This window comes from Elgaria multicarinata, chromosome 8, assembly GCF_023053635.1.
Source record: "Elgaria multicarinata webbii isolate HBS135686 ecotype San Diego chromosome 8, rElgMul1.1.pri, whole genome shotgun sequence".
In the NCBI taxonomy this organism is placed as follows: Eukaryota; Metazoa; Chordata; class Lepidosauria; order Squamata; family Anguidae; genus Elgaria; species Elgaria multicarinata.
The window spans coordinates 54,799,642-54,915,024 of record NC_086178.1 but is presented as its reverse complement, the minus strand read 5'-3'; the positions used below and the strand labels follow the sequence as shown (position 1 = coordinate 54,915,024).

The window sequence follows — 115,383 nt, the reverse complement described above, 5'->3', positions numbered from 1 at the left end:
TGCTAACCCTGCTGTGTTTTGGGACCCTTCTGCTTGTTCTGCTGAGTGGAGCTCTGGACTTCTTTCCCATAGTCTTACCTTGTTGGCACCACTGTATTCTTCCCACACATACCTTTCCTAGTGAATGGATGTTGCCTTGTTCCTGGCTAAGAACTGACCATTACCACTTCTTCAGCACCATCAATTGCTACTAAAATGTACATTTATTTATTAAACATTTATTCATCCTTCCTCTCCTCCATGGAGAGCCTAACATACCAAGCAACAGAGAAATACAAAGCACACACATAAGGCTTAAGGGAAAAACCCATCTATTTTACCCTTGACAGTTAGAACCTCAGCACATCATGAAGGATTCTTCTTCCAAAATCAGGCTTAAAGTTCAGCGAGTTATGCTGCCTGTCCCTGCCAGGTGTATCTTATTTCATGGCCCAGAGATTTTTCTGAACATCTCCCTCCAATTAAAATAAATAAATCTTTGCTTCAGTGTATGTCCCAGGAACATTATAAGTATAGCTGATCGTCCTACAGACAATTAAGACACTTGCTTGGACAAAGATTTGCAAAGTAAGGAAACAGAGATGAGGATGTATGCTTCACTGAATATAGAAATGGTGTGAATAGACTGGTTGAAATGGATACCTGAGCCATAGCTAGACAAGGTTTATCCCTGGATCGTCCAGGGGTCAAACCTGTTCATCTAGGTGACACACAGGGGATCCAGTGCTCAAGCAGGGGTGAACCCTGGATGATCCCAGGATAAACCATAGGTCTAGCTGTGGCCCTGGTTGACTTGAAAAAAACTGAGTGGGATGGGATTCCCTGCAACCCAAGCAACTGGCATGAACACGATTCATTCACTGAAGCCGGGATGCTAGAAACACAAATATCTACTTGTTCATTTTAAACCTGCACCCCTTCATTGTACTGGCTGTTGGAGATATGGAAACATATTTCACCCACACATTCCACCCAAGAAATAAGATTAGGGCTGAAATCCTATGCACATTTAACTCAGTAGGACTTACTTCCAAGTAAACCCTGGCCTAATCTACACCAAGCAGGATATTGCACTATGAAGGTGGTATGAAAGTGGTATATAAAAGACAGGAGTCACACTACTGCTTTATAGTGGTATTGAGGTGCACTGACAACGGTTGGGGCCCATTGACACATACCATATACTGCTTTGATACTGCTTTCACATGCTATATCCTGCTTGGTGTGGCTCCTGCCTTTTATATACCACTTTCATAGCACTTTCATAATGCAATATCCTGCTTAGTGTCGATTAGGTCCGTGCCTTGGGTTAAATGCTGAACTCACACATAGGTGCAAAAGTCACACATAGGCTGCACCAAAGTAGTTTCACATTCAATGTGTGAGCTCTCCTATCCACTCTCCACCTCAAGCACAGCCACAATATCAGAAGCACTGTTTCCATTTTCGGTTAAGTGCAATTTGTCACTGTATAAGCAAACCAGGCAAACTGGGGTTAGTCATAACTTTGGTTTGGTAGTCAGCTTCTTACTCTCTGCCTCGCTTCACTTCTATAAATAAGTTACCCTCCTTTTCTTCTCAAAATGATTTATTTATTTAAAAAGTTCTTATCCCACTCCTCAGCCAAAAGGTTACCAGAGCAGCTTACAAACCATCAGTTAAACAAGATGATCCCTTCCCTAAGACTTACAATCTAAAAAGATGTCATACACAAGGAAAAAGGGATAAGGAGGGAAGAGGAAAAAATGAGGTGATCTTTTATCAGGGCTAGAATGGGCCTGCTTCCTGTCCCACCCTCCTCTGTTACATACAGCCTCCTGCAATGGCTGCTAGAAAATTATCTCCTTTACAAACCTGCTTCAGGAATACATAAAGTTCCACAGAGAGCAATATAGATCACATGTTCTGTCCTACTCAATATACATTTTTGCCTCAGGAAGCAGGAGGCTAACATCTCAGGTTCAAATCAGACAAAAGGAAAATAATATTTGACACAGGATAGACAGGATCGGGTAGGGTAGATCTGCTTGCTTTTTCCTCCAGGTTGTATGGGTAAAATTAATTTGTGAAGGCGTGATAAACAGCACTAATTATACACTACTCTGCATGCTCTGTTTTCTCCTCCACAGGTTACACAGTGAATTGCTTATTTGCTCGCAGGTTTTTTTAAATCACAAGCTGTGTGCTTTTGCTTGTGAGCAGGGTAATTAGGGCCTTTCTGCATAGTTAACTTCGTGTGCATTTAAACTCCAAAAGACAAGGTAGCGACATTTTTGGACTGGCATACTACCACCGTGAGTTATGATTCCTTCAGTGGTGTAGAGCAACATTGTGTAGTTTCTTAAAAGAGTTCTTAGCTAAAAGGCAAAAATAGGGAACTGTAATGAAAACATATTTTCCTAACACTGGGAAACTTCCTCAAGGCAAAATGTGTATTTTTAATTTTGCTGCCTTGCACCCAGATTCTGGCAACATAGTTGAGGTCTGGAGAATGGTGAGGAGATGGAACTCATAGCGTATGCAGGGACATGTTGCCTGGAGACAAATGCAAACTTTGTAGCCTGCCTTTACTGTTGACTAGTCAAGAAGTGTCATGGAGTACAAGAGGATCAAACTAGGGATAGTCAAGAGTCTATTCTCTTATAATTAGTTGATTCTTGCCAAGCCAGATTTCTAGATATTACAATTTGGCTAAAATGTAATTGTTTCGCCCTTTGTGGGGGGCATTTTCACATCACATCTTGGTGATGAAGTCCTGTGCTTGTGTACTCAGGGATCCCAAAAACTGACCTCAGTTACATGTCTCTCCTTTAGGAGTATTTTTTTTTCACAGGAATTCCATCTCCCTCACAGGGAAACAAAAGTTTTATCTTTGGTCAAGCAAAATTGAGCATTTTCTCAAAATGTTTCTCTATAATCTGTACTCTCATGAACCAAGGCAATGTAATCTACTAAATCAAATAGCATTTCCCCCTTACCAGAAACCCACACGCTGAATCATCACATAACAATAGGGCTTTCCCCCCCTTACAAATGACCCCCTACTTGCAAAGAAATAATGATTTGCTAGACATGTGGCAACACCAACTTATCGTTTTTAGTTCCCCTCTGGTTTCTAAGTGACTGCACTACCTCTCTCTTTATAACTCACTGCACAAGGATGGTTTAAAATTGTACAGGAAGTTGCCACATGTCCTTGCTCAACGCCTTTAGAGATTACCAAATGTCCTTATGTTAAAATGCTGTGTCTTAAACAAAAACAAAGAATATCACTACTCTTCAGAGTGGGACACAGCTATTCTATGCTCTTCTTATATATTTTTCTCTAAGCAGTACATCAAGCCATTCATTATAGGGTTGGCACTGGATGGTCTCCTGGGAATTCTTCCAGCTTGGTAATTCTTGATTCTAAAGGGAAAGATGGGCCTGGAACCTATAAGGCAATTCTGGCCCAGCACATCATCTGGCTGGGCACATCCTATTGTTAGTTAAACAATAGGTTGCCATAGAAACTAGCTCAGAGCTGGCTCCAGGTTTTTGAGGGCCTTTGGGCAAGACACTCTCAATGGTCACCCTCCCTCAGTGAGTGTACCTTCTCACTGCCTTTGTCACCAGCTCCTATTGCTCCTCATCCCCTTTCTCATCATGCTACCACTTGCTTGCAGGATGGCCAGGTGTCCTACTTTACATAAGACAGTCCTCTATTTTGAATAGTTGGTAGATGACAGTCCTCTATTTGAAGGTGTCCTCTATATGACAGACTGTCCAGACCAAGTCTGGTCTAGACCATAAGGAGGGAGAGTGAAAGGGTCCGTCAACACTTGGCACCTGGATAGCAGACTGAGCATGCTCACTCAGTCATTTTGTCAGTTTTCTCCGCTATGCTGAGATATATTGTATTTCTATTTAAATGATAATGCTTTCTAAATTAATCCCTATACATATAAATCTGCACATGAAAATGTTATGCAAATTAGTGTCCTCTTTTGTAGTGATGCATCCCCCCCTTTTTTGGCAATGTATAAGTAGCCACCCCATTGACAACTCCCCACTTCCTTCTTACCACTGCCTTTATCTTGGCCAGAGCAAGAGGCAGATGAGCATGTAGGTTACAATGGTGAAGAGCAGCAGCAGCTCCAGGTTGTTCTTCTTGAGTGTGGGCCCTCAAAAGGTCTTTGACGATGCCTACCCTTGATGCTGGCCCTGGTCTAAATATTATACTATCTTCCTTTAAATGGCAAGGAAACAGCCAAAGCCTGGAATGTGAGAGTTTTGGAGAAGAAAGTGTGTCTTTCTTCTCACACATTCCCTTTCTCCTGGCTGGAGATTGTGTCATTCAAGCTGCACATGTGTGAAGAAACAGCAGTCTAGGAGAAAGGTAAAACTGAGACTGAGGTTTAGAAGCATCTTTGGGGTGCAAGCTTCCACTCTTAGAAATCTGATGGGGGAGCAGTGAACATCTATCTAATGCTATACCTCCACTTAAAGCTTCATCCCACGTACCTGTTTCCCTCGAATTATCCCCACAGTGCTTAAGCTGTCGGCGTTGTTGTTGCTACTGGGCGGCAAGATTCTTTGCATATTAGGAAGTGGGTTTAAGGGGGGAAAGGTAAAAAAATCATAAAAAATCAACGGATGACCCAATCCGATTCAAATTTGGTATGCTTAAAGCTCTCCTTAATATCTATTATTGTGCCAATTTTGATGTCTTTATCTTTAAAGCTTATGCAGATGTAAGCATTTGTTTATTTTTTCTTCAAATCCTGCTCCTGAGCCCCAGTGGCCGCTCAGATGATACGCTTGAAAACTAGTATCAAAATATGGTGAGTCTTTTGCTTTTATAGCACAATTAAAGCAGGATGCATGGGAGTACTTCACAATAAAAGCAGATTATAAACTGGAAAACTTCGGAGTCCTTTGCATGCAATTCACAGTGACTGCACAGTATAACGCTGGTGTGATAAAGCTCTTATGCTCAACCTGTATTTTTGTAAATAAACACAACTATTACAAAATGCCAGGAAGCCTCCAGTAACCTCATTCCAAAGGAAACCTAACCCAACATAAAGGTACTTTACATACTGAGGTGGCATTAAATGTACATAGAAAGTCTCCAGTGATATCTGTGTGGGTGAAACTTGGTCCTAAGTTTGTAAATGTGTCCCTGTATGTAACTTGGCCAGTTTAGAATCCATTATGATTCTGCAACTGATTTATTTAATGCATTTTTATCTTGTCTTTTGGGTACATTGCTTCACAAGGCAGTTTACACATTTTTTAAAAAAACATATAAAACTTAAAATCAAAACAATACTGTAAATGCACTTTCAAAGTTAAAACTAGCAGCAATTGGGAAACTTTCCTAGTACTGCAAATTAATTAACCATGGATCAGAATAACATATTAAATAAAGTTTAAAATGAAAGGCCTGGAGCAGTTAAATTGTTTGTAGCACAGCAAATTAGTTAAATGTGGACTGGAAAAGAAATGTTTTCAAAGTTCTTTTAGAAACTAGCAACAATGAGACCCAGTGGGGAAGGGAGTTCCAAAGTTCTTTTTTATACTAGCAATACTGAGGACAGACATACCTCCCTGAGAAGGGAGTTGCAAAGATGTAGGGCCGCTCCTGAAAAGTCCCTTGTGTCCCCTAGCCTAACTGCTCTTACTGGTAGGCCTGAGAGCAGGCTCATAGTCAGTCCTTACCAGGCAGGGGTGTAAGCAGTCCTTCAGATAACTTGATCCCAAGCCATTTAGGGCTTTAAAGATCAACACCAGCACCTTAAACTGTGCCAGAAACAAATAAGCAGCCAATATAGTCAATAGAGAATTGGTGTTATATGATCCAAACAACCAGCTCCCACAAGCATTCTAGCAGCTGTATTATGCATCAATTAGTTTCCAAACTATTTTAAAGTGCAGCCCCACAAAGAGCACATTACAGTAGTCTAGCCTAGACGTAACCAATGCATGTAGCACTGAGACTAAGGCTGCAGCTGTCTAACTAGATTCAGCTGGTTAAAAAAAAAAAAAAGCACTCCTGCTTTTCACATGTTTTTTTCCTCCACGGAATTCTTTCACAAATAGAGAGGTTTGTCATTTTACCATGAAAGGAGGAAAGAAATTACTCTTGCGGCATTAAAATACATTGAAACCCCAAGGCTGGGCCTATTGTAACTTGGGTTGCCAGTATGCTGCTGCCAGCCTGCTTCTTCCAAAAGGCCTTCAACTTGTTTAGGGTGCTCTTCTAAGGCCAGAATTCTATACGTTAATTTCAAACTTTGAAAAAAACTGAAAACCATCCACTTTCCTGAGGTTTCAGTCATCAGAGGTTAATAAAGAAAAGCAGGTAGGATCTGATAAATTTCCAGACAATCTGTACAGGAATATAAAAATAAACAGAGGAAACGGAGAGGGGGGTGGGTGGCCTGGGAGGTTTCCAAATATAATTAGCGTCTGGACAAAGAATTAAACCCGGAAATAAGAAGAGAAAAGTTAACAATTGTCTGCCAGACCTCTCGCTCTGGGGGCACCATAACTTATAGGGTGTCACAAGGGACCCCAGGGGAAGCGTTTCCTCTTCCCAGACAGTGGCAATCTTACAACGCAAAGGACTGACGACAAGAACTCTCTGTCACCATAATTAGCATCAGGGCAGAAGTTACTGCTTTGGCATCTGAAGCCTGTGTTCAACAAAATATCACCACCATTTAGAAAATGCTAGCTTAGCATAACCAGGAAAGGCACACTGCAGGGGGTTCACAAAAATTAACTATTAATAAGTGGGAATTAGATCTTGGAGACCTGGGAGATGTAAACCTTCCAGGACTCCCGAATATGAATAAGTGAGTGGCCCTTGATAGTTCACTATTTCTCACCTTCAGTTTACCCATCTGTAAAACCTATGGTGAGAAATAGCATTGTCAGGAACAGCCGGAGCAAAAAACAGGAACTCATGGACCTTACTCTCCTGTGTGGGGAGCTGCTGGGGCTAGAGCAGCCTTCCCCAACTTGGTGCCTTACAGATGTTTTAGACTTCAAATCCCCTCAACCACAGCCACCATGGCCAATGATCAGGGATTATGGGAACTGTTGTCCAAAACATTGGTGGGCACCATGTAGAAGACTTTGCAGCAGGTTGGTGTCCCCCCTGAACAATAAACGGTTTTTAACCTCTAAAATAACATGAGATCTGCACAGATCTCAGATTTTTAATAATGTATTATATTATTATTATTATTATTATTATTATTATTATTATTATTATTATTTACATTTCTAAACTGCCCCATAGCCGAAGCTCTCTCGGCGGTTTACAAAGTTTAAAAACCATTCTAAATACATTTTATAAAATATAAAACCGTCTCCATCAAAACATATAATCAGATAGCACACATAGAGACAACTTACACCTAAAAACAATTTTAAACTATCAACCATAGATTATATAAATTATAAATTATTTAAAGTATACATTATTCCAGGTCAAGCTTTAGCTTATACTGGGCAACAGCAGAATCTACTGGCTTCATGCTCCTGATTCTCAGGTCTTGCACTATAGCTGCCCAAGGCCCAACACTAACACAAGTTCCATGTGAGTGGATAAATAAACAGATGAATGAACAAGTTTAATTTTTCTAATTAGTTATTTATTGATTTGATTTGTACTCTGCCTTCCCATGGCAACTCCAGGAGGCTAACAATCATAGGAGCTTTTAAAAAAACTAACAAAAAGTTGAAAAATAGAAACTTGGTTAAAATAACCATAAAACAAATACATTAAAAACTCAGTTAAAAGACACAATGATAACAGAATAAAAACAGCACCCAACCCAACAGACCGGCTTACTTGCTGAAGGCCTGCCAGCAGAAAGACAGCAGAGAGAGAGCCACCCTAGCTTCCCTCGGCAGGGAGTTTCACAGCCTAGGAGCAGCCACTGAGGAGGCATGAGTGTGCACTGGGTGGATAATGAGCTATAATCCTTTGAGTCTCAGCTTTCTTTCTTTTCTTTTCTTTTCAAAAGAGCAAGTCTCTAGTCCAGCCTGCTCCACCTGGTGCCCTCCAGACATCTTGGACTACAACTGCCATCAAACCCAGCCAGTGTGGCCGATGGAATCCAAGATATGAGATAAAATGAGCAGGAACTATTCTATTCAATCATTAGGTGCAAAACTAGGTTGCTTCCGCCTTTCAACGTTTTTAGCCAATGAATGAAATCATAGCAATGATTGACATAGCCACTGTCTGGAAAACAAACTTCCGGGTTCATTTTAAAGCCATTTTTAAGACATCTTTCCTGATGAAGAGGTGACTGCTGCGCTGGAGAAAGAAAAACAACAAGAAATCCAGAATTTTAATGTACCTGTGTTTTCTCACTCAAGCCTTATTTCATACTAAAATGGTGTGATGTTTTTAATTAAGTTTTTAAAGATTTAAACAATTATCCTGCTAATACAAATAAAGTCCATTATGATTATATTCATATTCTAGGGAGCGGTGCTGTGGTTGAGTGTGGGTTATGCCAGCTGTACAAATTAGTCCAGTGTTGTTATACCCATTTTGCTAGGGTTGTGGGGAAGGAAATTAGAGCTTTTCTAGATGAAGGTGTTAACCTGCTGTATCTACTTCTGGTTTTGTTGCAGAACTGAGACTGGATCCCTACGCAAAAAGCTTTTCCTTTCCTGCCTTTCTGTATTTTCTACTACATAACTTCTAGGTGGCGCTGTGATATAGCAGAATAATACAATTGCACTAGTAAGGAATTGTGCTTTGTTTCAGGATGAAAAAAATTACTGCATTTCCTCTGCTCCAAAAAAAAAAAAAAAAAAACATGATTGTGCTCCTAATAAACAAGCTCAACTGGAGGGTCATGTCATCGTCTAAAGCACCCGTAATCAACTGTGACTGAGGAATGACAAGCACACAATAAAAGCCTTGTGTAGAAAAGCCCTTACAGAGCACTATGTGACGAGCCTGTAGTGGACTCCTCTGCTGTTATGCAATCCCTTAAGGATATGTAGTTACAGGGCAGAGGGCAGACTGTGAAGCTGATCATAGCAGCAATGCAATTAAGGTCAGTGGTGGTGAAAGTACCCAGGAAAAGAATTGAGGGTTTCAGCAATGGGCAGAAAAGTGTCATGTGGACACCAGGTCTACCCACTGAGAAACAACTGACGGACAGTCCTAGGGTACTTCCAGACTAAGATTTTATGGTGCCATCACCCGGCACCGTTCACAAAATGTTAGTGGGGGGGGGGAGTCGTCATCTTCAAGTCATAACCCTCCCATGTTTTATCTATTTATTTGTTTATTTTATTTATTTGTTTATTTATTACATTGATATCCTGCCTTTTTTCCTCCTTAAGGAACACAAGATGGCGTACATAATTCTCCTCCTCTCCATTTTATCCTTACAACAACAACCCTGTGGGGTAGATTGGGCTGAGAGTCTGTGACTAGCCCAAAGTCACCCAGTAAGCTTCCATAGCTGAGTGGGGACTAGAACCCGGATCTCCTGACTCCCAGTCCAACACTCTAGCCACTACACAGCTACACCACACTGGCTCTGTTTTCCCACCACTTCTGTCTTTTCCCTTACCACAGAAAATCTGTTAAGAAATAAAAGACGGAATAGCTACACCATGCCTTCTGATTGGTAGCACTAGGATCCTTCCATCTCAAAGTAAACCAGATCTATGTAGCTATATACTTTGCACCCACTCCTAGAAAATTTCCTGCAGATAGCCATTGGCTATAACACAACTGTAGTATACTGAAATACTATGTAAAATCACAATGTAAGTCATTTATCATAGAAACAGTCTGCCACATCAAATTCAGGGGCATACTGGGAAGATTCCCAACTGGTATGGGCGTACGGCTACCCACCAACAATCCAATGTACATCTGCCACTATCTCTCAATTCACCCTCACTCTCAGGGCATAGAGTACTACGCATCTTGACTAGGCTGATGTGTGTGTGTGTTGGTGCTTTGCCTCAGGCAGCAATAGTGGGGTCACTCTTGAGTGAGAGGCACCATTAAAGTAGCAAATCAGCATCAGCCTGGAAGGGGGCAACCACCAGCTATACCCCCAATCACTGCTGAGTGAGTTCAACCTGTTTTCCAATTATCATCTCTTGGTGAAAGTGTGTAGTGTAAAAGTATAGGCTGGCATGCAGAAGGAAGACCCCTGAGTTGTCAAATATATGAGGTTAAACACCAGCTTCTAAATTAAGAGGCTCTATTAAATTGGATATGGAGGTAAGCAGTTAACATAAAAGAAAAAGTATACTCTCTAAGGGTGCAGTCCTCTGCATGTTTAGACAGGAAAAATGTCCTACAAACTGGCCTGGGAATGCTGGGAGGACTTTTTTCTGCCTAAATATGCATAGGATTGCAACCTAAATAATCTAAATTAGACCATCTTAAAGAAGAATCCCAACCTGTTTTGCAAGGAGCAAGAAACATGACCCATGATATTCAGTGTATGATGAATTTTCATACTGAATAATTCTAATTTTTAAACCCTGTGGAATAAGGAGAGGGGGCTGATGGGAAAGTTGGATCCCATGAAAGTTGGATGAAAGTTACTTGGGCATGACAGTGTAGGACTCATTATCTATATATGTAGACAGGAATTATCTTCTTATGGTTCCGGAAATTTCTCCCAGGTCAGTTCTCACCTTCTATTTACCCTTTCCAAGATTATTTGTACCAATGGTCCACCTCTCCAGGTGTTGCTCTAGGGGTAGATTTTTTTACACTAGGGGGGCATAGCAAGCCCTGCATATATGCGGAGAAGCACCTGCATAGATGGACCACAGTGGTACATTCAAATAATCTTGAAAAGTGTATTGAGACGGATGTAGGTCTCGGCATGTGTTCAAGGATGCTTGTTCTGACCTTACGCTGGTCCTGCATGCCGCAACAAAAGCATACACTACAACCTTTTCAGTTTTATTCCTCTCTCTCAGCCAGTGCTCAGTACCAAGACAACGACATTCCAAATATTTATGCCTTATCTCCTAGTACACAAAATATTGCAACAAATAATGAGGAATATCCTCCATAACCCTCTCGCCATGATCCCAAATCCTCCATCTAGAACTGCAGAGGGCATCTTTTGGAAACAGAATTTCAATGATTGATCCCTTTTTGTTTATTTAAAGATGATGTTTTTTTACATATACACAAGTATTAACAAATACATTCCACAAGCATGCACTGCAATATAAGAAAAAGAGAAGAAAAGAGAGACAGAGGGGAAAGGGGGGGGGGAGTTGACAGGAAACTATATAAAGCAAACGTGCATCATATCTGAAATATATTTTGTTCCTCTTAAGTGCCCATGGGATGTAAGAAATACAACCGGTCAATAAATACTCAGTCGAGGATTTCATCCTCAGAGATCCAAATTGCAAAGTTTTGTTCTTTTGTTTCCCTTAAAAGATGATGTTTTTTTACATATACACAAGTATTAACAAATACATTCCACAAGCATGCACTGCAATATAAGAAAAAGAGAAGAAAAGAGAGACAGAGGGGAAAGGGGGGGGGGAGTTGACAGGAAACTATATAAAGCAAACGTGCATCATATCTGAAATATATTTTGTTCCTCTTAAGTGCCCATGGGATGTAAGAAATACAACCGGTCAATAAATACTCAGTCGAGGATTTCATCCTCAGAGATCCAAATTGCAAAGTTTTGTTCTTTTGTTTCCCTTAAAAAAAAATTGATTCTTATATTGCCAGATTTCAACATTCTTCCATCTACATGTGAATACAGAGGCTTCCATCCTTTAAGTATTTATCCCTTGGCCTCTGAAGCAGTTCTTCTGATCCAACTGGTGTGGTCCTAGTTGCTAGGGTACCAGGATATAAACAAAGAACTGACTAAAAGTGGGAGGACCATTTACAATGACAAATTGATTTGTATGATCATGTCAGACCAGAAGAAAGACATTGCTGAGGAGGCCAATAACATGTGAATCATAACTGGAATTGCATTTTCAACATGAAACAGAGTCCTTTATTTTCTTTCCAGATAGTTTCCAGATAGACCCAAAGTAGAAGTTTCTGTTGTGTTAATATCCAAACAATGTCATGCAAAGTCATTTTGATGAGTTGCAATGCTGTTTTCCACATACTCTAGGAAAATGGGCATTGCCTGTGATTTGTTTAAACAGAAATACTTCCAGAACTGACACTCTCAAAACTGTCTTCAGTTCTAACAAGAAGTCTTGAAGGGCTCAAACACACCCTGCAGAATCAAATGTTTAATTTTGATATATGTGTACAAAGAACAAAAGGTACCAAATAAGCCAGAAACAGAGTTAAGGAAAAACAAATAAGAATGAACATTGCACAAGCTCCTTTATTATACACACTAATAGTAATGTATAAAACGACACAAATAATAAACATCTGGTAATAGGCCTAATATTAAGAAATATATTACTATATAAGCCAAATGTGTTTTGACACAAAAGTCTTCATCAATGGTCTAATGTAACGTTGCATCAGTTCTAACTGCTTTTTTTCTTTTCACATATTTGTTGAGGCTTGAGAAAGTGATGAAAAAACATTATTGTAATCATGGATAGATTTATTTATTTATTTATTACATTTATATACCGCTCCCATAGCCAGGGCTCTCTGGGCGGTTTACAGAATGGAGTGCCAAATGTTAACACAGAAAGATCACATGCCAGTTTGGTTGCTTCCACAGGCTTTATACCATTAAACTATACTTGAGTTACCAATAAGAGCCTATTAGCCATTCAGATTTGTGAGCTCTCAGAGGTTTTGCTTCTGAAAGTCTTATGCAGTCTTTCATAGATGAAAGTTTGAGCCAATAATTAAGAATATGTAGATGTACTCCCATTCACAGTTGTAGCAATACAGTTTCACCTCTGAGAATAGCTGACACATTCTTAAGGGCACCTAATAACGAACTAAGGATTATATCCTACAGTATCTGATTTGTTTAAAGCATTTTTACCCGACTTTCCAGCTGAAAAAGCTCCCAGAGCATCTTATAGTTCAATAATATTTTTTTAAAAAAACACCAGACACTCTCTATCATCAGGATTATAACCTAAAAGATATGACACAAAAGGAAAAGTGGATGGGGAGGGAGGAGGAAAAACCAAACTCAGGCACAGTTCTTAAATTACCATTTTTATTAGGGATGTGCTCCGCTCCGATTAGGAGCGTAGAAGCAGTAGCGGATTGGCCTGCTCCGCCTTACCCAGAGGCGGAGTAGGAGCGGACCGCGGACCCCCTAGAAGCAAGGCGAAGAGAAGCGACCATTTTTCGGAGCTCCGAGTTCAGTCGGAGCGCTCCGGTCGCCATCTTGAAAACATTTCGCCATAGGATTGCATTGCGGCAAATAATCGCGCATAACTACATTGTTTTTGAAGCTATCGTTCTGGAAATTCTTGTGCACAGAGAGTCGTGGATGGGGGTCATTTTGAGACCACTCTCACCTCTCTGCGTGCTGTGGTTCACGTGCAATAATTTTTTAAAAATCGGGTCAACCGCGGGGCTCAAACGGCGTTTCGGCTTTTCGCCCATAGGATTGCATTGAGGGAAAGAATCGGGGATAACTGGGGGGGGGTTTAAGCTATCGTTCTGAAAATTCTTGTGCACAGAGAGTCGTGGATGGGGGTCATTTTGAGACCACTCTCAACTTTCTGCATCGTACGGGTCGCGGGCTAGAAGTTTTTTAAAAATCGGGTCAACCGCGGGGCTCAAACGGCGTTTCGGCTTTTCGCCCATAGGATTGCATTGAGGGAAAGAATCGGGGATAACTGGGGGGGGGGTTTAAGCTATCGTTCTGAAAATTCTTGTGCACAGAGAGTCGTGGATGGGGGTCATTTTGAGACCACTCTCAACTTTCTGCATCGTACGGGTCGCGGGCTAGAAGTTTTTTAAAAATCGGCGGGAAAAATACCTTTTTCAAAGGGCTGAGGGGCAGAGTCAGCTCCCGGTCATGATGATCCCAAAGTTGGAGGAGGGCATAGGCAAAACAGGTAACTTGGGATTCTGGGAAACTTCTCTTTCTTCATCTGAACGGGCTTTTCCCCGTGTTTTTTAACACAGTAGCCCCACCAAATGCACAAACACAACCTGAAATCATATACTAAGCCAAGAATAAGAGATAGAAAACACAGCACTGCTCCCCACCCTAACCTTGGTGAACAACTGAATCGATGTGGTGCAAGGGGATGAGCTCCCCTAGGGCATCTCATCGTGGACGTGCCCCCACTCTCTCCTGCACTGGAAGGCCATAGAGCCTTCCAAAGAGAGTAAAACGGTGGAGCAATGCCTATCATGAGTTGAAGTGAATGGTCACTTTTCAGTGGTGGAGCAATGCCTGTTATGAGTTGAAGTGAGCGTTTTACTTCTTCTCAGAGCTGTTGGTGGCTGTCTTGAACTGGCAGCTACTTCCCCCTCCCCCGGGCACGTCCCCCTATTGCTGGTAAAAGACAGATATAGCCTTTTTTTTTTAATTCTTCTTGCTGTTTATTGAGCAACACTGCTGCTTTTAATTCCACCCCTCCTTTGTTTATTGATTGATTTATTCCATTTTATATGCATTACTGGCTTATCCTTGGCTCCCTTCCTTATGCCCCCAGAAATGCCAGCTGCATGCCTGCCTGCCTTCCCTCCCTCCTCCCCTGCCCACCTCGCAGGGATGTTGTGTGTGGGGTGCCCGATTTTCAAAAATTCGCCAAAAATCAGGGGATGATGGGATTGCCTTGAAACTTGGCGTGTGTGTGTATACGCCCATGAGGTGTCATGGTGCCAAACGTGAGGTTTCTAACTTCAACGGAAAAAAAGTTGTTTACTTTTTTAGCTTTCAATGCAACCCTATGGGGGGGCAAAAACGGAGCTCCGGATCCGGATCCGGAGCTCCGAGCGGAGCGGAGCGGAAGTGGGCGGAGCGGGGGCGGGGCGGAGCGACCCGCTCCGAAAAATGGCGGATCTGCAAGTGAAGCGGAGCGGGGGGTCCGTGCACACCCCTAATTTTTATCATGGCCAACTGGAATGAGAACAGTTCAGGTAGCCTGATGAAACGGTTATTGTAGATGACAAATGAGAGAGCAGAAGAGCCAAAGGCAGCTAGTCTCTTAGCAGAGCTAAGAGAATATCCCAGATTCCTTTCGCTCCCTCTGCTGCAGCCTGGTGGATTGGCCAAGATGTCCCCAAATTTCAGTTCCACACAAGTTAGGTGGATGCAGTTTTGCCATACATATTTTAAGAACTGGGAAATTTTTACAGGCTTTGCCCATAATATCTTAAGAACTTTGCCCATAATATCTTAAGAAATTATTATGCCTAAAGAACTTAAAGGTTCTATTGACTGGCAACTGATTGCCTTCAGTAGTGGAATGGAGATGTTCTTCACAGCCACCAATTTCAGAGAAATAGATATCCAGGTAGCATTAGGATTATAGCAGCTCAAAGTTTTGGTCATCAGTCTCTTATGGATGCAGCTTGGACTTTCTACAAATAAAACTATCAGTTTATATTGTGTGGACATGATGTTAACATACCAGGAACACACTTGGCTTCAGGACTTGAACTCCACGTTCTGCAGAGCATGCTTATTTATTTATTTTTACATTTTTAGTGGTATTTATGAGAATTCTGCTACTTTTTCTTATCTTCTGTTTGACTGATTTATTGATGCCTTTATATGGTTACTGGGTTTTTTTTAATGCTGTTTTGCTTACCTTGTAAACTGCCTTGAGGGATTGTAAAGTCAAAAGTCAGGATGAAAATATCAAGCAAACAAACAAAATGTGCAAGAAAGTAAGAGCATTGGGGGGGGGGAAAGGGGGGGACTTTGCCTCCATGGTCTGCAAGTTCAGACATTTACCACTACGGCCTAAGTGGGGAATGTCTGGATGTTCAGACCATGGGACAAGTTTTACCCATGCCTATAATAACCAGCATTGTGCCTTGTTTCTTGAAATGAGCATGTGTGACTTAATTGAGCATGCCCATTTGTTCCAAGGACATACGCCCAGCTGGGAAGCAAAGGTCAACCTGCCTGGGGATGAGAAGGCAGAGGCCCAGCACCTTATTAGTGGGACTTATTCAAACTCCGATTTGCTTCTTTGGAGAGGAGGATCTGAGAAGCAGAAGAACATAAGAAGTGCTATCAGATCAAGGATCCAACTTGTCCAGCACTCTGATCACACTGTGGCCAACCAGCTGTTGACCAGGAACCTACAAGCAGGACACAAGTGCAACGGCACCCTCCCACTTATGTTCCCCAGCAACTGGTATGCCATGTTTCTCGCCTGCCCAAGGGTCTCTCCTTCCCTTGCTCGGCTTCGTCCATTTTCTTCCGCTGCCCCTTACGCCTGGAACGCTCTTCCAGAACATTTGAGAACTACAAGTTCATCCACAGCTTTTAAAGCTCAGCTAAAAACTTTTCTTTTTCCTAAAGCTTTTAAAACTTGATTTTGTTCTGACTTTATACTGTTAGTTTTACTCTACCCGGTGCCTGTTTACACTTCCCTGTGCCTGTTTGCATTCTCTTCCCCTCCTTATTGTTTTATTATGATTTTATTAGAATGTAAGCCTATGCGGCAGGGTCTCGCTATTTACTGTTTTACTCTGTACAGCACCATGTACATTGATGGTGCTATATAAATAAATAAATAAATAAATAAATAAATAAATAAATAAATAATAGGCTTACTGCCTCTGATACTGGAGGTAGTACATAACCAGCCATCAGGACTAATAGCCATTGAAAGCCTTCTCCTCCAGGAATTTATCCAACCCCCTGTAAAGCCATCCAAACTGCTGGCCACCAGTTCATCTTGCGGTAGTGAATTCCATAGTTTAACAATGCACTGTGTGAAGAAATATTTAATTTTATCTGTCCTGAATCTTCCACCATTTAGGTTCATAGGATGACCCCGGGTTTGAGTATTATATGAGAGAGAGAGAGAGAGAGAGAGAGAGAGAGAGAGAGAGAGAGAGAGAGAATGGCTCCCTATCCGTATAGGCCACACCATGCATAATTTTGTACACCTCTACCCCTCCCTTTACCTCCCTTTTTTCCCAAGCTACCCAATCCCAGCTATGTTAACCTTCCTTCATAGGGAAGATGTTCCAGTCCCTTGATAATTTTAGTTGCCCTTCTTCACTTTTTCCAGCACTAGAATATCTTTTTAATGTGTGGTGATCAGAACTGTACACAATATTCTAGGTGTGGTTGCACCATAGATTTGTATAAGGGCAGTATGATACTGACAGATTTATTCTCAATTCCTTTTCTAATATTGCCTAATATGGAATTTGCCTTCTTTACAGAGGTTGTCATTTTCATCAAGCTGTCCACCACAACCCCAAGATCTCTTTCTTGGTGCTTCACCTCTAGCTCAGATCTTATCAGGTTATGCTTGAAATTGGGATTTTTTTTGTCCCAACGTGGGTTTACACTTGCTTATAATGAATCACATTTGCCAGTTGGATGCCCATTCTCCCAGTTTAGAGAGATCCTTTCAGATGTCCTCACATTCCCTTTGTGTTTTAACTACCTTAAATAATTTGGTGTCACCAGCAAACTTTGCCACTTCACTGCTCACTCCTAATACTGGGCATTGTTTGCTTAGACAGCTTTCTGGATTCCTCTTGAAGGAACCACCACCACCACTTCTATAGCAACTCTCTATGATGAAAGGCGACATTTGGGGTCTTTTAGCTTAAAGAAAAGGCAAACTTAGGCACCAGTTACTTGCAACCTTTAAGAATGGGGAGGGGGGAACTGCACAAAGACTGAGAAATTACCAAACCATTGGTGGTTGAGGAAAATTGGGTGGGGCCATCTGGGGGGGCAGACTGGGAGACCGAGCCTCAGGCTCTAGACCCCTGGCAAAAATAGATCATTCAATCCTCTTGACAGATTTTTTTAAAAAAATAGCAAGCAGAAATAATAAAGCCATTTTTCATAACGTCTTAATATCTGCTGAGATTACTGAGTCAAAGTGGTATTCCCATATCAACAAGCATGACAAAATATTGGAGCACGTTCAAAGGACGCTAAAGCAAAGCAAATGTGTTCTAAAACAAAAATAGAAAAGATTGTCACGGAATCCCATAACAGCACATCCAGGGACTCTGTAAAAACGGTCAGATAGTTGCTGCAGGATATCGGTGAGGCTGGTGTCACTGCAAAACACAACACTGCACAATATTCACATGCACTGTAGTTATGGATTGCCGGCTGCAAATTTGTCTTGTCTGCCCAACACAATCTCATTTACTTGCTCATGTACACACACACACCCGCCCTGAATGAAGACACAGGAGATATGAATGGGATGATGAGCCACAACTTTATTTTCAACATTAAATCTGCAACAAGGCAATCAACAAATTCTGGTGAAGTGCAGGCACTGTCTCCACAGGGAGACCTTAGTTGTTAAGTATAGCTTCCCTGTGGGCAAATCCACCCTGAATCAAAGTGTCACTATTTTATGTAGGCAATCTGGGCTTTTCCTTGTCTGTCCGCCATTTTGGTGAACATGGTTGGCCCCACCCATTGCCGCTGGTTGGCAGTTGATGAACGAGAACTTGCATGGTCTGAGGGTGGCTCCCAATCAACCACACTCATGAGCCGGCCAGCCGTGAGAGGCAGGCTGAGTCAACCTCCCTTCACCCTCCAGGTGCCTCAGAGTGCTCACAACGGTCATGTCCCACCTCTTTTGCTGCCTACACCATCCACCACTTGTGACCAGAAACAAGTCAATTAGACAAATCAAAACCACCCTCAAACCAACTCAGTGTGGGAGAGGCCAAAAAAAAAGTGCCACTCGGCCAGTCAAGGCACACCAAAAAATTCCTACCCAGCCCCCAGAATAGGCAACTAGCTCATCTCACACTGACCTGAGTGAGAGTGGCCGCTCAGAGCAAGGGACCATGCGTGTGGATGGGTCTGACTTATAAGGTGGCCACCTAACCCTGCCCAGCACACAACCCAAGCTTATGCAGGAGAAGCACCACGTGCCTTCATTCCTGCATGAAGCTGGTGGAGCAGCATTATGATCAGGGGTGTGTTTGTCCTACACACCTCAAAGGCCTATCAGGCACAACATCTGGGATCTAAAACTAGGTCTCCTTTGTTTGCATTTAAAACAAGTTTCTAGCCTTTAGTCTCTGCTCTTAAATAGCACAGCACCGAAGCTCAAAAGGGCAAAATGTTTCCCAATATTGATCTTAGTAACAGTTGGCTGACCCGGATAATATTAGCTATCATTCAGCCAAAGTAGTAGAAGTGCAGCCAGAATTAGAAACAACTGGATCTTCTTAGGTGACTTCGCCTAATTCTTTCTGTAGGGATGATCATAGCGTATGCAGGGCCGAGGGAGGGGGTCAGTGATGTAGTGGAGCCAGGGCTCCCAGGGATGCAGCGCTGGCACTTCTTTTCTAGCAGGGATGCTGACATCATCAGCTACCACCTGCCACAGACTTTTCTGTTCCCTTTGAGTTTAGCTGCAAATACAGTACAGTAGCTGGTTAGGATGGGGTGGGGGAATGAATTTTCCAAGCACTGATATTCCTGGTTGTGAATAGAGAGCCAGTGTGGTGTAGTGGCTAGAGTGTTGGACTGGGAGTAGGGAGATCCAGGTTCTAGTCCTCCCTCGGCCATGGAAGCTCACTGGGTGACTTTGGTCCAGTCATAGATTCTCAACCGAATCTACCTCACAGGGTTGTTGTGAGGATAAAATGGAGAGGAGGATTGTGTACACTACCTTGGGTTCCTAGGAGGAAAAAAGGTGTGATATAAATGAAATAAATAAATAAATAAATGTAATGTATTGGGGGTGGCTTGTTCTTAAGCGGGAATTAAGACAAAAGATCTGCTCCTAGCATATGAAAACTCCTGACTGGCTTACTGATATGGATAAACACAACTGCCTGCAATTTTGGACTTCCCTTGGGGAAATTTACCACTTCACCTCTAGGAACAAGAATGGGCAAGGCAGCAGTAGGGCTGGCCCAAGATGTTTGCTGCCTGAGGCAAAAGACCAGATTCCACCTTGGCCTATTCCATTTACAAAAGTCTACCAGACTGATAGCAGAAACTTAGAACAACGTTGGTGATGGGACAGCATTTTCCACTGAAACTGAGAGCAGCAGTCTAGCTTAGGGGGCACACATCTGTTTTCCAACATCTTGCTGCTGTTACCTGTCCTCCGGCAACTGTTGCCTGAGGCAGCTGCTTCAGTCTACCTAATCGTAGGGCCAGCCCTGGGTGCCAGCTCTTTGCAAAGACTGTCATTTCATCAAAGCAACAAAGGTCACAACTAACCACTGCAAGCAGCAGAATAATAATTTGGTTATATTCCTTGTTTTAATTTATTAATAATTCTTATTTGTATACTACTTAAGAAGGTGCAAAGCAGTTCACATACATTATCGCAGTAATATTTGCAACAACTCCATTCATTAAGACAGGATTACCCTTTCAAGGTCAAAAAGATATGAATGTGGCTTTAAGAGAGAAAAACAAAAAAAGTAGGAAATATTGATTGTGCAAGAGCAGTAGCAACAACAAATTGATATGGAAGGATTGGTCTCCATAAAAATATAAAACACATTCTAACAACTCAGATTATCCTTCAGTTCATGGTGTTTGCATATATTTTTTTTTTAAAAAATGCACCCACTGGTTTCGCAGAAGTGGAATGCAACAGCTTGTGCTCAGAGCGTTTAGAATTGAAGTTTGGTGACCTCTAGTGGAGTTGCTAATGGCCAACTAAGCCATGCAAGTCTTTTCAAATTAAATCACAGACAAACCATCAAGAGGTTTTAACTTTTGTTATGTAAAATTATTCAATAAAGATATAACATTAATGCATTGGTATGGTGCGGGCTCACATATGTTATTTTCGCGACTGAATCTCCCGCAGCAATTTTTTTGTATTGAATGTTCCTGCTCCACAACATAATGGCATCATATCCCTCCCCCAGGAAAGCATGTTTTCTCTTAAATGTCTGAGTTAAACTAAGTCCTGCATTTCTAAGAATGGCGAAGTAAACATGTATGCCATTGGGTCTTCTAATGGTACTCCTCCCATTTGCATTGTCTTTGTTCCTCATCCTCTATCTGAGGGATAGGCAATCTTTTTGGGCCACAGGCACATTTGGCAATTTCAGAAACTGTCCTGGGCATCACCAAAAAATAGCTTCCATGAGAGGCATGGGGAAGGACAAACAACCTGCTCAAAAGACTGAGTAATGGCAGGGGTGGGGTCTGAGCCTACACACTAAACAACTCCTTTGGAACCCTAGTTTTCAGCTCTGAGAGAAACCTATTTCACAGCAATCCCAGCTGCTGGTAAGAAAATGTGGTTTGTTTGTTTTTTAAATTAAAGTAGGAGGGGTAGGGCACCTTAATGGATACCAAGAAAGGTGCCTGGGGGCACATTGGTTCCCACCCTTACTCTATCTGGTCCTCTTGGCCCTTCTCTTTCCTCTTTCCAGAAGCTCAAACCAGAGTAGAATGAGGTTGGATGTAGATATATTGCAGCTGCTCTTCAGCTCTAGCTCACCGTTGCAAGGCATTATTTTCTTGGACCACTACCTTCCTTCTCACTACATGTCCCCAACAGCAGCCTTCCAGATGTACTGGACTCTGGACACACTGGGTGGGAAAGATGGGAATTGTAATCCAGCACATCTGGAAGGCACCAGTTTAGGGAAAGCCAGCCTACAGTTTCCAAGTGCATTATTTTATTTATATCATTTTCTGGTTACAATACTGTTGAGTTTACATTGAAACCCGCAATGTGGAAATGAGAGCTGCCCAGAGAAATCCAGGGTTTAACCTTAGCTATGATTAGGCACTAGCATGTCCACCCCACGGCCAAATAAAATATTTTTTTAAAAAAAGTGCATGCTTTAACTCAGGTTTTATTTCCTGTGGGTTGTATCCAGTTAGTCTAACTTATGTACAATTCATTTCAATGGGTCTACTCTAAGCAAGACATTGGATACAATCCTGTGAAAACAAGTTCTAAACAATTTTCAAACACTTAATAAACAGCTCTGCCAACATAGCCCATACTGTAGATTGGGGGTGGGGTGGGGTGGGGTGGGGTGGGGCTGTAACTGAGTGACTAATGACAACCCTGCAATGTAGTCCATTTTAAAGATTGTAAGTCATAAGTAGGGTTGAGGCTGGTTTATCTTTGTAAGCAAAAATCCTCATTACAAGCACCTCCCGATTGCAGCAAAAACTAGTCTCCCTAGATTACACCTGCCCCACACCCAAATTGCATGCAAACACGCTCCATTCTTCCAGGCAGGTACATTGTACTTCAACATTTTCAAATATCAAAAAAATACATGTTTCACACAAAATAAGATCCAAGTTAGAAAATGTGTGAATGTCTGTTGTAATCTTGTGCTTTTGAGGGACACCACTATCCAATCACAGATACTGTAACAGCTGGGACTGCTCCATTATTTTCTATAAGTCTTTGAGCCATATGAGGCTTTTATTGTGCGCTAGTGATTGATCACTCACAGTAGCTTGTGGGTCCTTTACACGAAGTCATCCTCCTCCGGGGTTTGCAACCATTTTCCTAGCTAATTTCAGATTGAGGAAAGTGTGGTATTATTTAGAAATGACGGAATGAGACTCTGGTGTTTGAGCAGTTCTGCTACACCACAGCGCCACCTAATGCTGGTGGAGTGAAACATATAGTACTAAGTGCAGAGAAAGAAAAACTTAGAGGAAAAGCGAGTATGGAGGAGCCCACAAAGAACCAGGAAACAGAAGCCTGCGTGTGGGTTAAAAGCCTTATGTACAAAAGCCCTATGGGCAGCTCTCTCTTAAGACCCCATGGAGGGAAAAGAAGGCTACTCAGACCGGAAGCTCAGACTCTGATCTGATCTTTTTCTACTCTTTTTGTAAATGGAACATTTTCCTACTTCTATGGCCGCACGCCTAGCCGCTGGATATGACGCCTTTCTTTTGCGCGTCGCGTTATGAGCCTGCGACTCCGGTCTCTTAGCAACGGAGAGATGCGCGCGCTATGGCCGCGGTGGGGCTGCTGCTCGCCTTGCTGCTGTTTCTCTTTCCACCGTCGGCGAAGGCTGTGCTCGAGAATGAAAACAGCACCCTCGAAGCAGACGACGACGTTCCCATGAATGAGACGAGCCTCAGCGAGACGCGAGAAGTCCAGAACGCAGAGAGTCCCGCAGCCAGAGCCGGTGAGGGAGAGAGGAGAGAGAGGGGCTGGGGAGGGCTCGGGGCAATCGATGCCCCTTCCGCTCCCCACGCGTGGGCGATACGTCACGGGGGGGCTTTCTCGGTTCACGGCCTCTTGCTACCCTCCTGAATCCTGACCCTTTCCCCTTTTCACTCTCCCCGCCCCCCGCTCCACCCACAGGCTTGTTGTCGGTTTGCCCCTGCGACCTGCACCCAGGCTTTTGCGACCTCAACTGCTGCTGTGATTCAAGCTGTGGGTCGGAATGCGATCGGGGGAGCCCTGAGTGCCCCTTCTCCTTCTGTCTTCCAGGCAGCACCAGGTGAGATGAATGAACGTGACCGCTATTCAGGATGTAAGGCAGGGGTGGGAGATGAGTGAGCTAGGTAGCGAGTTTGGGTGGGGATGTTTTGAATGCACATTTCTAAAGTACTTTAAGGCAGCGTTTGGGTAGAGAAGCCAACTGATCTGGTACCAGTGAAGTCATGGAGATTCTAGGCTGCTTTGGGAGATGATAGGCTTGAACACCTGTACAGGAGAACTCTAGCAGGAGTGGCAAAGAAATGCTTTCTGAAAAAGAAATTATGGGAGTTTTTAGCACATTCCTTTTCTGAAGGTCTCTAGGTTTCATTCAAGAACGTGTCCAGAGTATATCTGGTTAGTTTGGAGACTTCTTTGAGTTATGGGTGTATAAGAAGGTTTGCTTTCACTGGGAGAATCCCTTTTATATCTTATCCTATGACTATCTGGGGAGGGGGAAAGGAGGTTTCTCTAGGGTGCTGTTATTGCTGTCCTTGTTTTTCTCTTGCAAATATATTTGAGGGAGAACTGATAGTTGGGCAGTAAGGCACATGGTTTGCATGCAGAAGGTTCCTGATTCAAGTCCTGGCATCTTTGACTAAAATGATATCAGGGGAGCTGGGCTGGGAAAGTCTTCCACCATTGGAGAACCATTGACAGTCACTGATTTCAACTCTCAGCTTTCCTGACCAATGGTCATGCTGGCTGGGACTGATGTGAGTTGAAATCCAAAACACTTAGAGGCCACCAAGTTGGGAGAAAGCTGTGAGTAGACAGTACTTTGTGAACCGCCCAGAGAGCTTCGGCTAATGGGCAGTATAAAAATGTAATAAATAAATAAATAAATACTGAGCTAGATGGTAGCTTCAAGTGTTTAACACCCAATTGGTGCTCAAGGCAATATAAAATGTACATAAAATAACAATAAATCTTATAGATAATATCACAGGAGCCCAAAAATATTCAGTGCAGTACAACTGATACAAAATAGAGAATGCCATTAAAATTAAAGAGCCTCATTAAAAGCCTAATAAAGCAAAAGCATAATAAAGAAGGGCCCAATCTAGTCTCCCGGGGACAGAGTTCCAGAATCTGGTTGACGCTACAAAAAAGGCCCTGTTTGTAGTAGGATGTACACCAGGGGCTCTGATAATGATTACAAATTTTAGGCAAGTTCATACAGGAGGGGATGGTCCTTCATTCTGTAATATGTGCATTTTTAAAATGAACTGGTAAGATTCTGGACACTTACTGAGCATTATGGTTTCTGCAGGAGAGCTTGACACTAAGCAGATTTGCACAGCTTCTATAGGCCTGCCTCCCACAAAAACAACAGAAAGTTGGAGCAGGAGGAAAAAACAGCTCTTTAATTACTTGTAATACTGTACTTCAGTGTGTGCCAGAAATATAGAAAATCTGTTCATTAAGCCTTGCATTTAGTATGTATGTTTGATGTAATTGTGTGGAATATATTGCATATGGGATGGTTTTGTGTTTTTTTGCTTAGGGCTGTGAGTCACGTGTGTGTGGAAAAATCTCTTATTTTCCGAAATAACACTCCTTACCGTACTGAAGTCCTTCCTGGTCCTGGTGGATGTTTATCGCTCTTCTGTGTGCAGTTAAATGACTGTAAGTTTGAATCAGTCTTCAGGTTGTTGTTCTCGGTCAAGTCTCTTCTCTGAAGCCAGCATTAGGAATATAAGTGCAAACGACTTGCTAGCCTTAGTTGAAGATAGAAGGGGAATCATGGCCTTTTGTTTATGTAGTTTTTCCTTTAAAACCTTATGAAACAGATTCTAAAACTTCTAAAACAACAGTTCTTCCAATTTCTCTTACTCGTCAACCTGAACCTACTGTTCTATAACTAAAATTCTTTCCTTTTGTCCTTCTTCTTTTGATAGTACCAAAGACCTTTCAGTGTCTTTGTGCCCTTTGATAAGAAGTGGAAGATTAACTTTTAACAAGCATTAGGTCCTATAGCCTGCTCTGAAATCTTGCTTCTATAAGTAGTTTACAATTAATGGAATTGTGAAAGGCATTGATGTTGCTGTTGGGCTTACTTCTTTCTCATTTCTACATATAGCAAGACTGAACTATTTTCAGAAGCCACAGGTGGTTACAGAAGAAAACTTTCCAGCGCTTGCAGCTGAATATGGAGGGCCATCATTTATCTCAGCAGAACAAGTTCAGCCATCTCCATCTGTCTTTTACCAGGTGAGTTGGCTCTCAGCTAGCAGTTAGGAATTCCTTCTGATTTTTTTTAACTTGTGAGGGCTACTGCTAGAGCAGTCTCTCTCAAACTGGTGCCTTCCAGATGTGTTTAGCTATGAGTCTTATAACCCCAGACAGCAAAGCCATGTTGACTAGGGATGGTGGAATTTGTAGTCCAACACATCTGAAGGGCACCAGGTTGGCAAAGGCTGTGCTAAAGAATGTAGACCATTGGTGGGGAACCTATGTCCCTCCAGATATTAGCTTGAAACTTCCATCACCCTTGACCATTCTCATGCTGGCTAGGTTGATGGGAGTTGAACATTTGGAAGGACGCAGATTCCCCACAAGTTCAATTACAGTTTTTAAAGTTCAGCTGAAAACTTTTCTTTTTTCTAAGCTTTTAGAACTTGATTTTGATCTTACTTTTATATTGTTAGTTTTACTCTCCCCGTGACTGATTGGTGCATTCCCTTCCCTTTCTTATTGTTTTATTACAATTTAATTAGAATGTAAGCCTATACAGCAGGGTCTTGCTATTTTATTATTTTACTATGTACAGCACCATGTACACTAATGGTGCTATGTAAATAATAATAATAATAATAGTCAAAGTTAGGTTTTCAATCTCTATCCTTCTTCTAATTTCTCCTTTTTCCAGGGTGATGGAGCCTGCTCAGTAGCTTACAAAGTAAGCTTGTTCAAAGATCCATCCCCATGCAGTAGAGTGGAAGATCTTACAATCTACTTTAATAAAGTCTGGTTGATGCTTATGCTCATGTCCTGTATTTGTTTTTTCCAAGTCTCCCATTTCCATTTCAGGTGGGGGATCCCATTCAGATATACTTCGCTGCAACATCAGTACTGAGTGTGCTCAAACAACCAGTGGGCATGGGAGCCAGTCAGCTTTGCATTGATGAGAATCCTGCTGGTGAGCATGAGGATTTCAGCAAAGTTCTAACACCTGTTAGCAGTGGTTCAGACATTTTGCCTGGACTTGGTAGCCAGCCACCTAGGAGTAGGAGTAGCCACCGAGATTAGGTTTATTGCTTCCTGCTTCACAGAGACAAAAGTAAATGAATCTCTATTTTAATTCACTGTCTGTCAACTGGGGGTGGGGGTAGTTTACAAGAGAGGAGTGGTAGAAGGTGCATTGCAGCCTCTCTACTGCAGCCTGTGACACAATCTACATCCCCGTGTAAGATGCAGCTAACATCATTTTTGAAGAGGTACTGTACACTCTGTCTTCCATTTTTCCTAGCAGCATTTAAAATAGTGTATTCTTCTATGGTGAAAAAAACTAAATTTATGGTTGTATTGGACCTAACTCCCTCTGGGCCTTTAAATGCTTAACTGTTACAGTCTGCTAGGGCACACTGGTTGTCAGTCTGAGAGGCCAGAGGTGCGAAACAGCATGCTCCAGAGTGTTCCAGGGGCAGCAGTTTATTGTATTATTTGATTTATGTATTTGATTTCTTATCCCGCCCTTCCTCACAATGAATCAGGGGCAGCTATTTGAGAATCAAAGGGGATAAAAGCAGATAATATTGTACAAGGTGGGCAGGAGGTCAAGTTCCAGAGACAGTAACTAAAGAGCCAGAGGCAGGTAGCATAATAACAGGCAGGAGGTCAGTCTCTAAAAGGGAGAAAAGGCTTAGTCAGGTGAGGTCTTGTCTGATAAGGCAAATGTCTTAGACTGAGGAGCAGATTCTGAGGATAGGACGTTATAGGGCCTGATGGACACAGATTGGATCTTTGCAGTAGGCTGTTGGAGTATTCAGACAGGTGGCACAGCTGGTTCTGCAACTTAGTGCCTTTGAAGCATAGAGCTCAGACTGCCAGTTGTGGTTGACACAGGAGGCACATTCAGGGGATAAGATGCTAGAACCTGGCTGCTTGGAGCCATGGTTTAAGACCCATACAGATTGTCCCTGTTGACTGTATTTGTGGTCTCCTGTCTGATAGATTGATATTTGCTGCTTCTTTTACCTCCCCTCATGTGGCTTGTTCATTCCTTAGGTTTCCTGGAGAGTAAGAGCACAAGCTGTATTCGGATCCTTACTAATCTGATGAACAGCTGTACCACTGACCCTGCACTGGATGCAGCTTCATACTACCGTCACTTCAGTGTGCTGAAGGTATCATATCTTTAGTCTGCCGTTGACCATACTATCCTGCTGTTTTGCTGTAATACTCTAAAGTAGAATTGATTTAAAAGAGACCTCTCTTTATTTTTGAGTAACTTAGAAATGTTGGGGAAACAGCTGGCATTTATGCTGGACTGCTTCAGGCATAAAGAGGATTCAGGTGCTATGGAAGAGCATGGCTATTCCTAAATAATGCCTCCATTCCAGTAGATGAGAGATCATTGTAAAAAAGATATGGCTGTAAGACTGAAATCAAAGGTTTGTAAACGGTACATTTTTGAACAGACACTAAGGCATTTGTGGCTTTTCCTTTTCAGGTTCCAGTGAACATGACAATTTTCCAGCCTGTACAGGTGAGAAAATATCAGTAGGAGTAATTTTTCCTCTTCCTGAGTAAAGAGAGCCCACCCCCTTGAAGTTACATGGAACTCTTTGTGAAGTTTAATTTAGTTGTGTCTTAGGACCCATAGGAAGAAACAATGTAGAAAATATACTGTGGAAAGAAGGAAGGTTCTTGACATAAACAAAGAAAATTGTTTTGGAATGTTGTTTGTTTGCATACGTGGAGTATGGCTGCAAGTTGTGGAAATCCTTGGTCTAGAATGGCTGTGAACAGATTTTTGAAAACTGAAAATATGCTTTGGTATCTCCAGGTAAACATCATCCCCCTATCAGAGCCTGCATCTCCTTCGCTGAATGGCAGCACATGCCACAACGTTGTTTCTGAGGTATCTCTTTAGGTCAGCTAATGCTCTCCTCATTAGCAGAGGAGTGGGAAGATGGGATGAGGCCTATCCAAGGTCATGTTTTGCCTCCTACTGACTGATATGCCATGCTTCTAGGTGATCTATGAGGTGGAGTTCAATGGGATCCATGGAATTCAGAAGGTTTCTGTCCAGTTCAAAGTGGCCAGCGTATTTGGGAATCCAGCAGCCACGCTGCAGCAGCGCTTTTCTCTGCATTTTGGGGTCAGTACCTGTTCTCGCATGCATCCTTGGACTGGAGAGTAGTGTAAGAGCTGGAGCCAGTGTGTGCAACTGGATCATCTATATATCAATATTGTTGTGGGCCTTGGCAGTATTGGTGCTAGAGAAGTGAGTTGGCTATTCTTGAAACAAAGAAGGCATGTGAGAGGGTGGTCCATATCCGTTTCTTGACCATATGGGCTTGGCAAAAGGATTGAATGTGTGCTACGGAGGAATTGTTGTGGAGATGGTGTAGAAGTCTAGATTCTTCTGAGGCCCATTGGAATCTCAAGCTGCTGAGCTAAGGCAACCTTTTCTAGGTCTGTTATTGGTCTGGAGGAGTCCCCATCCAGCTTAGCAAGATGATGTTGATTAACATGGGAGCTGGGGGAAAGAAGGTATATTGGTGCTTTGGAACAGAGTACCCGGCAGTTCTAAATGGGGGATGTGCCTGGTGGCAAAGGATCCAGTGTTCCAGCGGTGGCCGGAATTCCTTGGACTTCACAAGTTCTGAGTTTGTAGAACTCCATCTGTGCATACATTGCAGGCCAGGGTTAAATTTGGCTGTTAATAATGATTAAGGTTCAGAGTGTATGCAGAGGATAGTATCATATGGTTGATGTTATCTCCCCGCTCTTTTGTCTCTTGCAGAGTAGGAGCCCTTCTTTCACCAAACGGAGAAGTGGGAATCCTGGGTATATCGTAGGAGCACCACTAATAGCTATGTACAATGGCACTCAGCAGCATGTATCCTTTTTAGCATTGTGTTTGATTCAGTATCTTTCGATCAAATGTGGCTGTAGGTTTTCGGGCAATTTTGTTCTGTTGAGGGCTGCATTCCCTTGTTGGTAATCTGTCAGGTGCCACATGTTGGCAGTGCCAAAAGTGGGTGGTCACTTTCCTGTTTCTCTCTTTCCCCCCTCTTCTTCCTTCCCATGCAGTGGGCTTGCCAGGAAAGGGACAGATTGTTTCTGCCAAAAGTCTGAACCAATCACTTGCAGAGAGCTTTTGAAATTAGGCTGAAGGCCACAGGTTGCCCACCCCTGTTTAAGACAATTGTCTATTCGAGAGCTCTTAGTGTTCTTTTCCAAGAACACAGTAAGGACGATTTTTACCTTTCCTACTGTTGTTTTTCAGATTGCTGCATATCTTTGTATGGAAGTGACAGTGCCTTGTGAGAACCAAGCCTAGAATTAATGTCCCAAGCTTGAGCAACAGGGTCTTCCATTTTACCTGCATATGACACTAAGAAGCTAGTGTGGCTTAGTTTGCTTCTTAATTCTTCACTCACCTGCAGCTAGCAGAAATATCTTTAATGTGTTGCTTGGTCAACTGATCTCAGTACTTTTAATTAAGAGCTTTTCTGGATTATGTTTTTATTGTGTACTCTCCATTCCTCACTCATGGTCACTTATGGATGGTTTAGATGATGTCATTATCCTCCAGTCTCTGTCCTATGTTTTCCAAGCACTTCTGTGGGATTTTAGAAGGCAGGTAAATGCAGTATTTTTTGGAATCATAAAATAAAGAGCTGATCTCCACCAATGTAGTTGTTTTATTCCATTTTGTTCCACTAGACCACAGCACCACCTTTAGGTGATGTAACAGAAAGTATGGAAGGCAGGAAAGGAAAAAAATGTGAAGAGATCCAATTTTAATCCTATAAAGAATCCAGAAGCAGATGCTGTGGGTTTAAAAGCCTCATCTAGAAAAGCTCAAAGTAGTAGATTGTGGTAAAGGGCAGGGGGAGTGTGTGTATTTGCAACTGTATGCCTTTTTGCTTATTCTGAACTTCTGTACCTGGGATTTCTTATCTTTTGAGGGCTGTTTATTTATTATACTTTTAGACCACCCAATAACCAAAATTATCTGGGTGGTGTACAAGTAAGGTCTATGCTACACCCTTACAGTTTTTCATTCTTGAGCCCATCGGAAAGAGCATTTGGCTGTCTCCATTAAATTAGGATAGGACTAGAAGTGCAAAATGTGGAGATCCCTCTTAATTTTGTTAGGGTGTGTTAGATCTATATGAACTTTCATAGGAGTGGATGTGTTAAGATTGTTGCAGCAAAACCAACAATCTTGTGGCACCTTAAAAGACTAACAAACATATTATTGCATAAGCTTTCATGAACTAGATTCCAGTTGATCAGATGCATGAATTGCTAGTTGGTGGGGATAAGTATACACATGGATATAGGGGGATAAGGAGGATTCTAAAGTGTAGGATGAAATGCAAGAAGTACAGAATTGATTAAAGCTTAATTTTATGCAAAATAAGCATAGTGACTATTCACAACAGATCAGCATGAAGAGCCCAGCCCGTTTGGTTAAGATGCTGCCATCTGCCAATGAATGGTTAGAAATACGTCAAGATTGTGCATAGTATACTCGGGAGAGGAGGTTATCTCTTAAATGTCTAACACTCAGAGATGTTACAATCCTCAAGATTGACCGACTGACAATGCCATTCTTTTTTTTTCTGCTTACATGCTTAAACAGAAATAGTGTATAGAGAGATGCCCTGTGAGAAGGCTATCAATTACTACTAGTCCTGATAGCAAAGTGCAACCTCCAGTATCAGAGGCAGTAAGCCTGTATACACTAGTTGCTGGACAACATGAGTGGGAGGACGCTGTTGCCCCATGTCCTGCTTGTGGGTTTCCCAGAGGCAGCTGATTGGCCACTGTGTGAACAGAGAGCTGGACTAGATGGACCTTTGGTCTTATCCAGCATGGCTCTTTTTATGTTCTTAGGTGGAAAACTCTCTTTAATTGGTGACTTTCCAAAAACATTGTGGGGGCATTTCATGTTTGTGCTTCCTTTCAGTGATTGAAAGGAAACTAAAACAGATTGTCTCAACTCTTTTGAAATATTTTATCAATAGATGCTCACTTCAGACCTTTAAGAAAGGAGATAGATAAATAAATAAATGAGGTACAAATATAAATACTGTTGCCTGCAATTCCTTTCTATCTACAAGACTGAAGAGAGTCTCTAGTTTAGCTTCTTGACACTGCCCTTTCCTCAGGTAACCATTTTACAGAATCAAGGTAATGGCCAATGCTCAGCAACTGAGAGGCACAAGGTACAGTTTGGAAAGAATATGATAGCAGGCTGCCAGTTCAGGTAACACTTTTCATATCCTCTTATGTGTTTGCACCTTTTGTTCAGGTTTTAAAGACAAAGTTAGCAAAGCAGGAATTTCTGTTTCCTGCTTAGCACTTGAACTGATGAACTTTGCAAGGGGCTGTTCTCTTGTCTCCCATCACAAGATGTGCCTTTGTTGAAGAACTGATTTATTAATGTTCCACAGAGATTCTGTAATTTTGGGGATTCCTGTTCTAAAAGTTCAGAATGTCTTAAGCCCACAATACAGCATCTTAGTGTCCTCATTTTATGTTTCTCTTGCCCCTTTTCTAAATGGAAAAATTAGCTAACTTGTCAGAATTTTGTCTCTGTGTTGAAAGGATTTCATATGGCAAAGCCACTTAAGTGTCACTACTATCTTGTTCCGTGATTCTGTATGAGAAATTTCACTGACACCAGACACATGGGCTTTCTCTGTTCTATCTTGTTTCCAGTGTACCCTTCAGGCTGCAGGAAACAAACTGTACCCATTTGCAGGAACTGTTGTATGAAGCCTTCCAAGGGGGACATAGCCTAGGGAGCTTGGCTATAACTGGCAATGCTGACCCAGGCCATCCAGGAGAGTGGAACGGCATCTTCACTCAGAGATGTAACATCCAGGTAAAACAGAAAGAAAGTGGACTGCTCTGTATCTGGCTTCCCTTATAGACTGTGCCACAGCATGTGAAGGATAAGAGGGACATCATTTACCCTATAGGAGAAACATTTTTCCTTCGATTTTGTCAGGTTGTAGTATACCCTGTTTTGCTAAGGCTAGTGGCATGTTCATAAATCCTACTGTGCCCACAAATCATCTCCTTTAACTGGGTCAAACATCCCTGTTCTATATTCTTTTGTTCCTCTCAATGAAAGGAGAGGTGCTGATTGTACAAGTTTCACATTCTGCATCCCCATGCATACCAGTTCCCTCCTCCTCCCATTTTGCTCTGTGCTTGGGCACAGATGTTGCAATAATCCTGGGCCTTCTCTTTACCTCTGTTAATTGTCCTGCAGAATTACTGCCCTTTCGGATTATGCTTGCTTACTCTTTGATTTCCCCTGTTCTTTCTAGGGTGGGCATTGTATGGTTCCCATTTCCCTGGAGATCCAAGTGCTATGGGCCCAGGTGGGCCTCCTGTCTAACCCGCAAGCTCAAGTGTTGGGAGCACGGTACTATTATCTCTGCAAGCCCCTGAAGGTTTGTTTTCTTAGTTGCTCTGGACTAATTTACACATAATGCTAAACTATACTTTAGAATTGCATTCATGAGCCACAATGGGCTAACTTGCAGTCCTCCCTCCTCTTTTGTATGCTAGAGGAGGAGAGAAAAAGCTTTCACTTTTAATTTAAAACTAACCAGAGTTCCCTGTTGCATCCATGGTTAGTTTAAAATGTTGTTAGTTCAAAGAAGCTAAGATCAAATTGTGGCCTATGATCCTGGCTTTTTCACTAATTAGCATATAAAGTAACCAAGAGCCCCCTGAGTTTGGCTGCAGCAGGGAATTCTGGTTAGTTTTAAAACTGCAAGTAGCTGCTTCCTGTCATCTCCTCTGATACATGCCATAGGAGAAGGGGGAGCATGCAAGCCCAAAATTTGCTGTGGTTTATGGACATAATGCTAAACCATGGTTTAGCATTAAATCTGCATGCATTATATCTCAACTGTCCCATTAAATTCATTCTTATTTCTAAAGGGTCTATAAAGAGGGAAAGTAACAGTGGTTTTGACAAATTAGAAATCCTACTACTTAACTAGCATTTTAGGGAAGGTAGTGGGGAAGAACAATAGAGAAACCTGCTTCAGTCCAGAGGAGATCTTAGGGGAAATTATAGAAGCGATACTAATGGATATAACTCTGTATCTAAGTTAATCTGCTTTATTGGAAGAAAGAGTTATAGTTTAAGAACCTGGTTCCTTATGCAATACAGTGACATCTTTTGTCACTCTAGGGCTCACAAGTGAAGCAAGGTATAGCCTTCAGCCTCAAAGCTAATAGAAATTAAACAGGTGATCGACGAATTCTTGTATGTCATAAAATCCTGCCCGGTGTGTGGGGGAGGTTCTCTCTAGGCTCTGCATCCTTCCCTTCTGCTGCTGTTCCTGCTTCTCCAAAAGGCGACAGTTCTGAATGTTAATGGTGAGGTGATGGCAGGGAGGAGAGATACTTTTCAGTTCCCTTTGTTGCAAAGTAGTCCTGTCTCCCATTCTGAGCAATAAAAGAATAACATTCACGACATGCAGCCTCTTTTATATTCTATCTCCCTACACAAATGTCTCAGGACTCCTTTTCATACTCTATTTTTAAACTAAAAGAAACTATAAGTTTGAATTATGATCAGTTAGAGAGTTAAGAGGGATGTAAAGAAGTTTGCTTCTATATTCCTCTCCATTCTGTCTCCCACAATTCCCCCCGAAACTGGCTATAAGGTAGGAACTAAGCAAAGCTCTGTGGGGCCTATGATAATGCTGTTTTGTTTTTCTTCCAGTCCCTTGACATATATATGAACATGTTGTCTTTGACAACTGCAGCCTCCTTCACAGATGTTACCAAATGGCCAGAGCCACCACGTGATCAGCCCAGAGTCCACTGGAAACTTCCATTTGATTTCTTCTTTCCTTTTAAAATGGCATTGAGTGGAGCTGTGAGCAGCTCAGGCAGCCTAGCTGGTACTCTGCTAGTATTCTTAATGTTGTTTGAACTACTCATCTCGTGAACCAAAGAGACATCTTTCTAACAGGAGGAATAAGATCTGTATGGGTCATATTAGCATTGCTTGCTATGATGTAACCCAGAATCAGAACTGAAAGCCACCTTGGTGAAGGAGTGTTGGAGACCGTCTATCCTCCTAATGGAGAGAGAAGGGCAGAACCTGCGTGTCAGATGAACCTGAGATGTAAACAACTCTGAGGATCTATTTACATGACCATCTTGTCTTGTGACCTGTTGAAAAGCCAACAGCCCATGGTGAGCTGGTCACATCACTATACACACAAGTGGGCATTCAGCCCATGATGGTAAATGCTAAGTGATGTGCAATATTTGTTTATGGATGGATTTCCTTACTGCATCTGACGGATTCTGGCTATCAGCTCAGTGAAGAGAAAAGGTGGGATTCAAAGTGATACAGGCAGAGTTTCTGCGTCCTTGTCTTCCATACCTCCCTCGTGACCTCCAAAAACCTTTCCCAGGCCTCTTTAGATCCTGATCAAGGAAAAGACTCCCTATGAACTTCTTCAAAAAGGAATATATCAAAACTGGATGAATCCTGCGACTTTCCCTTGTGTGTTGCTAGTGGGAAGCTTGGGACACTTAGTAACACACAACTTTGCCATGAACTACTACTTTACTTTATCTTCATGGAGGAGTCATTAAAAACTGCTATTGTTCCTTTTAATTATACAATAATCATGACCTTGTTGGTGCCACTCGCCTTTATAGTACCAGTTCTTTGCCTTTACATTACCGGCTATGGCAGATTGCAGCCTTTCCCAGAACAATAAACTTCCCTATGAACCCTGAGGATGCTGATGAAGCTGTCCTGGTGCTAGATTTGTCAGGACTTCATTTGATGTGACTTATGATACTCTTGAGTATTAACTATACTGTGTCAATTTAAGTTTTGTGTAAGAACTGGGCTTTAAATGTATGTTTGTTGCAACCTATATTGTACTGAAGATTTCTACTCTAATATATTACAGTGTTAATTAAACAGCCTTAATGAAATCCAATACATAAAATATGAAGAATTATGAAAGCATCTGCCTTGGGCCATTCTATTATAAATATTCTGCCTGTCTGAGTCTGAAGCAGGATAAATATAATCTATCCCACTTTACTCTTTTGCTGCTGCTTCAAATGATGACACAAATTTCAGCATGTTTTCATTCAATTGTGTTTTCCTATGCTCAAGTAATTGGAGTAGGCCTATCCTAGCGTATGGTTGCTTCTTTGGATTCCCCCATGATGCAAGAGGATCATAGCCCTTCTCAGTGGCTGGAAATGTATAAACCTATTTGTTACCAAATACCCATCATCTTAAAAGCCACTCTGATGAAATGAAGGACACCTCTGAGGGATTTATTGTCAGGTGCAGGGGTAGGGTGGGGGGAGGATTAATGCCTGTATACATCCAAAGTCCTCTCGTTTGAGGTAGACTGTAAGACAATAGTGGACTTCTACTGTAAGGCCATAAAAGTTAGGCGAGACCCAGTGCAACTAGGGCAGACTTCTTCAAATACGGTGCCCTTCAGATGTGTTGGACTGCAGTTTCCATCATTCCCAGCCAGCAGTCAGTAGGGTGATGGAAGTTGTAGTCCAATCATTTGGAGGATACTACATTGGGAAAGGCTGGACTAATCTATGGTTTCAGCGTAATCTTAACTCCTGAGGTGGAGAGAGACAGTGGGTTCCTACCCTGTCCACTCTAAAAGGCCAGTTTCAGGAAAAATAGCCTCAAAGTCCAAGTCAGGTGAGTGACTTACAGCTTTCCATTTGTAGTGTGATAGGAAAGCACAGATGATGGCTTGCTCTAGTGCCTGGTTTTCCTGTCCTCATGTCACCTGGGGCTCTGGCAAAAGTATTGCTGGAACATTTGTCCTGGGTGGTTTGTACCACAGGGGTTGCTTATTTGTGTGGCAAGAAATTCAAGCTGCTTCTTTGGGTGTGTCTGCCTTAGCTATTTTCTTATGAAACGTCACAGAACATATCACCTCTCTGGAAGGCCCATGTAAGCTGCTGTGAGCATTTGAAAAGGAAGATCAAAATGTGATAAACAAAAGCACTGTATGCCATCATCAAATATTGGAGACCTTGCAGAGATTTATCAGTTAAATGAAACAAATAACACAGCAGGTAACCAGAGGGCACAGTTGGAATTCAATCCTATGATTAAGTTCTTAAATTACCTAGAGGAGGAAAAGTATAGTAGGACAACTCAATTTTTTTGAATCTTGATATCTGTAGAAATTGTCTTATGTTTACTGTTGAAAATCTCCATCTGTAGCAACAGTTATAGATATCAAGTCTACAGGTATCTATAGATATCCCAGTACTAGGGAAAAGGTGGGATATAAATACAATAATAGTAATAATAACAGTTGTAGCTATCAATTTTTCTACATAGTATGGACCCTAGAAGAGATGGCTATAGCTGCCAATCTAATTTCTAAAAAATGGAAATATTTTTTCAATTATTGAACCGGAATCTGGATTTAGGATGTTTTGAATGACTTGTTATTTGTGTGCTTTTGGAGCCTTTTAATTGATTTAAATGATGTTTAAAAATCTTATCCTGTTTTTCACCACAATGGCTTTTAAGATAGCTATGTATTTACTAGTCTGTTGTTTTTGAAAAAAGCAATATACAGCATTTAAATTCTGTGCATTTCTTTGCTCAAATATCTTCAGTGTGGATAGGGGCTTTTGTGAGTGATGTTATGTTCCTTTTTAAGAGCGTAGTTTTTGTTTAAGGCAAAGTGTTCTTTCTGTCTTTTGATGGGATCTATAGTAGCTTGTGGGAGGCTGTGTCCACGTGTTTATCTCAAAGTCTATATGTGGGAACACTGGGCAGGCCCATATTTGAAAGATGTGAGGAAGAGGCTTAGAGAACTAACAGAAGCCCCGTAAAGTTCTTTCTCAGTCCCATTTGTGCATCACACTTTAAGAACTCACTCTCTCTCCTTCATTTAATCTGTGTTGTCATTTGCACCTGCATTCCTGGAGCTGGCTTTAAGGTACATTTAGCTTATTTGCTGCACATTCTTAACCATATTTAGTCAGAAATAAGTCCTGTCTCAATAGGATTTACTTCCTAGGGATTCAGGATTGCAGCCCTAATAATATGCTGTTCCATACATTTTAGTTTTATAGTTCATATTTCTAGGTCTCACACAAATATCTGAGTTCTGGCTGTATGGGACACATGATTCCAGTGTGTCCCCTGTTTAAGAATGTATTTTGCCTGGCTGACTTTAGGCTGCACAGAGCATGTAATAACAAAGTCCAACTTTGTTGACTTTATCTGTTTAAGCATGAGGCCATCTCCTGCATGGATAACCCCTAGGAACAGACTGTTTCCTGACCTGCCTCTGTGTTTCAAAAGAAGCTTGAATTCTTGAGTTCCTTTGTTCCTCCTGCCTGAAAATAAACCATTATTCTGATAGAACAATATAATATCATCTACTTAAGGTACAGTTGATAGGCCCAAATGGTCATTTTGTCTTTTTGCTGGGGGATGGGGGGACGGGACATGCCTGCTGACCACGGAGTTAGATATATCATATATCTCTGAACAGTTTCTACTTAAGAGGGGCTGTCCCTTCATTTGTTTGAAATAACTTCGTTCTCAGATGTGAGCACAAAGTCCCAGTTTTGTGAAAGACAGGCTGGTGCGCATTGCAGGTATTGTTAGCCAGTAGATTCAACTGCATGATCCTCCTGTAGAGGGAGGGGACACTGAGAACAAAGTTCCTAAGCATTACTTTGCTCCATTCTCCTAGCAAGATTCCCTAGTGCCAAGATTCAGAAGTAGAAAAAGTGGTCCTTGTACCACTGCTTTGGACACTAATGTGTGAAAGTGTGCAATTCCTTTTCTGTCCTATCGTAACGCTTCAGGATACATTCAAAACATGTAACGTTTTAAACTAACATTTTTACCTAGCTTTTAAAAGAAATGCACAACCAAATGTTAGAATTATCATTAGCAGTAACCCTGTAAGTTATGGTATTCTGCTCAACGTCAGAGTTATAACTGAGTAAAGGATGTGAATTTGGATCTTACAGCCCCCAAACCAATTCCATCTGCTACTTCCTACAGTAAGAAGACCTAAACGCACTTTCTGTGATGAGTACCCATAATAAAATAAAAATGCATTGCTATTCAAATGCTAGTAAAAGGCTTTGGTGGAGTGGGAGGCATACTTGCTTCTGAAAGGTTGATGGGAAGCAACTTTCAAAAATGGAGGGAGCACCTTTTCTCCCTTAATGGCTTAGAAAGATAGGCCCATATTTTTCATAAACCAGAAAACTCAAAACTTGAGTGAGACTGTACTGCACTGCAGTTCGTTATGCTAAAGCTGGAATTTTTTAAACTAGAATAAATCAATCGAGCTCTGCCAACTGTAATACAAAGCTGCGGATGTAAGCAAGGTTATCAATTGCACAGTTCAATTGCAGTCTTAAAGCCTTTTGTTCGTGTGCCAGCCACGCAGCCTGCCCAAATGATGCCAGAGGCTTTATTTTTGTTTCGTGGACAACTGCACCCTGGGCTGCTGCTCTCGCCCGAATGTACAATCCCTGCCCAGAACCGAGCCATTGAATGGTCTGGCCCATTCCCTTTCTCTTCGCCTCTGTTAAGCCGAAAAGGGAGTACTAAACATGCTTCCAGTTGTGCTGCAGTAGCGACTCCTCTCTGAAGGCAACCAAAGCGGGGATCGGAGAGGGCGAACAAAAAGAACGCGATTTTTGGGGTTCTCCCATTAACCCACCGTGGCCATTCAACAAAGGCACCCTTCCTCTTTCACCCCACGACCAGGCCCTATTCGCAGAAAGAAGCCGCTCCAGGCTTCCTTTATCTGCGTGGAGAAAAAAGAGGACAGCACACAGCACTGCCTGGGAAGGCGAAGGCGAAAACCAAGCAGGCGCCATGAGGCAAGCGATGGGGCGGGGCCATGGGCGGGGTATGAGAGGGCGGGGCCACGTCCCGGAAGTCCCTCCGCTGACATCTCGCCTGCCGGTCGGATTCGCTGGCAGGCGCGCGCGCCGTGTGCTCCGGCCCCTGTTCGGAGAGTTCGTAAGTGATGGCCCGGGGCGCAGGGGGGCCCGAGCACGCCCCTGCTGTGTTGCTACGCCGTGCACCCACGGGGGGCGGGACCCCCGTCTGGGGATGCTGCTGGGTGGGTCTTGGCCCCAGTGGAGGAGTGGGGTCCTCGCCCCTGCTTTCCTGTCCTCCGCAGACATCTAGGGAGGGAGGGCCGGCAAATGCTCCAAGCTTAATTCGGGTTACTTATCCCGTTAGCGTGTTTTGCCAGCCTGGATGTGCACCCAGGCAGGCTGGCGAAGAGATGGGCTTCTTCTCCCCATCCTTTAGTGGTGGCGTTCATGGGTGGTGGCGTTTTCATCCTTGCTAACGATTGTGGGTATGGAATCGGGGCACAGGTAAAAAGCTTACTCTTCTGTGTATTTCCAGAGGGGTAGCCTTGTTGGTCTGTTGCAGCAAGAGCAACCAAGAGTCTTGTAACTCCTCAAAGATCAGCAGATTTATTTTGGCATAAGCTTTGATGCCCCTGGTGAGGTGGGCAGTGTCTGCAAAAGCTTATGTCAGAATAAACTTGGTAGCTTTTAAGGTGCCCCTCGATGCTTTATTATTTTGTGAATATGACACAAGAGAGCTATGTATGCAGTGTGGTCTTCCTAAGAGAAGACCACACTGGCAGCGAAATTATCGGCTGTCTTGAGTCATTTGGTTTGTGTCTCTGGTGGCATATCCTGGTGCCCCTTCCTTAAACCTTTAGTGCTGTGGAGGTTTCATGCACAGGCCTTGTATCATCAATGAGCTGATCTATGCCAAAGATTGCAAGGTTCCTAGTAGTGCTTCCGAGATGCAGTGTTCAGTTTCAAGAAAGAAATGGCTGGGCAAAAGAACATGAATCTAAAAGAAAGAAAAGACATGTTTTTGTAAGAGAAGGTTGCATCCCCCTCTTTTATTGCCTCTTTCGAGCTTGTTGAAGCTTTATCATGGATTTTTGGGAGGCTGAAACAAGTCCATTGTGAGAGGGCAAACTTCAAAATTGCTATAAAGCGAAGGGCAAAGTCTGATTCTGGATAGAAAATGTTTATTAAACTGTTTATTAAACATAAGAAGTACCATGCTGGATCAGACCAAGCGTCCATCTAGTCCAGCACTCTGTTCATACAGTGGCCAACCAGCTGTCAGGCAGGGACCAACAAAGCTGGACATGGTGCAACAGCACCCTCCCACCCATGTTCCCCAGCAACTGGTGCACACAGGCTTACTGCCTCAAATACTGGAGGTAGCACATAACCATCAGGGCTAGTAGCCATTGATAGCTATGAATAGTTGTGTTAATCATGGTATCTTCTTGTGTTTATAAATGAGGGATTGGTTTTTACAGCTGCATCCTACCTTGGTATGAGGCTGAGTTCTCACCTACTACAGGAGTACTAAAAAAGGTACACTCTGAAGCTGTGATGTTGCATGGCCTGTTGCTTTCTTCTTTTTAAAACAAAGCAGACTTTGTATATCGGCCTCCGAACAGGACTGCTTTTAAAATTATGCATTCTTCTTTCTCTGTTCTTTGACCTGATGAGTGGCACAAACTCAGCTTTGCTGCTGGTTAGTAAAATCTCTCCAAAACCTGTATACATAGACCGGCCTTTTTAACCCTTTCATCTGGACCACTCCCAACTCTCTTGTGTCTTCCTCTTTATAGATCATGTTGCCTTTTGGATTATTGGGTCTGGCTGACTGCAGAGGTCATTATTATTATGCGTAGGAGTTGAGAATTTCGGGTAGACACCCTGTTTAGTACCTACAGTAACATAAAGTCATCAGTATAAGTAGAAAATGTGTTGTATGTACTAGCTAGTAAAGCATAAGTATCTAAGTACTTGAACAAAAGGATCTCAAATCCTTTTTTGAATTTCGGTATTAAACTTGAGCCATTTTATTGTAGGATACATGGGTGCAGAACTTGGTAACAATGTAGTAGTGCTAACTGTGGAGATAATTTTGAGTGTGGTAGCTGTGGCAGCAAAAACAACAAAGGTGCTTGTAGCACCTTTAAAGAACAACAGATATTTTTTGGCATGCAAAATATTTAGGTTTTCTTTTATCTTTTTCAAGTGTGTGAAATGATTCGGAAGATGTGAATTTAACCAGCTTCAAAAAGGCTGTTTTTCCTATTGCACACAGTTGTTCATAATAGTGGTTGAACTGTGTAGCCCAAGGGGTTTTACTTCCAGCTAGAGCCATCAAATGGATGTTGAACAGAGAGAATTCAGTTGGTGGGAACTGCTGCCCAATAGCATAGTATTTCTTGTTTTAAACAAGTTGTTCTAGCATCTAGGAAACACAGCCAGTTCTTCCAAAGGCAGAGATTAGATCTTGTTTTGGTGCTTTTCCTAACCTCTAGCCTTTAAACCGGAATTTTCCCCTCATTTGGTGCTGCTTGGTTGAATCTGGGTATAATTAACGGGGTGGGGGTAGCAGTAGTTTTCCTCTGAAATGTTGGGCATGGGTGACTACAAATGGCCAGACTAGACAAGCTGGATTTGCCATAGCTTGTTACGCTCTAAAGCAGAACTTTCCCAAGGGAAGCTTTTGGGATAGTCTTAACCATAGCCGTACAGGTAAGTCTTGTCATGATATCAGATAATTAATTTGTTTTTCCTCTCATTTTTATTAAGCACATTTAGGCAACTGATATATCACTACGTGCTTTCACATCTTGAAAGTGCATCTTGAAAATATAATGTTAAACTGATGTAGGTAGTATACAAAACCAGTAGCTGGAATGAATTCTTATTGGTCTATGCATGTCACTTCTTATTTAATTTGTCTGCAGAAACTAGGATATCTCCCCATCTCACCCCAAATATATATTGGATAGTAACTCTGAAGGACTAGAATGCTGAAGGGTAGAGATTGAAAGTTGTGAAGATTAGAGGAAATATGTGTTGCTCACTTGTTCTGTTCCATCTACTTTTGAGGGAAGGTAGTTTAAACCAGCAGAGCAAAAGACAATTGCAATGCAGTTTGATTACATCAATATTGTCACATTGCATTAAATGCTATGTAACAATGGGATCTGTAGAAAAACATTGATTAATCAACTAGCTGAGTAAGTGATAAACATATTTTGTTTTTGTTTGTTTTTTAAAACACACCCTTGCATTAGATGTGTTTAAGTGTAAGAATAAACTATCATTCATTGTGGAAATAAGACTAGGTGAACTTTGGAAGTGTGTTCCCCCTTTACTTAGTTTGTCCATGGGAAACCTAAACCTTTCGTTTCCATTTTCAACTAATTATGGTTTAGTGTTGCATCTGAACCCTATTGCTGTGGTTAATCGTAATCATGGGTTACTGAAACAAGGTTTGAAGTTGGCTTGTTTTAGAAAACCATCATTAAGTACAACTGCATTTTATCTAGAGTTTGGACATAATGATAAACTGTGGTTAATCAAAATGGAAGTAAAACCTTCATTCTCCCCCACTGCAGCTGTGAGGAGAGGGGAAAGTGGAAATCCAAGGCTTGCTCCTGAAATGGATAAACCATAGGTTGCTGTTTGTATCAGAATTGTATTACCATATGTGCATAAAATGAAAGATATTTCAGGGCTGTGTTGGGCTGAAGCAAGACAGAAGTATGTCTCCTGAACTTTCTGATCCACTACCTATTTTTAGGTCTTGTTTCGTGGCTTTACACAAAGTTGTTTCCAAAGCTGTGGCACGGCTATGCTTAAACTGGAGTGACTTATGTAAAAAGATCTGTGGCATTACTTGAAGGAACAAGTAGCGGTGGAGAGGACTACATAAGCTGAGTTATTGCTTTTGTATCTGTTAATCTAGACAGATGTTGCTCTGAGACATCAGCATGCCCCTGATGGATATGTCCTCCGCTCTCCAGTCAGGAGCTGTGGCTCAGTGGCTGAGAACCTGCTTTGCATGCAGGAAGTCCCAGGTTTGATCCCCAGCATCTCCAGGTAGAGCTGGAAAAACTGCCTGAAACCTTGGAGAACCACTGCCAGACAGTGTTGTCAATACTGGGCTATAGATGGACCAGTGAACTTAGTATAAGGTAGCTTCCAATGTCAGTTATATGTTTGGTCACCATCCTCCATCTGTAGTGCCAGGAGTCCTTTTGGTTTCTTCCCTTACCTAGAACAATGTCTCTCCTGGAAGAAGGTGTAAAAGATTGATTCGTAGTGTTCAGTTTGAGGATCTGGCAAGCAGCAACTTGTGTGTGTGTGTGTCTTCCCTGCTTTTTCCAGCAATGTGGACATGTTTTTCAGCTGGCCCTCTAAAGACAGGCCTGCTTCTGCTGTGTTGCTGCTGAGGAGATGGAAATAAAAGCAAGAAAAGTACAGCTCTAAAACAAGGTTTACAGGTTCACATTCGCAGAGAATCCAGCCCACAGCCCGGTCTCTGACTAATGCCAATCTCCATGTGGCTAAGATCTTAATGAACTTACTGAGGTCACGCAAGCTTGCTTCAGGGCTTGAATGACGCATCCTGCTCTGTGAAAGTGCAGAATACTAGAGGTTGGGGCAAAACTTGCCCGCATAGCCCAGAAAAGAACAAATGTTCCAGAGGAGGGCAAATAATTGTCATTACTTCATCATCACCGTACTAAGGCAAGCATGTGCAAATGGTCAGCATTCCCAGATGAAGCAAAACTTGAGGGTTTGAGGTAAGGATGTGTTTTGTGAAGTAGAGCACAAATAATGATGATGTTGCTGATGGGGTGGGGCCGTGGCTCAGTGGTAGAACCCCCCCTTTTTTTTTTTTTGCAGCAGAAGCTCCTAAGTTCAGTACTTGGCATCTCCAGAAAGGGTTGGGAAAATTTCCCATCTAAAACCCTGGAAAGCCACTGCTGGTCATTGTTGACAATCTGGGCTAGATGGACCAGTGGCCTGACCATGCAGGGCCGGCGCTGCCATAGAGGCAGCTCAGGCGGGAGCCTAGAGCGCCAAGCAAAGGAGGGTGCCAAATGGCTTCGGAACAGCAGCTTCTGGGTGCGCTGTTCCGAAGCCGCCGCCCCCCCAACCCCAGTGTCCTGGCCAAGGCACTCCAGGTACCTCAGCAATGCAGCATCCAATCAACCCTCAGCCTTCCTCTCACTGGGGAGGAGTACCAAGCAAATGCTGGATGGGATAATCCCTACCCACACCTACAGTGCTGAAAGGAAGACTAGAACTCTTCGCATGCCCCAAAGGGTAGCAGCATATTCACCATGGTCACAGGGCCGGTGCCAGACTATTTTGCGCCCTAAGCAGGCGTGCCGTTCTGAAGCTGGGGTTGGGGGGCGGGGGGGCGGCTTCAGAACGGCGCGCCTCCCTAGGGCGCAAAATAGTCTGGCACCGGCCCTGTGACCATGGTGAATATGCTGCTACCCTTTGGGGCATGCGAAGAGTTCTAGTCTTCCTTTCAGCACTGTAGGTGTGGGTAGGGATTATCCCATCCAGCATTTGCTTGGTACTCCTCCCCAGTGAGAGGAAGGCTGAGGGTTGATTGGATGCTGCATTGCTGAGGTACCTGGAGTGCCTTGGCCATGTAGGGCGAAGCCACTACACCCCTGCTATCCTTCTTATCTCCAAACTTGGAGCTAGAGAGGAGAGCTGTAGATTGCCCATCACCTCATGTGGAGACGTAGCGTGTGATCAGTGACAAGGGGGGAGGTAGTGCCTTAGCCATCACAATTTTTGGTTGGCTCTCAATGCAAACCAATAACTGTGGATTCCCGGGTAAGAGTCTGTTACATGAGAGAATGCTGAAGAGATTGAAGTTAACTCCCAGCTAGCATCATCTGACTGGAGAAAAATGAAGGAAAGCTGGAGTCAGGTTGCCTTAAAGTCAAGTGAAAAGCGCTTTAGAATGGGATCTGCTGCAGGGCCTCAGGTCCCTGAATCAGCTGATCAGAAAGAACACAGGTGAAAATCCAGGCAAAATACCAGCTAGTCTTGCAAGTCCAAGTCAGAAGTATCAGCAGTAAAGTTGTAAAATTTCCGGAAATTTTTAAGCAATGGGAAAAAATGGTTTTTTTCCGGGGTGTTTCGGGGGGAAAACAAATTTTCAAAAAAATTGAAATAATGCAATATTAGCACTTTTTACAGATTGAAAGTCACTTTGTTATTTTAGGAACATAAAATGTAATTATGTCCAAGTTGGTTTGGCATAAAATTATTACATTTGGTATATTAAAAGTACAGTGTATTCAAACAATTATTACAAATTTAATTTACTTTTTTACTTTTTTTAAAAAAACTTTTTTGGGTAACAAATGGAGCTACAAGCTCCTGAACTGTTAGGAACACCTGAACTGTAAGGAGCCTCTTTGATTCTGCCAGTTTATGAAGAGCAGGCAAAAAAACAATTAAAAAAAACAACAACAGAAGAAACCACCAACATTAGTAACAAAGAAAATTATTTATGTCTCCGCTAGTCCTCCAGTGTCAAGACATAAAGCACCCATTCCCATAAAAAGAACTGGGGGGGGGGGGAAGGGGGGGCAAGATTCAATGAATAATCTTGAAATGTAATCAGACTGATTTTCTGACCTATAGCGACCACTATTAGTTTCAGTCTCTACTTCAGTGGCAGTGCCCCCTAGAGGCAGAAATGCATCTTGCTCTTGCATTTGAGAGTTGTAGTCTCAGTTTGCAACCTAGGTCCTTGGTGCACAGAAATTGTATTGATCTGATACTGTTCATAGTTTTAAGAAATCATTTGGAGAAGTAAATATCCGAACCCCTTGTCTTAAACATTTTATTCATCATGCTAATATAAAACATCCCATAATCTGTTTTTTCTTCATTTTTTTCATTTTTTCGGAAAACCCCAAAACAGACTTCTGGGGGGGGGGGGGGGGAAGGAAAAAAACTGGTTTCCCCCCAAATTTTTCAGTCCTCCCCCCCCATGCCTTCACATCTCTTTTTGTTGTTGTTTATTTGTTCAGTCGCTTCCGACTCTTCGTGACTTCATGGACCAGCCCATGCCAGAGCTTTCTGTCGGCTGTCGCCACCCCCAGCTTCCCCAAGGTCAAGTCTGTCACCTCCAGAATATCATCCATCCATCTTGCCCTTGGTCGGCCCCTCTTCCTTTTGTCTTCCACTTTCCCTAGCATCAGCCTCTTCTCCAGGGCATCCTGTCTTCTCATTATGTGGCCAAAGTACTTCAGTTTTGCCTTTAATACCATTCCCTCAAGTGAGCAGTCTGGCTTCATTTCCTGGAGTATGGACTGGTTTGATCTTCTTGCAGTCCAAGGCACTCTCAGAATTTTCCTCCAACACCACAGTTCAAAAGCATCTATCTTCCTTCGCTCAGCTTTCCTTATGGTCCAGCAGCTAATAAAGGGCTGGCTGGGGATGGAAAGCACAAGTGACCTGAAGCCGAGGAGCAATCCAGGTGCCTGCAGTTCCAAAGGGAGGGAAGCATCAAGTCTCTGTCCATCAAGTATCATAGCCCCTCAACCCGTCTAAATGACAAGAAGCTTTGAAGGGCGCAGAGGAGCTGCTCCTTTGGGAATTAGGGAAGCTGCCCAATACTGTGGGGAATGAATGAACACACACATGTTCTCAATGTACTGGGTCAACTTGAATGGGCCACAGTGACCTGCTGGCTGGCAATGCTGGCTCCTTCCTCCCCCAGTACTTGCTTCGTACTTCAAAGGACATGTGGAAGAACAGAGGGCTGTTGTGGAAGGCTTAATTCCCTATTGGCGACTTGAAGATTATGTCTTGAGAATGCATACTAATACTGTGTCAGCAGTAGTGATTGATGCTCCCATCTTCCATGGATTTGTCTAGTCCTTTCTTTAAAGCCCTGTTATCCTAGTGATAGTGAGGTCCTCTACTTGCTTTGTAATGACTGCAAAAACAGCTACTTTTGTTATTTAAAAACTGCTGTATAAGGGCAGTGAACAGCTGGAGGAGAAACGGAATGAAAGGAAGGACTGATAACAGCAAAAAGATGAACGAAACCTTGAATTCTGCCAGCTGATTTCAGTTGTTAAGGTAAACTTAAGCAATCGCTTTTGAGTAGGAAAGGCGTACGACACGGTGACTTTTTCTGGCCATTCTCCTGTCATGAAGCTTTTTTGGGAATGCAGCGCTAGGTGGTCAGTTTTATATTTAATCTTGTCCTGAGGAATGATCAGAAACTGGCCTTTGGTCTATAGTTAAATATTGATCTGACCAACCGGGGCCTGATTCTCAAGGAAGCTTAACCATGGATACTCCAGGGTAAATTATTCTCCCCTTCCTTTTTGTTTGTTTGTAACTTTTTGCATAAATGCATCCCTAGACTCTTACCTAAGGATGCACATTCCCCACTTATCCAATCCTTCTTTGGGTGCTTCCAGACGGAGAGCTCCTAGCATGTCTTTCCCTCAACAGATCTTCGATGACAAGAAAAAATGGTTTAAGAGGTGATGGGGAAACACAGGATGAAACATGGTGGGTGGTGGGGGTTGTTACAAGTGGCAGATGACATTGTTTGGGCTCCACCTAAAATTCTGTGCATGAGGTGGGGCGACTGCATAATAAAATCTTCCTTTGGAAGCACCTTCGTTCTTTGTTCTCTGTGTCCAGTCTGCCATGCAGGTTCTGTGTCGGTGCAGAGCAGTCTCGGGGCACCTTCTACATCAAAGGGACCAGGCCAAGGGGAGATTGGGATCTACTGATAGGTCTCTGGGTGGTTTGCAGTAGATTAGCAAGGCTTTCCCCTAACTAATTACCACTAGGAGTAATGAATAGCTTGGGGAGGAAACCAGGAATAGTGGAAAAGGACTATGAGCTTGTTTCTGGTGCTGAAGGCATATTCCTGTGCTCAAAGGCACTCTGTTTTTCTTAACTGTCCCGTGCCCTCTTGTCTGAGCACTGCTTTGCACTTGGCTTGTCAGAGTTCCAGTGAACCGCGAGACTCTAGTAAAAAAACCCAAAGTAGATCCCAGCAATCCTGAAGTCCGTCTACCCTCATTCTAGACTGATGTGCTTACCCTTTCTCATCCTCCTCCCTTGGGCTTGCTTTCCTTCCTGAAAGGCCAGTGGTATCCTATAATCCAGACCCTTCCTTAACTGCCTATCGAGCAGGGATACAGAGAAATCCTTTCCACTCTCACTTCAGGATTCTTTTACAACATCTCACCTCATCAATAGAGAATGGAAGATGACTAAGGTAATGTCCTCACTTAGCCATTGTTACGCACTCTTCAGCTGGTTTCCGGGCTCTTGGTTAGTCCCACATAAGGAGCTTCTGTATTTCTCCACCCAGCAGAGAATTGAATGCTGTATTTCAAACATGACAGTGTTGCAGAGGAATCGGAAGCGTAGGGCTCTTGTGTTTCCTGTTCATTCCTCAGCACCATCGCATCTGAAACAATCTTTGGAGACACATGAAAAAATTGCTTTTTAAAAAAGAACTTTTCCCAGCTGTAATGGTTGCAGACAAAGGTAAAAAGTAGTTTAGATTAAAAATAGTTTAAAAGTTTAATTGTTAGCATTATTTGCTGTTGCGATAGTAGTTTCAGTTTATACCTTTATACACTGCTTGGCTTTTTGTAAATAAAAGTCTTCAATAGGGCTGACAGTGGATTATAGGATCCTCCCAAGACTTTTGTTCTGCACAGAATATTTCAGTCTGATTCGGGTGCCCTTTTTCTTTCGCATTCCTCTTTACTACAGTCCCTGAAAACCGGACCAGAAGATTCTTACAAATATTTGCAGACAGTTTTTGAGTCCTGCACTCTGGCAATTCTCCTTTAAATTGATCCCTCCCCCAGTTGTAAATTTAGACTAGTTTACTGACTTACTAGGTGACAGCTGTGGAGTCACAACAAGAACACTGAGAAACAAGAGGGAGCAGAACCCCCAGGTTTGTAGGAGTACAACAAAATCTTTTTAAAAACCAGCAGGAGCAGCCTCCCCCAGATCAACCTAGCAAAGACTGAGCTTGCTGAGTAGCCAAAGAATGTTGAATGATAATTGGAAAAGAGAAACAAAAATGGGGTGGGATGGCATCTTTTGAAGGAGGGCATGACTGTTTCACACGTCTTCATGGCAATGTTCTCCATGGAAGAAAGTGTGTGTGCCATAATGTATGATGTATATGACTGTTTTAAGGACATGAATTGGACAGCTGTTACATGCTCATCCCTATGGCCAGGGCAGCAAAGGCATTTGTGCCATGCTTTGGATATTACAAAACTTTTCCTACACTGAAATTATCTCCAAGCAGATGAAAGTGGTATTGAGTTGTTCTCTATGGGCTTCAGCCTTGCAGTTTGGTTCTGTGCATACTGCATTTCCCTAGCAACCTGGTCGCTGCTTCTTGGCTGGTTTTCCTTCTGTTTCTTCTGGCTACACGTAGCAACATAGATCCCTGCCAGGAAGTTTCAGCTACCAGTGTAAGCCATATGTCTCTCATGTAACATTCCCAGTGACTTTCTTTAATGCATGGGGGATAACTGAGAGGACTCTGGAATTAGAATTGGTAGAGCACCTAATCTCTAGAAGAATCATGGCTAGCTCTGTCCCTAACCATATCTCATTGAATTGCAGAGCTTTAGCGTGCTGTTCCAAAAAGACAACAAACATGATTTGTTCTACACCAGGGATAGGCTGCTGGACTCACTACTGTCCTGTTTGGCAGCCTGATGGGAACAAGATTGTGCTGGAGAAGGAGGCGTGTGGGGACAGTCATCCCTCTGTCCTAGCGCAATTCTGCCTTATTGTAGGGAGGGGGGCAGCCTCCGAGGGTTGCATGCAGGCTGTGGCTTGTGAACTAAATCCTTCATGTTTCTAGCATTGTGGCATCACAGAAGTGTCAGGTGCTTCCTGTTCCGTTTCATGTCTGAAGCTGCTTGTAAATCTGGGGGCATTGATCCTCTTTTCGCCTAGCATTCCAATACCTTAATGATTAAGGTATTGGAGTACTAGGAGAAAAGCCATGGAGGCACTATGAATTTGGAGCACAAAATGGTGTGCCTTCAGAAAACTGAAGTCAAGCTGAAGTAATTCTCAACAGCCATCTCTCTCTGCCCCTTCCGCCCACCTCTGAGACCGAAGTATGTATGCAATCCCATGGCAAGTATTCTTGAATTCTAGGGGGTGCATTGGACCTATTTCAATGTAGATATGCATAGGATTACATTGTAAGTATACCTTTTGAAAGCTCTTCCTTCCTGGATATGTGCCAGTCCAAGGAATATATCCAGGAATGGACTGGTTTAAGCTACCAGCTGTTGGTTCTGGATTCTATCAGGGGTAGGCAAGTTTGAGAGTTTGGAGGCCATTTTTGACCCCCCCTTCCTGTACTCCCCTGTAGGCCATAGTCCATATGGTGCCCCTCCAATTTAAGGGGGAAATGGCATCTTTAGCACTTCAGAGTGCCTAAAGGATCAAACTTACATTACTAGCAAGCCAAATTTGACCCCGTTAGAGCACCGTAGCAGTTCCCCAGTGCCATTTTTCCCCTTTAAAAAGTTTCCCCCCTGTTTTTTGGTGGGCAGACTCATCAATTCAGGGGACAGTGGGGTCTGCATGTTGCCCATGGGCCATCTGTTGTCCATCCTTGGGTTATATAGTTGTATATATCCCAGGGCAAGTGGTATGGCCGAATGTGCTTTGCGACACTTCTCACAAACTTGGTTATGGAAGTTGCACATCTGTCTTCCTTTAAAATGCATGGAAGCCGTAAACAGGTTCTTCAGCTCTGGGGAATTGGGAAAGTTCAGTTTGGAAACATGCATGCAGTCCTCATAATTTGTACGAGAGGCGTGCGTTTTGAATTTGCATGTGTGGACGGTACAGCTCCATCAGGTGGTAAAGAGATAAGGCCTGAATGCTGGCAGATCTGGTCTGCACTGGAGCCTGCTTCTCTGTTGACATTCCAGCCTTCAGCTTGGATTTTGTGCTGCAACGTGGAGCTTTTACATCAGCCGCTGCACTGTGGAGTGATAGTTGGTGACGCTTCCACCACGGGCTGTCAGGTTGCATCAGCCGCTGGCAGTGCTCCGTCTTCCTGTTGGAGCTGATGTGGCTCATCCTGGTGGCAGCTTTTGGATGGGCGGCTGCCAAGGCGTCCTACTCTGCTCTGGTTAGGATTCTAGGGATTAACCCTTCCTCTCCTGACACTTCTGCAGCTGCTTCTGTCTGACATCTCTCCCCCCCCCCCCCCCGAGTATTTCTTCATGAAAAGCAATGTGCTTGGCAGGCTTCCAATGTCAACCGGATACTTGAAGCTGCTTTGCGTCTCCTGCAACTCTTGAAAAGACTTTATTTCTCCAATCCCAAGTCCAAAGCGTGTTGCTGATTTAGCAATCTAAACAAATTCAGGAACAATGCTAAGCTCACTGAACCTTGCATTTAGGAGTTCCGTAGCAGTGTAAGGCCTTGTAGCAACATTATTTTGAAAGGCTACTTTGAAAAGTAGTTTGCATCATTCTGAAAAAAGAAAAAGGATTGCGTAAGATTTTTCATCTTTCCTCCCCCAATTGGGTCGCTTGTTTTGGGTAGGCGCATTCCTATCCCCCCCCCCTCCCGGATTGTTTCAGTGTACTGTAGGGTTTCCATGTTGCCTGTGTCAGGATGGGCAGCCTGCCTGGACTGCAGCCATGTAAACTTCCTTGTTCTCTTGCAGGTGATAAAGGCGCTGCGTTACACTGTTCGCGATGCTGTGCCGAGCGGCTGTTCTCCTTTCCCTGCGTTCCTCGGGACGGTTCTGGCGACAGTCTGATGTGGCTGGCTCCCACCCTTGTAAGTATCCAAGGCAGGAGACTGGGTAGAGCGGTGGCCCGAAGGAAGGAGGGGACTGGGGTAGGGGGAGTGGTGGGCCTTGTTTTAATACTGAAGGATTGGGAAAGCTCAGTGGGATTCCAGGCCAGATTCCTGTGGTAGGCAAAAGTGACAGAAATGACCACACTGTGTCCTTGGCTGTGGCCTCTGTCTATTCTGCCCCCTACTGTTCTGCAGAAGCATCGACCTGGGAGGCAAAAAATACTACTTACAATTTTTGCAGCCCCTCTGTATTACAGTAGCTGATGTTCAGGGTGATTCCAGAAGAGGCTTTTATGGCAATATTGCCCTGCCTCATTCGCAGAATTTTACCGTGTGTGTATCCAGACAGTGACGTCTTCCACTCGTAACTTTCCCCTGTTTTCCCACCATTTCTTCCATCTTTTTTTCCCTCCTTACCATGGAAAATCCATGAAACAAAGAAAAGACGGAATAGCTGCGCTGTGCCTTTTGACTGTTAGCACTCGGTTCCTTTGCTCTAAAGGAAAAGTACATCACTTTGATGTAGCTGGAAAATCACAAGATGTGTTTTATCAAGCCAAGTTCCACTCCCTTATTTGCCCATCGTTTCTTTGCTCATGTAGCACAAGCACAGACTGGAAGCCCAGATCAACAATGTGCAGGAGAGTGACGGAAGACCTAGCTGGGGTTCTGTTCTGCCTTCCTGTAATAATGTAGCCCTGAGTCCAGAACCTCAGGGCCAAATTCATCCTGCCTGGGGTCCCAGTCCAGCCTTTCCTAAGGCTTAGTTATTGGCAATCAGAGCTAAATTATGCTTGTTTTTTTGCCTCCGCCCCTTTTTCGTTTGCCACTCCCTTTTTTGCCTCTGGCCCCACCCACCATTGGCATCCAGTCCCCAAGAGCTTCTCTGAAATGGAATTTGGCCCCCGGGCTGAAAGAGGTTCAGCACCCCCGATAAAGCCCATGCTTGTCTCCTGGAAATGGAAGTATCTGGGAGCATGAACAATCCATTTATTTTATTTTATTTTATTTATAAAAGCATTTTTATCCCAGCTACCAATAAAAGGTTTTTTTTAAGAAGTAAAAAAGAATGAAAGCAAAACACAAGTACAGCTGATAAAAATGAGGCATGCCAGATACAAAGTGTAGCTCATGCTGAGTAGAGGAGATTGATTTTTATTCTGCTGGAAGCAGGTTATAGAGATGTCATTAGGGACAGTGACCCACTTCTTTTGCTGTCTGACTTTTCCACAGGTCATTTTCTGTAGATTTCTTTCCTGACCTCTTTGCAATTATGTTCATACATTTTTTAAAAAATAGCCAGAATTTGTCCTCGAAATATTCTGGTGTGGTGTAATAGCGTACTTGGAGTATTTATTTCACTTTGCAAAGCAATTTGCCTTATAACAGATGTTATATGGACCAATGTTGTTTGTGGAGGTATATTTAATTACATGCATTTGAGTTATTTCTATACTGCCCCATAGCTGAAGCTGTCTGGGTGGATCACAAAAATTAAAAACCATTAAAAACATATAAAATATAAAATTGTTTTATGTAAGAACATAAAACAGGCAGCACATGCAACAACATATATCTAACACAAGTTAAAACCAAAATATTCAGATTAGGAATGTCAGAGAAATCTCCAATGGAACCAAATGAGTTTGGATTTCCATGAATCCGACCCATGGATTCTGCAGTGGACCAGTTTTTCTTGACTTGCATGAAAAGTCAAGTGGACTGGTTTTTTTTCACTTTCCAGAAGTATACACACATTTAGTCTTAAAAAAAAAATATAGAATTAAAAACACCTGCTCGAAAATGCACATTTTCTCCATAGGCTAAAGCATGGGGGGAATTTGTGCAAATTTGGGAAATTGGAAAAAATCCAATTCCTTCAATGTGTGGACAACAGAATGAAAGGCCCCTGTCAACCCATGAAATGCAGCGAATCAGAGAATGGATGTTTACAGAATTCGTATGTTTTGTACATTCACAGTATGGCTGTGAACCACCATGTCTACTCCAGGCTGACTCAGGCCCAAAGGGCTCAAGGCCGATCTGGACCCCCCCCCCTTTGTCCCTTACTTAGATCCACTGTGAGAATCTGCAGCCACATGGGCCTCTTCAAGGGAGTCTTTTTTTAAAAAAACCAAAAACAACAACAACGGTGACTTCTTTCAAGAGGCCTGTATGGCTGCAGGCACTCATGCTGGATCCAGGTAAGGAGTAGGGGGCTCGCGCAGTGGGAGGCCTCAGCAGGCACCTGGGAAAGCTGTCCCATTGGATGTCCGAATAATTTGGACGTCTGAATCTTGCTGTGGATCTGGAGTGGGTTGGATCTGGGCCAGTTCGGATGCTCCAAATCAGCCTTCGAAACAGGTAGGGGAGGCTGTGCTCAGCCCTAATCCCTTGTTTAGATTCCCTTCCTCGTGTCAGACAGAGAATCTGGAACCTGGAAGTGAGAAGCGATTTATGGCTAGCTATGTTCATCTTACGCTTTTGCTACGTTTCAACCTCAGGCTTACTGGCTCCTAACCTGGTGTTGAGGAATGCATCTGCCCGAGGCTGGAGTAACATCCCTTTTATCACGGTGCCCCTCAGCCGGACTCACGGCAAGTCATTCGCTCACCGCAGCGAGCTGAAGCATGCCAAGAGGATTGTAGTGAAGCTGGGGAGCGCGGTGGTGACTCGAGGCGATGAATGTGGCTTGGCCTTGGGGCGACTGGCATCGATTGTTGAGCAGGTATGTGGGCAAGGGGGCCCCTCTGGGTGGCCGGCCACTTGCTCCTTCTCAGTGGTAACCCCCAAACCTTTACAACAGGCAGCGCAGTGGCAAGGTTGTCAACACCTTGTTTTGGGCTGTAACAGTGCACAGTGCATGAAGGGAAGATGGTGTGAAGGAGGAGCAGGAATATGGCTGACATGAACGTTAAAGAGCAATGATTTGGAGGCCCCCGCGGAGACTGGTGGGACCTTGGGATTTGGCTCTGGCCCCTAGTGATACGAACAAATCCCCACCGTGAAGCTGGGGCTAAAAGGGAGCAAGCATGCAATCCTAGGCAGGTTTAGACAGAAGAAAGTCCTACAACTCCCAGCAACTACAGGAGAATAAGGGCAGAAGACTTTTTTTCTGTCTAAGCATGCATAGGATTGCACCCTATAAGTCTCTTACGTAAGAAGCAACACATAACGTGTTAATCCCACCCCTCCACCCCCAATGTGTTCCAGGATGGCATTGTTGCAAAGGTCTTGAGGTGGGGGAGCCATTGTCATTAGAACTATTAACCTCCGGCGTTCTAGTGGGAGGAAGGTGGCCGTGGGTGCTTCCAGAGGAGGCCTTTCTGGGGCCATCGCCCTCCCTCATTCGTGGACTTTTACAGAGGGGCTGGGCATTTGTCTTCCACTGGCAACCCTCCCATATTGTCCCACCGCTTCCTCTTTCTTTTTTCTTACCGCCGAAAATCTTCTCAGGAGGAAAAGGTGGCATACCTTATGGGTAGCGCTAGGCACCCTCCATCTCGGAGCACCCTATATTCCCCAGCCTATTCCCAAGAGCAGAGATTGTTCCTGATATACTGAGCTGGCCTTTCCGCATCCCACTCTCCTGTGATGCTGGAGCTACGGATTAGGCAGCATCATATCTAAAAGTCAGGGAAGCTTGATATTTCTCAATACGTTGGAGAAGGGCATGTTTCAAAAACTGGAGCAAGGCAGGATGGCTTTGAAGCATGCGAAAGGGACTGCTCCTTTTGTGCCTGCAGGTGTCAATGCTGCAAAACCAGGGCCGGGAGATGATGATCGTCACCAGCGGGGCTGTGGCCTTTGGCAAGCAGCGGCTCCGTCACGAGATCTTGCTCTCGCAGAGCGTGCGACAGGCTCTCCACTCGGGGCAGAACCAGCTCAAGGACATGGTGAGGAACTGGGAGAGGTGCTATCAACCAGCCCTGATGGTTATGTGCTACCTTCGATATCTGAGGCAGTAAGCCTGTGTGCACCAGTTGCTGGGGAACATGGGTGGGAGGGTGCTGTTGCACCATGTCCTATGTTGTTGATCCCTGGTCGACAGCTGGTTAGCCACTGTGAGATCAGAGTGCTGGACTAGCTGGACTTCTTATGTAGCGGTGGCACTTTTTTATTAGTTGTCATCATGTTCGCCCTCCCCCAGTAGAATTCCCTCCAAGCTTAGCTGCAATCCTCACAACACCAAGGGAGAAAACGGATCTTCCCAGCAGCAACGTATTTTTCCTATTGTAATGCAACGTTTTTGGGGGTGGCGTGGTCTTGAATGGGCAGTAAGACCCATTTGCTTTACAAAAGATGAAAGCTGCTAGAACTGGTCTGTTGATGTGGATCAATGCAGCCGCCTGCATTTTTGGACTCTCCTTGGGGTGGTGGTGGTTAGGGGACTGTCTTGATCTACTGTTACACCGTGATGCCGCCAGGCCTGGCTCACCTGTTCTCTGATCCGTGCAGGCCATTCCTGTGCTGGAGGCTCGAGCCTGTGCTGCTGCTGGCCAGAGCGGGCTGATGGCTCTGTACGAGGCCATGTTCACACAGTACAGCATCTGCGCCGCCCAGGTAAGAGACTTTGCATGTGTTCTACAGTGGCTGTTCACCTGCTGGTGCCTCTCCCTTGACTCCTGACTAGAGATGTAAAGGCCCGGAAACCCAGAGAAATTGGGATATTTATTTATTTATTTATTTATTTATTTATTTATTACATTTTTATACCGCCCAATAGCCGAAGCTCTCTGGGCAGTTCACAAAAATTAAAACCACAATAAAACACCCAACAGGTTAAAATCACAATTACGAAATACAGTATAAAAAGCAGTATTTTACAGTATAAAATACAGTATAATACAGTATAAAATACAGTATAATACAGTATAAAATATAATACAGTATAAAATACAGTATACAGTATTTTACAGTATTTTACAGTATAAAAATACAGTATATTTCCCGTCCCTGTCCCCCGATGACCACTTTTGTTTTTTCCTGAAAAATTGAACAACTTTGGATTATGAAATATTTTCTTTTGGGATTTAAGACAAAGTATTTATATATCCTTACCCAACTTTTTCTCCCCCCAAAACAATTTCTAAAAACTGTGTAATAAGAAGACTTCTGGAGAAAGGCTAGAGATGTAAAATATCTGGAAATAATGAAGTAACAGGGGGAAGGGTTTTTTAAACACTCTCTGTAAGATTCCCGGCATCGTTATTTATTTCATTCCTTATTAAAATTATTGATCTAAAGTATATTTTACTGTTAGACATTTATGCTCAGTTTCCCAACATGTGGGTAGTGTCACTATTGTGCATTCTTGACAGTTTGGGTTTTGTTCTATAGAGTCCTATGTTTATGATGCTGTAGCAGTCATTTAATGTTATTCTAAACTAATCAGTCAATAATTACAAATTTACTAACTGAGTTTACTTTTAAAAGTTTTTAAACAAAATCATGATTTTATGAGCAAACTAAGTTATACATTAAAAAAAATAGCAACAAAAAGGCTGCTTTATGTTCCTAAAGCAGCCTTCCCAAACCTGGCGCCCTCTGGATGTTTGGACTACAATGCCTATCATACCTGACCTTTGGCCATGCTGCCTGAGGCTGATGGGAGCTGAACTCCAAAATATCTGGAGAGCAGCAGGTTGGGGAAGGCTGTCTTAAAGCAACAAAGTGACTTTAGCTACTGTATGTAAAGAGTACCAAAAAAAAGTATTGCTTATTTTTCAATTTTTCCTAAATTTGCAGTTTTTTCCAGAAAAAAAAAATGGAAGAAAAAGGCTTTTTTCTTCCATGGCCTCAGCATTTCTGGAAATTTTACATCTCTATTCTTTGTAAACCATCCAGAGAGCTTAAGCTATGAAGCTGTATATTATTATTATTATTATTATTATTATTATTATTATTATTATTATTATTTCTGACATCTGGAATAGTCTTTCATGCAACTTCCTAAGAGCTCCAGCTTCTTGGCAGCATTGTGGCTATGGCCCCGTTCAGACGACACATTAAACCATGGCTTTAACCATGGTGAATATGGCTTTTTGCTTTATTCACCATAGTTAAAGCCATGGTTTAAGGTGTCTTCTGAGCACAACCTGGCTTTCTGGCTTAACTACCGTGGTTAAAATCATGGTTTAAGGTGTCTTTTGAACGGGGCCTCCGTCTCACAATCCAGCCCCTGCCAGCCCCATATCTACATCTCCTTTTTCACTTTGCCCTACTTCATGCACACATTTTGCTCCGATCTGGTGCCTATCATAGTATTTCAAATTTAACAACAGGCGAATGCAAGTCCATTCCAGTCCATGGAATGGATTGAACATCGTGTCCCTCAATTTCCTTTGGTTTGACTCAACAGGGCTCATGTTTCCTTTCTGTAGAAATTTGGAAAATTTGGGAGCCTGTCTCAGTGTGTGACTTGAACTTTTAATGGTTCGGCTCCTGTCGAAAATGATAGTGGATAATTTTTGTCAGCGCAGTTCTTCTCTTCTTTCCAGATTTTGGTCACCAACTTGGATTTCCATGATGAGCAAAAGCGTCGCAACTTAAACGGGACGTTGCACGAACTGCTGCGAATGAACATCGTCCCCATCATCAACACCAACGACGCTGTGGTTCCTCCCCCAGAGCCAAACAGTGACCTGCAGGGGGTAAACGTGGGTAGTGCATTGCGGTGGGCGGGTGGTGCTTGATCACTCGTGGAACTGCTAGCATGCTAACTCTGGGCTGTTGGGCACACTCACGGCGTAATGCTAGGACATAGTGGTAGATGGACTACAATGGTGCTGGCATGCTTATCTTGCTGCATGTGGGTGCAATGCATTAGATGGGAATATTTTGTGTTGCTTGTGAGGCTGGCTTTTGGCTCGGTGTTGACAGTATGACTCCTCACTGTACAAATAGTGCACAGTGCAACTGGTGTGTCTTGCTTTTCTGGGAATTGTTTGGGCAAATAGTAAGTCTGCCTTGGCTACTATTGTTGTCTGACTTTTGTGTGTGTTCCAGGTAATTAGTGTGAAAGACAACGACAGTTTAGCAGCACGGCTGGCTGTAGAAATGAAGACCGACCTACTGATTGTTCTTTCGGATGTCGAAGGTACAAGAACCATTCTGCTATCTGGCTAAATTGGCAATAGCTGCAGAGTTCTGGCCCAAGAAGAAGCAATCCAGGGCATTGTGTGTGATGCTCCTTGCTCCTTGCACACATACTTGAAATGTATGTGTGTTGCAAACAGAGAGACAGGGTGTGCGTAACTGTCCAGGGGGGTCAAAAGGGAAGGATTTTGAGGAAGAGCTTCGGAATGGATGCAGGTCTTCGCAATGATTTGAAAAGGAAAGGGGAGCATGGGAGGCCTCGTGTTCTGCCTTTTGGTTTCAAATCCTGACCCCTGCTCTCCCATTGTGCGATAGCTTGTGGAATTGGTAATTGACTTGATATGTGATACTGGCAACGCAGTCGGTGGCCGTAACTCAGTGGTAGAGCACCTGCAAAAGGTCCCAGCTTTAATTTTGGGGGGTTGCTGTTGTTTAACAATAGCCAGCAAAAAAAGTGGGAAGCCTCCCCCCCTCCTCATTGTACTACTGAAATGAAGAAAGCGGGGTAATCAGGAATGGATTATGACTCAGATGGACTGACACATAGAGTTTTCTGTGTTCGATCCCTGTCATGCAAAGTTCCAGCTATCTCACTTCTCCTTTTTCTCCAACTATTAGAGCTTGAGAATTTATTTCCAAATTAGCTGTACAGTATTTTGGGGCCATAATGAAGTTGAAGCTGGAGATTTCTCACTCGTTTCCATCTTTTCATTTCAGGCCTCTTTGACAGCCCCCCGGGATCAGATGATGCGAAGCTCATTGACATATTTTATCCTGGAGACCAGCAGTCTGTAACGTTTGGAACCAAATCGCGGGTGGGAATGGGAGGCATGGAGGCCAAGGTGGGTCAACCTCCCCTCTGTTTTCCTGTGTTTTTAATGGGCGGGGGGGGGGGGGTAAAGAGGATGGTACTTGGGAAGAGGCTGAGACCTTTGTTGGTGCCTTTGTAATAATGCTGTTTCCTGGGGATAACAATACACTGTGCCTGCGTATGTCCCATGGAGGGAGACTAAAATTATAAGACGCTGACATTAAAAGTTGCATCTGTTCTTTATGACTCATAGTAAAGTTTTGATCCTTGCTGAGTTAACTCATGCCTGAAGTTATAGAAAGCATCATGATTTAGTTCGTTTGAAAATGTGCAGGTGGAAATGAAACCTTGCACTCTTCCTTGTAGGTGAAAGCTGCCCTGTGGGCTCTCCAAGGAGGCACCTCGGTAGTGATTGCCAATGGAACTCACCCCAAGATCTCTGGCCATGTCATCACAGACATTGTAGAAGGGAAAAAAGTTGGCACGTTTTTCTCAGAGGTGAAGCCAGCAGGTAGGTTGGTGTTTTGGGGGTGGGGGCGGGCTGTAGTTTGTGTGTTAGAGAACAGTGCTCAGCCAGGTTAGGGAATCTCCAGGAGGCTATAAGACAGCCTTCCTCAATCTGGCACCCTCCAGATGTGTTGGACTGCAATTCCCATCATTCCATTGGCCCTGCTGGCTGGGAGTTATGGAGTTACAATCCAACCCATCCGGAGGATTCCAGGTCGGGGAAGGTTGCTCTAGGCCATGCAACTCTCGGCTACTTTGGCCATAGAATAAAAGCCACAAAATAACTGTGGGAAATGAACGTGGTTTGTGGCCTTAAAGTCTGTAAGAGAAATGCTTTGTTTGATTTTAGCTGTTTTGAAGGAGAAAAATAAGGTTGCTTCTGGAATGTGTTCTCCCTCTCCCTGGACATACTTACGTGTGTGTGTGTGTTACACCGCATTCAAGAATGAGATGGGGAACAAGTAACTTTTCTAAATACACAATGTGCTAAGGGTGGAATTGATACAACGGTAGGTCTTACGTAACCTCCCTCCTTTCTGCTTTTCCCCCCCAAAGGCCCAACAGTGGAACAGCAGGCTGAAATGGCTCGAACAGGGGGCAGGAGTTTGGCAGCACTGCAGCCTGAACAGGTACCTGCCCAGTTAGCCACCTAATACACATTAGAGCCTTCAAATGCACTGAATGTGTTTATAGTAAATATACTAAAATGGCAATAGACCCCATACAGCGATTAAATCTTGTAGACGTTTTAGAGCTATGGGTATAGCAGAGAGAAAGGACACTTAGGAAATCTGTAAGAGTAGTTCTCAAAACTCTTTCAAAACTACTATTAAATAAAGTTTTCAGCGTTATGTAGTGTTTGTAGGACTGATGAGTGCGTTCTGATTGACTATTATGCAGTTTAGCGCATAATTATGAAGTACTTTCTTCATTCAAAATAATGATGAGCAATATCTGACACTAAGTATGCTACAATATAGACCACTGTGTCGAAGTCCCATTAATTCTTTCCTCTGATGTCAATATGGTTCCAAAATAGTGTGTTACATTTAAATGCCTGATGGTTTCTTGTGTGTCTTACTACAGAGAGCAGAGATCATCTATCATCTTGCTGACCTTCTGACAGATCAGCGAGAAGAGATTCTTCGGGCCAACAAAAAGGATTTGGAAGACGCTGAGAATAAGGGTAATGGGATATAGAATAAGGAAGAGCAAATACACTCATCAGCATGGGCACAATTTCCCATTAGGCCAAGGGATGATGCAGGATGTGGCTGCCATTTATCATTTTTGCTGACTGCAGAGATTGGGTGAAGAAATCCTAGAAACATTAAGAACTCTTTGGCCAAATCTCCCGGAAACACTAGAACTCTGGTTTATTGTTTCAGCCAAGCACCTTCCCATAAACCATCTGTCCCACTCAAAAGATCTAGATCCTAGAATGAGCCTGAAACCATTCAATCAAATTGTATGACTCCACAGAAAGGTCAAGGAATGTCCATAGGTCTTAGACCAATCCATTATTTTTCCTATGTGGGCTAATAAAAGTGTCACAACCAAGATCTGTAGGTCATGCTGGCCAAGGGGTCACTACATCTTCCAAACAGAAAAAAAAATCTCAGCTTACCCACACAGTTGTCCAATAGAACTAGGAATTGGAATAGGTTCTTGCTACAAAGCTGTAAATGCTTTTGTTAATCCAGGATAAAACCTAAAACTATGATGGACCAAGTTTGCCCATGGTTACAAACCTAGGGCAATTTTCTCTACATAAAGCCATTAACACGGTTGGTTAGATCAGCCAAAATGTAGAATGTAGAAAAGAATAGTATATGATAGTGCTCTGGTGATAATTTCTGAATATGTTCACTTGTATTAATAAGATCTCTATCCTCAGTGCTCAGATGGAAGCCCTTCAATTCTGTGCTTTGAGTTAATCATTCTAGCTTCATACATCATCATTTCTCACTTTTTATTAGAGGTCTGCTAGCTACCCAAATTAAGCAAGAAATGTCTTCCTATTCTGAGTGCATGTGTCTTACCTGTCCCCTGGTCGAGGGAGAGTCAGATGTTTTTTCCCCTTTAATTTGTTTTGACCTTTAGTGGCCATGATTTGAGCTGTCGGTTTGCCATAGCTTGGATCACTTGCATGGTGAGATTGGCAACTTGATATATGTACCAGTCCCTGACATGCTGGCTTCCCCTTCCTTCCATTTCAGGGAGGCTGGCCCTGCCTTTGCTGAAGAGACTCAGCCTGTCGACCTCCAAGCTGAATAGCTTGGCCATTGGGTTGCGTCAGATTGCAGCATCTTCACAGGACAGCGTTGGCCGTATCCTTAGAAGGACGCGAATAGCAAAGGACTTGGAGCTGGAGCAAGTGACTGTGCCCATTGGAGTCCTATTAGTGATTTTTGAATCCCGGCCTGACTGTCTCCCTCAGGTATGTTGCCAAGATGAATCATGGGAGGAACAACATTAATTTAACTTCTTATGGAATGGAAATAAATCTTCTCAAAGGCTTCCATCCTCTGTTCCCTTGGGGAGGAAAATAATCCACATTTAAGTGTTTGCAACACAATTCAGGTTGTTCATTATAGTTAGGAAGCTTGATACTTTGTATTTTATTTTCTATGTTCTGTCCTCCATTATGACTCCTTTAAAATGTTGTTTGGAGGGCCACGTTCTCAACCTTTGTGCCAAGAACACAATTTACTTCTCAAAGTTACCAGTTACTCTGCAGTTATCTTATTTAAGCCAGTGGGACTGGGTTACAAATAAGTGCTATATATTTATTTACAGAATTTATATATTGCTCTACATTCAGTAAGTTACCTGAGGGATGAACAATAAATAGCAAGCAAAAAGAACCAAAATGCAGAATTAAAATATTTAAAGTCAAATTATGCCAATAAAACCATGACTGCCCTTTCAGGAAAAGGTTATTTAAATAAAAATGTCTTCAGCAGGCACCGAAAACAAAGCACTATTGGTGCTGGCCTGACATCAACAAGCAGGGAGTTCCACAGAGAGGGAGCCAATATACTCAGGGCTCTACTCCAAGTGGACTCCAGACGGACCATAGGTCCATGCGGAACCACCAGGAGTGCCTCACCTGGTGACCTCACTGACCAGGCAAGCTGGGAAGGGAGAAAGCGCTCTCTCAAATACCCTGGTACCAAGTTCTTTGAGGCTTTATACCCCAATGACAAAGCTTTAAATTTAGCCCAGTAGCAAATAGGTAGCCAGTGCAGTTCCTTCAGCAAAGGTGTTACGTGCTGAAAATGGGCAGCTCTTGACTGCAGTCAAGCTGCAGCATCTGGACCAACCTGAATGGGCTGGTGAATAAGGTAAATGAAGATGGGGTGGTGAATAAGGTAAATAAAGATTCAAAATGAATGGCAGAAGGCGCCGTAAATTATATTTTTACAAAATCAGTACATATTAAGTCAAGGAGTTCAGAGCTCAGGGAAAATACGTTCTAACACATTGAAAGTTCTGCTGTACTTGTAAATGTCTTCCCTAATGCTTGTGTCTCCCTGCTCCCTTCCTGATAGGTATCTGCTTTGGCTATTGCCAGTGGAAATGGGTTGTTGCTTAAAGGAGGGAAAGAGGCATCTTACAGCAACCAAATCCTTCACCACCTGACTCAGGAAGCCCTTTCCATCCATGGCGTGAAGGATGCAGTGCAGCTGGTGAGTGCCTGGACCACAGAAGCTGGGGAGGGAAGAGTGCCTGTGGGAAAAAGCACCGGAAGAGAAGGGAGCCTCAAGCTGATGTGAGAACAAGATATATGTGGGGGGGGGGGGGAATTAAAACGCCCCATGTGCTCTGGCTTTTTAAAAAACAACAACACATGCTTGTTTGTTGGGGCTAAGAAATGGCTGAGAGAGAATCCATGGTAAAAAGAATTTCAACAATGTTCATTCTGTAACAAAATAGCACCCTAGGGAAATTTTGTTTCTCGCTGAAATGTCTTGGGCTGCTTAAATTTTACTTGGCACCCACTTTGAAGGTTGTCTTTCTTCTTTGTGCTGAGTAAACCTAGATCTTCAAGTACATGCAGTACGAGGCAGTTCTTCAGGAACAGGCAGTGATCCTGGAAATGTTCCTCATCTAAGACTTTTTTTTTCCAGATGAACATTTGCTCCTGTAGAGCCCCAAGTGCAGAACCGCTTTCAGCCCCAAGACAGAGTTCAGTTTCCAAGAAACTGTCAGGGGCCCTCATTCCAGTGATGGGCAGGAGCCGAAGGCAAGGGAACGGGGCCAAAAATACAAAAAATGCCAGCAGATTTTAGTTTAAAGCCTTCGCTGTCAGAAGCTAAGCTTCAGGAGAGGAATATCAAGCTTTTAAAATGGAAGAAATTGCACAAAGGCCAGGAAACTGTCAAATGATTGGTAGTTGGGGTAAGGGGATGGAGCCATGGGAAGGGGGGCGTGGCCCTCTGGGGAACCCCAGAAGGCCGGGTTCAGCCCCCTGGACTGAGGTTCCCTACCCCTGCTGTTGAAGCAAGTGTGTCCATGCCTATTTTGGTGAATATTATCTTGATTCCTTCACACTCCAAATGTTTAATCAGCTAGTTGTTATCGGTTGTACACACAACCTTAATAGTCCTGAAACTGGGCACTTCTATATGGTTGTGGATGCGTTCTATGTGTTGTCTCATATTGTGTTTGCTTTTTCCATCGATGCTTTTATTACGTGCCTGATTTGTTTTTAAGGGCAGGCTTTGTAACATAGCTGCCTTGGTCTTTACAGGTGAACACGAGGGAGGAGGTGGAAGACCTTTGCCGTTTAGACAAGCTGATAGATTTGATCATTCCCCGCGGCTCATCTCAGTTGGTCCGGGATATCCAGAAAGCTGCTAAAGGAATCCCAGTGATGGGGCACAGCGAGGGGATTTGTCATGTGTATGTGGACTTGGAGGCCAGCGTTGAGAAGGTCACCAGAATAGGTGAGAGAGATCTTTTATCTCGAGGTGCCGGGCTGAGTGATGGGCATGGAGGGGATGAACAGTTAACGTGGTCCTCATTCACCTGCTTATTTTAGATGCTTTACACTGAGCACCCCTGCTCAGTAACCTCCTTGTAACCTGAAGTTGTGTGTAACTCATTGTCTGTCTGTCCTTCATCTAGTGCGAGACTCAAAATGTGAATATCCTGCAGCCTGCAATGCACTGGAGACGTTGCTGATACACCGGGACTTGCTGAGAACCCCCGTGTTTGACCAGATCATTGACATGTTGCGAGTGGAACAGGCAAGTGAAGATGGCCGCCTGGCATGGGTTGAATGTGAGAGGTGGGCTGGCAGGAGTTTCTGGGCAGTGAAGTACTGACTGAATGGAGATGTTGCAGATGCAATCCTTGAGGAATTTCCAAATTGCAGTAAGGTATCGATTTCTTACACTGCAGTGTTACTTTGAGAATAGCATGTGGCCTTGACCTGAGGCCAGTTCTATTCGGAGGCAACTTCTCAAGCAGTGCATCCTTGTCTTGGGGTTCTGCGAGGCTCCTGTACTTCTACCTAGACTGCTGAGCCATTGAAGACAAGCATTTGGGAAGATTCCCGTTGAGGCCACCTGAGGCCAAGCTTCCTGGTGGTGGGATGGAATCGTCTGCTTGTTACTCTTCTGCAATAGGAATGAGCAGAACCTAAGGGCAGTGAACTGTTACCTGCTCTAATCAGTATTCTTGAAGGAGAGGTTGAGGCTGGATGGTGAAGGCATCTTCTTCGCTAGCTCAGAGCCTTACAGCTTTGAGTGATAGGATTGAAGGAACCTGAGCTAAGTAGTGGAGGCAGTATGCCTCTGTGTACCAACTGTTGGGGAACATGGGCAGGATGCTGCTGTTGCATTCATGTCCTGCTCGTTGGTTCCCCAGAGGTAGCTGGCTGGCCACTGTATAAACAGAACGCTGGTTCAGATAGGCCTCTGGTCTGATTTTGCATGGCTCTCCTTACGTTCCTATGAGCTATCCAGCAGCCCCAGCTGATAAAATGGGCTGGAACGGTCCAATAGACTACTGTGAACAAAGTGCTAGGAAAGCTGGTTGAACACATTTGTCCCAACAGTGAAAGGGAGGCAGCTCCTTTTCTACCAAAGCACATAGGAAGGGACACCAGAAGCTGCCTCCTCCGGCGCCTTCTTGTCTATACCGAGTGGCAGTGGCTCTCTGGGGTTTCAGGCAGGGGGTCGTTCCCAACCCTACCTGGAGATGTTGGGGATTGAACCCGGGGCCGCCGGCCTGCAAAGCAGGTGCTCTACCGCTGAGCTGCGGCCTGCCTTTCTGTAAAGGAGAGGCTGGAAAGAGGGATGTGTTGCCAAGGGTTTTGTCTCCCACCAGGTGAAGATTCATGCTGGCCCCAAATTTGCCTCCTACCTGACGTTCAGTCCCTCGGAGGTGAAGTCGCTTCGCACGGAATATGGGGACCTGGAGTGCTGCATTGAAGTAGTGGAGAGCGCGCAGGATGCCCTTGAACATATCCATAAATACGGGAGTTCCCACACAGATGTCATCATCACAGAGAATGGTCAGTGGCCAAACAACCGATTCGAGCACACTAATCTGCATGCACTCCCTTGGGGAGTGAGGGGGTTTCTGTTTTTGTATTAGAGGTTCCAAGCTGCAAAGGGCCTCTTCTAAAGTTACCTTTTAGGGTGCGGGACCCTCTGCAGTGTGGGTATGTCCCCTCCCTTTCTGTTCTAGTAATATCAGACAATTTGGACCATAGCGTCTTCCCACGCCAGTGTTCCCCTTCCCAGGTATTTGAGCAATGGTCATGTGGGAAGAAGCTTTTCTCGTACGAGCTGGATCTTCCGACATTGGCAGAGCGATGCATGTGGAGCGCACACTACAGCGATTTCCATGTCCTAAAAGCAACCTCAGAAAGAGGCCTTGATACCTTACATCTAAGACTGCTTGCTTTTGCTGAGCATTTAGCTCTCCCAAATGTACATCTCTCTTTCTCTCTCATATATTTATTAATATGTGTCTACGTAAGAGAGCGTCTTGTATATACCAATAGCAAACTCAGAGTGCAAATCCTTATGTAGCCAAACAGCACCACAGACACAAGAGAGCAAGTACCAACAGGCATGGGACAACTCTTGAGATTTGTAGCATTCCAAAAATCAAAAGAACCCCACCCCCCCACACACACCCCTCTCTTAGACTAAACCCCAAAGAAGCATTCCAGTGAGGACTGGCCATGCTCAGCGGCCACAGAATGTTGGCTGGCTGATGAGGGTGCAGGTGGAAAACCCAAGGGGAATGGAATGGAGTGTCCTGAAAGAAGTCATGGCTGACTGGACCCTGAATAGGCGCACCCCACACTGCAACATTTTGTCACAGGTCCCACTTACAGAGAGAGATGATTTTGAAAATCTTCTGTGGTAAAACGTTGATCCTGCTGTTCTCTGCAATGCAGACGCAAGGTAGCTTAACAACAAACTGAATAATAAAGGCCCTAACTAAACAGATGCCTGCGGAAACAGAATTGTCTTTAAGTGGCGGCATCTGGCCCCCATTCTACTGTAAAGCCAAGTGTGTGTTAAGAGTTTTCCTTTTGTCATCCTCAGAGAAAACAGCTGAGTTCTTTCTTCAGCACCTGGACAGTGCCTGTGTGTTCTGGAACGCCAGCAGCCGCTTCTCGGATGGCTACCGCTTTGGGCTGGGTAAGGGAGCATGCCAAGGTGCCCTGGGCTCATTCGAGGCCAAATGGCTAAGTCTGCCTGAGGCTGAAACTGTTTGGGTTCAGGCAGAGAGGGCCGGCCTTTCTTTTCGATACAGGCCCGCTCTTTTAAAAAGAATATTTAAGGAGATTTGCCTGGGGTCTCTTAAAAGGATTTAACGTGTTCTAGGATTAGGGAGGTCCAGGACACCCCAGAGAAGAGCACTGACTGGTTTGTGGATGACAGGTGGAGGCTAGTTTAAGGCAAGGGCCTTGACCAACGTAGGAGGTTGAGATTAGAGATGTAATAGTTTCTGTTTAAGACCAGAATTTGCCTCATTTGCACCCTGGAATGCAAACACAGTTTGCTGGCAAAGCTCGGACATTCCTGAGCTTGCAATGCTTGTTCGGAAGATACATACAGCAGAAAAAACGTGCACTTGAAAAATGCACATTTTCACACTTGAGTCAATGGGTGAAAAGAATGCAATTGGGTGTGCATCTTTCCTGTTACAACAGCGGTGGGGTGGGAAAAGCTTGTAATCAAGAATGGGAGTGAGGCAGACCAAGGTTCGGGGTGGAGCTTTGAGAACTTCTGATGAGCTTGAACTTGGCTGCTTCTCCCACCCCTCGTTAAGATCCCCAAATAAGGATGTGTTGCAGGCGAGAGGCGGTCAGTGACAGAAGAGCCATACCATCCAGTGCAGCAGCATATGGGGAAAGCAAGGTACTCCGGTGAGCAGGGCGTGGAGGCAGGCAGTTTAGCTCAGGGTGGCGAATTTAGCTCAGGGTGGCGAAACCTTGGGGAATATTAGGGTGAATTTTAACACGTGGAAGGACACGGTCCGGAAAACATGACTTCCACTATTAGGCTGGAGAATGTCTTTGCGCTCAGCTTCTCTCCCCCTTGTAGCAGTTTTAAAAGCTTTTACTGCTTTTAAATTATATATTGTTTTAACTTGGTTCATGGTTTAATTTGTTTTTAACTGTGCATATTTATTGTTTTGTACTGTATGTTTTTATCTGTACGCTGCCCTGAGATCTTAATGATAGAGGGCGGGATACAAATATTTTAAATAAATAAATAATTCTTCCATCCCACCCATGCAGGGGCTGAGGTGGGCATCAGCACCTCGCGGATCCATGCCCGTGGGCCTGTGGGCATTGAGGGCCTGTTGACTACAAAGTGGTTGCTAAGAGGGGAGAATCACATTGTTTCTGACTTCTCGGAGCAAGGGAGTATGAAGTACCTTCACGAAAACCTTCCCATCCCTCAGAGGAACACCAACTGAGCACCCCTGGGTGGAGCGTGTGATTTTATGGAGGCTGTTGCAATTTCGGAACCTCGTCTGGAAAAGGAGACGGACCTTCACCTTGAGGTGTGCAGTGTTCTTGGCACTCTGGTCTCTCCGGATACTCAGGTGTGCAGTTATAGGGGGGGACTTGCAGGCCACGTTTTGTGCCTGGGTTCTTTCTCCTGCTCAAACTGCATTACTTAGATGACAGGTGCAGATATTCAAGGCACTCTCACTCTAGTAAGGATCCCCTTGTTCTTGGATCACAGGAAAGAGAACTCTGATCTTCCACCACGTCACTCCAAATGGTGGGGAGCTTTGGGGTTGGTAGTGGGCCTATTTATTGATCTGGATGCCTCCTTTTTTTTGCATTCCAAAAATGTCTAGCTTTTTGTCCCCCTGACATTTTTCTTGCTTTGAGAAAACGTTGGGTAGCAATTCTTGCTCTTTCTGCTTCCCTTGGAGATTTGATATCTGAAGAGGTTGTTAGAAAAGTGCTCCATGTCTTATTTAAAATGTTGAATCACCTTAATAAATATTCCAGGTGCGTACATAATGAATGGTCGTTTATCCAAGCAGTGCTTTTCTTGCTCAGTTTCTTTTCATTGCTGGCTGGCTGTTGTGGGGTGCAGACAGAGAAGAAACAGGAAATCGCAGTTGTATAAGTACGAGGGTTTTCACAATAACCCTTTTCTGAATATTTGTACCAGATATTTTTGTTCATGCATTTTATATGGAATTTTATTTCCTTTGAGAGATTGAAAATATTTTTCAAATTTTATGTTGTTTTCAAATAAAACTCCCTTGCAATATTACTCTGGATTCAACAGTTTTGTTCACGATGATGACACCACTTGTTTGCCCAGTCACAAGTACTTCCCATATACATAATGATGGGGCCTGCATTCTATAGCTGTGCTTGGCTTTCGACTGAACTGGTGATGCAGTTCAGTTGTTGTTACTTATGCAGCAGTTTTAGTGTGCTGAGTGATTTCTGGTCCTCCTCAGTCCTTGAGATGAATGAGACGGACCTCCACGGAAATCTTCCCATCCCTCAGAGAAACATCAACTGATGTTTATTTATTTGCCCAACCTATTGATTCTCTTTGTGTCTGGCAGGTGGAAGGTGTGCATGATCCTTCCACTGTTTCCTTGCTGCCTCTCTCTCCCCTCCTCTCTCTCTCTCTCTCTCTCTCACACACACACACAGATATCACATGTCTTAAGGGTTTCTTTCTTGTGAAAAGCTATCTGCACATAAAGTCTATCAGGATATTTTAACTCAAATCTCTTACTGCCAGTACCAAAGCCTTAGGGGAAGCATTTCAACCTTTTAGAGTGGGTGGGATGGACCTGCTCAAAAGCTTGGAAGCAGCCAAATGATTGGTGGTTGGTGAAACTGGGTGGGGCCAGGGGAAGGGTGTGTGGCCATCTGCAGAACCCGAGAGGGCTTGATTGGCACCACAGGAGGGCCACATTGGGCCTCAGGCCTGAGGTTCTGCACCCCTGATGTAGGCAGTCTTACACACACACCCTGTTTTCGAATGGGAAGAATTGCACATTGGGTCCTCTGTGCACACAGCTGTGACCACACGTACAAAGCACTCCTCCATAATGGCACTCCCCAGGACTGGCGTCCACTCTTCTGTGACTCTCAGGCAAAATCAGTTTTATTTGTCCAGGCTTCACGATTGTATTGCTTTTATTTGCTTTCTAGCATTGTTTCTTTGACTGCTGTTGTATTCTTTGGCTTTTAAATTTGTTTTATGCTTTACGTTTTGGTTATCTTAGTTAATGTTTTATATGTTTTTGTGAATCCTGTGGGTCACCTTGGAAATAGTTTTGTTGATTAAGTGGGGTAAAAACACATTAAATTGAATGGAAAATCCCTCACATTATCATGTATTAACATGTGCATAGTGGAGGGAGGTATGTGTTCTTTTTACCACCGACTAGCAGGGCAGGTGTGTGAATTAGTCCCTAACACCAGAGACAGAAAAGGTCATTGCATACTGCTTTCCTGCCCTTCAACACACGCGCACACACACACGTGCTCTCACACTACTTCCCCTGGGGTGATAAATGCTTAATTCTAAAATTGCTGTGTCAGCATGCATCTTAGAAATGTCTGGCTTGTACAGGTACAGCACTCTGCAGAATGGGGCCATACTGTTATGTAATTTTTCCACCGTTGCTGAGAATTTGTCTCATTAGCCTGAGCTTGTCCCATTTATCAATGTCACCTGGACAATTAGGGCCATAGTCACTCTTGCTCAAGATTCCCACGTTTGTCAAACGGATACAGTCTAAACTGCTCATGAAGAACCTAATATTGTCTGCAGAGAAGCAATTCTCACACAACACTAGCAATAAACCAGATTTTTCCCCCTAGAGATCTAACGACCTTCCCAAAGACCCTGGGGGGTGGGGTAAAGAAAAAATATATGATTTATCAATTAGAGGTGTTGATTTCCATATTTCCAAAACGTCCAAGTTCTTATAACAGACACATTCCTTGCCTTTCATGCAGCAGCAGGATAAAACAAGGGTAAGCATCTATATTACTGCTGAGCAGCTGTTGTCTTGGTGGCCCCTTTGCTATTTCCCCCCACACATCAGATGGGTTTTTGTGTTTGAACGCTCCATTAAATGTTCCAGCACATAGCTGATGCCAGACTCTGAAAGTCTGAGAAGCGAGACGGCTTCCTGTCATTGCTGGCTGAGGCCGAGTTGGACTGGACTGTGCATACATCAAAGCTGAAGGCCTCTGTGTTGTTTGCTGTTACATAGGACGACTGCTAACATGTCTCTACATGTACTCTTTGGGTGGAATTGTAGCCAAGATAGAAAAACAAAAAAGATGCTCTGGCTTGATCCTGGACATTGGGGAGGAGAAAGAGGTGGACTCCTAAATGATTAGGACTTCATTGTTTTAAAATAGCACATTGTCTGGAAGGCTTTTCAGTGAAACAGACAGCCCGAGAAGGTGATTCACGTTCTACAGCCTGCAAATTTCAATAGTCTTTTTCTATCTTCAGCATAAATAAAAGCAAGTGGTTGTATGTCCTTGATAGACTCGAAAACTGTGCATCTGATTGTTATGAAGCTGTTAGGATTTGTTCTACCTCTATGCGGCATGGTTTTAGGCATAGTGAAACTTTCAACTGCCATCTTGAACCAAAAAGGCAGCAAATTAAAACATTATAAGATTTTGCTTCAATACCATTTAATAGATTTCAACCAAACCTTGTATCATGATTCAGCACTGCAGCAAGCAGATTTTAACTATACAACATTCATGTTTTCCATGTTTTAAAGATTTTTTTTTAAAAAAATGGCAAGCCCCAAATATTGCGGGGAGTTTAAAGTATGAAACAAAGAACAAGCACAGTTTGAAGTCAATGGAGATTCGTAGGCTGAGTTATAGGCCTGCCCCCTGTTCATATAGAGCAGCCTTCCCCAACCTGGTTGCTTCCAGGTGTGTTGGACTGCAACTCCCATCATCCCCAGTCCAAATGATCTGGAGGGCACCAGGACCATGAAGATTGAGGTAAGAGTCTTGCTTTCTGGCTATCAATCCATCCTGAGACATCTTGGCAAAGCCCCTTGGATTTGTTGGCATGTCACAACAAAGAACGACGCACCACCTATGGTTAATGCCAAAGTGAAGCATCTAAAGGGCCGCTACTCTTCTACCACATTCCATTTGCCATTCTCCACCGTATACGTTCTCCTTCTGCCCTACACAGCCCACATATGTAGGGCTTCTAAAAGTTAAACCACTTCATCCACCAAGCATCTTGACCTAATCATGCTACCTCATATCAAATTCAGGGAATCCAAGGCAGCAATGCTTAATCTTCTCAGGGCCAGCATCAAAGGTAGGCTGGTTGGGTACCAGCCAAGGGCCCACATCCTAGCATGAGTCCCCCTTCACTATTCCATACCTGTTCACCTGTCCTTGCTCTGGCCCAGACGATGGCGGTGGAGAGAAGGAGGAACGGTAGAGGCCGCTACCTACTTGTCTACGGGCTCTCTGCCTGTCAAGCAAGCAAGCGGTAGCAATGATGAGAGAGGATGAGGAGCAAGAGCAGCTGGTAAGACTGGCAGTGAAAAGGTAGACTTACTGAGCGAAGGCCTTACTCAAGGGGTGTCAAAAACTTGGCACAGGCACTGGATCTTCTAAACCTGCCTGAAATTAATAGAGTAGCCACATTCAGCATACTGCATACTAGTCTGGTATATATTTTATTTATTTAGTATATTTCTAATCTACCGAAAAACCAATGTTTTCTGGATGGATTAGAACTAGTTAAAAAACTAAAGTGCTTAAAAACTAAAACACTTAAAAACATAAATACAAATATTTAAAAGAATAAACTACAATATAATAAACAGCACAGTAATTAATAAAACAGCCATAATAGCCTAGCATTAGGTTGCTAAAAATGCCTCAGAGAAAAGAAAGGTCTTTGCCTGGTGCTGGAAGGATAACGGTGTGGGTGCCAGGTGAACCTCTTTGGGGAGGTTATCCCATAAGTTGGGTGCCACCGCTAAGAATGCCCTCTGTCTTGTAGCCACCCACCTAGCTTCCTTTGGTGAAGGCCCCTGAAGATGACCTAAGGGTCCGAGCAGCTACATTCAGAAGGAGACGTGCCTTTAGATACTCTGGGCCCAAGCCGTTTAGGGCTTTAAAGGTCAGCACCAACACTTTGAACTGGACTGAGAAGCCAGTGCACTGGTGTCAAATCGGCCAGGCCCAGTTAGTAACCTAGCAGCTTTAATTCCCACTAACTGAAGTTTCTGAACTATCTTCAAAGGTAGCCCCATGTACAACACATTGCAGTAATCCAACAGGGAGGTATCTATACCAATAAGAGAAGCGGCAGCTTAAGTGAGTTTTTGCAGCACCCACGTCATGAAAATTCATGCCACAATAAAATGGTTCTTTACGATGCCACGTGACTCCGTGTTGTGTTTGCTGCAATAGTCGAACCAGAATGGTACCCTTCTGGAATACTTTGTGTATATATGTGGTACTTTGATGGCTTTCTTAACTTACCTGAAAGACAACTACCAAGCTAGCATGCTTTGTCCAGTCACTTTGCTAACTCTATAACCCAGTAGGAGTGTCATCTCCAAGTCTTGGCATAACCCACTTTCACCCCCACCCCCAGTTAGGTTTCTTTCATCCGTTGCTCTATTAGCCATTGCTTCAGCCTACTTTCTAACAAGTGTGTCCATGTTTTTGGGGAGGGGGTCAATTTGATGGGGGAAATAATGCTGGGGAGTGTTTTGAATAGCAGCTCTACCATTCCCATGAGGTTAGTGCCATGCTTACTGAAGGCATTAGGACAGCTGGTAATGCAATCTTTGAAACGACAAGCAGAATAAATATAGCACAGCACACAGATGGTTACAGAACAAGATACCCAGGGCAATCTGTCAACGCAGCCCATTGGGTAGCTGAGTCTTCAATGCCGCACAGCTTCCCGTCCACCTCCTGAGCTCTCCGTGGGGAAACCTTCAGCAGCTCTTATCACAGCACCGTCATTCCCTGTCAAATGTTGAACCTCTGTAAGGTCGCTGATTCTTTGTATATCAGCAATTCCAGGTCTGCCTGCAACGAGACTCTCCTCGCTCAAGAGGGAATTACATTCTGTATCAACGTCTCCAGACAGCAGCCATTCCCAAGTGTTCAGCGAGTCCAAATGCTGAGGGTCCCAGTCTTTGATGATCCGGCAGAGGACCTGGCTAAATATTTTGAGAGCTGCAGCGCTGCCATAGAGAGCACAGCCCAGAGTGGTGGGAAGTGCTTAGTGTACTGTAAAAATGGTCGCAGCCGATCTGCAGCCATCTGCATGGCTTACTTGATGAAGCACCAACGTCTCTGCCTGAAGGATGCCTCTGAGGTACTGTCAGCACGTTGGGAAAACTGTCTTGTAGAACATTGTAGTTTAAGCAGACCTGAAGAAGGGCTGCTATTCCAGTTGGGTAAGAAACAGACATGAAGTGAGTCAGCATTTTACCTTCCAAGATGAAACGCTCTGGATGTAAAAGTCCTGATTCAGTGTTTGGTGTTTGTTTTTTAAGGAATCCAACATGAAGCATAAGACTCAGAAAGACAATGACCCAGGAAGCCTATTTAACATCTCACAGGCAAACAGGCAACTGCCTAGAGAATTTTGTATATAATAGCAGGATTATTATTATTATTATTATTAATCATCACCATCTGTGTGGGAAGGTTATTTCCCTTCCACATACACATACAGTTAAATCTTAACACATGAATGGCGAATTTTAAGATATCTGATTCAAAAGCTTAATACTCCTGAAGCTGAAATGAAGTTGGGCAGCTTTATCCAGGAATGTTTGCGGCTTCCTCAATTTGCATGTCTTATTAATATCCAAACAGTGCCTGCTGTTTGTGTCTACTTTTATTCACAACCTGCTTTCTGAAGCCATCACATGTGACTTTTTTTTTGTTCTGTATTCAGTGCGGTTTCTTTCATTGGCTACTCTCCTTGTAAAACTTGTATTTACATTTACTAGTATACTGAAATGACATATTTTCAAGGTAAGAAGACTTTATTGGAGGATTTAAACTCATAGAGCCATGGTTCCCTGGAGGAATTCCTTATTTTGTTCTTCTTCCAGACCTAAATTTTATAGCTGCTGCTGGTATTGACCTCAAATCTGTCAGCTAATGGGAAAAGGAACCTAAGAAGCTGGTTTATATCAAATCAGATTATTTGTCCATCTAGTCCAGTATTTTCTGCTTGGACTGGCAATGGCTCTCCAGGGTTTCAGACAGAGAGGAATCTTTCCATCACCTGTTACCTGGCCCTTTTAACTGGAGAGGGCAGGGATTGAATTTGGGACCTTCTGCATGCAAAGCATGTGTTGCACACCTGAGCTATGGCCCCGCCCCATAACAAGGGCATGTTACATCCTTCAAAACTCAAGAACTAAACCACTGAGCTGGGAAAATCATTTCCTTTCTGTTGTGTATAATGTAGCGTGTTTCTCTCTCCGCCCCCGTCTCCTCCTGTAGATTGTGAAGACTGCCAGGCCAGTAGCAGAGCCCAATCCAGGATTTTGGTCTCAACTACAGAAATATGAAGAACATTTACAAATGCAACATCCGGTGGATTCTTCTCAAAAAAGAACTTCGTGATAAACATTTTGATTCAGATTATAGTTTGGGGGAACTCTTCAAAGAGGTGTGTATGCCTGAAGAGCTTGGAAAGACTGTGACTAGCTGCAGTACATCTTATCATTGGCCCAGCTGCCCCAGGAGATGTTCTGGTGGGATGCTCTGGTCACACACATTCCCAAAAGCTTTTATGTATGGAAACAGAAGAGTGTCCTTCAAAGTTACAAAAAAAAATAATGTTCCAGACAGAGAACCAAAGATGTTCATGTTTGCTTTTCTTGAACAAGATAAAATTAGTGTGTATTCTGCAAACCAGTCCATGAGGACTGATGTGCCAAGTCAAAACAATGATACTAATAAAGAGAAGGGCAAAATTAATTTAAAACATGTTTTTAATGCAACACTGATATATATGCATATTTCACCAGGAATGGTATATGGTTTGAATATGTTACAAGTGCATGTAGACATTATTGTGACAATCAGCTGTACATAAAGTACCTGCTCTCATCTGACTAATGCACTATCATAGCAGTTCAAGAGATTGGAGTACACAGAGCTGCTTATAGTGGGGTGAGACTATTTGCTAAAATACAAAATGAAGGCTTAGTTTGGGTATATGATCTCACAAAAATTACCCTTATTTGCATTTAATGACTGTAATTACTTTCATTTATAGCTGCTCATTTATCAATATTGGATGGGAAAGTGTAGCCCTTCTCCAGACACTGTTGGACTACAATTCCTTTATTCTGATCTTTGGCTGTGCAAGCTGGGGCTGAAAGGAGTTGGGAGTCCTATAACTTTTGGAGAAGGGTCACAGGTAGGGATGTACCATTTGTGTAAAATCTGTTCCATCTGCATTTCACGGATTATCAGGCGCATTTTGTTCTGTTGTCTGCTCATCGACGGAATTGGTTTTTGTTTTTGAATTTGCGTAAATTCACACTTGCAAAAATCCACCCAATGCGCAAATCCCTCCAAAATGCTCATTTTCATGCTTCAACCTCTATTTTCAGCTTTTTTATTTTGCATGTTTTTCTATTACCAAATTTGCACAAAATTCTGGAACATTAGAAAAATGGTTTGCAAGTCTGCAAAATCCACTGAACTGGAGAAAGCCAGTCCTCTGCGGAATCCGTAGGTCCAATTTGTAAACATTTGAACTCATTTGATCCAGTTGTGGATTTCTCCGGCATCCCTAGTCACAGGTTCCCAACTACAGAATTACGCCAGCTTTTTCCTTCTCAGCGAAGAGTACTCTGCTCTTGAGTTGGCATATTCTTTCAAAAAAAATGATGACTGATGGAACGCCATGTAATAAGAAGCAAATGTTTGGGGACCCCTGTAGGCGGGGCTGTGGAAGTAATACACTCCTTAGAAGATCATCTCCCCCTGCTTATTAAAGGGCTTTGATGGACGTTTTTTAAAATTAACAAATCACTTAATAGCACAGAGGACACAATTTTAAGTGAAGGAAGAGATGGTTCAATGCTTACATTTCTGCATGCCAGCCCTTTTCTCACTTCAACCCCTTCCAGTCACTCCCCCCACCACAACAGGAAAGTATCTCTCCCACAATTTGTCTGCCTGGAATAGCAGCCTCCCAAAGCTGTTTTTCATTTATTTATATTTTAAAATGGTCAGGTCAGGCTCCCTTACATCAATTTATGTGTAACACGTAGCTCTCCTCTAAGCTCTTGGAGATGCAGGCCTGGAAGTTTAGTGGTGAAAAAGATGTAGACATGAAGCACAGCTATACAGAAGTAAAAGTGCAAGCTTGGTGTGTATGTGTGTATACTACAGAGAGAGTCAGGGAGCCTACTGAGCGAGCTACAGTGTAGGGAGAGGGGAATCCCCCCAAAACTGGGCAGAGGCAACTTCTGTGAGAAGAGCTCTTCCATCACAGAAGGCAGATCCTGGATCCAACTCACTATATAGTCTAGATTCATAAGTAGCTGCTATAAACATGTAACAAAGGTTCTTGCACAAAATGTCTCTTAATGTGCCCAGTTGCAGGGAGTTATTTAGTGCAGTGGCTAAAAGTGGTGAGCTAGAAAGTCCCCAGTTTGAATCTCACCCCTGCCACAGCCTCACTTGGAGGTCATAGACAAGCTGTTTACTCTCTGCCTCAGACCACCACTCCTCCCCTATCTGCAATATGTTTTTTTTTTTCTGGCCTAACATGCAAGGCTCTTGTAAAGGCTACTAAGATATCTGCGTGAAGTGCTTTGAACACTCTGAGCCTGCACTCCTATGCATACTTGGCTGAGAGTAAGCCCCATTGAACTCATTGGGACTTTCTTCCAAGGAGACATGCATAGGATTGCATTGCAAAGCACTATATACATGCTATTATTTTAAAGCTTTATTAGGAGGTCCTTGACAGCTAATCAGACATTACTTGTTAATGTGGAGTTGAATACCAAACCCTCCAGAGAGTTCTCAGGAATCTTATTCCTGAAAATGACCATAGGTTTACAATGTTCCTGTATGATGAGAAACAGCACAGTTAGGGTGCAATTCTATGTATGTTTAGATAGAAAAAAGCCCTACAACTCCCAGCATTCCCCAGCCAGCCAGGCATAGGATTGTGCCCTTAACGAACTAGAAAAAAAGGTGTGATTGCCCCTTGGACTTTGGGGATATACTATATTATTCCATCTTCTTTTCTAGCCTTGTCCTCTTAAAGCCATTTCCCATGACAATGTAGTTTAAAGTATTCTCAGAAGGAAGTTCTATACATGCCATAACATTCAGTACTGAGAAGAAAAACGTCTGTCTAAAGTGAAACATGGGGCAGAGGTGGTGGAGATTTTGCAATGTGTTAGAAAATAGCAAACATTTAAAGATCTACACATAATCCTTGGTAGGTATGACTGACTGGGTCTCCTTGATGTAAATGCGAGGTTCACTGGCACTCTGGGCAGCGGTGTACACATAGCTCTGGCCTCTGCAATTAAAAAAGAAGTGTAAATGTACTGCAGCGCTCTCTCGCTCTCTCTGGAGAAATATTATTGATCTAGATCAGTGGTGGCAGGTGACTTTGATGTCAATGGGGCGGTGAATCACTGACATCGGAGCCACCAGCTTCCAGTGATATGGATATTATTCAGTGAAAATCTAAATGCAATGTACAATAGTCTCTTAGCCTATAGTAATCAATAGAATCATAGATTTGGATGGGATCTCAGAGATCATCTATTATTATTATTATTATTATTATTATTATTATTATTTATTGAAAACAGTAAATAGCAATCTAGTCCAACCCTGTGGTCAATGCAGGCTCTGCACCGCAGAGTGCAGCTGCAGCATCCTTGACAGAGCGATATCCAGCTTCTGGTTAAATTCCTCCAGGAAAGAATAACCCACCACCTTCTGAAGCAATCTGTTCCATTAATAAGAAACTAATGAACCTAGTGCCCTCTACCTGTTTTGGACTACAACTCCCAGGATTCCTGACCATTGTCTATGCTGGCTGGTGCAGATGGGAGTTGAAGTCCAAAACATCTGGAAGGCACCAGGTTGGGGAAGGTTGCTATATTTCAGGAGTTTCTCAGAGTTAATCACAAGGAGTGCTGCTTCACACATTAGCATCCCAATCTAGCGAGGGGCACAACGCATGTAGAAACAGGCTTCCACCTGCTGGATGTGAAGCTAGAGTTCAATTGTTGTGATGAAGAGGGAATTTCACCAGGTGCTGCATGCATACAAATAACACCTGCTGAAACTCCCCTTTCTTTACAATTCCCTTAAGGTACAGGAGCCCTGTCTTCCTTTCCAGATGGTCACCCTAAGCAATAGCCTGTACAAATGATTGTCTTCTCTGATCGAACAGCTGCAAGCCCACCCACAGAGCCATTGCCAAAGGCAGTATAATGTCTGTATAAGGAATGGGAAGCCCTGGGTCCAGCTCAGTCAAAGAACTCACTGGATTAAAGTGGGCTGGTCACTATCTCTCAGCCTAACCTACCTCAGAGGATTGTTGTGAAGCTAAAATGAGATAAACCCCATGCATGCTGCCCTGAGCCAGGTACCTAGCTCAACCCAATTGGGATCAATTCAATCCTATCCATGTGTACAGTCTCATGTATTTCAATGTTGCTACATGTATTTCATAGGATATGCTATAGGTTTTATCATAATATTTAAAAAGTGATGTAAAGGAAACACATAGGATTTGTTATTGGACTAAGTAGGCAGCCGTTCCTTAAAACACTGTCTGGCAAGTTCTATTCATGAAATGTATACATGCTGCTCTTAAATATAAACAGTTCACCTACTTGGATTTTCCTTTGCATGATGAACATGTCAAAAAGATTCCACCAAGTATAGAAAGGGTGGAGCCAGCCCAGCCAAGGTACAGTGCATATCCCAGTTCATATCTGGAATAAAGAATATTTCATAAAAGCATCAATTATTATTATTATTATTATTATTTATTATGCCATTTATTATACTACTGTAGTGGTTGTCATTAGGACAAAGATGGAGTTGGGGAGAGAAGGCTGGCAGGTCCTGTGGCACTCCAGGCTATTGCTTAGGGTGACCATCTGGAAAGGAAGACAGGGCTCCTGTACCTTAAGGGAATTGTAAAGAAAGGGGAATTTCAGCAGGTGTTATTTGTATGCATGCAGCACCTGGTGAAATTCCCTCTTCATCACAACAATTAAAGCTGCAGGAGCCCTGCCCTCTTGATCAGATCCAAAAGAGGGCAGGGCTCCTGCAGCTTCAACTGTTGTGATGAAGAGGGAATTTCACCAGGTGCTGCATGCATTCAAATGACACCTGCTGAAATTCCCTTTTCTATGCATCTGTTACAGATACAGGAGTCCTGTCCTTCTTTCCATATGTTCACCCCATCCCAGAGGGACAAGGACAATGCCTTATTTCCTCTGCCCATTGGTCACAATCCAACATGACCAAGAGATAGAAGTCAGTAACAGGGACAACAAGGAAACAGTGCATGTGATAATATCCTTGTTCATAGCGTTAATCTTTGCGGAGGGAAGCACAACACAGAAAACAAGCCAAATATATAAGATATACTTCCTTTCAATATATCTTACAGTGGGTAATATGCTAACATTAATGAATGTCTTCTGATCATACAATATTTATCCTCAGCATGTTTTGGTGTATTGTGACTGCTGGGTTAAGCTAAAAATATACAAAAGTCTATTGGCTTACTTGGTTCCACCATATAATGAGTCAAAAAACTGAGCTGTGACTCTTGCTGCATACCAGGAAAGAGCAACCATTGATGAGAGACCTGGGGGAACAATACAAATTCCTAGAGAGATTTAATAATTCCATAGCCTTCTCCTATAAAATTATATGAAATTAACAAAACTGTAATCTACTAATTAGTCAGGTGAGTTTTAGGCAACCACTTGATTCAATCTGGATGCATTTGTTGTTAAACTGTTGGGAGTCAGAAATACTTAAATGTACCATATTTCTTCAATTCTAAGACACACTTTTTCCCCCATATAAACATCTCTAAAAACGGGTGCGTCTTAGAATCACAGGTGTGTCTTAGGTTTTTTTTTTCTGTTGGTGGTACTGAAATTAGTGTGCGTCTTACTATCAATGGCATCTTACAATCGAAGAAATACGGTACTACAAATCATCCTGATATATATTAGATCCTGATCTACCTTTTATCCACCTATCTTTCAAGAGGAATTCCCCCTTTTCTCATACTTGGGAGATAATGACATCTGCATTTTTTATTTATTTGCTCACCTTTCAGAATTTATATACCATCTCTTCACTATTTCCAGAGTAGTTTATGTAACAATAACATGTGCTAGTAATTAAAAAGCAATAGAAGCGGCAAACCAATTTGAACAATCAAACTTACTGTATTAAAAGTAATTGTTTAAAACATAAAATATTCTGACTGATTAATTGTGGGGCCACCATTTTAATTGATGAAAATGTTTGGGATAACCTAATGGCTTAATCAACTAACAGTGCATCCTATAAATGTCTGCTCAGAAGTAAGTCTCATTAAATTCAATTAGACTTATCCCTAGGTGAGTATAGGATTGCAGCTTAAATGCTGCTGTTCTAATATATAACCATTGTTTGGGGATAATACAGATTCAGAGAATATTTTAGAAGAAGAACCACACGCTTGTCACTTTCAGAACTATTCTAGGGTGACTTTGCAAAAATTTGAAGTTAGACTAAATTGCCCAGTTTTCATAGAAACCCAATGCCTTTCCTGCTAATCAGACTCATGAGGCTGCTTTGGGGTCCAGAACAAGCAAGAAGAAAGCTTGCATTTATAGAATAATTATTTCTAAACATGCATATATGCATATACATCAGCATATGCAAATTTTATGAAACTCTGTGCCTTATGTCCTCTTTTTGGGTGATGCAGTTCCATTTTGGGGAGCAATGAGCAAGCGGCCTCCCTAGATTTCTATGCATGCCTATCTCTTTCGATTCAAATGGGTTGCCAAACCATTGCTCAACTGTCTCCTATATTATATAAAAGAGGGGCAGGCACCCACCCGCTACCGCTGCCTGGTTGCTGCCCCCACAGCCCACCAGTTCTGTGCTGCCAAAATTTGTGGCAGCAAATAAAGTGCTGATTTTCCAGTGATATTCGGCAGCAAGTTACTACAGAATGCTACAGTTGCTAAATTTAGGTTGTTTTGAAACTAAACCCGGCCATTAGAGCATTCCATAGTGGTTTGGTGCTTAAAATTTGCTGCTGCCCCACAAAACTCTACAGTGGCAGTAGCAGCAGGAGTGCAGCCTGCGTGGAAGAGGAATGAAAATGGCACCCTCGACCTCCAAAAGTTGTCCCCCCTGACATAAAGACCTGGTTCGCACATAACAATGACCTAGAATATAGGCTGAGCATGAGGTGAGAATAGGTTGTCATTGAATCATGGGTTGTTGTTATGTGTGAACCCTACACTATGTTTTAACTATGGGATGTTAACCCAGAACAACTCAGGAAGAGAACCCATGGTTTGTTATTGGGTTGTGAACTCTGGGTTGTTCAACCCATAGTTAAAACATAGTGCAGCATTCATATGTAATGACAACCCATGATTCAACAACAACCCACATTTCAATGGCAATTGCTACTCAACCTGGATTCTGGGTTGTTGTTACATGTGAACCAGATCATTGACTAACTTGTTTTCAGAGGCTGACAAAGTCTCTGCATGGAAGAAACTCTATCAAAATAATATTCAAGTTGGTTTGTGTTTATGCATTATCATCAGCTCTCCAGATATAATTTTACTGAAGAGTAGCTTAGAAAACTTTTTTAAAAAATCATAAGGAGAGAAATAAATAAAATGTCAAACAAATATGATTTTCAGTCCAATCCTATGCACCATGTTCAACGAGGCTTACTCCCAAGTAAGTGGGCATAGGACTGTAGCCTTGGTTAGGAAACTGGGACATACAGTAGACCCAAGCATAGAGAAAAGAAACAAAAAATAGTATTCTAACCGGAACTCCGACTTACCTTTGATATTTTGTGCCATAACTGGGGTATCATATTTTAAAGTGCCCATAGAATTAAACTCATTGGGAATTACTTTTAAGTAGACATGTATAGGATTGCACTGTAAAGCTGCAACACTATACCCACTTACCTAGGAGTAAGACCTATTAAGCTCAGCAGAATTTACTTTCGGGTGCAACAGTATAGATTTGTGCTGTAAGAGCATTGTAGAGAGCATAATATTTCTTCATCTCTTAGCGGACAAAATCAGTTACGCCCAGTATGTTTTCTTGGAAATGTTGTCAGTCAGAATAAGGAAAGAATATAATGATCCTGAGTAGTGTAAGACGGCAATCTCCTTATCAAAGAAAGTAACTGAAGTTGAATGACGTCACCACATGCCCATATAGATTAAAGGCAATCTTTCAAGTCTCTTGGAAATTACCTGAACAGTCACTTTATAGGGACATTACTGAGACTTGGGAGAAGGAAATGACACTCTAGGAATCCCATTAGGAGGGCCGGCACTACCATTTGGCAGAGTGAGGCGGCTGCCTCAGGTAACAGATGCTAAGGGGAGGGGAGGTGCTTGAAGGAAGAATAGTGCAGGCCACACAGCCAACACTGTACCCCCTGAGCTAACCTGCTGCCCTCAAGTGTGGGGGTGGAGGATGCTGTCCTAGGGCCAGTGTTGAAGTTTGATTCAGGAGCCAAGTTGATCAGCTTCAACATGTCGGATGGGGAAGGGGGCACCATTGTGTTCTTTTCCTTAGGCAGCAAAATGTCTTCAACCAGCCCTGCTCATTAGCACAGATAAACAGTACCACCAGCTGCAAGAATTAAATTTTAGTCCCGAAGGAAAGTTGCGGAATATTTGCATATCTTGGGAACAAAAGGAAACCCAATCTGCAAGACTGAGCCTTTAGCCTGCTATTTAAAATAGCAATTGTGCTGCCATGCTGGCTACATATCTAGCCAATTAGAATAAAATGTATCAAGATAAGGTAAGGCATATTCAATTCCGTAGGCAGGGGGATTTTCTGTATAGGATATCTTTGTCGTATGGTTCGGAAAGGAACTTTGCCCCAGGAAAGCCACGTTCCGTTCCACGGAACCCCTGTCTTCTGCTTGCATCATACTGTGGCCATGGGAGTTGCTTAATTTGTGTGGGGTCTCATTGCAGGAGTAAGACTAGATGCCCTTTGAGGTCCTTCTATCCCTGTGATCCAATTATCTTTATTTTATTTATGTTTTTGGCATATTAACTACTTGTAGCTCACCTGCTAAAACGAAGATCATTCCACCCACCATAGTGATCTTTGCTTTTTTTGCTTCAGTCTGGGACCCAAGTTGAGTGCACTTTAAACCAAACACTGCCAGCAGAGTACCACACATACCCAAGACGAGAGAAGTGATCATCAGGGCTCGGCATGCTTGAATATAGGCTGTGGGGGGGGGGGAAGGAAAATCGATCAAAGGTGTCAGTCTCTATACAGAATAAGTCAAACAGCAATTCCTGACAATTGATCAAATGCTTGACTAGAAGCCATGACAGGCAGACTGTACATTATTTGAATATCTGGTTTAATAGAGAAGCCAACATCTGAAAGCCAATTGTGGCAGATGTGACAGGAACTGGCCCTAACCCTGACTACCCCCTAAGTCAGGGTTTGATACCTAGGAAATAGACGTTTGCTCTGTCTGGACCATTGATTGAGTGTGGGTTGTTGTTGAACTGTGGGTTAGTGTGTTGTCAGAACCCTGGATGTTTCCCCCAGGGTGGCTTATTTTAACCACCCTGAACGACTCAACAACAAACCTTAGTTTGACAAAACTAAGCTACACTGCATGGTTAACAAGCCACCATTTGGAAAATGTCCTACGTTCAGACAACACTATCACTCATGGTTCAATAAAGAACCCAAAGTTCAACAGCAACCCACATTCAATCACTGAGTGTGAGTTAGGGTGTTGGGCGATCCCAAGAGACTACAACACGTATTTCAATGGCTCATCACAAGGAGGTGCACAAAGACTCCCACTTCAAGCCCCAAACAATTCCTAGGTAGCAATGTGGGGAGAAGTTGGCTCATAAACCAAATACTTGGAACCAATATGCAAACTTAAACAGAATTATCACACAAAACTTATACTTTAATTCCCCCCTCGCCCCCATTATTCTCCAATTTTAAAAAATGCACCTAAAAGAGTCATATTAGGGAAAGATGCACACAAAAATGCACAAATTTGTGAAAATAATTTTCAAAAATGTATTATATTAGAAAAGTTGCTAACACAAAATGTGCATATTAGGCAAAGGTTTATATAAAATGCATATATTAGAAAAATGTACACAGAAATGTATATGAATTTTCACAAACATTAAAAAAAATGTTTGGGATGAATCCAGTTTCAGACTTGGGGGGAGGGGATAAGAGAACTGGAGAGAAATGAAACTGACAGTTTCGTCCATCACTACTTTTCAGGACATTATTATTATTATTATTATTATTTATTTATATCAAGCACATCTTTGCTGTCCCAGGAAGGAGATTTGAGATGTTCTCTATGATGCTTTCTGACATCACAGGTGACACTGAGACACTCCTCACGGTTTCTGTTCCCTACAGCTCCCAAAGCTTGCCAGCAGTGCATGATCTAGAAGTCACATCCCAGACTCCTGTGAATCGTTGCATGAGAATTTCATGTTCACTTTTGAGATTGTATACTGCACCAGCTTCCCTCATCCTGCAGGGTGAATGCAAGATGGCAGGAACTTCCTTCGGCTGCCTCATGATAGCTTAATTGAAGCACACAGCGGGGTGGATGGGTCAGTGGGGAATCCACGATACATCCTAGCTATACATCTGCACTCTAAAATGACTCACCAACATGTTTGTGCGGTTGGACAGGCCAAGTGACCTGCTACGATGTTGATGGAAAGTAAGCTACTATGTATACCACTGATATGCATATCAGTAAGAACCGACAACTTTGTTCTGCATAGTGACGGAACTCTTATTAATGCTCATATCAGTTATATGACAGGGTGAGTAATTCGCTTAAAATATAGCAACACTGCCTTTAAAGCAATGAAGTCAGCAGCAATCTGTAGATGACAAATCAAACCTCCACTCCCCAGTCCCTCTTCCTGAAAAGATTGTCTAATAAATAACATGCCAGGAATGGTCAGGCTCTAGCAGACCCCTAAATCTGCATTTGTATACTCATTTTGTTTATTTGTTTTATAGCCTGTCTTTCTACCAAGAAAACTGGCACTCAAGATGACTTTCAATAATATATAAAAGTTGATTAAAACAATAAAACAAATGCATTAAAACCCAGTTGAAAACAAAACAGAATAAAAGCAGTATCCAACCCCAAAGACTCGCTTTTACATGCCAAAGGCCTCCTTGAATAAAAAGGTATTTGCCTGTCCGCAGAAGGACAGCAAAGAGAGAGAGAGAGAGAGAACCTCGCTGCCTTGGCAGGGAGTTCGACAGCCTGGGAGCAGCTGCCATTTCTTGTGTCGCCACAAAACACGCCTCTGAAGGAAGGAGTCTTGAAAGAAGGGCCTCTTAAGACCCAGGTAGGTGCATATGGGAGAAGGGTAGCCTGGTACCAAGCCATGCAGGGATTTATAAGCCATAACCAGCACTCTGAATTTTGCCTGTAAACAGACTGGGGAACTGTTGTAACAAGTGAATCATTTGCTCCCTGTAACTGGCCCTGTTCAATAGCCTGGCCACAGCATTCTGGACCAGCTAAGTTTCTGAACAGTTTTTGAAGGCGGTCTCATGGGCAGTGCATTACAGTAGTCCAAATGGGATGTAACTATGGCACACGTAGACATTCCAGGCTGACTCACGTCATGTGAAGTAGGCACTGCAGAAATCATCTAGAAGATGCATCGTTAGGTCCTCCCAGACTATTGACTGGTCAGTTTGAATTTTCCCTCTCTGCAAACTGCCCAGCCTCCATAGAAATACCTGTATTGTGAAATCTTTTCTTTGTCTTTTTCAGTGGTTGGCCAGAGTCAAAGGGGACCGGGGAGATACCCCACTCTATTAAACTGCTTTGGTGAGTTACAGGTAGGTCTCTTGATAAAGATTAATAAGCTAGTTTGATGTTTTATTTTATTTTTGAACTTCTCTGCTTGGTTCTTTAATAAATATACTGAATTGGAAACTGGAGTTGATTTGATTGTCTTGCCTTGCCTGGAGTTGGCCTATTCCTGTGCTGGAGTGATGGGAAAACACGCTAACCTGCTTGTTATGGAGTTTAAAGGCCGCGATGGAAAAGGATTCCATCCTCTATATACAGTATTATTTATTATTTATTTATTATTCAAAATGTATATTCCGCTTTCCACAAAGATATCAAAGCAGTGAGCATAAAATGCAATGGCACAAAAACAATAAAAACAACACAATACAGATTAATCAGTGATAAAAACCACACACACCACTGTGTGCTACAAAGTATAGCTGGCTGGGTTACACTTGAGGGAAAGCCTGTGAGGTTCATCAGATGAGCGTTTTATCGCACAATAGCTAGGTACTGCCCACTTACGGATATGTGCACATCCGCTTGATTTTCCATCACAAAATAGACCCCTTTTAATCTGATTTTTTTAAAAAACGGAATGTGCTGTGGTTTCCTGCTGTGTACAGGAAAAGTGGCATGATAAAAACAGCCCCTGAATGGGCCCTGTGGTCTTTGTTTACTTCCTCTTTTCCCTCTAGGAAGAAAGAGAAAGTAATGAGGGACAAAAGCAGGATGGTAAGGAAATGTGATTTGCCCCCATGTGATGACACTCTGTGTCAAGAGATGTGACATCTGAATGTCAGAGCTGTAGTGTCAGTTTGTAAAGCATTCCAGAGGTTGGGTGCTCTTGAGGTGAACCTCTGGAACATGTGCCATCCTTAGAAATGCTCTAATGATTGCAGAGATTGGGCAGGGACATATGGGATGAGGCAGTCCCTAAGGTAACCTGGTCCCAAATTGTTTAGGACTTTATTATGTTAACAACAATACCTTGAATTTGGCCCAGTAGCTTATTTGCAGCCAGTGCAATTCTTTTAACAAGGATGTAGCTTGCTGGCAGAAGGAGGCCTCAGTCAGCAGCCCCACCAATACATTCTGCCCCACATAGAGTGTATTACAATAATCCAATCTTGAGGTTACTAATGCCCAGGGTGAATAAAAATCAATGATTAAAAAAAAAATCTAAAAAACAGGGTTTTTAAAATTTAAATTGGATTTTTTTAATTTAAATTGGATTTTTTAAATAAAATGATTTTTGAGGAAAAATCAATCTGAAGATAGTTTTCTATTTAAGATACATTATAGTCCAAAGGACATTCATCATGAAATAAGGATTAGTTTTTAATTATGTAGCATGCGGCAGTATATTCATGCAATGTTTATTTTTTTTTGGTAAATGAATTCCATTAATCCATTCACAATGTCATACTCTTCCAGAGGGTTCTGTTAGATTGGGCATTTTTTCTGTCTAGAAGATATCACAGATGCTTGGTTTTATAGTTCTAAAAACTGTGAATTTGTGTCTGCAGAGATCACAATCCCATTGTTCCTTTGCAAATCTATGTACACAGAATCAACCCCTTACTTCTTAAGTGCTAAGTTTTAAAAAAAACTGAATGAATAGAGTGCACTTTGGGGGGGGGAGTCGCATGATTAAATCGAGCCTTTCTGAGTAGTGATTTAAACCATGATTTAAATCAAATCCACCCTGCTAATGCCTTTATTGAGGTTATGAGTTATTAAATATCAATATTCAATAAGAGACTATGAATTATTAACTATTAGTATTCAATAATGGTACAGGCATTGGTGGCCTCAAGATTGGATTACTGCAATACAATCTATGTGGGGCTGCCCTTAAAGCTGCTCTGGAAGCTGGAGCTACCTCTGAGGAAAATAGACAAAGGGTGTCTTGCATTCTGTCCTGCCTCACAGGGCAGAGGTGCGGATATGCTGGTTTGTCACAATGGTAAAATGAGTGACCTCCAACACTAGGAAGTCTTCATTCCTTAATGATCAGCAAAGGACCGAGCATGTCTAATAGAGATCCTCAGTCTTTCCCTGCCCCAAACTTTTAGGCCATTCTTAAACATTGGGACACCCCAAATTGTACATGCAGAAACCACAGGCTCACTCCACAACAATTTTTTCTTTTGTTTAAAACTCTGTGAAAGCTAAATGCTCCCTCTCCCAGCATGGGAATAGAAATTTCCAGCACACCACCACAACTGCATGGTTTGTTCTTTATCCTATTTATTTATTTATTTATTTATTACATTTCTATACCGCCCAATAGCCGGAGCTCTCTGGGCGGTTCACAAAAATCCTCAAGGTGTGTTGATACACAACCCTTTTCAAGTGAGGATAATTGATACCCTCTCTCTGAAAATACTTATAATTTATTTTTATGATAAAAACATGATTTTAAAAACCCACCTGAAGCTAAATCAAACAGTCTTTTTGCATAATCTGGTAAACTTTTGGTGTAAGGGAAGCTTCTTTAATATTATTTTCTATTGGGAATATAGAGTTGTGGATCAGCCTTCTCCATCCTGATGCCCTCAAGATGTGATGGGCTGCGACTCCCGTTATTCCTAGCCAAATAGGAGATACAGATTTTTTTCTTCACCCGACAAATGCTTTCAAAAGATAAAGAAAAACATACCAGGAAGTGCCAGAAGAGTACCAAACGCTTTGCAGTCGGAGACTCCAAGACTATCTGATGCACAGCTCTGCCACAGGTTTTCATACAAGTTAGTAGTTGTGATCACACTCCCAAATACAGTGGAGACTTTCCAGTAACTATTTGATAACGTTGCTCCAACTATTACCCAGCCGCCCAAGGTGAATATAAAACCAGTAAGCTCCAAAATAACTGACATGGTTGAAAATATTAATCTATCTATTTTACATTAAGGTGAAACATAAGCAATGACTATTTCCCCATTGAAGGGTACTTGCTGTCCTTACGCCACTTTTGTCCAAAATGAAGCTACCTTTGCTCTTTGCTCAGTCAACTAAATGATAAGATTTGCAGTACACTGCTTTTAATAACTGGGGGAGTGGTTTAAGGAAAAGGTAATTGCATTATATTCACAAAAGATCATTTTTATTTCTGTTTTTCTGGTAAATCTTATGGAGCGGTATTTTACCTCTAGGCATCATCCTTCCACACTAAGGCTAATAGGACTGGCCCTACCATTAGGCAGAGCCAGGCAGCTGTGTCAGGTGGCAGATGCTAGCAAGCAGGCAAAGGAGATAAGGTGTTGAAGGACATACCTCTGTGAGCCAAGTAGCTTGCCGTATGCCCCCTAAAATAGCCTGTGCTCTCGCATCTGCAGATTAAAAATTAAAAAAAAATGTGGGGGGAGAGCAATGGGGCAGCCAGAGCAAGCTCAGAGGGAGGAGAGCCAGCTTCCCCATTCCTCCCCTCCCTTTGGTTCTGCCAGCGTCGTCGTCAGGAGCAACTCCGAATTGGTGCTCCTTTCCATGCAGATACTGGGAAGGAGCGCCAATTGGGGAGCCCCCGAGGCCGTCAAGATGCAAGGCAGGACAGCAGCTTTGCCTGAGATCCTGAACCTGCTATAGGAATCACTTGTACCTTCCCTGAAGAGGGCATTAATCTAATACAACAATTGTGGACCTCAACCAAGTGACAATAAAATGAATCATGCCCCTAATATTTTTACAGAATAGTTAATTTGTAAATTTTAATGATTTACTGATAACTGATTTCTTGCAAAGCTGATGAATTCTCAGGCATTTATGCCCTAATCTCAGGGCAAAAGAAAAGCTAAATGGCACATGATCTATATGTTTATTTAACATAGCACAAGGATCAGAGCATGAGACAAAGTCTCAAAGATTAAGGCATCATTATAAAGTAGTTAAGAGACAGAAGTAACAACCTATTCAAATCATTAGTTTATGTTGGAAACTTTTCCTGATTGATTGTTAGAGTTGACAATTATACAGTGGCTGAGTACCATGGAAAATAGAGAAAATGACTTAGGTAAATGATCAGCAACTGCATTACAGAGAGCTGCCTTGTGTAAATGCTTAGCTATTTCTATCACACTCAATAAACAAGCACAGTTTCTAGCTGTGATAAAGGTTTATCAGTTTCTAGTAGAATTATATACCAATAGTAAGTATAATACAGCATGAGTGATAGCAGGTTAGCATGTAAAGTATGTGAAGGGGCTGCATAATGCAGTTGTATGCAATACGTCTGGTGCTTTAGAGATGTATTGCATACAATTCCCATCATACCCAGCCAACAAGGCCAATGCTGACTGGGCATATAGGAATTATAGTCCAACACATCTAGTGGGCTCCAGATTGGGAAAAGCTGGCATAACAGAACACACATCATGAGAGTAATGCTCTCCTTCTGCATACATTATAATCCTTTGTGCTTCTATTTTGGTTATTTTGTAACCAAGCTTTAAAAGCTGTATTTTTCTTGCAAGGGTAGTTTTGAGTATGGCGGCTTACTGGAGCCTGTTGTTCAAAAAAGGTAAAATACAGAATGTAAGGCATTACCCCCAGCAGCCCCCAATGGGAACGTGTTTGGTCCTAGAAGCTGCCCAAGTACGCCATGTCTGCCGTTATGATGGTCAGGTGTCCTACATTAGAGAGGACAGCTCTCTGTTTGAAGGGCTATCAGAAGACTATCCCCTCTCCAAAGGTGTCCTCTATTTGAAGGGCTGCCCAATTCAAGATCATTTTAAGATAAAGAGCAAATAAAAAGGGAGAGCTGGGCCTTGAATTGCCCATCAGTAGTGAGCAACTGGATCACAGACTAGCAAGCACACAATTTGCCAAGACCTCAGTCTTCCTCACCACCCCACTTGGGTCGGCTATACTACATCCCTTCTAAATGTGCATCTATACTTATAAATCAGCACATGGAATTTTTCTGCAAATTTGCATACCCTTTTGTCCTATTTTTGGTAATTCATTTCCTCCCTTTTTTGCGAGGCATAAGCGGCTACCCTACCTGTAGTCTTTCACTGATACAGAAGCCTGAAGGAAACATAATTGTCTTAAAACTGGTTATTAACCATTCACAATGTAAAGCAGCACCTGGCTTGTGTGAAGTGTCAGACACTGAATGCATGTTTTACAGCACAATGCCAGGAAGGACATTCCACTGTGTTTCTTTGGGTTCATTCTCAGGAATGTTTGCACTGGATTGCAGCCTTAGTGGTCATGTGTACATATTCACATACATGAGCGCTACAGACAAACCCTAGAGCTTTAGCACACCAGCCTTATAGTCTGCTGTTGCGGTGAATTCCATGCAAAGGACTCCCATGATGCCGACTATGTCCTGCTGTGATTGCGATTATTCCCCACTCTTAGCGACAAACTCCGGTTCTTCCAGTAATGCGCTCAAACTTCAACATGTATTTTTCTACCATCGTTTTCAATCCGATGTTCTGTGGGCAGGTTTTCAAGGGGCAGTATGGCTGATGAAAATGTGTTCAAGGGCTGGTATTACTGACGAAAGAGAGGGTGTGCCTTTTCTCCAGTGGGTTTTTTAAAATGCCAATTCAAATCCTTTCCTCCTCCTGAGTAGGCATTTTCACCTAAAAAGAAATGTGGAAAATGCACCCTCCTTGTCAGCAGCACCCTCATTTTTAAAGATAAAGAGATCCAAGTTTGCACAGTGGTAGGTCTTAAGGAGGGCTTTTAGCATACCCAATTTGAATCAGATTGGGTCATCCATTGATTTGTTATGATTTTTAAAATTTCCTTCCTCAAATCCTTTGGAGTTTATAGTCTGCTAGTGCGAAGGAATGTAGGATCACACTTCCATTCCTTTGAACGTGTGAAGCTGTGCATCTTCAATGGGATTTACTTTACTCAAAAGTAAATCCCATTGATTTGAACTGCTAACATCACATGCTACCCCTTGGTCTGTGGTTGGAGGGGAGAGAAACGTCGAGGGAGGGGAGCTGGAAATATTTCCCCTCTTTCCGTGCCCGGGAGCTTATCCTAAAGAGGAGCCACGGAGGGAAGAAGGGAGAGAGGGAGGCCCTGCGGCGCCTGGGCCTCTCTTTGCCGCCTTCAGAAGGCTGGCTGCTTTGCCCCTCACTCCTGAGCGTGTTATCCCAAGTGGTCTTTCCTCTTGCCCCGTCGAGAACCGGTGCTGCTGATGAGGCCCAGTATTGGGCAAAAGGCATATGCTCATGCTGCGCATCTTCAATGGGATTTTTTACTCAAAAGTAAATCCCATTGATTTGAACTGCTAATATCACATGCTGCCCCTTGGTCTGTGCTTGGAGGAGAGAGAAATGGTGGGATGGGGCCCCTGGAAAGATTTCCCTTCTTTCCGCGCCTGGGAGCTTTTCCTAAGGAGGAGCCACGGAGAGAGGGAGGGAGGCCCTGTAGCGCCCAGGCCTTTCTGCCGCTTCCAGAAGGCCGGCCACTTCGCCCCTTACTCCCGAGCGCATCATCCCAAGAGTGGCAGATGACCGATAGTGATCAATGCCCATACACACACAGTTCATGAAAGGGGTAGGGAGGTAGGTCTTCTGATAGGAGGAATGGAGGGGGAGTTGCCCAACTTCCAACAACCAATAAACTGTAGGGGGAGGTACGAAGGAGATCAATGGGTGGGGCAACGGCAAAAACAACAAGCTGTGAGTGAACCTCAGTGGGATAACAGCAACGCACTACAGGACAGGTGTAAAGAGGCTTGGGACGCACAAGTGAACAGGTGTAACTTTGCAAGCTTTCATATGCTATGGAAACAAAGCGGGATAATTTGAGGGAAAACCATGATAAACGTGTAGGTGTAATTTTTGTGAACCGCCCAGAGAGCTTCGGCTATTGGGCGGTATAAAAATGAAATAAATAAATAAATAAATAAATAAATAAATAGGTGTGATGAAGCTTCTAGTCTGAGATATAACTTCTAGAGATTTTAGGAATCTTGCACTAAAGATTTTAACAAAATATGCCCAATAAGCAAAAACAGAGGCAAATAGGGAAAGCACTTTACCTGGGACGGATACCAAAATATAGGGAAGGTCTCTGGCAAACAAACTCAGCCACTGAGTGTATATATCAGAGCTCCTTCCTGTGCAATGATACTGTTAGAGTGAGTTAAATGCTGTACAATTTATGTACATTTCTAATATCGCCAATGTTTTCAGTAAAAGATTTTGAATACTGTTGACATAATGACCCAGTTCCCATGATTAAACAACCCATGGTTTGTTAACTGGGAGCGAGTGAGCTGACTTGCCCACTTCTGGTGTGCTAAACAACCCAGTGATGTTTCATGACATCCAAACCTGGAACTCTGGATTCTTGAGGGTGAAACAAGTTAAAACTGAAGAACAAACCATAATTCTGTGTTGTTTCTCCCTCAACAACCCAGAGTTCTGGGTTTGGATGGCAAAGGGGACCCAGCATCCCTGGGTCATTTAGCAGAAGCTGGTGAGCAAGCAAGAGCCAGCATGCTCATGTGAACAACCTATGTTTAACAAATTGTGGGTTGTTTAATCATGTGAACCAGGTCAGCATTTAATCACACTATAAACTCTGTCCTATAGAAAGTTATTCTACAGATCTGCATAAAAGTTCTTCCTTGCATACATGTATAAACAACATTCAGCGGCCTCGTTCAGACAACACGCTAAACCATGCTGCTTAACCACAAAATGGTTAATGGAATGCATTAACCTTAATGCATTCCATTAACCATTTTGTAGTTAAGCAGCATGGTTTAGCATGTTGTCTGAACCAGGCCAGTGTCAAAACTTGGGCTATATAACCCTTAAATTCAGACTATTTAATTATAATCCAGGATTGTAGGCATGAAAAACACAACTTACTGTCTAAAGATAGGAAGGAGTAGATTTTCTTGCACTGAACAGAGACCCAAACAGCTTCACATTTCATCCAGAGACCTTCATAAAACCAAGGCGAAGTAATTGTACTAGAAATTTTCCAGCTGGTGGACACAGTGGTAACAAGTAAGAAGAGGAGACCCATAAAAGCCAGATGCAATGCAGAGATTTGAAAACCTGGTGATGCCATTCTTCAGTGACAAGTTAATGTTCAAAGAATCTTTCCTCTCAAACTGTGTTGTCAGAAACCTATTTTAAAAGTTGATTCTCTGGCAATCAAGATCAAAACATATCACATTAGTTATTTATTTGACTAATATTGATGCAAAGAACAAAATCCAATCTATGATAAAGCTGAAAAATCTTTGTATGTCAGGTTAAAAGTATCGACAAGTTTCAGATTTAATTTAAAGTCAATTCACAATTTTGAAGCTAATTAAAAAATCATGTTTATTTTAAAGCCAATAAACCAATGATATTGATTGATATATATATATGTGTGTGTTTGTGTGTGTGTGTGTGTGTATAAAACTTACTTCTGTAATTCTACTTTCTGGAGGTTTTCTCCACTGTCCTCTGGAGCTCTTCCAGTCGAGAGTTGTATCAGTAGGTTGTGAGGGGCAGTTTTGCCAAACTGATAGAGAATGTTTTGTAATACTTTAGGACTTTTCCCTTTGTCCTAAAAATCAAGGCTTCCCAGCCAGTTCATTGACTTATTGGTCAAATTAACTAGGACTACAAGCCTATATACACAATTACCTGGGAGCAAATACCATGAAACTCAATGGGACATACTTCTGAGTAGACTTGCATAGGATTGTGCTGCATATAACTATACAAGTTTATCCTGCTATTATAGAATCAAAGTAAATCACTTGCTGACTTGCCTTCTCTCTAGGGTAGCCACTTACGAATCCCATTGAGCTAGGGAAAGATCACTAACACAATGCTGGATCCAACCTTTATCTTAGCAAACATATTGTTCCAACCCCATGTTTGCTGAGATTATGGGAAACATGAAAATTGATGGGGGGGGGGGGGGGAGCTTACAGGAGAGGATCCTTCGCCCAGTCTGCAGCAAAGGCCCACTGACATTGTTTTCCCAGTTGAGCTCAGTCATACTTTTACAACCCAGCTAGGAAACAAAACCCAGGGTGGATTTTCAAAGATCACCCCTTTTGCCTAATGATTCCATTCTCCAGCATTGTTTTCAACAGCAGCCAGCCACATGCCTCTAAAATAGGTGTAAGGAACTGGTGGCCCAGAGACTGGATGTGGCTTCCTTGGCCAGCATTCATAAAGTTTCATCCGACGAGCATTTTATTGCACGTTTGTTACTGGGCACTCACGGAGTTTGCTCAGGTCCCTCACATGACATCATCTGCCTCCCGTGCACCTTCCACTCCTTCTGGCCTTCCTTGCGTGGTAAAAAAAACCCCTCATTAAGGGTCCGATGTTTTTTAAAACTCAGAATTGCTGCTTTCTCCTGCTGTGTGTAGGAGAAGCAGCGCCATTAGAGAAGGGGAGTCAATGGGTCTGGGTCTCGTGCTCGTTATGTACTTCCTCTTTTGAAAGAGGAATTAACTGAGGAATGAAAACAAAGGCAGAGAAGCGAAGGTAGGGAGGGTGTTAAATCACCTGCAGCAGCTAGACTTGGAACAAGCCCCCCATTTGAGTCAATGGAAGACAGTGTAATTGCAGTGTAGGGGACACTGATGACACATGGCTCTATCTGAATAGAAGAGGCTGTGCAAGTCCCTAGATCAATGCCTAAACTCAGTAATGGGCTGGATGAGGTCCAATAAACTGAAGCTGAAAGATTTGAAAATGAAAATAAAGATTCAAAGCACCAGCTTCGCTCTCCGTTTTTCTTCATTCTCACCTAACCTATGCACATTTTTATTCATATCTTACAAGATTAACAGAAGAGGGGGTTTGATCAGTACAGCTGGCTACACTGTTTCCAAGCCCAATTTATAGTGCTGGTTTTTACCTTTAAAGCCATAAACGGACTTGAAGGATTACCTTCATCCATATCTGCCTACACTTTTAAGATCAGAAAGGCCTTTCTCATTCGCCCACCCATGAGAGCAGTTAGGTGAGTGACCACATGTGAAAGGGCCTTATCTGCAGTGGCTCCACACCTTTGGAACAAGTTGCCATCATACTCCATCATTGCAGGCTTTTAAGAAGGCCTTCAAAACATTATTTTCCTGTGACCTTCTCTTGACATGATTGGCGTGCCGCCCGAACGCAGCCACACTCTTTCTAGGGCAGAAGCACTGTGTGCAGTACAGCTGTGAGGATTTTATCGGAAATGACTTCGATAAAATGGGGGCTTAAATCCAATGAAACCGCAGTTGCCTCAAAATGGCGCTTGAGGGCGAGTGAAAGCCACATATACTTTCAGGAGTTCTTGAACTATACAGCAACATTAGGTTTCCGCCGGCAGAGGCGAAGTCCTTCGAGCGCGCGCCGCCCTTTTTCAGGCACGCAAAGAAAAGCAAAGGCGCCGTTTTTGGTTTCAGGTCGTTGTTTGCTCATGACGTCCTCCAGTTGCTTCAACATTCCCGCTTTCAAGATGGAGGGCGGAAGTGTTGGCTGACCCGGAAACGTTATTTTCGGAGGGTGAAGAAAATGGCGTGGAGCTGCTGCGCTCGTGTCTGGGTTAAGCAGGAGTTATTGGGTGGTGGAAGAAGCCGGGCGCACAGGTAGGTTAAATGCAATGAGGATCTATTATGGAGAAGGACGCGGAAGTTGCAAGGAAGGGGTCTTCGGTGGGAGACCTGGCGTGGCGGGGATGTTGAGAAGGGCATTGGAAGGGTGTGTCTGGAAGGCAGGTGGGATGCGGGCTTGCGGCAGGGTTGCCAACTTTGGTGCTGGGTTTTCTTGGACACCGGGTTGTTTTAAAAAAGAAAAGACTATGACAGCGATAGAGAATGCGTGGCCCTCCAGGTGTTGCTGTACTGCGAACTCCCATTGTCCCTCACCATTGCCTGTGCTAGCTATGGCTGATGGTGGCTGTAGTTCAACCTCTGGAGGGCAACCCCTGGAGTATGAGTATGTTCCAGATTCTATGTCTTCCAACACCCATCCTTCCGCTTAGCGTAAGGATGGTGGGAAGCCCATAGTGAAGGAGTGGCTCCGGAAGAATGACGGGAGGGAAGGGGAATATTGGTGGTGTCTTGTTTGCTAGGATTGAACTTCTTGTTTAATAACATGACTTCCATAAAAGAGGAGAGAAATGAATACAAAACAAATTCTCTCTATAAGAAGTTTATAGAGAGAAATCAGCATGAACAAGTAAGTTATCTCCATTGTATTCTCAATGTATTGCAGTGCATTATTTTTGCTTGTTGTTTGGTGTGTATATATAAGGCTTTTAGTTAAGGTGGGTTTCAATAAAGTTTGAGTACAAGTACAAACAAATGCCAACATGCAGTGCTGGCACATGGGAGCTTGGGTAATAGACCTTGCAACCTACTCACCTAAAAGAATTGTTATTTGACCCAGGTACGTGGCTAACTGCAAAGGCTTATTTTAATATTTGGAAGCTTCTCCTGATAAATGGTCTTCGAGGTGCCTTGATACTGGTGGGTGAATGTTTTTAAGGTCATGTTTTGCTGATATCATTTTATTCCCGGTAGTTGATTGCATTAAAATATTTTAAACTTTTAAATGAAACTTTTAAATTTCATATAGGTGGGAGAACTGCATTCCAATAGCAATCTTACAATGCCTTTACAGGACTTAAATCATCTTTTTATGTATGCTTACACTTTAGTTAATCTTTAAGCATGAGGTTTCACTTAAATTTATTCTCTGTGTTTTGTTGCTGGTCAATGAAAAGTTACAAATGAAATTGAGAACGTATTTCAAGACAAATGGACAAAGATAATATACATTTTCTTGGTAGCATCTTGATCAATAAGAGATTGCAAAGCCTGTACATCTGGAACATAAATCATGATTTGGGGGCTAAGCTATTGCTATTGTAAACTATTTGGTATTACATCTGTCAACTATGTAAGATACAACAGAAGTTGACATGTAACTTTAAAAGCCATAATAATCTGAGTAGACAAAACCATAAAGTAAAGAAATCCTACAATTTCAGAGTGGCTTTCAGAGTGTGCTTTCGCTCATTCCTGTCTGAATAAGAAACTGATTTCTTCGCATCTTTGAAACACTTAGAATGAATTCATTTTGTTAAACTATTATTATTTTTAATCAGGCCTAGTCTGTATACACAACAGAGAAATGGATTCAGAAAACCATCACAGAAGAGCGATTTCCAACAACCAAACTCGGAAACTGGTTCGAAGCCACAGAAAAGTAGTTTGTCTCCTCCAGTTCAGGACCCAGTCTTTCATGAATCAAATCGTTCAATGAAGAAGCTTGTGAAACCTCTCATCTTTACAGTTGGGGTAAACATTTATTCAGTGTTGCATATAATTGGCAGCTCTTTTTATGTTTTATGGTGTTTTGTATTTGTGTTGTACCCCCCCTCGATCCAGAGGAAGAGGCGGGTAAGAAATAAATACATTATCATTATCATCATTATCATTATTATGTAACAAAACTGTTCCTGTCTGTGCCCTGAGGCCCTGCTCTGAGTGTCCCAACATACTGAGACTTGGTAGATAGCTACTCGTGAGTGGGCCTTATCTGTGGAATTCCCCTCACTAGAAAGGACTGCCTGGTATTTACTTGTTCGCATTTTAGCACCAGGCAAAGATGATTCTCCCAGGCCTTCTTAAAAGAATTTTTAACTCCTTGGTTTATTTTTGATATGTTTAATGCTGTACTTCAAAACCATGTATCTCATGTTTTAGCTGCTTGGCTATTTCTCTTAATTTCTTCTGAATTATTGCTACTCTTTTAAAATTGTTAATGTGTTCTACAATTGGCTTTTTCAGTGGTTTTATTAAATTTTCTTTTAAATATGTTGACATAACAGCTTGTGCTATAGGGCAGCTCATTAATAAAAGCTGATTTCTTAAGGAGTAAGCTAGCACAGGATTTGCATAAGGGTAGGGTTTTGACTGACTCGCCCGTTGCAGCACTATGACAGATGAAGTTGTGCTTATCAAAATTCTCTGATCTATGGCACTATGAAAACCGCAGGACCCTTGTACCATATAGAAGCAAGTATAAAGGCTATATTTCCAATCTCAAGACCACAGAAGCAATTCACCGATTGGCTTTGGACTACATGTTGTGGTCTATATAACTTGCGATGTGCTGTGGAGCTCGAGGGCACCACGGCTCAGGAGTTGCAGTGTCATGCAAACCTGGCGAACATGGGTAATGCAAAGATTATTTAACCCCTGTGTATACCATGTTCACTGGGTTTGCACAACACATCAGCCCCTCAGTAGTGGTTACATATTCAAAACGACGACTGCCCATGCCACACCCTTACCATAGGTTAAATAAATAACCCAAGGTGGCTTGTCATGTTGTGTGAACAGCCCCAGGGAATAGAAAGCTATCAAATGTCCTTGGGGTACAATTTTGCACATACCATTTTCACCACTTTAACAAGTTGGGTATTTTCTGAAACCTTGATTAAATATATTCTTAATGTTCTATAGTTTTCAGGCTGTGCTTTTGGATCAGCTGCTATTTGGCAATATGAACATCTCAAATCCAAGGTCCAGAACTATTTTGAGGATGCTCGAGCAGACTGGATGGACAGGATGCGACCACAGAAGGGGCTGGACTTCAGAAGGCAGGTATAAGGAACTTATTCTATATGTTAACCAAAGGTATGCTTTAGTATTTATTATAATGGTGTATTAAAACATGGTTGCTGTGCACTAACAATAGAATGTTACCATTGAAGTATTAGAGATACAATCACTGTTGCAGATGTTCATTGAAAATTTCCCTATTGTGCCTTAATATCTAGGAGACTTGGTACAATATCTTAACGTGTCTCAAGGAAAAACATATAGGAAAATATAAATGAATATAAAATAAGTTCTATAAGAATGGATGTTAAGAGGTGTGGGGCTTAGCCATCATGAATAGGATAACAGGTTTGTATTAAAGTTGCATGGTAGGAAATCATGGAATTGATTTGTTGGTTTGGGAATTCCAAATGGGATCACAGTAAGGGTAACTTCTCCACCTTCAAAGAACATACCGTATTTCTTCGATTGTAAGATGCCATCGATTGTAAGACGCACACTAATTTCAGTACCACCAACAGAAAAAAAAAACACCCTAAGACACACCCGCGACTAAGATGCACCCCACTTTTAGAGATGTTTATATGGGAAAAAAAGTGCATCTTAGAATTGAAGAAATAGGGTGATTGACTTTCCTTTGGATTTTGATGTTTCTCCTGAATTCTGTTATGGTTGTGTTTTGTTTGTAATTATAAATCATGACAATAATGATTATGAATTGTATTCAGAAAATATCCACAGAAGGGTGTGTGAAAGGTGACTTTCCTGCACCTTCCTTCTGTGACCCCACCTCCTGACAGCTATTCAAAATGTCTCTCCTAGGAGTTAGGGAATGGGTTGGCCTTTGGTTTGAGGGATATCCCCCAAAATCAGACAGAGGCATCTCTGTGCAAAAGCTCCTTAGCTGGAGCATTTCCAATAGTGTCTTGGGAAGTGAGAGTCCCACCTCTTTAATAAGGAAAGATTGTCAAGATTGAGCAAAGGCTGATAACATCCCTTCCTTTGGATGTGAACCAATGGGGCTGTTCACATGACACGACAGCCCACCTTGGGTTATTTAACCCATGCTGAGGCTATGGCACATGCGAGGTGTGTGCAGCTGCCACTTTGAATATGTGACCCCCGGGGTTTGTCATGTTGTGCTAACCCAGCATGGGCATGTTATGCGAAAGTTAAACAATCCTCACATAGCCCGTGATCTGTTTTCGGTTTATGCGAGGGTTAAACAGTCCTCGCATAACCGGATTCACACGACTTGCTAGACCAAGTCATGGTGTTTCATTCAAGCCCAGTCACTATTTTAAAAGTCATACAGACTGCCAGAGGTAGGGCTTTTTAGAAGTATGTGAATGAACAAGCTTTTATGTTTTACAAGAGGATAGTATGTTGGTAAGTACAACCCCAAATTCTGATTTGCAGTCCTGTTTCTCCCCTGTCCCCTTAAAACAGTGTAGCTGAGTACTGCACCAGGAGCATACAGATTGCAGCATCTTTGATGTAAGTTTCCAAGTTCCTGTACTGGTGCCTGTGGTAATGCAAGAAGAGTCTGGTTCTACATCTTGTGATCACTTCTGGCAAGAATGGGATTTTACCATGTCATCTGAAAGGAATTGATGTAGATATTTGTGGGTTTGCACTAACTAGGGAGGAGCTTTAGTGTAGTAATTTGAAAAGAGTTTTTTTTTCTTTAGGTATAATTACAATGTCTTTAGGGAAATTTCTGGGATAGAGTATTCCCTTTTTGTTTGAAAGCTTAAATGCTTCTTTATACTGAAAAATATTAAAGGGGATGAATGAATTTGTACTGGCCCAGTATTGGGCAAAAGGCGGGGATACAAATAAATATAATAATTATAATAATAATTAATAATTTAATTTCTATCATAGAATGATGACTTTGCTCATTCTCTTTCAGATTAACCTGTGGTGGAATAGTCTGAGCAACGGGCAACGGGCTGTGTCAGGTTTGTGTTAGCTTACAAGTATTAGACATTCTCAGGAAGAGAAATATGGCAAACAGGTACAGTATGTCACTGGATGGCTTTCATATCATGCTTAGAAGTTGTTTGCTCTAAGGCAGTCTTGTCCACCATTTATTTAGTTTGCTCCTCTACATAGTCATGCTTTGTCCTAACATTATTTAAACGTCATATTGTCACCCCCATTTCTACGGAATGGAATGTTACATTTGCACTCCCCAGTTCCACCAATTCCTATGGGATGTAGTGTAATATATGTAGTCATATCTTTAGATTATTCCATCTATGGTAGGAATATGGGCAAGTTGTGGCCTTCCACATGTTTTGGCCTACAGCTCCCATGATCTCTCACCGTTTGCTATGCTGGGTAGGGCAGATGAGAGCTATAGGCCAAAACATCTGGAGGGCCATAACTTGCCTGTCTGTGTTCTATACCGTTGATGATACTGACCTATATCTCTTGCCTTCTGTAGGACCCCTCTATGATGACTGTTTCACACAAGACAGCATTTCCTATATCAGAGTTACTTGTCTTCCCTAGAAAGCTGTGTGTAACAGGGTGTCATAAGAAATTTACTTGATACATTTATTAAAAATGTTTGTAGTCCTCCTAGCATATAGATGTGAATTAGGTGATAATAAATTAACATTTCAGGAAAATGGATTACATTGCTAATGCAAGACGTGTTTCCCATATGTAAAACAGCCACTTTACATCTGCATCCATCACCCCAGGCCAGTAGAAAAATAAATGAAGGGTAGGAGTTCAGTAGTATTTGTGGGTGACCCTGCAAAGGTCTTGTATAAAAAGCAAATATATTCAGAAGTCATTCTTACAGGCAGTTATGCACATATTTACTTTTACGAGATATGAATGAACAATATATTTCTGTGTTTTGTGAACTGGAAGGGATATGACTTCCTAATTTGATTTTGTTTTATTTCTAAAAAGATTCTGAAACTTTCTGATTTCTACTTAAATCCACCTGAAAAATAACTATTTTGTGGGAGTTGGGGTTACAAGAATTGATTTGTGGGTTGCGTACATTGTAAAAGAGTGCTTTACTTGTTTTCTTTGCCACTAAAATTTTCCTTAAATTTATAGGCATTATAGCTGCAAACGTCTTTGTATTCTGTTTATGGCGGGTGCCTTCTTTGCAACGAATAATGATCACATATTTCACATCTAATCCAGCTTCTCGTAAGTGTAGTGTAATTATAGTTCATGCGAAAGTCTACAGATTGTGCCTTAACATGGATTTTGAATTTGGGATTGTGATTCAAGGGAATATCAAGCAAATTGGCTTCTGTAATACAAATAGTTTGGGATAGAAGGATTCAGAAACTATTGAAACCAGTTACTTACATAGCTTTTTATAGCTAAAAGTAACACTATTCTTGCTGTAGCTTAATATAGATACCTTGTGTGAGTGAAAGATTTCCCTTCCTTCATGATGCATTGTCTTCTTTGCAACTATGAGTAAGAAGATGATTGGCTATGCTGAAAGACTGTATCAAAGCCCTGCAGCACACCAGCTGTTGGATGTAAAAAAATATCTCTACTTTCAAGCAATTCAGAGTAGTTCACTATAAGCATATTTATGGCAATTTCTACTGTTTGGAAAAAACTGGTATTAGACTGGGATTACAATCAGATGCTCAGCTAAAATGTTTGTGGTTTGTTTCCTTTATATTTCTTTCAAAGCCCCACTTAAGAGTGCAAGTGTCTTAACTGTATTCCTCTACAATCACTTGCAATCACTTCTCACCCATTCCTCCTTCAGACAGAACATTTTCCAGCTTTGTGACTTGCATCTTGGTGTTTAAATGGGAACCAAAGCCTGTTCTATAACACTTTTCCTTTTCTCAACCCAACCCCTGGGCGTGCTTGCTTGCAATTGCAGGTATTTATGCCTCCAGGAGTCCCAGATTCATAAGGAGTGGGTAGTTAAGGCATATTACCCAGGCCCAGGCAGGCACCTCCCTGCCCATGGGTCACCATTCCAGCTACATTTTCATCCTTCTCAGTCAAAGGATAAAGCTTTCACAAAGTGCAAAAGAATCATGTTCCTTCCCTGCATCTGACTCATTTGCCCCAAATTTGAGACTTTGGGATAACGCTCCTATGTCTCACATTTATAGGAACCTGCCCTGTCTGGAAGGAGTTATAGCAGTTAATCTTGCTTGCAGATTCTTTAATTGCATTTAATAAATGTGTTGCTCATTTAAATTGAAAATTGTTGTAGTGTGTCCCTTCTGTAGAATTATGGGGGCCAATATTTACACCCTGCATAGTGCTAAAAGGTCAGGTCTGGAGTTCAGGGCAAGTTCCTGTACAATTGTGTCATAAGAGGTTCACTGTAGGCAAAAATGTTAACTTCTCTTCCCAGTTACTAAAGAATGGTGGACTCTTCTGAGAAATTCTTTGCAAAAACTGCATTTTTAAAAAGAACAGGGATATGTGACATTATTTATTTATTAAATGTATATACTGCCCCATAGCCGAAGCTCTCTGGGCGGTTTACAAAAGTTAAAAACAGTGAACAAAAGTATACAAAATTTAAAACCATCAAAAATATAAAAACAACAGTATAAAACAATCTCCATTATTTAATACAGGGGTGGGGAAACTGTGTTCCTCCAGTTATTGCTGGCCTACAACACGCATTATATGTGGCCATATGGCTCAGGCTGATGGGAATCAGAGTCTAATACTTTCCAGAGGGCCACGTTCCCCGGCCCTGAACTGTGATACCTGTTCACCTGACTTAAAAACTTGGTGTCCCTTTTGCCTCTACCAGTTGTCTTGATGCAGAATGGTGGTATTCTTTTCTTGGACATATAATGCTTAATGGTTTTGGAAAGCCAAGCATAGATATTCCATGCTCTAGTTATAACTTTCAGAAACTAAGTGTGAATGGAGAAATAAAATGCTAAAATTATTTTAAAGCTTTCCCTCCTTTTTGTCTAGGAGTCTTGTGTTCCCCCATGTTGCTGTCTACTTTTAGTCATTTCTCATTTCTGCACATGGCAGCCAACATGTATGTTTTGTGGAGCTTCTCAACCAGCATAGTCTCCCTTCTGGGACGTGAACAGTTCTTGGCACTGTACCTCTCTGCAGGTAATAAGCCTAAAACACCAGCCTGTCCTGAATGTCTGTTTCTGGCCTGTTGATCATTTTAAAGGTAGCTGTTGATTTCTAGGTATTGGAGTGAAGTAGCTTTATTAAGTGCTGAATTTTAAGTTGAGGAACAATTGGGTGCACAACCCACGACTGCTCACAGCGTGGTCTGTGGAGCCTTTGGGACCCCATCAAGGGAATCCCTTCTCTTATCTCTGATTCCTCATCTGAGAATGGAGATACAGGTTGGGTTTCCCTTGTTAGTGCTGGCAGGGGAGGGGGAGAATATACAAAGGGAGTGTATATGTGTGTGTGTGCACGCACAAATGTGCAGTCCTTGCCTTCCATCCAGCACCGGATTAAGCCCTTGGGGCTGGAAAGGTTGTGCACCCTTGCCTTAACACAACTCTCCTTAAATAGAGAGCCAGTGTGGTGTAGTGGCTAGAGTGTTGGACTGGGAGTCTAGAGATCTGGGTTCTAGTCCCTACACGGAAGTGCACTTGGTGACTTTGGGCCAATCACAGACTCTCAGCCCAACCTACCTCACAGGGATAAAATGGAGAGGAGGAGGAGGATTATGTATGCTGCCTTGGGTTCCTTGGAGGAAAAAAGGCGGGATATAAATGTAATAAATAAATAACTCCCCAAACTCGGTGTACTATTAAACCACTGTTCTAGGTAGCGGCTTAAGGGACTAGCCGCTATGGGTCATTAGAATTAGGCTACTAGTCCATTAGCCTCCTTCAGATAAAGTAGGTCATATCAGTGGTATCAGCACTATTTTAATTTAGAGTTCATTTTTAAGGGAGATAGGAAGAGAAGAGAGTTGCTATATAAAAGACGATGGGGCTCCTTTGCTTTTAATAGTTGTGTAGAAAAGAAAATCTGTGACCGATGCAGATTTTCTAATCTTGATAGGACAAGTTGCAATTGCTAACCATTTCTTTTTCTGGAGAGCTGTAAAGAAGAAAGACAGTTCTATGTTGAAAATGAAGCGTGGTTTCGGTCTAGGATCTGAAAAGATGGACAATGTCTGTTCTGATTTAGGGAAATTGACTCAAGGAGCAAAATTGCAAGACTTGCTAAGTAAGAAATATAAAGATGAAATGCTCTAATGGCTGAGCTTACTCTTGCTCCGAGGTTGCAGGTAGGCAGAGGGAAATCTTTAAAGTCCAAAGCATGCTTTAAAGTCCCAGAGAGAAGAATTAAAGTGAAGTGGAACATAGATGAAACCCTGTTGGTCTTAGTACTGTAAATCAAGCCAACTTTGGGACAGAGCATGTCCATGCTTCTAGTCTGGAAGGGATTTGTGCCTTTGGGCTTAAAGATTGTGTGCTTCTCCATAGGGAAGCCTGGTACTCTGAAAGCCATATATTTAGTTAAACAACTGAGGGAACCGATACACTAAAGCAAGAATAATTCAACATCTCATGCTCCTGAATGAAACTGTGTTTCTAACAACATTTTAAAATGTTTTTTTCTAGGGGTTATTTCCACATTTGTCAGTTACGCCTGCAAAACGATTACAGGAAGGTTTGGACCATCACTTGGAGCAGTGAGTCCTACTGAATACAAACAAATCTAACTTTTTCTGAAGCTATTTTTGGAGCGTAGTGTCTTCTGCTTTAAATAGAAGTCAGATATCATTGAAAAAAATTACAGTGAAGTGTAGCATGGAGTTCTATTGAAGTCTGGGGACTTTCCTATAAGGTGTGGACTAGCAAAAAAAAAAAATTAAAACACCATTTCTGGCCAGATCATTTATATTAGTTTAATTAAAAAAAAAAAAAACTTTATACTTCTCTGATGTTCCAAAATCTGTCCAGTAAAGTGAATGTTGCAGCCAGTTCACATTTTCATGGCACTTGGCTTTTGGGGTTTTAATCTTGCAAAGATAAGAGGAAGAATTAGTTGGGCCGGGCTTCACTTACAACTCAACTTGAGTTGTAACGCTTGTTTGGAAGCAAGTCCCACTGATTTTATTTAGGTTCCTAACCAGCTGTACTTAGGACTGCAATTCTACTGCCTAATGCTCTATATGCTTATTTTGAAATAAGCCAAATTCAATGGGAGCTGCTAATAAAGCTGCTAGCTTCCACTGTAGTTTTTCTCCCCAAGAGTATCTTGATTTCAGAGTAAGTGGCCGTGTTCAGACAACACTTTGGTCCACACCATAGACTGAGTGGTGTGGACTTGTAGCATGTTGCTTTAAAGCGTCATGGTAAAAGTTGTCCGTGGGGTGGAATTTACCAGCTGCGTGGGGTAGTCTTCTCTGCCCCACTCCACCCCCCCAGTGAATGGTGGCATTGGTTCCAGCTAACCAATCGGGGCGCTGCCATTCCGTGAGGAGGGGCAGAGCAGGGGAGAGAGCCGAAAGATGCAACACACCTGTCACCCTAGCAACAAGCAGCGCTTCCCTGGGAAATGGATCGATCCGCCAAAGGAAGACAGCAACATGGATTGTGGGGGTGGGGGAGCAAAGGCATGTGGACGTCCCTGGGAACACATAGGGAGCCCCTGATCACTCCACCCCACCAAGGGATGGGACTATTGGCAGCTGTGGAAGTGCTTTCCAGGAGGAGATTATTTCCCATGCTGATAGAGCCCCGCTTTGCAAGAGCGGCCTGGGTTTCTGCCGCTCTTGCCTGGCGAATCTGTAGACATGGGGAAAATTCTACAGAGCCCGCTACATGACACACAGTGCAATGGTTGTGCGGGAACTCTCCTCTGCACAGCATTGATAATTCTGCATGGAGTGTTTTCTAAAAAAAACCTCCACCGTTGTGTGCGGAGTTTTCCCGCCAGATGTGTTTCTCAACAGTGGTGAAAACCAAATGTGTCATCTGAACCGAGTCAGTTGGCTACTAGCCCTGGTGGCTGTGTGCTATTTCCAGTATTGGAGGTAGTAAGCCTGTGTGCACCAGTTGCTGGGGAACCTGGGTGGGAGGGTGCTGTTGCACCATGTCCTGCTTGTTCATCTCTGGCCAATGGCTGGTCGGCCACTGCGTGAACAGAGTGCTGGACTAGATCGAGCCATGGTCTGATCCAGCAGGATTCTTCTTATGTTCTTGTGTGTGTGTGTTTATGGAGAGAGAGAGAGAGAATTCTTAGAGGCACTGAGTAAAACATGAATGGAACCAATCATGGATTTGCCAACATGGATTTGTAAGCTTAGTTGAGAGTGTCAAAATCACAAATAAGTTGGATGTGTTACAACAGATTTCATATGGTGTTTGAGAGATCTTGAAATTTGCGCACAAATTGATATCTTGAACTGTTTAAGAACAAAATAAGAAGGGGAAACAACGTGTCAGGAATCCAGCTATTCCAACTGCGAAGACCCCCTATGTTGCACAGGCATGATTCCTTAGGAGAAAGATCGTGAAGTAATTGAAATACTTTTCTTAAAATGCCTGTGCAATTTCTCTTAATATAGGGGGGTCTTTGCAGCTGGCATAGATGAATTCTGCAACACTGTATCCCCATCTTATTGGCCACTGTTAAAGGTTATAGTTAATCTTACTACTTCTATGAACAATAATATTCACTTCTTCAATCTCAGAGGGAAGACGAGTAATATTTTTTCTGATCTTTGGGAACCCAAATAGAAATTGGTTTCTGATTGATTTCTGTTCTAAATTCAGATTAATTTTACTTTTGTAGTGCTGCATTTTAATTGCGAAGTAGCCAATTTTTAGTGTGTACATTTTTGCATTAACTTCTATTTTAATGTCATTCTAGTCAGGTGCGATAATGACCGTCCTTGCAGCAGTATGTACGAAGATGCCGGAAGCCAAGCTAGCTATAATATTTCTTCCAATGTTCACATTTACAGCTGGAAATGTAAGTGGCTTTGAATAACAGAATGATCCCATCTTTCCTCTGTTGCTAACAGTTACCAGAGTGCAATTCTAAATTTGTTTGCATTTCAAAGCTGCATATAATTTTAGTTTGAAGTCCTGTTTAAGCCCAAGGCAGATTCTCTGTTGTACATAATATCCTGTGCTCCTTTTACACTGTGTATATTTGAATAACTTAATATAAAATTTAACTTTTGAATTTTTCCATCGTTGGCTATGTTGGCTAGAGCTAATGGGAGCTGTTAGCCAAAACATCTAGAGGACCACAAGTGGTCCATCCCTGATTTAGTGTAACTACTGGCTGCTTCTCTCTCACCCTCTGTCTTTGTCTTCTTGCTTCTGTAGATGTAGTCCCTCCAATGATTCCAATTTTTGGGGGGAAACAACTCTTCTAAATTGTACAATTCTGCAAATAGTTTGAAACGACCAAATTGGGGGGGGGGCAATCCCATGGACCCTAGACAGCATCTGAGGGGCCATGGGATATTTCATATTCCCTGATCCAAGGTTGGAGATAGTGCTTTCACCTCTGAAGTAGAGATCCATCCCCTGCCCCTTTTGCAGCCGGTGCAGAAAGTAGCTGCTCTCAGAGGTCAGAAATTCTGCCTCAGAGGGTGAGGAAAAGGGGAATTTCTGTGGGAGAGAACACTGGAGAAGCCAGGATATGAGTTATCCTGAGGTCTCTCCACCTTCTTTCCCCCTCCTCAGAAACAGCCCAGACAGATGCAGGATGGGAGGACAGAGAGGTGAAGATCACCTCCACTGCTCTTCCCACCATGCACTGGATGACCCTAAGCCTACAAGTTCAGGGGCATATAATTGTAAAAGGATTGCACCCCAAACATTTTTTACGCAAAATTACTCAATTTGCTCAAATTTACCCCAGTAAACAGAACTTTGATTTTGTGGCTGCAGAAGCATAATTTGTAATGAAATAATGGCTAAACACAGTTAAACCATATTTTCATTCTTTTTTTTTTTTAAAAAAATACTATATTTCAGTCCCCTTGTTTTATATTATTATTATTATTATTTATTTATATAGCACCATCAATGTACATGGTGCTGTACAGAGTAAAACAGTAAATAGCAAGACCCTGCCGCATAGGCTTACAATCTAATAAAATCATAAAATTATAGCCTCCCCCCACCCCTCAACCAGTGATGTCATCAGGTTTTTCACTAGTCGTGTTTTCAGCTGCTTAGCTCCAGCAATGCTACAGCATCAGATGCTCCCAGAGTATTCAATATGCCCATGATAGGTTTAGCCTGAAATGTTTCTCAAAGTAACTAGCTTACCTACTGAAAATTCTGGTGTTACATGCTAAAAGAGCTGCTTTCTTTAATTTAAAATGCACAAAAAGAAAATCGGAAAATCTTCAACAGTAATAGTTCTTTCAATTTAGCTTGTAACAGCTTTAAGTACCTCTTTTAATAAGTAATGAATTGTACATTTCCTGGCACAATCTTGGTTGACGTAATAGAACATGGAGGTGTCTTTCATCTGCTAAAACCTATTTTGTCATGTATTAAACTTTTCATTAATTTGAAAGTGTTCTACATCTTTTGTTTGTCCTTATTACATAGCTGTAGATTGCTGGTATTTATGTTTTTTTTCAAACGGTTTGTTTAAAGCATTTCCCCCTCTTAGAGCAGCTTACATAAGATCAATAAAAACAAGTCAATCTCTGCCTACAGGCTTAAGAGATGATACAAAAGGAAAAGAGGGTGAAGAGGGGAAAAGAGAAACAACATTCGGAAGCAACAATTATTAAAATTACATTCTAGTTCTTATAGTGGTTAGCTAGGATGGAAACAGTTCAGGGAGATGAGAACTTTTTATCCCACCCTTCTAGTGCCTATGCATTACTCAGGGCAGCTTATAATAAGTTAAAAATATGTATCATAAAATACAATAAAATGCATGCATTTTTCTTACAGTCTGTTGGAACATATAGTTTACATATGGGGATCTGAGGCTGTTGATCAAGGCTCTTAATCAAGGGCAACCAATGTCTCCATGATAGCAGTGGTACTTTGACCCAGCTCTGAGTAGATTTCTCAGATTTGCACTCAAACTACTGACAAGGCAAAAGAATTTATAGATGTGGAATAGATGCATTTTTGTGAGATGTTACATAATGTCACTGTTTGTGATTGCTGAAGCATGAAGTAGTGTTGCTGTTGTGTTGGAAGGCTTGCAAATGCTGTACTTCATCGTTTCCTCTCTTCTAGGCTTTAAAAGCCATTATTGCAATGGACAGTGCCGGACTTGTTTTGGGCTGGAAGTTTTTTGACCATGCAGCACACCTTGGGGGAGCTCTGTTTGGCATGTAAGTTCTTATACTATGCTGCTACCGTAAAATCTGGTAAAACATACTTACATCAATGCTGCTGGGAATTCTTTTCTGTCGAGTGGCTATGTGATGCTCGGGTAAACCCTTATGTCTTTAATGTCACGTGAAGGAGTTTCAGTTGACGTTATGTTTTTGTTTCTTTAAGGTGGTATGTAATATATGGGAATAAACTTATATGGAATAATAGAGAACCAGTGGTGAAGGCTTGGCATACATTGAGGACTGGGAAACCAGGGAAATGAAGTGGGACTCATGGCTGCTGCTGCGTTTTAGAAGACACTTGTACAGAAATAGTGTGCTACTTGGAGGAAGACCGGAAAGTGGATTGGTCATCGCATTGCTGCACGGGACATACTGGGACCTTTGGTTCCTAATGTGATGAATAAATGTATTTGGTAAAAAAAAAAGGCAGAACTGAAACAAAGATTGTATCTTACTGCTTTATTAAGTGAGTCTGTATCACTTTCTTAGGATATTTTGGAGCTAAAATAAAATGGGATCATCTGCCTGTTGGCTGAATTTATTTTTAATCAGAAGGTAAGAAACTGTTCTAGCAATAGTCCTGATATTACAGAGCTTTGGTTCATAAACTGGTTTGTTCTCCTTAACTTATTCTTCTGCAATCTATGCTTGATATGAGAGGACAGACTGCATATGCTCTAAGTTTATAGGCACATATGTACACACACCGCAGTTTGGAGAGGTGTTACATATGTTGAGCAGCATCCTGCTTTACAATTTAGACAAGAGATACAAGTCATGTATATCTTTCCCTGATCTTACTTTAACCAGAAGGGAGCCTCAGGAGGAAAAGATACAGGAAGGAAAACATTAAGCAACATTTCTGCTTTTGGTTATGAAAATATATATTCAACTGCATATCGCATCTATTTTGACCCATTCATGGGATGAGAGATCAGGAACAACGATAGCGATGAGGTAGAGGGAAAAGGACCTACAAGCCAAATCCTGATGGCATTACCAGCCCTGCAGCACAATGTTCTATAAACCTCCCCAGCAATACATAAGATGATGCTTTTGGTGGAGTTTGTTAACAGAAAAGAGAAGCAAGTCTGTTGTGAGGGTGCATCTTGCAAGTTCAGGGAATTGTGCACAAGAGTTTTGTCCCATAGTATTTGGGTAGGTGATATGACATCCATGTGCATTCATATACATATACCACATCTAAAATATTGGCTGAGGTCTTCAAGAATAATATGGGGCTTCTGCATGCTTAGTGAAGTCTCCCCTTTTTTCTTTGAACGGCCAGCGTATGCTCTCTTTTTCAAAAGTGGTTTTCCATGTGCCATGGCAGGCTGCGATTCAAGAAGTAACTCCAGTGCCCTCTAGTGCATGGAATTAATCACTTCGTTTTGCATCATGGTCATTGTTAGATCCTCAAAATTAAATTACAAAAGTTTTAAATATGTAAAATTGGATCAAATTCTTCTACAACATAAATTGATTAGCACTCTGTCACTCTATGTATACCATGGCTGTAGTTCTGAAAAACACTTCTTCCAAAGTAAGGTCACTTCAGTTAAACTGTTCTGCAATAGTTAGGAACATAAGAAGCTGCTTTCCCAGAGATGGACAAAATGCTGCCATTTATACATATCCCATAATGCCTATTTTTACAGTCTCAGGTCTTTCCCTTACCTGATCCTTTTAACTGGAAATACCAACAATTGAACCTGGCACCTTCTGCATTCAAATCATGTGCTTGACTACTGAACATTGGTCCTTTCTAAACTTATATCTATGTCTGGGATCCAAAGAGCTACTTTAAGCACACCAAAGGGCTTGAGCATGCCCCATGGATTTTCTTTTGTCTTCTATGATCCGCAAATCCCAATGATATATTACAACCTGCTCAGTTTAAAGGCCCCTCCCTGAAGACTAAGTCTCAGGATTGCAGTCAATGCCT

The 115,383-nt window shown here is 42.6% G+C and overlaps 5 protein-coding genes across 9 annotated transcripts; 4 read left to right on the top strand and 1 right to left on the bottom strand.

The window, feature by feature from the left end:
• The first annotated feature begins 23,070 nt into the window (after positions 1-23,070).
• Positions 23,071-34,954, top strand: TCTN3 (tectonic family member 3). Of its 2 annotated transcripts, none has more exons than XM_063132462.1 (14): positions 23,071-23,248; positions 23,428-23,566; positions 25,052-25,173; positions 25,628-25,758; positions 26,578-26,686; positions 27,775-27,893; positions 28,220-28,255; positions 28,556-28,630; positions 28,745-28,870; positions 29,519-29,614; positions 31,899-31,996; positions 32,464-32,617; positions 33,069-33,194; positions 34,484-34,954. In XM_063132462.1, the coding sequence occupies exons 1-14, from the start codon at positions 23,071-23,073 to the stop codon at positions 34,709-34,711; spliced, it is 1,737 nt and encodes a 578-aa protein (XP_062988532.1). In that variant the 3' UTR covers positions 34,712-34,954. The 2 variants fall into 2 exon arrangements, with proteins under 2 accessions (XP_062988532.1, XP_062988531.1); XM_063132461.1 differs by having other exon boundaries at positions 32,452-32,617.
• A 4,770-nt stretch (positions 34,955-39,724) lies between these two features.
• Positions 39,725-70,704, top strand: ALDH18A1 (aldehyde dehydrogenase 18 family member A1). Of its 3 annotated transcripts, none has more exons than XM_063132459.1 (18): positions 39,725-39,787; positions 52,376-52,491; positions 55,017-55,240; positions 56,259-56,408; positions 56,971-57,075; positions 59,013-59,165; positions 59,521-59,611; positions 60,328-60,452; positions 60,788-60,932; positions 61,484-61,557; positions 62,015-62,114; positions 63,148-63,368; positions 64,483-64,620; positions 65,685-65,880; positions 66,062-66,183; positions 67,268-67,454; positions 68,503-68,598; positions 69,705-70,704. In XM_063132459.1, the coding sequence occupies exons 2-18, from the start codon at positions 52,407-52,409 to the stop codon at positions 69,884-69,886; spliced, it is 2,394 nt and encodes a 797-aa protein (XP_062988529.1). In that variant the 5' UTR covers positions 39,725-39,787; positions 52,376-52,406; the 3' UTR covers positions 69,887-70,704. The 3 variants fall into 3 exon arrangements, with proteins under 3 accessions (XP_062988529.1, XP_062988527.1, XP_062988528.1); XM_063132457.1 differs by having other exon boundaries at positions 59,013-59,171; XM_063132458.1 differs by lacking the exon at positions 39,725-39,787 and adding an exon at positions 51,817-51,832 and having other exon boundaries at positions 59,013-59,171.
• Positions 70,705-75,330: 4,626 nt separating this feature from the next.
• Positions 75,331-77,381, top strand: DUSP28 (dual specificity phosphatase 28). Its single transcript, XM_063131547.1, has 2 exons — positions 75,331-75,801; positions 76,947-77,381. The coding sequence occupies exons 1-2, from the start codon at positions 75,454-75,456 to the stop codon at positions 77,067-77,069; spliced, it is 471 nt and encodes a 156-aa protein (XP_062987617.1). The 5' UTR covers positions 75,331-75,453; the 3' UTR covers positions 77,070-77,381.
• Positions 77,382-79,901: 2,520 nt separating this feature from the next.
• Positions 79,902-97,065, bottom strand: LOC134402748 (claudin-15-like). 2 transcript variants are annotated; one of them, XM_063132455.1, is made up of 6 exons: positions 96,980-97,065; positions 96,429-96,712; positions 85,812-85,976; positions 82,242-82,344; positions 81,335-81,436; positions 79,902-80,001 (listed from the first exon to the last, which is right to left on the bottom strand). In XM_063132455.1, the coding sequence occupies exons 2-6, from the start codon at positions 96,631-96,633 to the stop codon at positions 79,902-79,904; spliced, it is 675 nt and encodes a 224-aa protein (XP_062988525.1). In that variant the 5' UTR covers positions 96,634-96,712; positions 96,980-97,065. The 2 variants fall into 2 exon arrangements, with proteins under 2 accessions (XP_062988525.1, XP_062988526.1); XM_063132456.1 differs by having other exon boundaries at positions 82,242-82,323.
• Positions 97,066-99,076: 2,011 nt separating this feature from the next.
• Positions 99,077-113,964, top strand: PARL (presenilin associated rhomboid like). Its single transcript, XM_063132454.1, has 10 exons — positions 99,077-99,154; positions 100,678-100,870; positions 102,041-102,181; positions 104,055-104,103; positions 105,224-105,319; positions 107,090-107,239; positions 108,724-108,794; positions 110,981-111,082; positions 113,335-113,432; positions 113,602-113,964. Exons 1-10 carry the CDS (start codon positions 99,081-99,083, stop codon positions 113,696-113,698), a joined length of 1,071 nt encoding a protein of 356 aa, XP_062988524.1. The 5' UTR covers positions 99,077-99,080; the 3' UTR covers positions 113,699-113,964.
• Positions 113,965-115,383: the final 1,419 nt, after the last annotated feature.

What these genes read in the sequence shown, in the direction of transcription:
- ALDH18A1 (XM_063132457.1), top strand. Translation starts at nt 52,407, where the DNA reads ATGCTGTGCCGAGCGGCTGTTCTCCTTTCCCTGCGTTCCTCGGGACGG. An exon ending in GGCCTGACTGTCTCCCTCAG is followed by an intron (nt 63,369 to 64,482) that starts GTATGTTGCCAA and finishes CCTTCCTGATAG; the next exon opens with GTATCTGCTTTGGCTATTGC. An exon ending in TGGCTACCGCTTTGGGCTGG is followed by an intron (nt 68,599 to 69,704) that starts GTAAGGGAGCAT and finishes CCACCCATGCAG; the next exon opens with GGGCTGAGGTGGGCATCAGC.
- PARL (XM_063132454.1), top strand. Translation starts at nt 99,081, where the DNA reads ATGGCGTGGAGCTGCTGCGCTCGTGTCTGGGTTAAGCAGGAGTTATTG. An exon ending in GGCACTGTACCTCTCTGCAG is followed by an intron (nt 107,240 to 108,723) that starts GTAATAAGCCTA and finishes GTTTTTTTCTAG; the next exon opens with GGGTTATTTCCACATTTGTC. An exon ending in TTGGACCATCACTTGGAGCA is followed by an intron (nt 108,795 to 110,980) that starts GTGAGTCCTACT and finishes ATGTCATTCTAG; the next exon opens with TCAGGTGCGATAATGACCGT.
- DUSP28 (XM_063131547.1), top strand. Translation starts at nt 75,454, where the DNA reads ATGTTGAACCTCTGTAAGGTCGCTGATTCTTTGTATATCAGCAATTCC. An exon ending in GCCTGAAGGATGCCTCTGAG is followed by an intron (nt 75,802 to 76,946) that starts GTACTGTCAGCA and finishes CTCCTCCTGTAG; the next exon opens with ATTGTGAAGACTGCCAGGCC.
- LOC134402748 (XM_063132455.1), bottom strand. Translation starts at nt 96,633, where the DNA reads ATGGCATCACCAGGTTTTCAAATCTCTGCATTGCATCTGGCTTTTATG. An exon ending in CTCCTTCCTATCTTTAGACA is followed by an intron (nt 85,977 to 96,428) that starts GTAAGTTGTGTT and finishes CCCCCCCCACAG; the next exon opens with CCTATATTCAAGCATGCCGA. An exon ending in AATGATCTTCGTTTTAGCAG is followed by an intron (nt 82,345 to 85,811) that starts GTGAGCTACAAG and finishes AAATCTCTCTAG; the next exon opens with GAATTTGTATTGTTCCCCCA.
- TCTN3 (XM_063132461.1), top strand. Translation starts at nt 23,071, where the DNA reads ATGGCCGCGGTGGGGCTGCTGCTCGCCTTGCTGCTGTTTCTCTTTCCA. An exon ending in GCCACAACGTTGTTTCTGAG is followed by an intron (nt 28,631 to 28,744) that starts GTATCTCTTTAG and finishes CCATGCTTCTAG; the next exon opens with GTGATCTATGAGGTGGAGTT. An exon ending in ATCTCTGCAAGCCCCTGAAG is followed by an intron (nt 33,195 to 34,483) that starts GTTTGTTTTCTT and finishes TTTTTCTTCCAG; the next exon opens with TCCCTTGACATATATATGAA.